Source organism: Panthera tigris, chromosome C1 (assembly GCF_018350195.1).
Source record: "Panthera tigris isolate Pti1 chromosome C1, P.tigris_Pti1_mat1.1, whole genome shotgun sequence".
NCBI lineage: Eukaryota > Metazoa > Chordata > Mammalia > Carnivora > Felidae > Panthera > Panthera tigris.
Window position 1 is genome coordinate 1,323,491 of NC_056667.1, and position 135,734 is coordinate 1,459,224.

Sequence of the window (135,734 nt, forward strand, 5' to 3'; positions counted from 1 at the left end):
GGATTTGAAAGTCCCTTCTCTTTGCCCCACAAAGTGACATCGTGACTCAGATGCCCCTCATCCTGTGATAGCTGAAGGGGCCAAGAACCCCAGTTTGGCCACCACTATCCTAGCTGGGACCCTCTGCTTCCCAGGCATCGTGGAGACCCAACGGGTGACAGATCGGGGTTCGAGCTCCACGCCTCCCGTGTTGGCTCCTAGCTGATCCCTGGACCCCCCAGCTCCTCTCCAACGTCCTACGGGAGCCCTGTCCTGACTCTAAACAACTGCACCAACGGTCCTTTTGGGTACCCACATACCACAGACTCCACCCCTTATAACTGGTAGTTTGGGGGCGCCTAGGGGGCTCGGTCGGTTGAGCCTCCGACTCTTGATTTCGGCTCAGCTCATGATCTCGTGGTTCGTGGGTTCAAGCCCCGCACCGGGCTCTGCACTGACAGCACAGAGCCTGCTGGGGATTCTCTCTCTTTCTCTCTGCCCCTCCCACAAGTTCTCTCTCTCTCTCTCTTAAAATAAATAAACTTAAAAAAAAAAAAAAGAATTACAATAAATAACCAGTAGTCTGGGCCAGCTGTCAGGGGCTCAGGGCTCCAGCCTGGCATGGGGACCCCTCGGTGACGCTCAGACCTACCAGGACACAGCACCCCAGTTCACAGATGGAGCCCAGAGAGCTCAAGCCAGTCCCGGGATCCTGGTTGGCCTCAAACTTAAGGGTGGAAGCAAGAAGCTCGCCCACCCCCAGCCAGGCAACAATTACCCACTTTCAGCGGCTGCCAGATGCCAGGCAGGGCGCCCGGAGCCCGGGCGTGGGGCAGGGTGTGGGGGAGATGGGCGGGGGCTTCGGAGTCTGGCCCTTCCTCCTCTGGCTGTCCCCGGGTCTGGCGGTGACCTCATGTGCGGTCCCCTGCCCCACCCCCCCAGACTGGGATGGCTCCTGGCCTCAGCCGGGAGGCTCTGGTGAGGGACCACCTGTCCACTGGGCTCTGGGCCGCATGGAGCCGTCCCCGGCCGCCCTGGAGCTCACTCTCGGGAAAGAGAGGACGGCCCCCGCCCGCCCCCTCGGGCCTGCTGCTCTGTGTGTGAAATGGGGTGTGAGGGGGTCTCGGTGGCCTCACGGGCCCCACGGACCCCTGCCAGTCTGATGCCACGCAAGGAGGCCCGGGGGTGCATCAGGCACGCGGCCCGCCGCCAGCCCAGTTAGCCCAGCCCAGTAGGGCTGTGGGCCCAGGGCTCTAATCCGGACCGCCACTGCTCGCTGGGCTCTCTGGACCTCAGTTTGTCCATCTGTAAAATGGGGTTAATAACAGTCCACCTGAGTCACGTGCTGAGGAGGAAGCGAGCGAATAAAGGCGGAGCCTTCAGGTGGCCTCCCGGCACAGCCGCTGGCATGGCCGTCACCGTCATCTGGGGCCCCGGCCCTAGGCTCTGCCCTGACTTTGGCTCACTCCACCCACTTGGTGCACGACCCCGGCCCAAGTCCTGGGCCGCCCGGGAGCGGCCGATGGAGCAGGGGAAGGCTGGGCTTCAGGGGCCAAAGTGCACCGGGGACTGCGTGACCTCGGGTGGGGAGCTGGGGTCAGTGCCCTGCCCAGTGTGGCAGGTGTAGTCCTGCCTCCCCCTCGGGATCCTGAGCAGGTCCCGGAAGACACGTGTCTTGCTCAGCCTGTATGCAGTCGGTGCTAAATAAGTGTGCGGTTCCTTGCCACACCCTCCCCGTCCATGCCCCTGAGCACCCCCGCGTCTGACCTCGGCCCCGGGCCCGCCTCGTGGCCCGCTGTGGGCGTAGCAGGCAGTGCAAAGGGTAGGGTCTGTCAGCCCCAAGGAAACGCCCCGGCTGACCACCGCCCAAGAAGGCCAGAGGCCCAGACGGTCAGGAGGGAGGGCCCCGGGGGGGGGGGGGGGGGGACAGGGCAGGAGGGGGCTCCTTGAAAGTCCCTCCTGGTGTGGGGGCAGTTCTGAGTCTGGGCAGCTGGACGGGTGGGGGCAGGGACAGTCTGAGGGGCTCTCCACGCAGGGGCCCTTCCTTGCTGGGGGACTTCTGGGGCCAGTGCTCGGCAGACAGGACCTCTGTGGGGACCCCTACCCCCACCCCCGCTGGGGGGGGCCATCCTTGAGAGGGTGTCCTGCTGGCCCCGAGATAATCCGGGCTTTGGAGAGGGTGTGAGAGGCTGCCCGCCGACTTTCCCACAGCCCCACATAAAGGGCCGGCCGCCAGCTGCTCTCCCACAAAAGGCTCCCAGCCATTCAGGGCCTGCAGGCAGGCGGGGCGGCCGAGGGGCGGCAGAGGCCTACCTGGCCACCCCCAAGCCGGCCGCATCCGCAGGGGCAGCGCCCGCCTGCTGACCATCAAAGGGCTGGGAGGTCCCCAGGGCCGGGGCTTGGGGGCAGCCTGTGCGGCCACCCGGGCCAGCCACGCGCCTGCTCCCCCACCCCACCCCCACCCCCCGCGTTGCCCGAGGCTGGCTCGGTGCCCAGGTCTGTCACTCACCCCCGTCACCTGGGGCACAGGGCTTCTCAGGGGGACCCGTCACTCTCCTGCTGCGATGCCGGGCATGGTCACCCCTTCTCCGCGTCACACACCCTGGCCACTCCTCATCCCCTCCCGGCACCCCTGCTCCCGGCCCTGGCCTGTGCCCGGCTCGCATCCCCACCCCTGCTCCGCCACACGCAGAGCGGGTGACAGGGCAGTGACGTGGTAAGGGCACAGGGCTGGGCAAGGCCTCCTCCCCGGGCTGGTGGACGAGCCTCCTAAGACCGGCGGTTTAAAAAGACCAGGTCCTGGGGAAGCCAGGGTGAGGCCAGCTTGCGTCTCCTGCCCCCAGGAACGAGCTGTCCGGAGCGCCTCCGGAGATGACCTTATAATATGAGGACCAGCCTGGGGGAGGGAGGAGGTGACGGCTGGAAAGTGAGATGCAGGCTAGGGTTTTCCAGGGGCAGGGCCGCCGTGCCCCTCCGCCTGCGAGCACCCCGTCTCTGATGCCGCATCTCCACTGCCCCTGCGGAGCCTCGCCTCACCCCCCGGGAGCTTGGTCGGGCCCAGCAGGTGCCTGGTGGGGCGCACTGCACCGGTGCGAGAGGCCCGGAGTAGAGCGAGCACGGCTCCTGCGGGCAGGCGGCGGTCAGAGGGGGGCCAGAGAGGACCTTTGAACGGTGCCTGGATGGATGGGAAGGTGGGGTGTGCGCAGGGCCGCTCCGGACAGCGAGCCACAGGGACGGCCGCTCCCACCGGCCTCTGCGCCCCTGGGCAGGCAGCTGGACCGCGGGCGGCTGCGCCGTGAGGATCTGACAGCAGGGCCTGGTCGCGGGGCACGTCCTGGCCACTGCCCCACGTGTCCCCTGCCACCGCCCACACCCCCACCTGCTGGGGGTGGGGGCATCATCCCGGTCCGGCGCCCCCCGCCCCGCCCCCCGCCCTTTGTCGCCCAGCTAGGCTGCTGATTGGTGGCGGAGGGCGGGAAGGCACGCGAGCCAGAGGCCCCAGCACCCAGCCGCCTCCGCTGCCTGTGACCACCCACCTGCCCCGTGCCTGGCCGCACCCCAAAGTGAAGATGGGCCGGGGTGTGGGGCGCCAGGGTTGGGGGAGCGGGGCTGGCAGGTGCCGCCCCCGCCTCTCCGGCCTCCCTTTTGTTCGAGAGGTTTGCCGCTGGGGAAGGGGCATGGTGGGCACCGCGACCCGCTGGGCTGGGGGTGGCGGAGGGGTGCCCCCTGGGGCAGCGCCCCCACCCGTGGCCGGCTCCCCCAGCCCGCTCCCCACTGGGCTCACTTCCCGCGGCCCCTGAGCCCCGACACTTCAGGGGCCGTGATCCTCCCCGCGCACCTGCTGCACCGTGAGCGGGTACAGCCCCCGTTCACAAGGTGGCCTGTGGGGGTGACCCTGCCAGGCTCCTTGGACCCAGCGGAGGGGGCGGGGCTGGCTGGGCACAGCGCTGCTCTCACAGCAGGGAATTCTGTGTCCCGCCCAGCACCAGGGCCCAGGCTGAGCAGCCCGGCCCCCGGACAGGGGGGACTGGTGGGACCCTCTCCTGCAGGCCGTGCCTCCCGTCGTCAGCTTGAAGCAGGGGTCCCGGGGGGCAAGGGCTTTGTGCCTCACGAAGGCTGTAAACGGCCACGGCTGCCAGGGGCAGAGGGAGCTGGGGGCGGTGCTGACGGTGGGGAGGGGTGTGTAGGTGTGTGAGCCCTGCAGGGGGACTTGTTTCTTCCATGAGGACAAAGGACCGGATGCTTTATGTTCAAGGAGAGAGGGAGTGCGGAATGCCGTGTGCAGGACAGCAGGGGGGCGTGGGCCCCTGGCGGCATCCTGGGGGCGCAGGTGTATCTGTTGGCCCATGGCGATGTGTGTGGGGGCACACACAGAGCGTGCCTCCCAGTGGGACCACCACGGAGCTTGGGTAAAGGTGGGTCTCTGCCCCTTCCCCCGAGGTTGGCTGATGCAGGGCCGCTGCCGGGGTGTGGGGACGGATCTGGGGCCTCCCGGGACGGGGCCCTGTGTCAAGGGCATCCTGGGCTGGTGGCCTCTCCTCTGGAACCGTGGTTGAGGCCCGGCCTGCTCCCCTGGCTCCTAATGACAAGGTAGACCCTCGGGTCTGGACCGCGGGTGGCTCCTGGGGTTCCCCCCCGTTTACCTTGGGGTCTGCCGTGGGACGGGCAGTGTGCCAGCCGCCCAAGTCACGGGTTCCCGGGTCACCTTCCCAGCGGCCTGGAGGCGGGAGCCTCACTGCCCCCCATTTCACACATGAGCACACTGACAGCCTGCAGAGTTGGGGCACACAGGACACACGGGGAGGCCGTGGCCGGCCCTGCCGTGGCCGCCCCGGCCCCACATGGACTCGGCAGAGCAGGGAGTGCGTCTCACGCAGCGATCTTCCGGCTGGTCCAAGTGTCACCCCCCACTTATTCCCAGGATAAGCGCTGCCTTCTCCGTGGCGGCACCACGGCTGAGAAATTGCTTTGTCCTGGGCCCGACCCAGCGTCCTTCCCGGAACCCACGCTGGACGTCCTTGCCTGCGCCGTCTTAGGGGGTTGAGGCCAGAGAACCACACTCGGGGTCCCTGACCAGGTGGCGTGAGGGCGGCAGATGCCTCCTGCAGACGCCAGCACAGGGTCTGGGGTTTGCTGCCCCCTGGTGTCCTGTGACCTGACCGTGGGCGCGGCCTGGCTCCTTGGCCTCGAGGTGTCCCCCTAGCGGAGGAGAGCATCCCTGGGGATGCACGGCCGCCCCAAACCCAGCCCCAGTGACGGCGCGGGAATGCCCAGGTCTGGGCGGGTCTTCTGGTAGGTTCCAGGAAAGGGGGTGGGGAGACGCCGGCCCAGCCGGGAAGCTGTCACCTGGGGAAGCACCGGCTCTGACCTAAGCTGACCTCGTACAGACAGGGACGTACAGAGAGACGACAGGTCACTGGGGGGACGGTGACCACGGGGGCCGCCAGCCCGCCTCGCCAATGCCGCCGCGGCTTCCACACCAGGTGCAGCTCCGGCTTGTGGGGCCCCAAGCTGCCCGCCCCCATTCGTGGTGACCCCTTGGTGCTCCCCAACCTCACACTCAGGGTTCGAGCTACCCCATCGGTGAGCAGATCTTTCCTGTGTGGGCGGGACAGCCTGGACGGCCGTCCCTGTGTCCCACTACCCAGCATGCAGCAGGCGCTTAATTACTGTGGGCTAAACAGACCGTGGCCTCCTGGAGGCAGGGGCAGCTCTGGAGTCAGGACGAGGCCCCAAGGGCTCCGGACCCTCCCAGCTTCCCTATCAGGGCTGGGCGGAGCCCCGCAGCCGTGGGCGACCGCCCCTCTTCACCGGGCCCAGCCTTGTCTCAGGGCCTAACCCAGGGCGGTCCTGGGCTGCAGGCTTGACTTCCTGCTTTCTGGATCGTGATTCCAGGGAGCCCGTCTGTCTTGTGCCACATATGGCAGCATTGGAATCGGGGTCTCCGGATTCCCTACCTTATCTGGGGGCCGATCGAGCCCACTTGTGTCCGAGGGTCTTCGGTCCCTCAGAAGGGGACACGGAGACACAGGCCTGGGGACGCTTACTGGGGGACGAGCAGTCTGTGCCCCGGCAGGTCCCGGTCTGGCTCCCCGCGGGTGGGTGGGTGTCAGAATGTCCAGGCGCGGGGGCGCGGGGGCCCCCCGGGCGGCTCGGTCGGCCGAACGTCCAACTCTCGGCCTCTGCTCAGCTCACGATCTCACGGTTTGCGTGATGGAGCCTCGCGGCGGGCTTTGCGCTGAGCCTGGCGTCTGCTGGGGATTCTGTCTTTCCCTCTCAGAATAAATAAATAAACTTAAAAGAAAATGACATCCAGTGACCTTGTTTAAACAAAAGAGAAAGGAAACTAGAGGCACACTGTTCGTCTCATGACGACAGCTCAGGGGAAAACAGGTTACGGAATGTCCTGAAAACAGAACCACTGCTCCCAAACGCAGGCGCGTCCTCTCCGCTGGCAAGGGGCGGGGGGAGGGGGGGGTCGGTGCACCTGCTGCCTGCAGCGGGGGCTTCCCGTGTGCGGCTGGGGCCGGGCTCCGGACGGTGCAGGACTCCCGGAGGCCGTGGCCTTGGGGCTTCGCATGCTACCCCACGTGCAACACGTCAGCTCAGGGCGCATCTCTGTTTATTTTGATGTAATTCACAGGAACTGTAAGAAATCATACAGACTCCGTGCGCCCTTTGCCTGACGTCCCCCGTGGGTAACGTCTTACAAAACTATGTTCGGGGTTTACGGCCGACATGGTCACGATACAGCACGTTCAGTCAACACAAGGATCCCTCCGTCTTTCTTTTTACAATTTTCTTGATTTGCTTTTAAAAAATTGTGGCGAAATATACGTAAGATTTGCCGTCCTAACCATTGGTAAGTGCACAGCTCGGGGGGGTTAAGCACATCCACACTGAGGCCAGGCCCACCGTCCATCTCCAGAGCTTTCCGTCTTCCCAAACTGAGGCTCCCCCCACCCCCAGACCCTGGGGCCCACTCTCTCCAGGCACTCGGTGACGCCAGGCCCCTCGTGCCAGTGGATTCGGGGGACTCTGTCCTCGTGACCGGCTTAGTTCACCGAGCACGGGATCCTTTAGGTCAGCCGTGCTGCAGCGCACGTCCCAGCTCCAGTGACAGTCCCCTGATGGGTCCGTTCATGTGTGACAGACACCCGGGGCCGTGTGAATAATGCTGCTGTGAACACGGGCGTGCAGGCCCTGGAGGCGGCCCCCGCTGGCAGGACCTGCACCTGATTCGTCTCCGAACCCCTCGGTGCAGGGCTGAGGGCTGGACGGCAGGGAGTGCGGGGGCTGGAGAGGAGGTGGGGTGTGGAGTGTGCGGCAGACCGGAACCGTCCTGACTGTCCGGAAGACGTCTCTTCTGGGGAAAGCGTGGGCTCCCTTGAGGCTGGCCTGGTGGCCCGGCCTTCCCCCGCCGTGAATGCCGCTACATCTCTCACTCAGCTTTTTTCTTGCAGAAGTGAAACCCACACGGTGCAGAAGAGAACAAAGCAGAAAGCGGAAGTTGGCCCTTCGGGGGAGCTGTCCCCACGCCCCCAGCGGAAAGATGCCTGACGTTTCTCGGGGCGCGGGAACGAGTTGTTTTCATGCACGCCCTAGGTGCTGGCGGCCGTCTGCGTGTGGCTGTCGGGACCGGCCTGCCGGAGTTCCCTCCAGGTGACCGGTGCCAGCCTGAGAAACCGCGCTTCTTGCCTCTTGTGGCCCCTCGACCAGAAGAACGAGAACACCGGTCGTCATCCTGCAGCCGGACTGCCAGGCACATGCCCGAGCCGTGAGGTCGGGGGATTGCCTGTGACAGCCAGGGACCGTCCCGCGGGCGCTGGTCGGCGGCACCGGGTCTGGGCTGTGCTGCGCCTGAGTGCGGCCAGGAGCAGGGACCTCCGGGACCGGGGGTCTTAACGCCCCTCGCCGCCGTCAAGGCAGGGGCGGTGCGTGAGACCAGCCGCCAGGATTAGCCGGCCTTGTCGTGGCCTGACAGTGATTCTGTTTTGTCTGAGCGCACACCCGGTCCGTGTCCTTGTGGATGCCGACGCACCACGACGTCACATGACGCAGCAGGAGAGCGCAAGCCCGGCTCCCGGTGCGGGCCAGCTCTCTTCGGGCGGCGGCTCTCCTCCACCTCACGTGTGCCCGGGGCATTTGTGCCAGGCGCTGGGGACACAGCTCCCTGTCCCCAGGAACTCAAATGTGCTTGGAAACTGCCCTGAACTGTGTGCCCCCCAAGTTCTTGAGTTGAAGCCCTGACTCGAACTTGACTGCATTTGGACACAAGGCTTTCAGGGGGTCGTTAGGGTCATATGAGGTCATAAGGGCAGAGCCTGACCCCACAGGTCCGGTGTCCTTCGGAGGAGGAGACATCCGAGGTCTCTCTCGCCGCGTGTGCACAGAGGAGGGCGGTGTGGGGGCCCAGGGACACGGCAGTGTCCACCGTCCGGGGAGAGAGGCCTCAGAACCACCTCGCTGGCGACTCGATCTCAGACTTCCCTCCGCCAGAACCGGGAGACATGGAAGTGTGTTGTTTGAGCCGCCCACCCGGGGCATGCGGTCTGGACAGCCCCAGTGACTGCCCAATGTGAGCCCACCCCTGGGCCCCCTGACCCACTTCCTCCAGGTTAGAGCCGCCTGTTCCAGAACGGCCATCCCACCGTGGCTCTGGCGGCACTGGCCTCTCCCTCAGCACGACCGTGAGCCTCAGGACGCTTCAGGTCCCCAAGATGTCAGGTGCAGCTGCCTGAAGCTCCCCCCCCCGCGCCCGAGTGCCAGTCGTGCTCCGCTCGGGGCCCGGATTGTCCGATTCTGAACGGAACAGAAACAGGGGAGCCCTCCGCCTTCCAGAACTCTCTCCCTGAGCCGAAGGCCGAGAGGCGGTGCCGAGTGGTGGCCAGGCTGGGAACGCTTCCTCTGCCCGCGCTCGCTGGCTCCTCCAGAGCTGTGGGGCCTCCTTGCCTGGCCTGCTGTCTGCCTCGGTTTCCTTGTCTGTAAAGCGATGGTCCCCAGGGTGCTGACACTGTTCAGCACAGGGCTGCGGTGAGCATGAGGCCTGCACCAGGGACACGGTGCAGGTGAACTGCTGTCCTTCCTGCGGGGCCCAGGAGGAGCCGTGGGGGGTGAGTGAGCATGAGGCTCCAGGACACCAGGACTTGGAATATGCGGGACCTGAGGGTCAGTGCGGCTGGAGGATGGGGAGGGGGCAGGGGGCGCGGGTGAGGAGTTGGAGAGGCAGCCAGGGCCTGACTGCGCAGGGCACTGAGGGGCTCTGGTCAGAGGCACCAGAGGTTGTGGGGAGGGGCAAACCCAGCCCGAGTCAGAGCTGGAAACGGTGCCCCAGCCTGGGCAGCAGAGACAGGGCTGCGGGTGGTGCTGTGTGCCTGGGGAGGGAGGGGTGAGGATGTTCCGAGCAGTGTCTCCAAGCCCAGAAGGGGCGGGGCGTAGGGTGTGGGGCTGTGAAGAGTGGAGCACAGCCACTCCCAGGGGTCTGGTTTTGGGGGGGAGGAGAAGGCCCTTCCCAGTGCCGGGGAGGAGTGGGGCGGGGGTGCTGGGCACACCAGGCTTGGGACGCAGGCAGATGGGGGTCAGCAGCTGGCTCTGGAGCTGGGGGGGGGGGGACAGGCGTCTGGGCAGAGGACAGCCTCCCAGTTCTGCCCCTCGACCTCTGGGAAGTCCCAGGCCACCCGAGCACCCTCTGGCCCTCGGCTGAGCCCTCACCCCCTTGTCCTTCCCTCTGCCGCAGGCGTGAGGCCCCGCAGTGCGTTCCATTCACCCTCCTCCACACCATGACCGTGACCCCTGGAGGCTCCCTGCCTCTGGGCATCACCCACGTCCCTCTCGCGGCACCCTCCAGCTCTGCAGCCTGCCCACCCCCCCCCCCCCCCCAGTTCCCACCTGGACAACCACTGGAGCCTCCTCGTCAAGCTCCTGTCCCCTCGGTCCTCCCTGCACACCAGCCGGAACACTGCACAGCCTTCACAGCACAGGACGTACCAGAATCTCCCGTCTCTGCGTAGGACCGGGACTCGGCCAGCACCCGTGGCCAGCCCCCCTGCCTCACCGACAGCGGACGCCAGGTGCTTCCCAGCTGCATGGCCCAACCTATCTTAGGTTCTTTCTCAGAGACGCGCTTCCCTACCTCGCCCCCCACCAGGGCTCGTATTCATCCTTCAGAGCCCCGCCTGGCCCCTGCCCAACCCCTGCCCAAGTGGGTGCTCACCACATGATTCTATTTCTGGCTTTTATTTTTATTTATTAAAATTTTTTTCAATGTTTATTTTTGAGAGAGAGAGAGAGAGAGAGAGAGAGCAGGGGAGGGGCAGAGAGAGAGAGGGAGACACAGAATCCGAAGCAGCTCCAGGCTCTGAGCTGTCACCACAGAGTCCCACGCGGGGCTCGAACTCACAAACCGCGAGATCGTGACCTGAGCCAAAGTCGGCCGCTTCACCGACTGAGCCACCCAGGTGCCCCTCTTTTTCTGGCTTTTAGATGTGGCTCCCTCCTGAGCCCCTGAGCCCCAGGAGGTCGAGGACCAGGCTGCTTTGCCTGTGAGCACATTGTCCAGCCTGGGGCTCGCACAGAGCAGGGGACGCTGAGGGTGGCCAGAATGCAGGGGAGAGGTGGGGGAGCTTCCGTAGTGGAGCGTCAGGATGCCCCCGCCTCCCCCTCTCTGGAGTCCGGCTCAAGCACCGTGGTTCACACCACCTCTCTCCTACCCTCCAGAGACCCTGGAGATCTCTGTCTCAAGAAGAAAGGGGAAATGTGATTGGGGGATTCCCAGAGTCCCTGTGCAGTGTCCTGACCGGGAGGTCACGGTGATGCAGAGGGAACAGGCATCCTGGCCCGGGCAGGGCCCTCGGGGTGAGGCACCCGGCGTGAGCCCTGTGGGTCTCTGGGCACAGGCTCCGGCTGAGACGGGGGAGGGGCGGGGGTCCCAGGACCCAGGTCTCAGGGGGTTATGGGAGGAGACGCCTGGGGGGTGGGCTCCACCTCATCTCCCAGGAAAGATGGGGTGTGGGAGCCACAGACATGCTGATTCCTGGGTGCCTAGCACTGAGGAAGGGGAGGGCCACACCCGGCAGGTGACAGCCTCCTCCTTCTGTCTCACCTCCTCAATGATGAATCAGGTGCCCCTGCCTGGTCCTTCCCTGCTGCCCAGGATCTCCTCCCCAGGGTCCCTTAGAAATGGAATTAGGTAGTGACCATGAGGGCATTGGCGGCTGCCAGTGGGACCCTTAGCCACCCCTATCCTGAGGAGCATGGCAGGAGTTGGAAGGTCAGTGGGGGTGTGATAGGAGGCACAGTGGTTGCCAGCACCCCCAGACCCTACCTTGAGCGTGCTCTGAGGCCCCTGTGTGCTGCTGGGGTTCCTAGAACATTCTAGAACATTCCCGATGCAAATGAGGGCTGAGTGGAGGGTCCCCTTCCCTTTCGTTGGAAACCCCCAGATGGCCTACAGGCAGGAGGGTGTACACGCCCACATGAATAGCAGCATGGAGGTACCCTCTAGCAGGCTTCCGGTGTGGGGACATGGCCTGTACTGGTGGCTGTCTCCCGGGGCCTCCCAAGCCCCCACCTGGCCTCAGGGGCAGGGCCGGTTGTCCTGGGGGACCGTGATCACCACTGCAGAAAGAGAGCATTCATCTGGGGGCGCTGCAGGCAGGGAGAGCAGAAAGGGGACAGGGGAGACCTGCAGCCCCAGACGCCAGGGCTGGTTCTGCGAGGACGGGGTCCCGTGAGGGGGGCAGACATTCCAGAGGCACCCTCACAAGAAGGAACGTGAGGTCAGGGGCTCCTCTCCTGTGTCCTCTGCATCGCCCCCCAGGGCTCCTGGTGCTGCGGCCACAGAGCAGGGGGGCGGCTGGCCAGCTGAGGGAGAAGGAGAAAACAGCGGGCCGCCTGGCGCCCGGGCTTAATTGACAACGGTGACTGAGGCCTGGGGCTTTTCCCGAGCGATGAGCAGGAGAGCGGCCCCCACCGCCACCCCTGGAGTCCCAGCCTCTCCACATGCTTGGGCGTCAGCGTGCCCCCTGCAGAGCCCGGCCGTCACGCACAGGCGGGGTCCGAGGTCGGAGGCACACAGGACCACGTCCTCCTGCCTTGCTCCGGGACTCTGCCCACATGGGCTCTTCCCTCCCACGGGCGTCGGGTCGGCCTGGGCACGCTGGGGGAGAGCCAGCAAGCCCCGCGAGCATCAGCCACGTCCCCTAGCCTCTGAACAAGGACGGGCAGGTCCAGACTGTCTCTGGGGCCCTGGACAGGCCGCCTAACCTCTCCGCTTCCACACCTTTGGAACCACGAGCCTCGGCTGGCATGTGGCACCCAGTTAACCCTGTTGCGACCGGTCCCGTGAGGACCGTGCTCAGCCCTCCCCTCCCTGCCCGGCCCGGGTCCCAGAGGCTGGGGAGTGTCCGTTAAAACGTCACACGCCAACGTGTGACCCGACCTGTTCGGTGGTTTCTTTGTAAGATGATTTCCAGTTGAAATCATCATGGAGTTGAAACCAAGAAGAAATATAGCAGTCCTGGTGCACTCCCGATGACAGTTAGGGGACCTGTGGTGACTGTCCGGGTGGGGGCTCCCTCCAACAGCCCCTCAGGGCTGCGAGCCGAGCCTGTGCTCACGGGGGGCCTCGCGGGGGCTCCCCAGCCCCTGGGTCCCACCTGACACCCCCCGGCCCCGGCCTTGGAGGACGCCGTCCTGGGGGATGGTGATCAGAGGCGGACCCCGCTTCTGAGCGCTGGGAGGCTTTTGACAACAGGACAGCGGCAGCCCCCACCCCATCCCTGTGACTTCACCCCTGCCCGCTTCCTTTCCCGGCACCCAGGCTGTCCTCCTCAGTGTCCCCTGAGAAATGGAAGAGATAGTGACCCCAGGGACATTGGTGCCAAGGTCAGTCTGGGCTGGAAGACCAGCGATCAGCTCAGTGGAGGGCGTGGTTCCTGGGTCTGGCGATGGGGACCTACCCGGGGCCTGTGGAGCTGGACATCTGGGCCGGGATGGGTCTCATTGATTTGCAGCCTCAGAGACGAGGGAAGTCAGTTGTCATGCCTGTCACATGACCACGGGCTGAAGCAATGTGAGAGCCATGGGGCTCCGGGGGAGACTCCCCAAGATACTTCCCATTCGAGGCGCCAGCGGGGGTGGGGTGGGGGCTAACCACCGGGTACCTCGCACCAGCCCCCCGCCGGCCTCTTAGGGCACCGGGCATGCGGTGGTCCCCCACCCCTAAGCTGTCCACACGTCCACCGGCTTCAGGGGCAGCCATGATGCTGGGAAGCCAGGGTGGGGAGGGCCCCTTCTGGACGGGAAGTTGGGGTTTGGGTCCCAGCACGGTGTGCACCCAAGAGACCCTGGGCCCGGGGCGCCTGGGTGGCTCTGTTGGTTGAGCGCCCGACTTGGGCTTAGGTCATGATCTCACAGTTCATGGGTTCGAGCCCCGCATGGGCTCGCTGCTGTAAGCACAGAGCCCGCTTTCGATCCTCTGTCTCCCCTCTCTCTGCCCCTCCTCTGCTCGTGCTGTCTCCCTCAAAAATAAATTAAAAAAGAAAAGAAAGAGGGGCACCTGGGTGACTGAGGTGGTTGAGCGTCCAACTTCAGCTCAGGTCACGATCTCGCGGTCTGTGAGTTCGAGCCCCGTGTCGGGCTCTGTGCTGACGGCTCGGAGCCTGGAGCCTGCTTCGGATTCTGTGTCTCCCTCTCTCCCTGCCCCTCCTCTGCTCACACTGTCTCTCTCTCTCTCAATAATAAATAAACATTAAAACAATTTTTTTTAATATTAAAAAAAAAAGAAAGAAAACCAAGAGACCCTGGGCCAGACCTGTTGCTTTCCGAGCCCATCTATCTGTGAAATGGGAACAAGAATGAATCAGCCCAGCCCCTTCCCAGGGACAGGTGAGGTGTGGACACAGTGGGTGGGCTCAGGGAAAGCAAAGCGTGGCCTCCCTCTCTCATCCCCACGGGAGACTCAGGGGGCTCCCCCCTACACCCAGGCTCCAGCGGTCTGGGGAGACACCCCTCTGCAGAGCTGTGCTCAGAAATACGCACATGGAAAGCAGGAACCCCAGTCCCCGGTGGAGGAGGGGATGTGCCCTGCAGGGCCCTGTGTGGGAGACGGGTTCCTTCGGAGGGGACGGAGGGGACCGAGTGGACGGTCACCCTGCTTCAGCAGAAGCTGAGACAGTGGACAGGAAACCAGGAAGACTCCTTTTGTGGCCTCGGTGCTGGTGTTGCAGGGAAGGGGCGAGCTGGCTCCCTGGGTGGCAGAGCAGTGAGGAAGAAGGGCAGGTAGACACAGGGGGGAGGGCACCCACCTTTGTAGGAAACTCAAGGGGGGCTGCTAACGGACCGGGGAGGGGCAGGGGGAACTTGCCCAGCCGGAACTTAGGGCGCGCTCAGCGCGCAGGCAGGAGGAAGGCACCCAGGCTCTGCCCCTGTGGCCCTGCCTCCGGCCTTTGCACACCCCTCCCCTCCTCCCCTCTACTTCTGCTCTTGATGAGGGGGCTGACAGGCCGCACCCCCTGCCCCCAGGTGGCATGTGTGTGATACTCCTTTACACTCCCGGCTGCCCAATGCCACAGGAAAGGGTTAGCCGACAGAGGTCACAGTCCTGCAGGACCTGAGTCTCCGTCGCCCTCCATGGTGATGTGGGGACAACGGCAGATAGAACTGAATTTCCTTCTAACCTGCAGCCCATGGAGAGATACTTAGGCCGGCGGAACAAAATCCCCACTGGGAAAACAACCTTAGCCTGACAGCAGCCAGGCCTCCAGGACCCGGGGAGTCTTTAGCATGTGAAAGTCTCACTGGAAACTTCCCCTGGACTTCACCTCCCCTGACTCCAGACTCCGGGCTGGCTGTGAGCCCAGTGTCTCCTCCTGAATCCGGGGCAGCTCTTCCTGCCCAGGGGTCAGGTCCCCGTCTTTACTAAAATCACCTTTTATGCACCAAAGACGGCTTCAAGAATTCTTTCTTGGCCGCGAACCCCACTGTCACCCCAAAAACCTCATCACTCGAGCCTGGTCACCTCCCGTCTCCTGCACCCCACTCCAGCCTCCACTGTGGGCTCCAGTCCCTGCTCCCCGGGGCAGTTAGGAAAGTTCTAAGAAACGACACGCCTCCTCATTGGCCCACAACAGCTTTTCTTTTACTTTCGAAAGGGCTGGTTCCGGGCTGGGCTGGGCGCAAGTCGAATCTGCTGACAGGGGTCCTGGGGCCGCGGCTGGGGAATGAAGGGTCCTGAGGGGGAGCACAGAGCCTCTCTGAGGCTGGGGGCCGCCCCCCTGGAGCCGGGCACCCGAGGCTGATGACATGAGCCTGGTGAGTCCTCTGAGCCCGTGCGTGTGTGTGTGTGTGTGTGTGTGTGTGTGTGTGTGTGTCCCAGCCCTCTCCGGGGACCTGCCCTGGGCCACAGCCACTTCCTGTCTCCTGTAGGCTTTTGTTCCCCAGCTGCCCTAGCTCTTGGGCTGACTCAGGCCCCGGCACTCGGCCCCTGCTACCAGCGGTTGGTGAAGAGACTGGCAGGAAGCCATCCCCCCGAGCAGCAGTGTTCCCCTCTGACCACCTTCCCCCGCCACACTTTCCTGGGCCTCAGGGCCAGCACCCCCCCGCCCCCACTAGAGGGCGCTGCTCCTGGAAAGCAGGATTCCAGCAACGGACTCCTCCCACCCACCGGCCACAGCCCGGTGCCCGGTGATAAAGTCCTTGTTTGTGCAGAGAGGGCGGGATCCGGGACTTGGCCCGGCTGGCGGCTAGCCCCCCGGGGAGTTACTCCTCAGGAGGGCCCCCCGTGGCTGTGGGCTGAGTCAGCCCGGGAACCGGAGCCCCCCAGATAGCCCTCCTCCCCACCCCCTGCCCAGAGCCGCCTGCCCCCCCCTGCGCGGCCTGTGACTCCTCAGGGCGTCCCTGCTCTGTCCGTGCGGTTCCCCAAGGGCTGCTGCCCCCACATTTCACAGGGGGTGAGCCCGGGGCCCCGGGGACAGCCCTGGCAGCTCCCCCCTTGCCTCCCCAGCTGTGCCCTGTCTCCACAGACTCTGTACCTGCTCCTCCTGGGGCCCCTGCGCTGCTCCTTGGCCGCGGCCCCGTGCAAAGAGGAGGAGTATCCGGTAGGGGCCGAGTGCTGCCCGAAGTGCGGCCCAGGTACGTGCAGGCCTGGGGGCAGGGAGACAGGCAGGGGCGGGTGAAGCCCCCTCAGCCCCTCTTCCACTCTTCTTCCCGAGACCCTGGGGTCCCTTCCTGCACAGGGATGGGGCCCGGGGGCCCCAGCCAGCCCATTCATGGCCAGGAGCTGGGCCATGCCCACACCTCCTTCCAGAGCATTCCTCCCCGCCCCCGAGCAGGCTCGCTGGTGAGAGGCAGCAGGGCACCGTGTGGCGTGGGGAGCAGCTCGGGTGCCCTTCGGTCCTGGGGGTGTGGTCACACCTGCTGGGGGCCTCCGGGTGGCAGGACGCGTGAGCCCCCGCAGGGCCCTCCCCAGGCCCCAGTGACACGGAGCCTCTGGGGTGCAGGTTACCGGGTGCAGGAGGCCTGCGGGGAGCTGACCGGCACGCTGTGTGTCCCCTGCGACCCGGGGACCTACACGGCCCACCTCAATGGCCTGAGCGAGTGTCTTCAGTGCCGTGTGTGTGACCCAGGTAAGAACACTGGCCCCAACCGCTACCCGCCTCTGTCCCGTCCCATATCCCGCTGTGGGGGGCGTGCCCACGTCACCGGACCAGGTGCTGGGCCAGGCCGGTCTGCCTCCGGGGCAGAGGTCTGCAGGCACATCCTTCAGGGAGCCTTGGGCCTCTGTCCACCCCTGTCTCTCCCCGGAGTGGGGTCAGTGCCTTTGTAACCCCGTTAGCCAGGCCCTCCAGAGCTCAGGGACCGCGTCGGTCACATGGACACCTGAGCCTGAGGCCAGCCCTGATGGAGCCCCAGGGTCCCGTACTGCTTGCCCTGCGCACGGGTCCTGAGGGTCTGGACCTCGCCCACCCGCAGCCCCCCCAGCCTCCACACCACGCCGCGGCGGGCCCCACTCGCGGCTCAGCGCTCTGACCCTCACCTTCTTCCTGCCAGGTGGTCTGGGGTGGAGGGACCCCAGGAGGAAAGACAGGGGCACACGTGGAGGCTGGAATGCATTTGGGTCCAGCCAGGTGGGGTCAGGGGCTGGGAGCCTCGGGCTCACCCACAGATCCTGCGATGCCGCTGAACAAAACACCTGTCTTATGGGGCTGAGGTTGGGGTGCAGAGGCACAGAGGCCGCCCCTCAGCAGGGGTGCAGGGGTGAGCCCAGGCCCAGCGCTATCCCCGCCCCCCTCCCCCCCACTGCCAGCTGGGGGAGGGGGCTCTCACTGGTCTGTCGCTGCCATCTGACTAGCCTGATAGACTGCCTGAGGGGCGGGGTCTTCAGGTGTGGGTGTTGCGGGCCGGGCCGGGTCCTGCTTCCTGGGACTGCCCCGGGGCCGGGCCGGTGGCTGACTGTGGTTCCTACTTCCTGTGTGCGCCTGCTGCCGCCAATCTCCGTTTCCCCACCAGGCCGGCTCCCCGGCAAGTGCTGGGTTCGGGCTGAGCGGGGAGTGCGCCTGGCGGGACCTCTGGCGGGAGCGGAGCTGGCCCCAGACACAGGCACCAGGCTGCGCCGCTGGGCTGGGGGCCTGTCGCCAACCTGTCCCCAGGCGGGAGCCGTCAGGCCCGCGGTGCTGTCCGGGCCTCTGCTTGGCCTCCTCCTGGGACGGGGCGCTCAGCACTGCCCGCGGCAGCTGCTCTTAGCTCCTTCTCTTGGGTCCCAGCCATGGGCCTGGTGACCAGGCGACAGTGCTCCAGAACAGAGAACACCGTGTGCGTCTGTGACCAGGGCCACTTCTGCGTTAGTGAGTCGGGGGACGACTGTGCCGAGTGCCGTCCCCACACCGCCTGCAGACCTGGCCAGAGGGTACAGCAGAGAGGTGAGCGGCAGACTGCGGGCGGCCGGCCTCCTGGTCCCCAGCACCCTCTAAGAGGTGGACCCCAGACCCAAGCCCAGGGTGGGGGGAGCCCAGCTGCCCCGCTGGCCTGATCCCCTGCATCCTCTCTGCCTGGCCCTGCCATTTCTCAGGCACCGAGTGGCAGGACAGGGTGTGTGAGGACTGCCCTCCAGAGACCTTCTCGCCCAGTGGGACCCTGGAGGAGTGCCAGCCCTGGACCAGGTAGATGATCCCGGGGTGGTCTCAGCCCGGCGTCCCTGGGAGGGGCTCCTCCAGCTCCCCTGGCAGATGAGGCCCCACCCTGCTGTTCCCTATCGTGCGCCAGCCTCCGGGAGAGCCCCTGCCTGGACTCTAGGGCTCACACACCCCATCACATTAGCCGAGAACTGAAAGTCAGTAGATGCGAGCTTCCTGGAGGCCAAGGACGGACCTTCTTCCCTGGGGGCAGGTCTGGAGGGATGCTGCCGCCAGACTCCCAGTCCCCTGTGGTTCTGGAGAGTCCCCAGATATCAGGGCCATGGGGCTCCCAGCGAATCTGGAGTCAGGGAGGTTCTCAAAGTGAGGGCTCCATTCTTCCTGCGACCATCCCTGGAGCCCGGAGCTAACCTGGGCCCTCACAGTGTCCCTGGGTGGAGGGGGGCGGGGGGCCTGGGGTGACCAGATGTGGCTGCTGGCGGGCGACATCCTGCCTCCCTCGGGTCTGTCCGTCTGTCTGCCATGCCGGCTCTAAGGGTCGTGCCCCCCTGACCAGGGCTCTCTCTGCCCTGTCTCCTCCAACCCCGTGCCTCTCTGTCTTGCTGCCTCTCCCCGGCCCTCTCCCCCGACCCGTTTTCCCGTAGCAGCGAGGCCTGGAAAGGCAGAGGGACCCGAGTTCACACCCAGAGCCGCCGAGCGCCTTGCCACGGGGCGGTTGCCTCCACCTCGCGGAGCCTGGCGGCGCCTCGGGGACACCCCCCACCCCCAGGTCGAGTGAGCATCAGGCCCCCACACTGCTGTCTCCTAGGTGCAACGGCCCTTTTCAGAGCCTTTTAAATGCTGGGACCAGCAGCTCCGATGCCAAGTGCTCCTCCTGGAGCCTTTCTCTTTTTGTGGGCTTGACCTTTTCCGTACTTCTGCTTGGTGGCATAATACCCATAGTCGTCTGGCTACTGAGGAAAAGGATGAAAACCAGACGGTCACCTGGTAAGCAAGGGGGTGTGGTCCCATCAGGGCTCAGGGCCCCAGCAGGTGCGTTGGGGGGAGGTCAGCAGGAGCCGTGGGCAGGGCTGGGTCCCCCCGAGAGGCCTCACATCATTCGCACACTCGCTCGGTCCCTGCCCGCGTATCTGCCCTGCTGTATCTGGGCCAGGCCCCGGCCCCGCAGACCCGGCTCTGGCCTCCAGCAGGGAGCGGGCGCTCGGCAAGGAGTCCAAGCGGGGAAGGTCAGCCACCTTCTCAGGCTACTGTCAGCTAGTCCGTGCTGGGCCCTCACCCCAGGGTCCCCAGGCCGCAGGCAGGCCTCGGGGTCCCGGGCTCTGAGCGGGCCGCCCAGTGACCGGTGTTCTTTCTCACCCGACTCGGGGGCGCCTGTTCCCCGGGGGATCCTCCCCTGTGAAGTGTCCACTCCCTTTCCCTGGATGACCATCACATCGGGGCGCGTTAGGGACAGGGTGTGGCAGCTGGAGGCTCAGGCAGGAAGTGCCCCCACGTTGTCACGGGTCCTGGGTTCCCTGGCGGACAAGTCCGCACGGGTCCGGCCTGTCTCCCGGAGGGTCCTTCTCTCAGGGCAGGCCACACAGAGAGAAGTCAGGAGCTTGGGTCCCCCCAACCCCCAATGCTGAGTGGACTCTATGTGACACAGGGTCTCTGTTTTGCAGGGGGACCCGCCAAGGGGAGACTCTTACAGGTATTATGGACCATTCCCCGGCCCCCACCCACTGGAGGTGATGCCGTCGGGGTGGGTGGGGCTCCCGGTTCTCTGAGGGGCCTGGGTCCTTCGGGCCAAGCCACCTCCTCGCCTTAGAAAGCCAGGAAGACCCCGAACACAAGGCCCACGGGCGGGGCCCAGTACAGGCGGGTCTTCGTGTGGAAATTCCCCATCGCGACACAGAAGGGTGTGCCGTGTCCACCCAGGTCCCGCAGGCCCCGCCGGACGTCACCACAGTGGCTTTGGAGGAGACGGCATCCGTGTTTCCCGGGAGGGACCAGCCCACCGATCGACGGCTCTAGGAGGCGGACGTCTGAGACATCTCGGGCTGTGCCCGCTCGAAGCCGCCAGGCCCCCGAGGGCAGACTGTGGGCCCTCAGACTCGACACAGCAGAGGGATACCGGCCGCCGCTCAGGGGGCTCGGGGACCTCACACGCCTCCCATCAACTTCGCGGGGGCCCGCCTCCCTGCCACCTCTGTGCTATCCACGTGTAGACCCAGCCCTGTGAGGACACCGCCACTCTCGGCTCCAAGCCTCGCTCACTCCCAGCCCCTCTGGGCCTCGGCTAGCTCGTCTGCAGGATGGGCCTGCCCGCACCTACCTCACAGCTGCGGCGACACTGGAGGGACCACGAATGCAGCACGACACGTGACTGTCACGTTTGCAAGTGATTTCTAAATTGGAGGTGTTTGTTTAACAAATACAAAATTGCTTTTTAATTTCTCGTTAAAAAGTATATTTTGGAAGGATGCTTTGAGAGTATGTAAACCTCCTGTTTCTCCCAAAACTTTCATCCACTGATGATTTAAAAGATTTTTTTTATTAAAAATTTTTTTAATGGTTATTTATTTTTGAGAGAGAGAGAGAGTCAGCGAGTGTGGGGGAGGGACATAGAGAGAGGGAGAGAGAGAATCCCAAGAAGGCTCTGAGCTGTCAGCACAGAGCCCAACATGGGGCTCGAACCCACGAACCGCGAGATCGCGACCTGGGCCGAAGTCAGACGCTTATCCGACTGAGCCCCCCAGCGCCCTGACGATTTTTGCCTGAAAAGTGATTGGGAGGGTTTCCAGTCGGGGATGTGACTCCCCCTCGTGCACTAGCGAGTTAGCGTCCGTGGACGAAGCGCTTCCCCTGCGGGCCCTACGGTGGCCCGCACTTCCTACTTCGACAGCGGATTCTGATACATGACTGTCATTATTTTGAGGCACACGTTGTCCCAGATTTGTCTTACAAGACGCTGTTTGACTCGTTTCTGATGCACAGCCCCTGCTCTGTCTCCCGAGAATCCAAGGAGCTCAGCAACCCACACACCGGCTTCCAGAGCATTCTCCATCAAAACCACCAGGCTGCTCCTAGAACGGCTGGCCCAAGCCAGGGCCTCGGGAGTCACAGGCTCACCGTGAAACCTCCCTTCATACAACGTTCGATGCGGCCACTCAGTGTGCATCAGCCCAAAGCGCCCCCAGAAGGTCCCCCTGGGGGTTACGTCCGAGTCCTCTCAGGTCACTTTCCTGCCTGCCCGTGGCCACCGGGGCCACCAGGCCACAGGGCCTAATCCCAGCACCTAAACGGCACCAGATGGGGCAGTAAGGATCAGCAGAAGCCCCCAGTGCCTCTGGACCAGCACCCCAGGCCCGGGGTGCCCTCGGGCTCACCTGTGCAGGCTGACGGCCAAGCTCACCAAGGAGACTATAAATCCCACCCAGAGCGTTAGCGAGGCGCTAGCTCTCCAGTGAGACGTTTGCACATCACGGGTGTGTCAGAACCTTCGAAAGCACCACAGAATTCAAGAGGTAATATCTCCCAGAACACATGGTTACAGACAGCACGTGCAATGGACCGGCTCCGACCCCTCACTGGGCCATTTTAGCCTTTTTTTTGTCTTTCGGGATGTTTTTTGCCCTGATTCTATTTTCTATTAGGCACCTTTTTTTTTTATGTTTATTTATTTCTGAGACAGAGACAGAGCATGAGCGGGGGAGGGGCAGAGAGAGAGGGAGACACAGAATCCGAAGCAGGCTCCAGGCTCTGAACTGTCAGCACAGAGCCCGACTTAAGGCTCGAACTCACAAACCGTGAGATCATGACCTGAGCTGAAGTCGGTCGCTCAACTGACTGAGCCACCCAGGCGCCCCCACCCCCCGTTTTTTTTAGAAACACTGCCATGGAGAAGATGCCCATAGGATCCCAGAGACCAACCCAGAGCCTCAGACAGGAGCTCAGAAATACAGGAGGATACAGGCATTCACGGGCTCTTTAACTGATGTGTTTATTTTGTGCTGAGAGCAGCCCCCCCCTTTGCCAGTCTGGGGGTTGAACGAGTTAGAGGTTTCCAGAGGGAAGCCATGGGACAGGTTAGGACAGGCTGGTCCCTGCTCAGAGGGACTCAACACACAGCATCACCAGGTCCTGGCTGCTGGGCCCACCTCCCAGCCCTCGCAAGGCCCCCCACCCCCGTCCCTCCCTTCTCCTGCAGCACACGGCCCTGAGCCCTCAGTGGCTGCCCACCGAAGGCCTGAGCCTGCTCCCCCTCTGCAAACCCCACCCCCGTGACCACTTCACCCCTGCGTCTGTCTCTGCCTCCACCTCTATCCCCTCGGCTCCTGCCTCCGCCCAGTGTCTCGAGGGAGCGGAGCAGGGCCACTCAGGCCAGCAACCCCGCGTCCATCGGGAGGAGCTGTTTTCTGCTACCAGCTCCCTTCCCTCTGGCCAGCAGGAGGCTGGGGCCTTGCTGGCCTGGTGGGTCCTTTCTCTGCAGGTGAACTGGGGGTGGGGGGTGGGGACAGGCAGGCATCTCCTTGAAGGAGCCCTGATGTTGGAGCTGCACCTCAACCTTGGGGAACCAGGGTCCATGCCCCCCTGCTCTCTCAGTCCCTGGCGGGGTCCCGAGCCCTTCCCTTCCCCTGACGGCTCTCTTCCATGGACCTCAGGGCCCCTAGGTCAGCAGCCTCCCCTACGGCTCACCCCACCCTTGGCTCACTTCCTGGGTAGCTCTTCACCGGCCCCATGCTTCCCTCCAGGGCACAAGGAGCCCCATGTGGGCTGGTTTCCAGTGCTGGGGGTGGGGGAGGGACACTGAACCCCATGTCCTCGGTCAGTGTGCTCTCATGAGGCAGCTCTGGGTTCTGAGGGCAGGGGTCCTGGTGCCCAGGGGAGGGGGCTTCTTGCCGAACCCGGCACTGTGACCCATGGGGCTCCCCCTGCCCAGGGGCCAGGAGGCAGGAGAGCAGTCCGGGTCTCGGTGGGCGTCCCGGACCCTGATCAGGAGGTCTTACCAGGCACGCAGGCAGTCTTCACGCATCTTTCAGAACTCCAGGTCCAGGTGTGGCGGACAGTGGACAAGTGCCCTGGTGGTCACATCCTAGAACTCTCCTTGACCCGGGCAGCACCCCGCAGGAGAAGGCCGGCCTTGCAGGAGGATGCTACTATTCACTGCCTCAGTGGGAGGAAGGAAAGCTTCCTACCACCCAGCAACAGTCCAGCCGATGAGAGACTGTCACAGCTCAGCCAGTGAGAAACAGTCACAGCCCAGCCAATGAGAAACAGTCATAGGCTGGCAGCCCAGCCAATGAGAAACAGTCACAAGCAAACCAATGAGAGCCTCTCACAGCTCAGCCAATGAGAGACTGTCACAGGCCAGCCAATGAGAAGCCACTACACTTCAAGCTCTGTCTTATTCCAGTGAAGTTAACAGCCTAGCCCAGCTCCCTCCGTGCTCTACGAAGGAACCTCCTCCGGGCTTTCCTCGGTGTTGTTGTCTGCAATTGCATCCTGGATTGCAGTTCTCTGCTGTTCCCAAATAAAACCATTTTTTTGCTGGTAAAGTAACTGGCAGTGTAATTTTTTAAGGCTAACAAAGGATCTAATCAACAAGGGTCCGATGCAAACCTGTAAAACAGAATTGAAACTCGAATAATGAAAAACAATTATGTTTTAAATGAATAAGACAACTACCAAGAAAAACTAACCCTATGCTGATGAGGGAAACAAAGGCAAGAGAAATGTGGCTTAAATTAAAATCTCCTTACAGCTTGCTGCCCACTGACAGACACCTGAAACATGCCAAAGGTGACCTTCCTCGAGGAATTCATGGCTGCATCGGTGCCTTAATGTTTATGTCTTATTACAGGCTAAAAGTAACCTTATCTTAACAGCAGCTAGCCCCTCAAGGTCCTGAAAGCCTTGCTTCCAAATTCCTTAGAGACTGCACTGTCCATAACCCTCAGTAATTAAAAAGTATGTAGTCATTCACTCCTTCTTATTGGGTCACTTTCGTGTCAATTGCTCAGGCTGCAATCCTCTAGCCAATGGCTGCTCTACAGGGAGGAGGAAGCTGGAAGTTAGTCCCCTGGCCGGAATGGTAATAAGACCCAGAAACTCGATGCCCTCTCTTTATTACTATTTTTTATTTTTATTTTTAATGTTTATCTTGTGAGAGAGAAAGAGAAAGAGAGCAAGAGAGAGACAGGAGAGGTAGGGAGAGAGAAATCGGGGTTCAAACTCACAAACTGTGAGATCATGACCTTGGCCAAAACCAAGGGTCAGATGCTTAACCAACTGACCCACCCAGGTGCCCCTCTTTATTCCTATTCTTAGATAGAGTTGTCTTTTGGGAGTTAGGACAGCCACCTAGGTCCCCAGGATGGCTGCTAATCTTAAAAAGACTCTCACGTGAAGTTTCCTCCTCATTGGTCTAATGTGATCCCCTCCACATCCCTGGTCTAGCCGCTTCTGGCTGCAAGACTTTGGCTCAGGGTGGGCCGAAACTAGCACTCGATTGAATCAAAGCCCCACTGGGGATGGCTTCCTAGAGAAGTTAGCTGTAAAAGTCTACATATGCTGGAATGTTGCTCACACAGTGATGGATTTCTCTCTTTACTACTTTTTCATCAGTGTCCCCTACTGACTACTGAAATGACAAAATTGGATAATTTCCCCTTATAAAGCTCTTCTGGTGTCTGCCATGGGTGGAAAATGGCACGGCCTTCATGGCAAGGCGCAGCTCAGTGCTCTGGTCCATGTGCAGACACCCATTTTGCAGTCTAGAATGCGTCGGGGAAACGGGGGCCTTTTCAGCTGCCCAGTGATCATAGTGATTTTGTTTGAGGGACCCCTCCGGTCGCTTTGACACCGGGAACCTGTAACATATTCCGCACGAGACGCCACCCGGGAGTCGGGCCAGGGGGGATTCTTGGTAATGAACCTCTAGGCTTCTTCCTCGGTCCCCAAGGTCTCTCCCTTGGGATGCCTTTTAATCCACTGGAATCAATTCAGATTGCAAGACTCAAAAAAGGTCTTCTGTCAAACTGCACGGCCTCAGTCCTCCTGAGGAGACAAGAAAAAATAGCCCATTAATGGGACTTTTAAAGCTTCGGTATGACTTATCAGTTAGATCTCTTCTGCAGGAAACAGGGCACATGGTCTGAGGTACCCTGTGTCCAGCCCTGCATGGCCCTAAATCACGACCCTGATTGAAGGGCCTCTTGCAGAACGTGTTTGGCCACTAACCAGGCTGATGAACTCCCTCCTGATATACTGGATGGTTGTCTAAACAGGCCTCGTCTGAAAAAACCCACGTTGCTGGAGGAAGCACAGGCCATCCCTAACGAAAGGGACTCTGACACTCTCACTGTTCCTCCTGACAGACTCGGGGTATTCTAGCTGTGTGTGGGGGCCTCTCCCTCCTTCATTCCCGGGGTTATTGAGGGTGATAACTGGAACCAATTGGCTCTGGTTAGTCTATCCAGGGACAGGGACTTTATGGAAAATTCCCAAGCAGCTGCCGAAACTCCTTTTGTTTCAGGGAAGCTCCCCGTCTTCTCTGGTCCGGCACGACTGCCCATTTCCACTTGCTTGTGGACGAAAAAATAATCTGCATCCGCTCCTATGTCCGAGCTGACAGGCTTGGGGACCGGGAGGCCTCTTTCTCTGTCCTCTGGGCTTTTTTCAGCTTCCAGCATTCCCGCACCCCACCTCTTCCCCCTTCCCCTCCCCCTCCTCCTGTCTGTGCACCGCCTTGGGTGCGGCCTGCACAGCTGGCTCCTGTACCATGCTGGGTGCCTCGGGGGCCACCGGCCCCTCCTCCTCAGTGTCCAGGAGCGAAGGGCACCCCCTTTACGGGAGCCCCAGGGAAAAATCGGCAGCGGGTGACACACAGGTGGAACGCATTTGGCATTTACACTAATTTGTTGGCTCAATTATGACAGACATGTCTTTAGAGTCATCAACATAAATATGAACATTTTTCTACCTAGGTTTACCGAAGGTCATATAAGCTCGTGTTCTCTCTGTTGCAAATTGTTGGCAAAGGGATTCCTTGAAATGACGGTTAATTTTGCCCCTAAATATATTTTATTTTTATTTATTTATTTATTTTTAACGTTTATTTATTTTTCAGACAGAGACACAGTATGAACGGGGGAGGGGCAGAGAGAGAGGGAGACACAGAATCGAATCGGAAGCAGGATCCAGGCTCTGAGCCATCAGCCCAGAGCCCGACGCGGGGCTCGAACCCGCGGACCGCGAGATCGTGACCTGAGCCGAAGTCAGACGCTTAACCGACTGAGCCACCCAGGCGCCCCTTCCCTAAATATATTTGAAAAGGATACTGGTAGGGGGGCGCCTGGGTGGCTCACTCGGTTAAGCGCCCAACTCTTGATTTCTGCTCAGGTCATGATCTCACAGCTCAGGGATTGAGCCCCACGTGGTTGGGCTCTGTGCTGACAGCCTGTGGAGCCTGCTTGGGACTCTCTCTCTCCCTCTCTCTCTGCCCCTCCCGCATTTGAACTCTCTCCCTCTCTCTCTCAAAATAAATAAATATTAAAAAAAATAAAAGTACACCAGTATAAGATTAAAATTCTGCTTTTCTCTCGGTTTAAAGACAAAGTTTTCTTGGATTGTTGGTCTGCTCTTGATTTAAAAAATGTAATAAAAGGATTTTTTTCTCTCTTATTTATTTTTATTTATTAAGATGTTTTAATTTTTATTTTTGAGAGAGAGAGAGACAGAGTGTGAGCGGGGGAGGGGCAGAGAGAGAGGGAGACACAGAATCCGAAGCAGGCTCCAGGCTCCGAGCTGTCAGCACAGAGCCCGACGTGGGGTTTGAACTCACGAACCGTGAGATCATGACCTGAGCTGAAGTCGGACGCTTAACCGACTGAGACACCCAGGCGCCCAAGGGTTTTTTTCTCTTTTGTCTCCCTGGAAAATCAAGGTTTTTATGCTCTGTCTTTATTGAGTCTTTGGTTACTTAAGAACTAAAACTCATCAATATTAAAGGAGCTGAGTTTTGCTAACCACTATCCAACCCTACATATTTGCCTTTGGAATCTCTTATTGCCACCTTGGTTAAATAAATAAATAAAGTTTTAAGTTTTATAATGATCTGTAATCCTATCTAGGCACGTGCTTTATAATTTTCTGAAGTTTTTAACAAACTTCCCCAAGATTTAAATTGTAAATGAAGTCCTTTTGACCAATTAGGCTTGTTTATTTGGTATGTTAAGTTACTTGGAAAGCCCTGTCAAACAAATAATGATAAATCTTAGGTTGTGTTGCCTGGGTAAGTGCTAGAACTTCAAATATACTATATAAAATTCCTGCCGTTTTAATTTGTGTTGATAATACGGTCATCCCTTAACATTCTAATTGGTGAAATGTTACGTTGCAGAAATAACTGAATTCCCTTGTCAACTGCATTTGTCTTTTGCAATTTACCAAATGAGTTTCATCTTCAAAGAGACTTATATCTTTATGATAAAAGTCCTCTTGGACTTTTTAAACAAATGCAACTGGAAAGTCCTATTTCAGAGAGAGACGCATAGACTCAGATACGACCAAACAGCTTAAAGGAATTGAGGGTGACTTCACGAAACACGGAAATGTTGGCCTGACACTTTGCTTGGAGTTCCCAGCAGCCTCACCGGGTGAGTAAAGGTCACTTCCTGGCAGGTGCCGGAACCTCAGGAGATCTTGGGGACCTCGTGAAGACGAATCTACCCAAATCTACAGGTATTGCAGGCCTGTCTGATAGTAAGTATTTGGCTTGGCTTCGGCCTTGAGAGGTTACCGGAAGTTCAGCTGAGATTTCCTATAAAAAGTTCCAGCACAGCAAATTTTAAAAGATTTATATTATCAATCTGCTCTTCTTGCTGAGCTTATGTCAATAATTAGGCCAAGTTTGCTAAAACTGGACTCGGTCTACAAACAAATTAGTCTTGATTTGGCGATCTCTGGAAATAAGGGTGATTTGGGAGAGAAAAATTATGTTTCAGTAACACATCTTTGCAGACGTTAAACTCTACTTCTGGCTGCCTTTAAGTGTCTGTTGTTTGCCAAAGCTGGACACCTTGAGGGAAACTTCACAGAAACTGCCATGAGGCTCACACACAATCTTTGCGCCCGTTGCTCGGCGGGCCATTCACAAGGACCTCCAGAGGCATTTGGGTTACAAACCAGACAAATCCATCTGATTCCTGCCTGTTCCCACTCCAAGCTTGACATCTGCAAATCTCACTGGCAGCACGCAAGACTCAGACACCGGGTTTATAATTTGCTCTAACCATTACTCTATTTTCTGTTGCCGTAAAAGTGCCTCTTACCGATTACCTGATTGCTTACTAAACAAAACAGTCTACAGGATGATGAACACCACCTACCACACGTTTAACGCCTTAAATGACTCTCCCAAACCTGGGAGACTCCGAGGTCTCCAGCCTGGTCCAGGGGCTCTCCGTGGGACCTGGGGAGTGAGGCTGAGGGCTGGGGCCCAGACAGATCTGCGTGTCCCATTATCCGGGTTAAGTCTTGGCTTCATTTCTCACGCCAATGTCTCGGGCCTTTAGCGGTAAAACCGGGCGATCACAGGTGCCACAAGACTGTGGTGAGCAATAAACAAAGTCGCAAAGCACGTAGTAAACTGCTCTTACTTCTTTCAGGTCTATTTTACCCAAAGTCTGGGGGCTAAAAGAAGATTTTGCTTTAAGAAATTACCAGCATTATGATTAAAGCCAACGCAGATATCTAATTGAGAAAGCGAAGCATTCGCGTGGATTTTAAAGCTGAAATAAGATAAGGGTAAATGCTAAGCCCTTGGGCTCCTCTGCCTATAGGACGAGGGCCGGGCCCCAGAGCCGGGACTCGAGTGCTCACCGCACTCACCTTAACCCTGCCCTGCAAACCGGGCACTAGGTAGCCGCTGTCCCGCTCGCGCTCCCGCCTTCCCGCCCGCCCCAGACCCCAAACTCGGGACCTAGGATCAGCGACTCCGGTCGCTCTCCGGCTCTGCACCTGGCGGGGCAAAACGGAGCCCGCCCCCACGTGGGGCAGCGCTGTGCGCAGGCGCACCACGTGGCCGCTGCCCAACCGCCCAGCTTCTCCGGCAGCCAGCGCAGCGACGCCATTGGCCGACAGGCTTATGCATATGCAAAACAAGTGACAGAGCGCCGCCCGGGCCGCTGCTGTGGGCGGCAGCGGAGAGGCGGCCTGGGGGCGGGGCCGGCAGAGGAGCGGGCGCCTGGGGGCGGGGCCGGCAGAGGAGCTGGCGTCTGGGGGCGGGGCCAGCAGAGGAGAGGCGGCCTGGGGGCGGGGCCGGCAGAGGAGCGGGCGTCTGGGGGAGGGGCCGGCAGCGGAGAGGTGACCTGGGGGCGCGGCCTGGACGAGAAGCCGCAGTGGGGCGGGACACGGGCGGGGCGTGGCCAAGCCGGCCGGGAGCCCGGCGCGCAGCCGAAGAGCACGGTGGCAAGTGGACATGAGCGCGGTGGACCTTGCCCGCGTGGGCGCGTGTGTCCTGAAGCATGCGGTGACCGGGGAGGTGAGGCCGGACGAGCGCAGGGCGGTGGGTGGGCCCCTGGCACCAGCCCAGGCGCCCTGGCAGTGGCATGCGCGGCGGGCTTCGGGTCGTGGGGCTGGGGGCGCAGTCCGGGCTTGCGCGGTGCGGGGCTGGGGGCACGGACGCGCGTGGGAGGTGGTCCATCGGCACCCCTCGCCCGCCCCGCGCAGGCAGTGGAGCTGCGGAGTCTGTGGCTGGAGCAGGCGTGCGTGGTGGCTGGCCTGCGGCGCTTCGGCTGCTCGGTGTGTCGCTGGATCGCCCGGGACCTCAGCAGCCTCAGGGGGCTACTGGACCAGCACGGCGTGCGTCTGGTGGGCGTGGGGCCCGAGGCCCTGGGCCTGCAGGAGTTCCTGGAAGGCGGCTACTTCGCGGGAGGTGCTTGTGCTCCCCTCCCCTCCTCCCACTGTAGCCCCACCAGCTACCTTGAGACCCTTCCCAAGCTCAGGGCAGTGGCCATCCCCTCCTTGCCCAGGCCTGACCCTTCTGTATCCTGGAGCTCCAGTCATGTCTCCGGGGCTCTCCACCTGTTGCCCCTACCTGTGTCCCCCAGGCACGATGTCCCTCCCACCTTGGAAAGAGGCAGGGCCCAGCGGTGATGCTGGCCTCGAATCCCCGAGGGTCTCTACTGGGTGGCAGCAAGACCCCACCTTCCCAGGAGCCTGAAGGAGTACGGCTGGGACAGGAGCCCACCCTGCTAGACCCCTCTCCCTGGCACTCGGGATATGCTCTCCCAGAGCCCTGGGCCCGGTGGCAGAGTCCAGGCGAGCCCCGTGCCTCCCTTTTCTGCCACCTCTGGGCCTCTGCCCCTCCGCTAACAGTGGGGACACTCAGTCCTCTGCTCCTACGTCCTGGGTGGGCAAGCCAGGGGAGCGGGGGGCTGGATGCAGCCAGGTGAGCCGGGGGGGGGGGGGTGAGTGCACACCTGTGGCGTCTGCTTTCCAGAGCTCTACCTGGATGAGAGCAAGCGCTTCTACAAGGAGCTGGGCTTCAAGCGGTGAGCGGGCGGGGCAGCCGCCTCTTCTCATTCCTCTTCCCCTTGCTGCCCTCTTCCTGGGCATGAGGCTCTGGGGGCATCCACTGCTCGGTCGGTCCTTCTAAGGACTCTCTCTTGGGTGCTGGGTGTCCGTTACGGCTGTTGGTTAGGCCTCTCACCCAAGATCTACCCCCTTTCCGGCCACCTCGGGTGCCTGTGTCGTAGGCTGGCTGCCTGGCGTGACTAGTGGTGCCCAGCTGACTCAGATCTCTGGGCTCACCCAGCCGGGGGGGCCAGCCCACACTCCCCAAATCTTCTGCGGGGCCCCAGGCCTACTGGCCCCCAGGCTGGCTGCCCCATGCCGCCCCCCCCCCCCCCCGAGTCCCTGGTGAGATGCTTGTGAGAATCTGGTGGGTGTGTCTTGTAGAGACTGGGGATAGAATTGCTGGGCAAGTCTTCGCCGAAGAGCCGGGGGCCGGACTAGCCAGCTGTGTCTTCACAGGTACAACAGCCTGAGCATCCTGCCGGCCGCCCTGGGGAAGCCCGTGCGCGATGTGGCCCTCAAGGTTTGTGATGGCCAAGGAAGGGTGGGACTTGAGGTGGTGGGGCTTCCCTGTAGGGCTGACCCGGACCTGCCTTCCTCCTTCCAGGCCAAAGCTGCTGGCATCCAGGGGAACCTGTCCGGGGACTTGCTGCAGAGCGGAGGGCTCCTGGTGGTCACCAAAGGTAGGCTGGGAAAGGGGTGTCAGAGGCCGATGCCTGGTTGCATGGGGGGCCGAGGTCACATCCTGGGCTGGGAAGGTCTGGCTGAACTTGGTGGCATGTCCCGACCCTCTCTGCCTCCCTTCCTCTGGCTTCCTGACCTTGTCAAGTCTTCTCTGTGCTGGGTGGGCTGCGGCCAGGACAGCTCCCTTGTCAGGGTAACCAGGTGGAGTCTCGGACAGCGAGGGGTGTCTCCCTCCTCCCAGCACGCAGGGGCATCCTGACCGCCTCCCCACCGCTGTAGGTGGTGACAGAGTGTTGCTGCACTTCGTCCAGAAGTCTCCGGGAGACCATGTCCCCCGGGAGAGCATCTTGCAGGCCCTGGGCATCCCCGCAGAGGGCTGTGCCAGCGAGGCGCCCCAGGTGAGCTTGGGCCTGGGGAGCACGCCGCCCGCTAAGGTCAGCAGCTCCCCTGGGTTGAGTGCTGGGTACGACCAGGTGCCAGGCTGCACCTGCAGGGTTGACGTACTTCTGCGCTCATGGCAGCCCGGGATGTCACTGTCACCCCACTGTGCAGGGGGAAGCAGGCTGAGGACAATGGGGAACCAGGGGCAAGGGTGGCCAGACGGCCTGGCACAGCAGGGCTCTCCCCAGAGGGCAGGGGCTGCCCGTCCTCTCAGCCTGGGGAGGGTCGCAGTTTGCCCACAGCCAGTGTTAGTGTGGTCCTGGTGGCTGACCTCCTGTGTCCCGAATAGAGGGGATTTTCTAGCACTTGGGCCCCAGACTGCTGGTGGGTGGGACCAGCTGCTTTGGACTCTGGGGAGTGCGGCTGGCCTGACGGGGACCCTGCTGTGTCCACAGTGTGCTGAGGGGGCGTGCACAAGGTGAAGACCAAGGCCTCCGAGGGCCTGGGAGGCGTCTGCTGCCTTGAACACTGGGAGCTGGATGTGAAGAATCTTTCTGGAATCTCTGGACTGGGGCACCAAACTCTGCCTGGGCCTCTGTGACAATGAGCATTAAACTCGTTTCTGGGCGGCGTTTATCTTCATTGGCTCTGATCCCGTCGTCCTCGCAGGGGACGTGGGCCTGCAGGCTTCCTTGGGAGGGGCCGGCAGAGGGGAGGAAATGGCCCTGCAGCCTCCCCGAGGGCCTCAGGCCTTTGGCACAGGAGGGCCAGGGGTCGGAGGACCGCGCAGGGTGTGGGAGATGAGGATATGGTCAGGTCAGAGCTCATACTGGGTGGGTGTCCAGGGAGATGTTGCCCCGCAGCTGCTGGGCACGGTGGACAGTGAGGCTCAGGGAGGGGGCTAGTCGGCTGGAAGGACCTTCTCCGATGAGATCTATCATTTGCACCCGACTGGGGTGGCTGGCCTGGCCCAGCTGGTTCATCCAGCTCTGCCACGCCCCCAACCCCCCCCCACCATTCCTTGGGGGGATGTGACAGGCACCTGGAACCTAGTGTCCAGAGCGGAACCCTGCCCCTGCCCACTGTGCCTGGGGCTCTTTGGTCTGGGTGCGTTCAGATGACCTCAGCACCACCCCTCTACCCGCCCCCCTCGCCTTGGCCAGGATGACCACAGTGGCCTCCTAGCTGGCCTCCCAACTTCCTCCCACCTTCCCCCCTGCCCCGTTTGGTACTACTCTTGGGGGTCTTTAAAACATCAGAGCAGGTGACAGTGTCCCTTTGTGGTTTAACCCCGCCACCGGCCTCTAGTTACATAAAACCCGAAGCGTAGATTCTGATCTATGGCTCCCCAGTTCCCTCCACCCACCTCCTGACCTCAGCCAGCTCCTGAGTCAGTGGCCCCTCCTCCCATCTGAACCGGTGGTCCCTGAGGGCCAGTATTTGGGGGCGTCCTGGCACAGAGACCCCGGGGGGCTCACCAGGTGTGGCCCTCCCTCTGCAGGGTGCCCTGCTGTTTCCCTGTCTGGCTGCTGTTTTGCCCAAGGCCACCAGCAGTCAGCGCCCAGCCAGATGCTGTCCCCGAACAGTCAGCGGCAGGTACAGACAGGGGCTCGGCCACCCCCTACCCCCCCCTCCCCCCCCCCGCCAACAGACAAGGCAGATGGCTTCTTCTTTGAAGCGTTTACTTAGCTCAAGTCTGAAGCTCATGGACAGCTGACTGGGATGTTTGGGGAGGGTGCAGACAGGTAAACGCGTCTACAGGGCTGGGGCACCCTGCCCCTCACCGCAGGCACGGAGGGCGCCGGGCAGTCACCGCTTGCCCTGGGTGCTGGGGCCGCGGCTGCGCTCCGGGCCCCGCGCGGGGCCAGCCGCGTGTGCACGTTGGCCTTGCCCGTGGCTCCAGCTGCACGTGCGAGGGCCGCCTGGCCTCCCGCGGCGGGTGGGCGTGGCCACAGTGCGGGTGGCGAGGGCTACCAGACGCGGCATCGCTCCCGCGGGTGCATGGGGGTGCCCCGGGCACAGTGGAAGGCGTCCGCGAAAGCCGCCAGGTTCTGCAGCGAGCCCAGCACCCTGCGGGCGGCCAGGGGCCTGAGCCAGCTGGCCTGGGCCCCGGGGGTGGGCGCTGGGGGGCGGGATGGGGGTTGCGCGCACGGATGCAGGGGGCTACTCGCCTGTACTTCAGGGGGCTGTGGACGTCGGTCTTGAGAGACTGCACGGCGAACTCAGGCCGGTAAGACCCGCACCACACCTGTGGGGGCGTGAGGGGCGTGGCTGTGGAAGGGGGGAGGGGCGGGCCTGGGGGGATGGGACGCAGGAATCAGGGGGGCCCTGAGGGCATCCAGGCGGGGGTGGGGCGGGCCTAGCGGGGCAGGGACACGCGTGTGCTCTCACTTCTTTCTAGGCACCAGGGAGTCCCGCCTGTCCCATCCCAGGCTGTCCCTTCTTGGGTGGGGGAGGGAAGCCAGCCTCCCCTCCCCAACTGGCCCAGCTACACCTGAAGCCCCCCAGCTCCAACCCTCTGCTTCCTTTTCCTCCAGGAAGCCTTCCAGGCTGGCAAGTCTGCTTCTGCCCGGCCTGCCCTCTCAGCGTGGCCCTGGAAGTGCCCCTCAGTGGAGGCTTCCAAAAACGTGGTGGGCGACCGGTGCCCAGCTGCTGAGGCAGCAGGCCGGGTGGGGACGGTGGCTCCTACCTGGGCATAGTTGATGAAGAAAAGCTGGTCGTAGGTCAGTTCCAGTCCTGGCAGCTGCTTGTCCTTGCCACCGTCTGCCATCCACTTTAGGTAAGCCTGCAGACGCCAAACAGGTGCTGGGCCCGGGCCCGTCCTTGCTCCTGGGGTCAGCACCGGCCTGGGGTCCGGGCAGAATGGAGGTCTGGCTCCACGGCCTTGCTCCCGGCGGAGGTCCTGCCTCAGCACCTGACGGCCCTTCGAGCACCCCGGGGACGGCGCTCCTGCCCTGACGGCCTGGTGCTCATCTCCGTGCCACAGCGGCTGGGCCCTGGCCCTGGGGCCGGGGTGGGGGGGGGCTGGAGGGCGGGGGGGGGGTGGTGGGGGGGAGGATTCCTGCCCAGGCTGCCACGCAGCGCCCACCTAGAAGGAGCTCCGAGGCCCGGTGCCTCAGGCTGCAGGTGCAGGGACGATGCCACGGCTGGCGGGGACGTGGTGAGCGCCACTATCTTACCGGGGGAGAGTCAGTGGCTCCCCTGGGGTTCGAAGGCTCAGGTAAGGTCAGGGTAAAATGTGGGCAGCACAGCCAGGTGCCCATTCACCCGCAGCCAGGCTGGCTCCCCCAGGGCACAGCTGCTTTCCGGGACAGACGGAGAAGGGTTCCCGGGGTGCCTCGGCCTGCGCAGGGCACGGTCTCTGCCTCACCGAGGCACCTGTTCCCCTGCGCCCTTGAGGGGCCCCTTCTTGGACCCACCTTATATGCCTGCCGCACTCCTCCGTTGTCAGCGATGTTTTCCCCGAGGGTGCTGAACCCGTTCACCTGCACACAGGACGCGGGACGGTAGGGCGGCCGGGCTCCCCTGCAACCCCCCCGGGGGCCAGGGCTGGGGAGCGGGTCCCTGGCGGTGGCGGCGCTGCTGAGGGCCTGCTCACGTTTTGGTGGTCGGCCAGGTCCCAGGAGTATTTTCCGTACTGGTGGACCATGCACTCCGACTGCTCCTGGAAGTGCTGTGCTGAGAAGTTGGTCCACCAATCGAGCATGTTGCCGTTCTTGTCGAAGTTCCGGCCTGGCGGGCAGAGGCGGCTGCCCTCATGGCCCTGCCTGCCCAGTGCCAGCCTCACCGGCACGTCCTCCCAGAAGCCCCAGTATCTAGAGCTCATGGGGGCAGGGGACGGGCCCCTGAAGGGTTGGCACAAGGTCATCGGGCTGCTGAGGCCCGGGAGGGGGCTCTGGTGGCCTACCACCCCACCCCCGAGGTCAGAGCCTGGGGTTTCGGGTCTCGGGGGCACCGTGGTTTAATGCCCCTCGCCGCGATTGTCCAAACTCTGTGAGCCCCAGGTAAGGGGAGCACGTGGTCCTGGGGGCCACGAGGCTGCCCTCAGAAGGTCCCGATGGTCAAGCCCTGTGGGAAAGCCAGCTGGGGCCCCCGTGCGTGGTCACAGGCCACTAGAGCAGGCAGGGGCCGCACCCCGGGGTGGGAGGTGGGGACGTCGGGTCAGCACATCTCTGGGCTGGAGGAGGCTGGCTGCCCCGGGGTGACGCCAGGCCAGGACCTGGAGCTTCAGAAGTGCCCGGGGTAGTGTCACTATCGCCGGTTCACGGGCTCAGGGAAGAGCGGCCCGTGAGGTGGAGTCAGGATCTGGCCCGCGAGCCCTCACACCCTCTTCTCCATGTCTCTGCCCAGAGCAAGGGTGCCGGACGGGGGCCGAGCCTGCCATTCAAGACCTCTCTGCCACCATAGCTCCCCTGGGAACCCAGCAAGTCCTCTCTGCCTGGGTGTCAGTGTCCCCACCTAAATCGTGAAGGGGTTGGATGGACAGCTCCAAGGCCGCCTGTCCCCTGGTCCCCTCCCGGGACTGCTGCTCAGTGGAGAGGGGAGGAGGCCGTGTAGCTCTGACCACCCCCCACGCAGCTTCCCTACCGTTGTCGTCAAAGCCGTGAGTGATCTCATGCCCGATCACCATCCCAATGCCCCCGAAGTTCAAGGCCTGTGGCTGCTCCTTGCTGAAGAAGGGGGGCTGCAGGATCCCAGCGGGGAATACTGCCCGGAGACGGGGGTGGAGACATGTCCGTGAACAACCCTCCCATGGGCCAGGCCCCGGGCGGGCACCCCTGGGGCTCCTGCATCAAACCACACGGCCCGGGGGGGGCAGGGTTGTGACCCCCCCCCCCCGCCCCCCACGTTACAGACCAGAGAATACAGGGCCCGGAGGTGAGAGGCCGGGGCCAGCATGCGGCAGACCCAAGTTCTCCCGCCCCCCCTCATTCTCTGCTGCCCTCGGGACTGGGGTCTGCTCCCCAGTCTCTAAACCCGGCCCTACCACTCAGACAAAGGTGAGGAACTTCCCAGCAGGTGGGGAGAGGGGTGAAGTCCCTACAGGTGGGGAGAGGTTCTCTCCTCCCGAGAAGAGGCTGGAGGTGCCCCCCAGGAGGGAGGGGAGGGTTCTTCTCTGGCACTGGAGGGGCTGGGCTCAGTCACGGAGGGGTCACACGTACCTATCTGGTTTCGGTTTGGGGAGTAGAATGCATTAACCACGGCCGCCCCGATGATCCAGCTGTGATAGACGGGCCGGTCACTTGGAGCCCGCCTCCTGGACCCTTCCCTCCAGGTCCCCTCCCGGCTGAGCAGAGCCCCCACCCTTAGGGCCCCCATCACAGTGGCCGTGCCACGAGACCAGCATTGCCCGCAGCCAGGGCCGGGTCTGGGCAATCCACAGATCTGAATCCTCCCTGAACCCGAGGCTCCGGGTCAGACCCCGGCCGCCCTTCCCGGCCCGCCGGTTCCCGCGTGCCGCCACTCACAGGTTCTGGTCCACTTTCTCCCGAAGCTTCTTGAGGCTCCGCTGGGCACCAGCCTTGAGGTTCTGAAGACCATTTTCAAAGTACTGGTCCTCCGAGAAGTTCAGCTACGGGACAGGGGTGGTCACTGCCGGGTGCGCAGGCAGGGGGGTCGGCAGTGGCTGGGGACCGGCCTTGGGACTGGCTGGGCAGTCCTGCGCGAGGCCGACGGGCGGTGGGTGCGGGTGGTGGGGTTGGGGGGGCCGGTGCTGGCTCTGGGCCTTCGTGCCACTGAGCACATTCCTTCTCCCTCCCGACCTCAGTTTCCCCATCTGTAACAGGGGGAACTCTGGAGAGCTGCCCACCCAGCGAGGTGGCCGAGACGGCACCACCTGCCAGGAAATTGAAGGCTTGTGGTTCACAGGGCTGGTTCAGGGGCGGATCGGGTCGGGGGTGAGGGGGCAGGTGAAGTTCTCGGGGCCCTCTTGGCCGGGGGTGGGGCGCACGTTGGAATACTCCTCATCCAGGTGCTTGTTCCTCTCCTCCAGGATGTAGTCTGGGTACCCGATCTGCTCCCGGATGCTCATGGCCTAGGGACGACATTGGGGCCCGTCGGTGACTGCCCCACCGTGGGAACCCCAGCTCTGCCCCTCGCTCATTGCCGCGTGGCTCAGGGGCTGAGGGACTCGACCCCCCCCCCTTGCAAGCCATGGGGAGGTTTAATGGGGACAGGTGAGGACCGGCTCAGCCCGACAGCCAGCCGGGGGTCAGATGGGGCGAGGGCCGGTGCAGTGGGACGGTTTCCGCTTGACATCCTGGCCCAGAGGGGGCTTGCTCCGAGGCCACCCCTACTCGTTCGCAAGGGTGCCGGGAGGGTCTCCCACACTTGGCTTCTAGTTCCGCCTCTGAGCAAGCCACACCCAGACCCGGTGTCTTCATCTCTGAAGCAGGTGCAGTGACGGTCGCCCCGTGTCCCCGTGCTGGGGCTGCCCTCTCCAGGCAGGATGCCCTGACCGTGGGGCCCCAGCCACCTGCGCACCTTCTCCTGGGCCTTCTTCTTGGATGCCTCGTCCATCCAGCCCAGCTCATCCAGGGTCTCCACGAACACCGCCCGCACCTTGTCAATGAGCTCTCTGACCTGGGAGGACACGTGGCTCTTGTCCTGCGTGTCCGGCATTGGGGTCTCTGCAGGGGTCCGTTCCAAAGCCTCGTCCCTGCCGTGATGTTGGGGCTGGGGGTGTGGAATGCCCCCCCCCCCCTTCCGGGACAGGGGTCCTGACTGCTGGGCGTTCTCCTGGGTGAGCCTAGGGCCTGCCCGCCCCTGGACTCACAGCCTGTATGGCCTGTAGGCCTTTCCCAGACAGGCCTGTAGGGTTGGGGGTGGGGCCTCTGGCCTCCCCATGTGACGGGGCGCCAGGCAAACGTGTGCTCCCCGGTACCCCCTGGGCACACACGGGCTGCTGGGGGGCCAGCAGGGTCCCGGCACTGGGAGCCCGGAGTCACCCTGTGGGGGGGGGGGGTGTGGGGCTGTGACCCGTGCCCCCACCCACCATGGGCAGCGTCCCTGTGGGGAGGGGCGGCAGACAGACTGAGCACAGGGCACCCACCGCATCCTTGCCGTCTCTGGGAAAGGCCTCCCTGACGTAGAGGGAGCCCACGGCGCCCTCCATGTTGCTGTTGACGTAGCCGACACATTCTCGCCAGCGCACCTCCTCCACGGTCGTGCCATAGAGCGCCTGCCGCGTAGAGCACCCATTCACGCACTGCCGCCCCCCTGTCCTCAGCCCCAGCGCCCAGCGGCCAGAGCGGGGCACCGATGAACTCTGACCTCCCCTGGGAGCGCCGGCCGTGGGCGCGGGCAGGACGGCGTGTGCGCTTTTCAGGGGAGGGCTCCCCACCCGGGCTGGAAGTCTGGCCTCTGCCCCGGGGCGGGGGTAGGACCCTGCTCAGCCCCAAGTGCCACCTTGCCCCCCGTTCCCGCCGCCCTGGCCTGGCTGGCCAGCCCGACTCTGACCTCTTGGACTCCAGCCCCCCACCGAAGCACAGGCTGGTGTTGACTCTGGGGGCCCTGGGGGCCGCATCCAGCTCAGCCGTAAGCCACCGGCTCTCCGGCCCCCAGTGGGTTTTCCCATCGCCGGAGTGGAGACGCTTGGCCAGTAGTGTTTCCACCCCACCCGCCAAGGCAGACGCCCCGACTTGCCCCAACTTTCCCGATGCGCTGGAGGGCTTCTGTCCGTCCCATTTCTCTAGCGAAGGACCTGGGGGTCCGCCTGACTCCCCTGCCCTTCAGCCCCCTGCTCGTACCTCAACTGTCTGTCGTCCACACTTGCGTCTGCTCCTGAGGCCCTGGTCCAACCCGTCACCCCGCCCGGACAACGTGTGTCTGCACTCTGACCCCACGCCCCCTCTGATCGAGGCCTTGGAACAGCCACCATGACCACAGGCCTTCCCAGTGGGTCCCCTGCCTCTGCCCTGCCCTCACCCCCACCCCCAGCAGCCAGAATGACCACACAAGCAGGACACTAGGCTGTGGCTCCCGCTCTGAACACCCTGGCAGCTTTCAAGGCACGTGGAATCCACGTTCGGCTCAGTCCCACGTTTGCGGGCCCCCACCTGTCTCCCTGACCCCGTCTCCTTCCTTCCCACCACGTGGCCTGGGGGTGTCCTGCCTTGGGAATCTGCCCCCAGCCTCTTCGTGTCTGGGTCATTCTTGCCTGGAGGTCTCCAGTGTCACCCTCCCAGAAAGGCCATCTCTGTCCCATACCTTCCTGTCACGTCCTACTTGTTGCTTTTGAAAGAGCGGCTCTCCGGTTTGGTGACTGTCCCAAGAGGGCAGGCGTTGTCAGCCTCTTGCATGGCTCTGCCCCCGGTGTGGACCTTGGCGTTTGGCCCAGAGCAGGTGCCCTGAACAAATGACAGGCCAGGGGTAGGAGCCACCTGCGTGGGGCCCCACTCACCTTACGGTAGTTAGCTCGTGCATCCTTGAATCGCTGGCTCAGGCTACTAATGCGGTCCAGCACCAGGCGCCAGGCCAGGTAGTTCTGCATGGTCCTGTGGGCAGGAGGCAGAGGGCGGGGCATATGACAGGCGCGTGGAGTTTGTCCAGAGTGGGGATTGGGCTTGTGGGCCCTTAGTCAACGGCTTCTGTGACGAACAGGCGCTCGCCCCAAGCAGAGTGGTGGAGAAAGCCTCTGGGACAACCTCCAGATACAGCCTGTCTGTTCCTAGATGCCCGAAAAGTCCCAGGGAGGGTTCGCATCTCTCACTAAGGTTCTATCGGCCACTAATATTTATCTGCCCAGAGAAGATGCTCCCTGGGGTACTCTCCCATGAGGAGACGTGGAGGGGGTGGGGGCGGGGCCAGAGGCCGAGATGCCGAGGCCTCTGGGGACCTTCCCGGGGCCTCACCTGGCTGAGTAGACATCGATGATGTCTTCAAGGTTCCGGAGGTAGGGGATGCCATACACCACTACTTCCTCATCTGGCAGCAGTTTGATTTTGACAGAGGACAGCACAGATTGTATGAAGAGGGTCCAGTTAAACCCCTGGGAAGGCGGGCGTGCGGAGAAAGAGGGAGAGAACAGAGAGGTAGGTAGACACGGCTCGTGGGGATCCAAGAAACCCAGCCCCCACCAGAGAATATTTGGGGAATCAGAGGGAAGGCACAGATGATCAGAGTCAGGGTGAGGGTGGGTGACATCACCACAGAGCCTACAGACTGTGGAAAGAGATCATGCCAACATATTTGAAAACTTGAGTGTGATGGAAAAATTCCTGAAAAGAGTTTAGCAGTACGATCTATAGAATATATATCTAGTAAATATAAGAATAGTAGAAATATAGTCTTATAGGTAATAAATTGATCTTTCATTTGAAATATTCCCACATGGAAATTTCTAGAACCATCTGCCTTTTCCAGTGGATGCTATCTGACATTTGTGGAAGACATACTGCCAGTCCTACTCAACTTTCCAGAGGAGAGAGGAAGAGAAAAGTGTTCTCAATCTGATTTATGAGGCCAAGAAAAACTTGAATCCCCAAATAAGGATATTACAAGGAAAGAAGGTAACAGGCTAGTGTCGTTTATGATCATAGACAAAAAAAATCCTATGGAAAATATTAGCAATTAGGATTTATCCACACCTACATAATATGGATAATACATCACAGCCAAATTTGATTTATTCAAGAATTCAAGTTTGGTGTGTAAAATTTGAAAATCGAATCAAGTAATTCACGGTGATAACTAGATAAAGCAGGATAATCACATCCTCATTTTTTTTATTAAGAAATTTTTTTTAATGTTTATTTTTGAGAGAGAGAGAGACAGAGCGTGAGTGGGGGAGGAACAGAGAGAGAAGGAGACACAGAATCCGACGCAGGCTCCAGGCTCCGAGCTGTCAGCCCAGAGCCGGACATGGGGCTTGAACCCATGAACTGTGAGATCAAGACCTGAGCCGAAGTCAGGGGAGGGGCAGAGAGAGAGGGAGACACAGAATCCGAAGCAGGATCCAGGCTCCGAGCTGTCAGCACAGAGCCCGACGCGGGGCCCGAACCCACGAACCGTGAGATCGCGACCTGAGCTGAAGTCGGACGCTTGACCGACTAAGCCACCCAGGCGCCCCGATCACCTCGTAATTTCAATGGATGCAGGAAGAAAGGCGTTTAATGAACTTTGCCGTCTGTTCATGACAAGAAGTCCTAGCGGACTAGAGCTAGAAGGTAAATTCAACAGTCTGGTGAGGGGAACCTACATCCAGCAGCAGCAACCCAGAAAACAAAACCGCCCACAGCAAACGTCAAAACTGAGGGAGGAAACAGGACGTCTACTAGCGTGACTGAGTGTCCCTGCCAGCTCAACCAGACAAGTAGATGACAGAAAATCAGTAAGGGTTTGAAAGGGAAGAAATAAAACTTATCGTTCACAAAGGACATGATTTCACGTGCATAAAACCTGAAAGGAACTGCAGATACGTAGGGTATTGGAACGAGCGTGTGCGCAGAGTAAAACGGCCCTGTCCGAGGTCGGAGCCTCTGCACAGGAGCAACAAAGAATCCGAAGATACATCACACAGGAAGACCTTTCGTGCCAGTGTCAGAAACCGAAGGGCTTGGGGCGCCCGGGTGGCTCAGTCGGTCGAGCGTCCGACTTCAGCTCAGGTCGTGATCTCACAGCTCGTGGGTTCGAAACCCGCATCGGGCCCTGTGCTGACGGCTCGGAGCCCGGAGCCTGCTTCGGATTCTGTGTCTCCGTCTCTCTCTGCCCCTCCCCCACTTGTGCTCTGTCTCGCTCTATCAAAAATAAATAAAATGTAAAAAAAATAAATAAAAATAAAAAAAAAGAGTGCAGCGGGGGCGCAAACTGCTGTGTTCTCAAACTTGACCGTGCGGCCGTCAGCACGGCTGGCCCGGGGAGATGGGGTGTGGCGACGGTGAGATGTTGTCTCACCCACAAAACGTAGGACAAGACAACCCAGTGCAGGTGAGTGAACTGCCCGGGTCCGACGGCCCGTCTTGTGGAGGGAGAAGTCGGGGTGGGGGCCTTGGGGACGGGCCGTGTGGACGTGCACACTCGGAGCCAAGTCTAAGCGTTATAAACGCGTTCTACAGCGGACAGCCCAACGCCTGGCTTCTGGGACGTTCCCCCAAGCTTCTTCGCCATCTCCGCGGCACGGCGCCTGCAGGCCGTGGGCGTTCTCTTCTCTCTCTCCTCTTCCCACTGTTAGTACGTTTGCAGATCCTCTGGCTCTGTCTTCCAACCGGATCAGAAACCACCCCTCTCGCCACGTCGGCTAGCGTCTCCACCTGCCAGCGTTCACCGCCTGGTCTTCAGTGTGAGTCAGGTCTGTGCCCCAGGCCCTCTCACGTGCCCCGGAGGCCTGGCATCGTCCACCCCTTCACCGCCGGTGCCTCCTCTGACCTCCGGTCACCCTGCAGCCCCTGCCTCAGGACCTGGCCCTTGGCTGCCCCTTTGGGCCACACGCCCCAGACGGTCCCTCTTCCCGAGACTTCTCTCCTGCATCAGCTTCGTGGCGCAGCCCTTCCTGGCCGCGTTGTCCCACCGCCTCCCTGCTCTCTGCACGCAGGCCTCCCCGCCTGGGCTGCAGTGTAGACACGAGGCGGGGGTTGCCCGCTTGGCTCACTGCTGGAGCCCGAGCCAGAGGGGGGCCTCGTCCCCCACAGTGCCCGCTGTGGCGGGGGTTGGGGGGGCAGCTGTTGGGTTGTGTTGAGGGGCGGGTCGAAGCAGATCACCACTGGGAGCAGGTGCCAAGGAAGAGGGCAGGCTCCAGGGGCCATAGAGCCTTCCGGAACACCAAGTGCCATGAACCCTGGGCAGGTGTCTCTGGAGTTCTCTTGCTTTGTTCTCTGGCTCCAGACCCTCGCATTTTCTGGTCAGGAGTTAGGAGCTGGAGTGTCTGTCCCACCCCTGCCCTCTGCCCCGACTCGGGCTTCGGTGGTAGGGCTGGCGTGGCTATCACTGCGTTTCTGTCCCTCCTGAGGGGAGGCTCCGGACAAGTCTGCGGCTCAGGGTACCCGGCCACCTGAGTTCGGGGTTGGGTGGGGTGCAAAACCCGGCTCCCCTCTGTCTGGCCTGGGCTGCTCCTCCCCAGCCCCCTGCGGCCAGGCCTGGCCAGCAGGGAGGGCGGGCCTGAGGGTCTGGCGGGGCGGGGCCGGGTCATGCAGGGGCTCAGAACAGGCCCCAGGGACACAGTGCCCGGGGCGAGGGTCGCTCTGGTGAGTCGGGACCCCTCCCGGCTTGTCTCCTGCTCAGGAAAGCGGGGTCCTCGCGGTATCCACCTCACAGATGGGGTGGCCCTGCGTGCCTGGACGGCCCGCCTGCACCTGCCGTCCCAGTGCGAGAGTGTCCCTGTCTGGGTAACCTCTGCGCGCGTGGGCGTGTTTCTGCGGCTTGGCCCGCGGAGGCGGGGCCGGGCGGGGGGCGGGGCCGGGGCCCGTCGGTGGGGGGGGGGGGCGGGGACTTGCCTTCAGGCCAAACTTGTTCTGGAGCTCCTCCAGGCCCATCCTGTGGTACAGAGTGGTGACGTCATGCCTCTCCTCCTGCGGGGCCGTGGCCTGCACCGGGGGCCGGGGGTGTCACACCGGGGGGCGGGGCGGCCGGGACCCCGGCCCCCCGGCCCCGCCCCGCGGCCTCACGTTTGCCAGCTGCGTCTCGAGCTCCAGCACCTGCGCCATGTCCTCCCGCACCAGGTAGCCGTTCTCGGGGAGGTTCATGTCCGCCCGCAGCATCGCGGCCACCGACACCATGAACTGCAGGTACGCTTCCCGCACCTGGGCCGAGGGAGGCAGGACTCGGTCCGGCGGCCTCGGCCCCCGCGGCCCCCACGGAGCTCTCTGTGGGGGCGGGGGTGGGCGTAGGACACGAAGCGGGCCCCCGGGATGCTCCCGGGGCCAACCTCGCCGGCGGGCGGCGGGACGGGGCGCTCCAGACCGTCCGCGCCCTCCCGGGCCGGGCCGCAGCCGCCACTCGCACTCGCGGACAGGCCGGTGCAGCGGCCGCGGGCTCCGCGTGAGTGGCCTGCTGCCCCGGACCTGCGTGGGGAGCCACACGCTGAGGTCACGCCCCGACGGCTCGGGGCTACGCTTCCGCCCCATCCCCCACGTCCCTGGGCTTGCACGGGACGGAGAGACCTGTTCTGTCTCCGTGGTTGCCTACAAAGTGCTGGGCGCCTAGCGGGTGCCCGGTAAAGGCCCCGGGGTCGGCCAGGGCTGTCAGATGCCAGGGTCCAGGGCGGGCTGCCCTTAGCCAGGCTGGACTCAGCCAGGGGGTCAGGCACTGGGTCCGGAGGGTCGATGCCCTTCCTGGACCTGCCTTCTTTGCGCCTCATCCTGGGAGGGGCTTTCCTCCCAGGCAGGGTCCTCAGAGGCCACACCTCCGGCGTCAGGCCCGTCGTCGCCCTTGGCCTGGCTGTCTCCGCTCCGCTAGCCCACCCGTGGCTCCTTCTGTCAGCCACACTCGTCTCTGCCCCTGGCTGGACCGTCCTTCGTGGCCCGGCTCACAGCCCGCCTCCGCCAGGAGGCCCACCATCCTGCTTTCTGGCCGAGGGCTATTTCACAATTGCACCTCCCGCAGCCGGCTCCCAGCTCTTCCCTCTGGCCCAGCTCGCCACTGTCTGCCCCTTGCCTCGCTCCTCCCTGGACCAGGAACCCAGTGGTTACGAGAGCCCCGCGCTCAGGTGGCCTGAGTTCAGATCTCGACGGGCCCTACGCGGTAGACCGGCAGTGTGGGCCGCAGTCCTCACCGGTGAGACGGGGGTGAAGGGCGTGGGCCTCGGGGCCACCGGCTCAGCTGAGCCTGTCCCCATACGTGGCACGTGGTGTTTAGGGACGGTCCCTTCGACCCGCAGCTCTCAGCGCCCCGCAGGCATTCACAAAGGCTAGCCATGGGGGGCGGGGTCAAGGGGACCACGGGCAGGCCGGCCGCAGGGGGGCCCTAAGGCTGCCGGGGAGGGGGGGCAGCTAAGTGCCTGAGGGGCCGGGGCCGGCCGGACTCACCTTGTGGTTGTTGCCTTCGTCGAAATAGTATTCTCGGGACGGCATGCCCAAGGTGGGCTGGTCTATCTGGAGACACAGAGGGTGTGACCCTGGGCCACGAGCCGGGGTCCCCACAGCCTGGCCGGGGAGGACAGCAGCTCTCTCGACTCCCCCCGAACTGCGCCCAGCGGGAACGTGGGCTCCACCCGGAAGGGGGACGCGCCCCGGCGCTGCTCTCTGCGAGTGACGGCCGGAGGGCCCCGGGGGACGCGCTGCAGGGTGCGCTGACCAGGTGACCCAGGCGACGTGCGGGCCACGTGCAGGGCCTCGCGGCGCCCTCGCCCTCCCTGCGTGGCGCGGGCTCGCTGTGGCCGGCGGTGGCTTTCTGAGGTCCGTTTTCCTGCCCTGGAGCCCGAGGCCCGGACAGACGGCACGCGGGCGGCTCCTCTGAGCGGGACCCGGTCCCCCGGCAGCCGGCACCCCGGGCGGGACGTGGACAAGGGCAGGGCCCTGGGAACGCCCCCGGGGCTCACCCGCCCCCCCGGCCACGGCCCTGCGGGCGCCCCCAGCCAGGCGCCAGGGACCCGGCCTACCCCGGCCCCCCGGCGCGGCTCGTACGTAGATGATGTGCCGGCTGGAGTTCTGGTCGTCGTTCCAGACGAACAGGTCGATGAGGACGCGCCTGTTGAACTGCGCGTTCATCAGGGCCAGCTGCTGCTCCAGCTCCCACTTGGGGCCTGGGGGGTCAGCGCCTCACGCTGCAGACCGCTGCGCTCCCGGGGGTCCCAGGCCAGGCCCTCGTCGGACAGTGGGCCCCGGCCCCCTAAGCCCCAGAGCTCGGGGGACATGGTGGCGGCAAGCACACCTGCGGGCCCCGGCGCCGGGGACCCGCTGCGGGACAACGGGGCCAGGGGTGGCCGGGCACCTGGTGCGCCCGCGCCCCGCCCCCACGCCCCGGGTCCGGGAGGCGAGTGTCCCCGGGGGCCTGGAAGGGTCGCCCTCTGCAGGGCTGGGGAGCCCACTGGCAGCGGGCGCGAACTCGCCAGCCTGAGCCCGCGGGGGCTCGGCTCCGGGGAGCCCCGGGCGGTGACACCTGTGTGCTGAGCGAGGCTGCCGCAGGCCCCGGCCTTACCTACGCTCTCGTTCCACTTGTCCATGGCCACCGGCCAGCCGCCCATGAGATCCAAGATGTTCAGCAGGGGCCGCGAGTCTCGTTTTTCTATCACGCCTGCGAGGGAAGGAGGGTCACTCGCCTCCCCGACACCCACCTTCACACAGGCCCGTGGGGACGCTGCACGCCCGGCACAAAGCCAGGCCCCGTCACACGGGGACGGGGACGGGCCCGGGAGGAGCAGAGACGGACGCAGGTGTGAGGGGCCCCGGGGGGTGACCGAAGCAGACGCGCCGGCAGGACACGGGGCGTGGGAGGGGGACAGGCGACCGGGTGGTGGCGGAGCCAGGCCGAGGGAGGCCCTGCGGCCCGGGGGTGCTGCACGGGTGGGGGGCGCCAGCACCGTGGCCGGCCGAACACTCTGGACTGGACGTGGACAACTTGCGCAGGGCAGCGGAGGTCCGGCAGGGAGCTGGGGAACTGGGGTCACACGTAAGGTGACGGTGAGGGTCCGGTGGCAGGGCGCCAGGTCACTCGGTTTGGCGGAGACTCACAGGGAGGCAGGGGCATGGGGGAGCCCCATGGTGGAAAGAGGGAAGGGTCCGGGCGAGCCCAGATGGGGGCCGGGGTTTCGGGAGGCACGAGCCAGAAGCTGGCGGCTTCCTCTGGCTGCTCCGGAGTCGGATGCGGGGACAAAACAATGAGCCCTCGGTACTAAGCGGGGGGGGGGGGGGGTGCTCCCCACAGAGCAGCCGACACCCCAAGCTGGGCTTGCAGACCCCCAGGCAGGGACACGAGGGGAGACAGGCCAGAGGGGCGCGGGGTGTGGGGGAGCCATTCCTAGGAGCCCGAGCACAGGGCAGTCCCGTAACAGTACCCGGGTACACGTGTGGACACTCGCGGACACACATGGACGGACACACACACGGACACACGCGGACACAGACACACACGCGTGTGCGCCTTCCCTGGGGCTTCCAGGTGCGCCCCTCAGCATTGTCCTTCTGCCCGGACGGTGTGGCCCGGGCTGGGGTCAGGGTGTAAACAGGATCACGGGCAGCTGGCAGTAAGTCCCTGCCCCCGGGGGAGCCTGGGCCCGGCGGCCAGGTGGGGGCACAGCCCCCGTGGCCGCGAGTCCTGAGTGGCGTCCAGCTGCCAGGCACTGCTGCGGGGACTGTGGGGTCCCGGACCCCCCACTCACTCTCGTTCATGCAGGAGCGGTACAGCATCTTGGCTTTCTGCACAGCCGGCCTGTCCTTGGCGGTGGAATTCTCCAGCACTCCTGTGGGCAGAGGAGGGGGCTGGACAGAGGCCTGAGGCGGCCGCCGGGAGAGCCAGGTCAAAGGTCCTGGTGTCACCCGTCCCTCTTTAGTGAGAGGAGGCCCCTCTGCCCCTGCGGGGCCTTTATTCCAGGGGGTTTCTTCTCTGCGGGCCCCACGGCCACCCTTGAGTGGGGCAGACGTACAGCCTTACCCAGCTCCACCCCCAAGGTCACGGCGGCTCTCACCTTTGAGGATGATCTCCAGCTCGTCTCGAAGGACGTCAAAGACGCTGTACCGGGAGTTGGTCTCGGGGATCACGTGATGCTGCAGCCAGCCTCCGCACGCGTACTGGTAGAAGTCGTCACACGGTTCCCCGGACGGGTCCATGTTCCGGAGGATCCTGGCAGCTGCTCGGCCGCAGGGGTGGGGAGGGAGAGGGGGGACCCAGTCGCGGGTGGCCGCGGACCGTTCGACATTCCATCGTGGCTGTGTGCCCCCGGCAGTGTGAGTCACCCTCTCTGAGCCTCGGCGAGGTCAGAAGCAGGAATTCAAGTTCTAGGGCTACGACTTATTAGCCACATGACCCGGGATCCCGTGACCTCTGCCAGGACACCCACGGTCCGGCGCTGGGGCAACGGCCAGGACTGCCCGGCTCCCAGGAGGCGGTCTGCTGCCCCTGGAGCCCCCTCACTCGTCAGAGTGTCTGCAGCGGGGGTGGGGGTGAGGGTGCTCTGGGCCGCCACAGGGAGTCTGTGTGCCGTTAGAGGAGACGGTGTCACCCCAGCACCAGAATGTGCCGCGTCACTGGTCGGGGGTCCCCGGCCGAAGGCTCTCGGCTGGATTCCCCACTCGGAACCCCCAGCCTGGGACCCTCCCTCGCCCTCTGTCCCACTTGGCCAGGGCCTCGAGGGAAGCTCGTCCACGACCCCAGCATGGGCAGGAAAATCTCGGGTCTGAGATTTTTCCTGATGTTTCTTCAGACCGTTCTCACTGTTTTCGATCTGCGAATGGCAGCATATGGTCCCCAATTTTTAGACAAATTCGTGGGAGGAAGCTTGTATGTTCATGTGACCTTTCTCTCTGTAACTGCAGGAAAGAGCCCCTGTCCCCGAACTACCTTCCTCCCCGTCACGGGGGCCTTGTGGGTGCAGGGACCTCTTCCTGGGGGCACAGGGCTGGGAAGAGGGAGCAGACCCGCTTTCCTCACCCACTGCAGACACCCCGCCTGCAGGCGGGGCCAGGGACTGCCCGCCGGCCCCCGTGCCGTGCTGTGTCTGGAGGTGGCTCCCCTCGCCCCGGGCCAGGGCTCTGGGAGGTGTGGGGAAGGGGCTTACCTGCTATCACGCAGCCAGGGGTGGTGCAGATTTCACCCATCACCTGGGGCCGTTGGATGGCTGTGGGCAAGACGCGGCGTGAGCGAGTGGGGAGGCAGAGTGGGACGGGGCACAGGTGAGGTGCGTCTGCTGGGGCGGGCAGGGCCAGGCCTCAAACCGCCCCCAGCCCCCCGGGGGCCGTCCGACCTGGGGTCCTCCCCAGGTGGCCCAGGGCTGGGGCTTCCGTGAGGGCGAGCCCCACGCCGGCTTGAACGCTTCCGTAACCCGGGAGCCTCTTCCACGGACGCACCCTCTGCCTCCACTGACCCCCCAGGGCCCCCGGGTCCCCAGGACTGAAGCTGGTGGTTCTGCCTTCCTGCCTCTCTGCCAGCCGGCTGTCGCCCCTGTCAGGGTCACCCCCTCCAGGCAGGGTGCCCGTGCTGCTGGTCTCTGCACACTGCTGCCCCCCTGACCCCCCTGCCGGGCCCCAGCTGGTCGTATAGGTGTGCACCTGCCTGGTCTGAGGGACGGCGCCCCAAGCGGGGGAGCAGGGAACACCCTGCGTGTAGCAGGTGCTGTGTCCCTGCCGCTGCCCTGGCTTTCCGCGGGACTCTGGGGGCCCTGGGCGGGGCCCCGCGCCCCTGCTGCACCCCACCCACCGGGGGCCCCGTCTCCGGCCCACCTGCTTGGGCCATGTTTTGGAAGGGAAGGCAAAGCTACCTCGGGGTTTTCGTTTTACAAGGGTCCTCTCGTCCTCTGAGAAGCACAGCCGGCTAGGAAAGGATGGCGGCTGCTTCCCTGGGGAGAAACACAGCACTCAGCCCCCTGCCTCCCCCTGCCGGGGCCCCTCGGGGCTTGCTGGGGGCAGCCTTGCCATTTCCCTGCAGCGCTGGGGTCCAGGGCTCTCCGGGGGGCTGCCTGCCTCCCCACAGCCAGGCCGGGTCACCAGGGAGCCCAGCGGAACTTACCTCGGAGGGGAGGGGGAGGGCGAGGGTGCTCCCCTGGCTTGCCCACCCCCACTCTCCAGACCCACCCCCATCTGCCGGGGTCCAGAGGGCTCCTGAGTCGGAAGTCCGCATTCCTTCCCCTCAGGGAAGTCCCCTTTGACCTTCCTCTTCGATCTCAAGGTCATGGGTCGCACCCACGCAAGGTGGGCAGCTCCTGGGGTCCAACCGAGGCAGGAACAATAGGCTTGTGTAGGGGGACGGGAGGCCACTTTCACTCTCTGACTCACTGGCCACCTTCCCTGCATCCATCCGCTACACAGGGCAGGGGCATCACCTGGTCAGCATGGGGAGCTTCCGGGAGGGTGGGGACCCTGCCCGGAAGGGGGTGGGGGAGGGGCGAGGTGCAGGGAGAAGGCCTGCTGGGCCTGGCCCCCTACAGAGCTGGCTTGTGGCCGAGTGTCCCCACTATGGAGGCGCACGGAGACCTGGTGGGAAAGAGGGACCTCACGCAGGTCAGAGGCCGCAGAGGGTGCAGAAAGCTCCCGGAGTGTTGGGTGCTCCCTGAGGCCCTGGCCATGGGAAGACCCGCTTATGAAGTGTGGGGTTGGGGGCGTTTCTCCCCCCACCTGTGGCTGCCGCTCTTTGTGCCCACCGTTTGTGCACCCACGAGTCCAACCTTTGCCGACTGTGACAAGCCTGCCCCGGTGCCGGGCCCTGAGCGTTCAGAGACGAGTCCGGCACGGGCCCTGCCTCAGGGAGCTCCGGCCCGTGGGGACAGGACAGCGATGCTAATCAGAAGCAAAAATGCAGTGGCGAGAGGGCACGAAGGTATGGCCGCCCCAGGGGGTTTGTCAGGGTCGTTAACCCAGACCCTTGGGACAAGAGCCGGACCTCGGACCCCAAAGGGCCACGCCCTCAGTGACACTCATTGACAGTGGACAAGGCCGTCTGAGCTCCGGCCAGAGACATGACGAGGAGGAGAAGGGATTTTTGCTTCTGATGAGGACGCGGAAAGTTGAAAGCGACTGTGGTTCCCTCCCCGGCCGGGAGAAGGAGTGGCGGGAGTCTGTAAACACCCATCCGAGAGCTGCGGACAGGAAACCCGCAGAACCAAATTCCAGAAAGGCACGCGCCCTCCCTAGACAACAGGGACCTATGACCGCCTTGGGAGCCACGGCGCGAGGAAGGTGGTCTTGCACAAAGGGGGCTTCGGGCTGGAGGAGCCAGTAAGGCCACCAGCATTGGGGCTGGTGCGAGGGACGGGGTCCCACGCCGCTCCCCCACGGGCCAGGTCCTCGTTCCGGGGCCTCCCCGAGGGCACGGGCAGGGCAGGAAAGCGGAGAGAAATCCCCGTGCGTGAAGATACAGGCAAACGTGGCCCATCATCGAGAAAAACCCAGCAGCGTCCAAAGAAGTGGCCCCGGGGACCAGCTGTCAGAGTTAGCGGACAGAGTCTTCAGCGATTAGGATCATGAGATTAAAGGATCTGGTACAAAAGATGGGAACCGTGTAGACAGATACGTGGTGCGCATCCCCAGGTACACGGACACGGTCGGAAAGAACCGAAGCGGAGAATCTGTTTTGCGGGCTTCATGACAAGCTGAGTCTGCACTGGAAGGAATCTGTGTCAAGGGAAGTTATCCGGGCCAACGCACAGGGGAGAGACCCAAAACACACAGAACAGAGCAGAGGAGAGCCCGCAGAACCCCCGGGGTGGCAGCCACCTCGAAAGCCGGCTTGGCAACTTCTTACAGAGCCAAACGCAGCCTTACAAGGCGACCCCGCAATTCCACTCCTACGTGTCTCCCCAGGTGGTTGGAAAGCCCACGTCCACACGGAAGCCGGCCTGCGAATTTTATAGCAGGTGCGGAGGGTGTTTTTGTTTGTGGTTCTGCAACCATGGTGTCCTGCCACAGAGTCACGAAGAAATAAACCGTATTACAGCCACATAGTGGAATTATTATGAAGCAATGAAAAGAAAGAAGCGAGGGGCGCCTGGGTGGCTCAGTCGGTGAAGCGTCCCACTTCGGCTCAGGTCACCATCTCGCGGTTCGTGGGGGTGGAGCCCCGTGTCGGGCTCTGTGCCGACAGCTCGGAGCCTGGAGCCTGCTTCGGATTCTGCGTCTCCCTCTCTCTCTGCCCCTCCCTAGCTTGTGCTTTGTCTCTCTCTCTCTCTCTCTCTCTCTCTCTCAAAAATAAACCAAAAAAGGCAAAAGGAGCTGACCGTCAGCGCGGCGGTGTAGTCGGTGAAATTGATCCCCACGGGAATGCAGGTTGGCAGTTCTGAGACCACGATTGGGATTAAGTAAGCAGGGGAGGGCAGGAGTCCAGACTCCTCACCGCTGCAGGGGGAGGGCAGGTCGGCAAGGGCAGGGGGCTGGAAGGAAGCTCGTATTTAGCCCGACATAGACACAGACGGTGCACACACAGGGCTGAGCACGCCCTCGGCTGACAGCGGCCGGAAGCAATGACCCGACAGCCATGCTCACATCTAGGAACCCGAGCCTGGCTTCTAACGCCGTCTCCCCGTGAAGGGAGCCAGGGGTCCTTGGAGAAACGCTGGGTTCTCTAACGGGGGCAGAAAACATACAAGACGGGCCTGGAACATCTCACAAGGCTAGAAAGGAAGGAAGTGCTCCCCTCCCCCTCCAGAGTCCCAAAGCCACAGTGACGGGGGATTGTCAGAGGAGCACCAAAGCCACGGCAGAGCCCCCAGGGTCAAAGCTGGGGCGATTTGAACACAATAAACTAGTGCTGGACCCTAGTCCAAAGTATAAAATCCACATCCATGAGTCCCTGCCGACATAAATACATCACCGAGTAAATGCATAAATGGGGGGAATAGAAAAACCGCCCATACAGAAGAACTCCAAATCGTTTATGGAGGTGCTCTGCCCGGAGAGATGTGGATTCCAACTCCCCCCGCCCCTTGGGCGTGAGCTGTCCACGGTGGCTTCCTTTCCAAGGGGACAGTATGGAAAGCGACGGGAAAGGTAACTTTATGGTGGAGAAAGCCGACGAACGTTATATGCTGGAGCCACGTGGTCACGGTCAACGACAGTGACGAGTCATTATAAGTATGCACCCTTCGTTTACGGGCCTTCCTCCCCAAAACACATCCAACCGTGAGGAAAACATGTGACGAGTCCCGCCTGAGAGACGTTCTACAAAATATGGGGCCAGGACACCTCAAAACTGTCCAGGTCATAAAAACAAGGGAAGTCTGACAAACCATCACAGCTGAGAGTCGCCTACGGAGATTTGATGAATGACGCTCCGTGGCATCCCGTAGGATCCTGGGACAGGACAGGACACGAGGGAGGAACAGAGGAAACCTGGAGACGGTGTAGACCTACTTAACAGTCATTGGCAAACGGGGCGCCTGGGTGGCTCGGTCGGTTAAGCGTCCGACCTCGGCTCACGTCACGATCTCGCGGCTCGTGAGTTCGAGCCCTGCATCTGTGCTGAGAGCGCAGAGCCTGTTCCAGATCCTCCGTCCTCCTCCTGCCTCTCTCTCTGCCCCTCCCCCACTCTCTTGCCCTCACAAAATAAACATTAAAAAAAATAATACAGGTTGGCCTCGATTTGGATGGTTTATATTCCCTCTCTCTGTCACCACGTCCTGTGTCTCTCTCTCTCTGGAAGAAAAGGCCACAGGAATCTCAGAGGGTGGAAAACAGCCTTCCTCCCTGGAGAACGAGCACGGGCTGGTCGTCAGGCAGGTGCGCGTATGAGCTTGACCATGTGGCCAAGGAAACCTCAAGCTGAGACGTGCGTTTTAAGCAGGTGGCCTCCCCAGGTGCCTGATGGAAACAAACAACAAGCCTTCTCTGGAGGGAAGCTTCTCGGCCCAAGAGACACAGGGTCCCCACAGGTAAAGCCAGTGCGAACACGGATTCACTCCAACGCGGCGAGAAGCTTCCACGGGTGTGACCAGCACATGGCAGAACCGTGAACCCCAAGGATTTTGTATTCTGGGATTCTCCGATCCCAAATGTCTGGGGCATCACGGGCCCCACTCTCGACTCCTCCCTGCCCCCATGCTGTTGCCGGAGGACGTTTTCTCCCGCTCGTCTGTGGGCTGGCCCCGTGGCTTGCTTGGGCCGACAGAATGTGGTGGAAAGGATGCCTACTCCGGTCCTGAGCCCAGGCCTTAGGGGGCCTGGGGGCTTCAAGCCGTCCTCCTCCACTCTGCCCAGGCCCTCCTGCTGGTCCTCGTAGGGGGTGCGAGGACCCCCTGGAGGGGGGGCTGAACAGAGTCCAGCCTGGGTGGGCCGACTTGGCCATGGCTCTGCGCCTGTGTGCGTGTCCCAACAGACGAACGTTATTTTAACCCCCGAGCACCAGGGCAGTTTGTGAGGAAGCAATAGCCCGGCTGATGCAGAAACGCATGCGAGTATGTTTGGAGAAGTAAAAGAAAACACTAAAAACAAGGGCAAGAAACATTTAAAAAGAATCAGTCCGTGAAAGAATAAATCGTAAATTCTAGAAACACGAAAGGGCGTGGTTGCCAAGATCACATTTCTGGATTTTTTCCTCCGGGCTGCACTGTTTATTTTGCTAATTGAAACCTAAGTGACAACATGTCACAAATTCCGGGGTTCCACGGAATCTTTACTGCACTGCAGGTACAGGCATATTCAGATATATTTTTGGAGAATCAACATTCTGCAAAATGCAGCCAACATTTTAATTCACACCCGAGGGAAGGCAGCGTCCTAAAGGGTATGTATTCCGAGTTATTGCAGGCTATTTGGGGGAGAATTTCTGCAGATCTAACACAGGTGAAGAGAGGGTTAGTGAGTTGGAATGTAGTCCAAAAGAATTTACCCAGGAGGCAGGACAAAGTCAGAGACGGAACCTTCCCAGAGACACTCGGAGGATAGAGCGAGGAGGACTGAGGACACGCGTAATCAGAGTCTTAGAGCGGGAGAAGAGAGGTCATGAGGGAGACACAGCGTTCAGGAAGATAATGCACGACTTCCCACAACGAATACAGGGTATTGATGCGGAGATCCGGGAATCACGACCTACCCAAAGCAGAATAAACAAAACAAGTGTTCGCAGCCAGATGCCTCATGGTAAAAGTGAGAAGATACCAGAGACAAAGGAAACACAGCTCGGAGGGAAAGAACGTTCACCCGACAAAGAACCACAGTTACACGGGCCCAGATTTCTGCACAGCGACTACAGAAGCCAGGAGACCACGAGACTAAATCTTTAAGCCATCGAGGGAGAACGGGGTCCAGATTTGTCTCATCAAACTACCACTGAAGGATGGGCAAAGGTGGGGGGAGGGAGAGAGAGACTGAGAGAGAGAGAGAGAGAGAGAGAGAGAGTCACAAGCAGGCTCCAAGCTCAACATGGAGCCCATCGCAGGGCTCGATCCTATAACCCTGGGATCGTGACCTGAGCCAAAACCGGAGTCAGATGTTTAACCGACTGAGCCACCCAGGCGTCCCTACCGCGGAAAAATTGTTACCGCGGCGCTCCCCACACTTGCCCGGTCACAAGAAGGGCCTCAAGTGTGCATCACAGCACAGAGGTTGAGGCCTATTGTGGACCGAACGTGGCTTCACCCCAGTTCACAGGCCGAGGTCCTGGCTCCCGGTGGGCCTGCCCGAGGAGGTGATAAAGGTTGAATGAAGTCATCAGGGTGGGGCCCAGCTCCTGAGAAGAGGCGGGTGAGGCTGCCACCCCCTGGTCCACAACCCACACCTTGAATAGGAGGCTCCGGAAGCACGTGCTTTGGAGAGAAGAAAGATGATTTCGAAAGGACATCCCGAGCCGGGAGACGGGAGGACGAAGAAAGCTCGCGGGGTGTGCGATGAGCCCAATGAACCCGGCTGTATTCACTAACGCTGCCTCCGTGAGAGACCAGAGTGAGAGAGAACCGAGTCTTGCCCGCGACCACACGGAGCCGGCACGGGAGAGACTCGAACGGCTCTAAATCCTTGCGTGTCGGGAAGCAGAACGGAGGTGTCCGTCAGCTGACCGCCTCACTAGCTAACCAGGCACACGCACGTCTGAGGTAGAAGGGGTCTGCTTCCTGCTTGGAACGTCAGCAGCCACGACAGTACCCTGCCCGTCCTAACGACAAGAGAAGTCTAGATCGTCCGCAGACGTCACAGCTTCTCGAGAGCCCCGTCTAGGGCCTGGGGTCAGAGAGCAACTCGGGAAACAGTTTCAGAGCGCGAGGAGCCCCTCCAAGGAGGGACGACAGCGTCCGCCCTCTGACGGGACCCAGGAGTGAGACTGGTCACCACGCAAGTGGGTAAGAGGGACGGAGGGAGGCGCGATCTTCGCGCGTTCTTAGAGGCCACCCGCGCGTTGGCTCGCTGGTTTGGAACAGCCGGGAGGGAACGCTGCCTCACTCGCGTGTTCTAGCCGGGGGTCTTCGGCAGGTGCTGACGAGAGACACCGGGGGCAGCCATCAGAAGGCCAGAGAGGGCCCCCTCAGGGGCCCAGGCCAGACGTCAGCCGCTTCCGCTGAGGCACACGCACCAGGTTCCCCTGCTTGCCCGCGCCTTCCTCTCGTTGGGAGCCAGGGCCTGAGCCGCTGGGGAAAAGGCAGTAAAGCTCTCACCTCCAGGGGTCAGGCAAAAGCCCACCGGTCTGGAGGAGGGTCAGAACCAAAAATCCTCTGCCCGTGGAACAGGGACAGGAGCCCCCTGTGGCCCCAGGATCTTAGCATGACATCAAGCTGACGTCTGCTGCCTCTAGAGCAAGGGCGGGAAACTCAGGGGTGGAACAAAATTTGGTGGACGAGGGGACCAGCACAGGGATGCTCCGGTCCAGGGCTCGGGGCGGCTGAAGACCAGACGTGGCCGGTGCATCAGGGCCCGCGTGCCCCCCGGCGTGAGCCGAGCACTGACCACCTACCCTTTGTGGAGGGACTGAGGCGCGGAGAGAGGCCCCTCTGTGTCACAGGCATCCGGGGGCCGCTGCCAGTGAGGCTGAGGCAGGGCCGAGGGGAAAACGGGAGGTAACGGCAGCCGGTTGCTGGAGGAATTCGAATCCGAGGCGCCCCCGAGGGTGACTCCTGACTAGATGAGTCGAGCCCACACACCAACAGACTGGCAGGACACATGTCCCTGTTTCCAGCCACAAACACGATGTGCCTCAGTCTCTACTCTTCCCCACGTGGTATTCAGGATTCGGCGAAGGTGCGTGAGACACACACAGGCAAAAGCCAGAAAGGCAGTCGAGCGGTCCGCTGCTACCAAATAATCGGCTGAACTCGATTCACAGAGGGGCGCCTGCGGGGCTCGGCTGGTTGAGCCCCCGACTCTTGATTTCGGCTCAGGTCATGATCTCACGGTTCGTGGGGTCGAGCCCCGCGTCGGGCTCTGTGCTGACAGCTCGGAGCCTGGAGCTGCTTCGGATTCTGTGTCTCCCTCTGCCCCTCCCCTGCTCATGCTCTGACTCTCTTTCAATAGTAAATAAACACTTAAAAAAAAACTTAAAAAAAAAAAGAAAGAACTAGATTCAGAGAGTGCCCAAATGCTGGCACCATCAGAGCTGAACTTTAACGCAACTATGGGTGATACGTTAAAGGATTTAATGAAAAAGGAGGACGGCATGCTTGAACAGATATGACATTTCAGCAGAGATAGAAACTATAAAAAAGGAGTCATGTGGAAATATCAGAAATAAAAAGCATATTATTACAGGTTGAGGATTTTCCTGACTGGCTGCCCAGCACGCTGGATCCGGCCGAGGAAAGAGGCAGCGAACGTGGAGACTAATTCGGGTCAGACTCTTTAAACCGCTGCACAGAGACTAAAAGGGTGAGGAACACTGAACAGGCCATCCAAGTATTGCGGGACAGCATCAAACCGTCAAGAGAAGAAAGAGAGAGAGAGAGAGAGAGAGAGAGAAAGGGGTCAGAAGAAATATTTGAAAAGATAATGGCTGAGAGTTTCCCAAAATGAGTCGAACAAATTCCAAAGAACTCCCAGATTCCAAAGAACACACGCAGCACGAATCCTAAAATACTGAAACGCGCACGCGCTTCCCCCGGCCACACCGCAGCCGAGGTCAGAGAGAAAAAATCTCGAGGGCAACAGAAAAAGGAGAAACATTACAGATGGAAACAACAGAGACGGGAGTCATGGCGGCCTTTCCCGCAGCAGCCGTCTGAGCCAGAAGGCAACGGAGTGACTGAGGGAAAAACCCAACGGTCAACCGAGGATTCTCTACTCAGAGATAAAAATCTTTCAACACGCAGAGGAAAGAAAGGCTTTTTCAGAGAAGCAGAAGCTGAGGAAGTCCATTTCCAGCACACCTGCCTAGGATAAATCCTGACGGAGGGTCTCCAGGAAGGAGGAAAATGGGTCCAGCCGGAAAGAAAAAAGAACGGAGAACTCCGGAATGGCTTTTCTTTTTACAACAAAAACAAGTAAGCGAGCCTGGCAAGGCTCCCCCAGACCCGGGATCCATGGGATTCTGGAAAGATAACTGTATACCTTATATTTGTGTAGGCTCAAACCGTATTACCACACCTCATAACCACCTAATAATTGATACGGGGAACGCAGAATGACGGATTCTTTGGCTTTCCTCGACATGAACAGGACCCCAGCGATCTGGCCTCTTGTTGAAGGAGCGGAACCTGAGGCCAGGCGGAGTGAGCCAGCTGCGTCTCAGTTTACAAACCGTCCGAAGGACCTTTTCGTGCAGGAGACCGCAGGTGTAGCTCCTTGAGCTGCATTGAAAAACTCTTTGGAGGAAAGATCAGAGAGGTTGGGAACAGAACTTGCAGATTTAGAAATGTCATTTTCAAAAAAATGTTTATTTAATTTTGAGAGAGACAGAGCACGAGCGGGGGAGGGGCCGAGAGAGAGGGAGACACAGAATCAGAAACAGGCTCCAGGCTCCGAGCTGTCAGCACAGAGCCCGACGCGGGGCTCGAACCCACGAACCGCGAGATCACGACCTGAGCCAAAGTCGGACGCTCAACCGACTGAGCCCCCCGGGCGCCCCTAGAAATGTCATTTTGAAGGGACTCGCACCAAAGTGATTCACTGTTGGGGAACCATCAGTACTGGGTACTCAAGCCCCATCCCGCAATCCACGAAAATCTATCTTAGGACCCAAAAGGGTGACATCTGAGAGGCAGACGGGCTGGTAATGAAATAATGTGACCGAAAAAAAGGAAGCCTCTGGAACGAGGTAGCTATTAATGACAAGGTAACCAGATAATGGCAAAGAGAGGAGACGCGACCCAACTTTTCTTCATAGCTCAGCTGTGTATGACCCTCAGTCTTTACCACAAAGCACGGACACGTCTGTATTGCGAGGGCAGGCTCTGGGTTGTGTAGGGAGCTGAATCTGCCTTCCCTTCGGCACGTCGATAACCATACTGGTAGTGGGTAAATGACAAATCGGCTATTTTGCCATTAAATCTGCTCACGAACACCATGACAGACGTAGGCATTTTTCTAAGTGTTACTGATGCATTAAATCATGGGCACTCAAGTAAGCCTCTTGTGTGTGTACTATGTTATGTTCCATTTCACAGACGGAGAAACTGAGGCACAGAGGCACGGAAGAAACCTCCCAAGGTCACGCAATAGGATCTGGGGGCGGGGCCGGCACGCCTCGCCATGCCTGGGCATTAAAATGCCCATAAAATGCCACGCCTGGGCATTAACCACAACCTTATAACGCCTCCTCATGACCCAACACTGACAGTAAAAGAGGTTCAAAGTCAAGGTTTAGATACGGAAAGCCACCTCAGTCCAAGGGTTACCAATATTTTCCTGTCAGGGGCCGGGCAATAAATATTTTAGGCTTTGTGGGCCACACACAGACTCTGACCAATTCAACTTAGCTCTTGTAGCAGGAAAACATCCACAGACAATACATAAATGAGTGGGCACAGCTGTGTTCCAATAAAACTTTATTTACAAAACCCGGGCCAGCGTTTGCTGGCTTCCGTGCTGGAAAGTCAATGTGGCTGCTTCGTAGGAGCAGGATTCCAGGAGGGGCAGGACCGCGGACATGGGGCTTCATCTCCTACTGTAATTTCTATAAAAACGCGTGTGATTTCCCAAAAAGCACTTGTCCGTAACTTTTAAAACAACTGTCCAAACAAAAAATCAACGAGAACCCCTAAATGGACAGTGATGATTGAAAACCTGCACGCTAGCGGAGGGAAAATAGAGGAGGAAAAAATAACAGAGCCACCCAAAAGAAGGCGGACGGCAACCATAACGAAGGCCAGTAAGACTCAATTCTCCGGGTAAGAGACAAAGACCCCAATCCAATCCAGATTCATACGGTTGCAAGAGACACATCGAAGGCGAAAGACACAAAAGGTCTGACAGAGAAAGAATGGAAGAAAATGGGCCGAGTGGTTATATGCACGTCGCACAGCACAGAACGTTAGGCAAAAGACATTCAGATAGAAGGTGTCACTGTGCAATGATAGGCTGTGTGAAGACGCACATAATAACGTAGCCTTAAAATAGACAAATTAATACTTGGCATAAATACGAGGAAAACTGGCGGTTCTCTAGTGCAAGATTTCACACAAGAAAATTAAAAAAAACCCCAAATATATAGAAGATTCGATTGGTGTGGATATATCTCTATCTCCAATTTCATCTAACAGTTAGTGATTGGGTGTCTTCCACAAACACGCGTGGATTATTTGCAAAACTGACCACGTGGCAGTCCCAAAGCGGGCTTCAGCAAACACCCAAGAATCAGCACCGCGTAAACCCTGGTTTCTGACCACAATGCAGTTAAGTGAGAAGCCAATGAGAAAAGGTAACTGGCCAAATCTCCGTGCGTCTGGAAATTAAAAAGCAAAAAAAAAATTCGAAATAACTCAGGAATCCAAGAAAAAAAATCATCGTGGAAATGAGAAAGCACTGGGAAATACGCAGTAACACTGCATGTAAATTCTTCCGCCGCCTCAGAGGGCCTGAGGCCGAGATCAGCTGGGGGGTGGGGGCCGGGGGGACAGTCCCGTCCTCTGGGAGCCTCTGAACCAGGTGTTTCCAGCCCAGCGAGCCCCGAACTAGGTTCCTCGAGGTCTGGGCTCCCCAGGGCTCTCTGTGCAGCCAGAGGCTCCTGCCCCTGGAGCTGGCAGTGCCCCCACCCTGGCGGGGCTCCCAGAGGGGCCAGAGACCAGAGCAGCTGGCAGGGGCCTTCCGGGTGCCTGGACAGGCTGGGAGCAGCGCTGGGCTGGGACGCCCATCACATCCACAGGCTGCGCCCACTTCTGGTCCCCGGAAATAGCCTCGTCTAGCAAAGGATGGCTGGTTCCCTGCGGTGCACGGGGCCAGGGCCAGGCCAGTGTCATTCTAGTGACAAAGGCCGTGATGCCCTACTGTGAGCCCCTCTCCGGAGTCCCGCGCCCGCTGCCCTGGGGGTGGGGGTGGGGGGTCAGCACCCACATCCGGGCGGGGGTGGCGCCTGTGAGCAGCAGGGTGCAGCCCAGGTGCAGACACGTGAGCCCCACCCCCGCCAGGCCCCCCACCCAAGCCGGGGACAGCCCCTCCCTATCCACGCGGAGGGGGAACCAGGAGAGGAGTGTCCTTGCGCAGCAGCCCCGGCTGCACCCCCGGGAGCCCGGTCTGACCCCTCCCACCGTCTTGCACCCAGGGGAGCCTGTCTGGGGGTCACGGCTTCTGCAGGGCGGGGGAGGAGGAGGATGGCAGCCGCCTCCGTGAGACACAGGTGAGCGCAGGGGAAGAGCGCGGCTCCCGCCACCTGCCGGCTGGGACCGCAGTGCGGGAAGGGAGGGGGCTGCGCGGAGCCCGCGGAACCGGCCGGGGCGGCCGGCCCTGGGCAGAGCCTTCTGGAAGGGGCCGCCGGCGCCCTGCAGGTTAGTGCCAGGTGCGGACCCTGGGCCCCCGCCTGCCCCGTCGACAAGACTGGCGCATCGGGGTGGGTGGGCGGGGGGCGCCTTCACTCACCTCCGCCGCGGGCGGCGTAGAGGAGGCCCAGGGCCACCAGGGCGACACTCAGCAGCAGCAGCAGCAGCAGCAGCCCCCCCTCCAGGAGGCCCGGGCGCTTCTGTCCCGACCAGCCGGCAATCTCCACCATCCCTACGGGGCTCTCGGGCTTCCCCATCGCCAAGTCTCTAGACGGGGGAAAGTGCACAGCTGAGAAAGGCCGAGGCCAAGGGCAAGGGCTGTGTGTCCGGCCAGGGTGGGGAGCCGCGCGTAGAGCCCCTGGGGCCCTGCCTGAGGCTGGGAGGCCGGTGCCGGTCCCTTCAGGACACCGGGCTCCTGTCCCCACCGCCCGGTCCACAGCCGGCTCTCGGCCTGTGTCTCGCTAGCCGGTCTCCCCAGGCCAGAGTCTCTGAGGGCCCGAGGCGCCGGTGGGGGGCGGGGACGGTGCGGCCCGCGGGCCATGGTGGCAACCTCTCCCCAAGGTCGGCTTCTCCAAGCCTGCTCTCCAGCAGGGGTCGTCCAGGGACCACTCTGCTCACAGCTGGGGGTGGGCACTAGGGACCCGGCAGGCCCGGCTCCCCATGCTTGCCAAGGGGCTAGGGCAGCGGAGCCGGCCTGGGGCCCTAGTGCCCGGGGCTGGGGAGGGGGTCCTGGAGCTACGGGCCCCGAAAACCCTCTGGGAGGTGGCGTGGGCCACTGGGCTTCCTGCCCACCTTTCCCGCCCGGGAGCCCAGGAGTGGACCCTGGGGAGACCAGAAGGACGGCTGCCCACGCAGGCAGTGACCATGAAGGCCAGCCCCAGCAGCCACCTGGCCGGCGTGCATCCCTGTGTCCCCCTTCCCCACCCTCCCCTGCCCCCGCCACTCCAGGGGTGGGCAGCGGCGGAGGACCGTCAGGGCTGTGGCAGACAGGAGAGGGCGTGCTGCCTGGGGACAGGCGGGGACAGCAGACCCCGAGGGCTGTGAGGTCTGCGTTCCCTTTGGCAAGTGGGTGTGCACACGCCCCTCTTTGCTGGCGCGCACAGCCCTGCCCCCGGGACGGCTGTGCAGCTGGGAACAGCTGGCCGCTGGCCTGTGCGTCAGACTCCCGGTCCTCAAACACCGTGACACAGCCGAGCCCCGCACCAGCGCCCACGCTGCACCGGGCAGGGCCGCGAGTTCGGGAAAAGCCTGAGGAAGACAATGCCAGTCGGGCCCGTGGGCGGGCAAGCGCGGCTGCTGAGACACGCTGGGGCTGGCGCAGGTGTCCCTACCTGCCAATGCCCAGGGGTCTGCCTGAGTTCTGTCTCCCGCTCTGGGCGGGGGCGGGGGGGGGTGGGTAGTCCTAGGCGGGTCTTACTCTCCCCGGGCCTCACCCGCTCCATGACCCAAACAGAGAGAAGCCAGGTCTGCACTGATCTCAGCACCCTCCGCAGCCCCCGTCATCTCTCTGCGCACCCGATATGGTCCCCCGCCCTCAGCGCCCGGCAGACCCCTCCTCGGAGGCTTTGCCCTTCCCCCAGACCCTCCCCCCGCCCCCTCACTCCCCAAAAGCCCCTGCTCAAGGCCATCTTCCCAGTGGAGCCTTCCCTGGGTCCGTCTTCAACAGCCTGACCCCCGGACCCGATTTCTGTTTTGCCACCAGATGTGCGTTTCAGGCTCGATGCCCCTGACTTCTGTTTCCGTGGTCCCCCTCCCCATGGGAAATGTCGGCACCATGGGGGCGCGGGGCTCCGTCTGCCTGGGTCCCCGGCACCCACTCTGGTACCCACGACCCCAGAGGCATCAACCAACGTCCGCTGAACGATGAACGAAGGAACGGGTTCGGCTGGACGGGTCCGAGCCTTGGCTGGGTCTGTGGCTCCGGCCTCTCCAATGGCTTTTGTCTTAGATCAGAACTAGTGAATGCGTTCTCTCCTTCTGTGTCGCTCGCTTCCAGGAACTCGGTTTGGCAGAAAAGTGCGCACACACTTTCATATTGAGGGCTAAGGGCAAAGCCAAGTGCTGGGGAATCAGAGCAGGCCTCTCCGGGCTATGGTGGCCAGCCAAGGAAATGGGGCTCGTCGGAGGGGAACGGTGTGGGCGTGCTCACAGAATGCTCTGCCCGGCCCCTGGGAGACGGGCTGGGTGCTGCTAGGGTGCTCCCTCCGTGCTGCCCAGGAAAGCCGGCCCTGGCAGGCAGGCCCCCTCCCTCGGCTCACCTTCAGGTCACTCGGGGACGGCCTCGTCCCACGGGCAGGTCTCAGAAGGCTGGGTCGGGCTGGCCTAGAGCTCCCGTGAGCTGGGGCCAGGTGGGAGGGCTCCCAGGGCCGGAGAGCAGTGGCTTCAGGTGGGGTTCCACTGAGGCTTCCGGGCCTCCTTTGTGACGCAGGCGAGGGTTCCCTGGAGGCGGGACCATCTCCCACTCACCGGCAGGGGGTTCCATCTGGGTCTGGTGTGGGGGAGGGGCCGAGAGCAGCTCCTGGCCGAGCGAGGGTCCCTTTGCGGGCCTCTGGCCCTGCGTCCTGCCTCCTCCTCCCTCCTCCACCCCACCGTCCTGAGGGGGTTGCGGGGGCCGCCGGGAAGGAAGGCCAGGCCCTCCCCCCGCCCTGCCTGAGAGGCGGGGACCAGAGACCCTCACTGGCAGTGGGGTTTGCCAAGGCCCCGCCGTGGGGCTCTGCCCCTTAGTCTCCAGTGAGATTGGTGGGTTCTGGGGGCCTCGCCAGGTATAAAGGGAGGTGGTGTTCCCTACCCGAGACACCCACGTTCTGCCAGCTTGGGCTCAGCGGCCTCCCTCTGCCCCTGGGGACTCCTGAGGGGCAGTCGGCCCTGGCTAGGGGAACAGGAGAGGCTTCTGGACTTGACAGGGGCACGCCAGTGCTTCCGAGCGTGAACCAGTCACCCGGCTGATGGAGGCCGGGGGCTCCGGGCGGAGCAGGTCCAGCCACAACCCAGGCTTCCGTTCCTCGGGCCCCACTTGGGTGCCAGCACGGTTCTGCTTCTGTTTCAGAACCCCACGGAACAAGTGGTCCCCCAGGCCCCTGGGACTCTGGAAGGGTGTCTGGGCAGGGCCGCCCATGCTGGGCCCTGCTGGGAGATGTCACACCCTTTTGGGGGAGCTCTCTGCTTGCCCCCGCCCCCTGCCCCGGAGGAGGGCAGCGCTGGGGGAGGGGGGCTCATAGCCGACCCCACCCTCACTGCCCAGGCGAGGCTCTCCTCACCCCCCTGTCTGGTCTGTCTCCCAGCACCCACCCCATCTGAAGGCCAGAAACCCAGGCAGAGCGAGAAGCCGGCAGCCTGGGGCACCTGGGCTGCTGGCCTGGAAGGGCACGAGGTCAAGGTCAGGGGAGTGAGCCGCCGGGGGACTGCCCATCCCGGGGGCCTTGAAGCGGGCTGGGGGCCAGCTCGGCCAGCTCGAAGCTCCTTCCCAGAGCATGACGGCCCTGGGGACCCCACAGGTGACACGCTCCAGCCAGAGTACCACCTCTTACCCCGCCACCAAGGCCGCCGGGATGCAGACGCTGGCTGCTGGCCAGAGCCCAGCCCCGCCGTTCCCACCCAAGCTGCCGGTTCATGGGTTCTGTCTGCAGCCGTCCGGAAGCTGTGAGCCAGGGGCCAGCGGGGCGTGGTGCTGAGGCCGACACCATCTGGTGGGGCCGGCAAGGCGGTGCTCGGGTACCTGGCAGCCAAGGGAAGCCACGGCTCCACAGGGCAGGGAGCTACAGACCCCCAGCCTGGCCAGGTCCCTGGGTGCAGAGTCCCAGCCCCCATCCCATCGTGCCCAGGACAGTCTGGAGGGTGGATTTAAGCCTTTTTCCTAGGTGAGCTCGGGGGTCAGTGGGGGCTCCCTGCTCACCCCTGCCTGTATCTTGGGCAAAAGATGTGAGATGGGGGGTTGGAGACCCAGGCTCCCATGGGGGGAGGGGTGGGCACCACCTCCCTCATCGGCCCTGGGACGAGGGCAGGTCTAAGACCCGCCCTTGACTGTCGCCACCCCTGGTCTCGGGCAGGATCGTCTGGGCAGCTCCTGTCCTCTGCACGAAGCCCGGCCCCACCTGGCAGGTGTCTCTGGGCCTCTGCAGGGCAGCGATCAGATCTCCCCGCGGGTCTGCCCACCCGTGCTGTGGACAGCCGCGAGGCGCCCTGCTCAGAGGAGACAATCGGGCTGGAGGAAGTTGAGGACATTCCCAGAGCACTCACAAAGCTCCCGGCCTGTGGGAGCACCCCCACACCCTCCCTGACAGCTGCTTCCTGACATCAGGCCTTGGGTCCCCTGCACAGGAGAGAAGGGGCCGGGGTCTGACTGCCCCTGGTCTCTGTCACTGAGCCACCAAGCCAGTCCCCTCACCTAGAAGAGCCGTCACAGAGTCTGAGAGAACGGATGGTCCGTGCCAGGCACAGAGGTGTGGTCGGCAAATAGCACACGGGGCACGGGGCACGCGCAGGGGAGCTCGGTCACCCAGCGGGGGGTTGTGGGTGACGGACGGCAGCTTGTTCGGAGAGGCTGCTCGTCCGTCTTGAGCTCTGTGGTTGCTGCTTCCATGGTCCCTAGGGTTCTACCCGTTACATAACTGCCACCTTCTTAGCTAATTAGCGATTCTTTATATTAAACCCTTGCCATTGCAATCATGGGTGTGGTTTCCGTCTCGAGTGGACCCTGACTGATACGTAAATTGGTACCAAGAGTGGTCCCTGCCACCAGACCTACAAAGACAGATCTGGGGCCTGGCTCGGTTGTGTCCTTGGGCCTGTCTGCACGGCCAGGCTCGTCGGGAAGGGAGACTTGTGGTGTGCAGGGGCTTCGCGACTGATGGTGATGGAGCGGTCACCGTGGTGGTTGTGACGCACCCACTGAATCAGGGGGCGTGGGAGCCCAGGCCCTGTGGCGTGTGGCCGTTCCTGCAGTGATGGTGGCCGCAGGGACTGTGGCAGGGGGTGGGCTCTCCTGAGTGTCCTGGAGCACACACAGGAAGAAAATGACCAGCTCAGGTCATAGCCCGGGAGTCAGGGGGCTCCATGGCGGCCCTGAGAGGACCCGGTTACGAGCACGGGCCAGTGCTGCTGAATGTCAAACGCGACAGGTAATCCCGTGAGCCGTGTAATTACAAAGTTGGTCGCATTTACAGACACGTCAACTTTCTTGTGAGAAGTCAGGGCGCTGACTGCAAAGGGATGCGACCCTGGAAGTAGGAAGGGGGCTCAGATGAAGCTGAGAACTTGGAACCCCAAGTCCCCGAGCCCCTTTCCAGGGGTGCAGCCCGTCCTCGTGTGGGAGGAGACGAACCTTGTTTTCATCATCAACCCTGAGAGCCTCGTGGGGGTCAGGTGCCCAGAAAGAAGGATGCTCATTCTCTTCAACCTCCATGACCCCCTCCCTCACCCAGGGACTCTAGACCCATAAAAGGGGTGTAATCTCAGCATCCTGGGGGAGGGGGCAGGTACAACGTCTAATCCTGGAGGAAACAGCATATGCACCCCAACAATTTCAAGATTGTGCTAATTCACACAGGGGACCCTGGGAATTCTGTGTGGGAACGGAGTCTGAGGGTGTTAGGCCACGGCGGAGGGAACACAGCTCTGGGCTGGGTCGGCGCTAAGGCCGTGGGCACGCCCCCCACAGACGCTGGAGACGGTGTGCCCGGTGGTTTTGCCGGTCCCCGTGGCCGAGTGCAACCCTCACTCGTGGTCTCTAGTGAAGGAAGACGAGATGCCAGAACTTCCCGAGTACAACGGAAGGAATCCAAAGGCGTAGGATCTGTCCAGTGTGACCATACACCCTGCCCCCTGCAGCCCCCAAGAAGGGCCACAGGACTTGTCTCCCCGTAGCCCGATTACTACGATAGACCGTAGCGTCCCCCACCCTGAACCGTCCTTGTATTGCCGTGTACGTTGCTCGAGGTGTGGTGTGAACGCGCCGCTGGACTTGGGCTCGTTGATATTTAGGACTTTTGCAAGACAGGTGTGTGCAGGGGCCACGCTAATGTGTCTCGTTCCAATTTCGGTTCGTGTGCTGCCGAGCCAAGCATGATATTTAGGATTCTGGAACTGGTAATTCAATTGGTTTGCAGCGTTCTTTGGGTTGAGATTATGCTTTCTTCAACGATGAACTTGAAAGCTTTTCTTCCTTTTTCTCGGCATGAACGAGTTTAAAGACCTTTGGAGTTGACAGCAGCAGGACGGCCCAGCGGAGGGACCCTGGGCTTTCTCCACTAAGTTAGCTGTTGGTTCATCCGCTTTATTTTTGAGAAACCGTGTTTTAGGTTTATTCATTCTTCTATCCTTCTGTTCCTAATTTATTAACTTCTGCTTTTGTCCTTAATTCCTAGCTCCTGGTTTCCCTTGCTTTACTGTCTTTTTCTGACTTCTTGAACGGAACACGTACTTCGTTTTCTTTTCATTGCTTGGTAATCTCCTTGGGGCCTGCCCATTCCCTGGGCACTGCTCTGACTACCTCCGGCAGCTGCTTCTTCGCACACGTTTTGTTAGGATTAGTTTTTCAACATTCTTTGATTTCAGGTATGATCTCCTCTCGGATCCAAGAGCTGTGTCGCCCGCAGGGAACTTTACAAAATTAACTTCCAGCTGTGTCGTCTTGCGATGACGTAATACTATCCATACGCTATCGCGAACGTCTTCTCGCTAACCTGAAACATGCTGATCCTGTAGACTCTCGCTTCCCAGCTGAGTCTGATCTACGTGGGTGAGGCCCACAGTATCCTGCTGCTCAGGAGCCCCAGGCGGGGGGCGACAGGGCGACCCGTGCCCCGGGCCCGGAGAGCACGGGGTCAGTGGAGCCGGCAGCCCAAGGAGGCCTCCCTCCGGACCCTCGCCTTTAGCCTCTTCAGGCCACTGTGCTCGGGGTCTACCAGGAGGCCATTCTCCGCGGCTGTCCAGGCCTCTGCATAGCGCTGCTCCTCCAGCAAGGTCTGGCCCCGATGCAGGAACACTTGGGCAGTGGGGTCCCGGCCTGGCCGCTCCCACAGGCTGCTCTGGGCCAGCGCGGGCGCCAGCTCGAGGGCCCGGGTGAAGGCGCCCGTGGCCCTGGCCTCATCTCCCAGGCTCAGCAGCAGGCGTCCCCGGGAGCACAAATCCTCCACCTGCGTCGGGAGGCCACCGTCCCTCCCATCCTCCCGGAGCACACGGTCCAGGTCCCCAAGTGCCCGCTCGAACTCCTGCAGCTCAGCCAGACAGGTGGCCCTCAGGCGCAGGTGACGGGCATCGCTGCTACCTGCGAGGACGGCCAGCGAGCAGTAGCCCAGCGCTCGCCCCGGCTGCCCTGAGTTCAGGAGGGCGTGGGCTTCCCGGGCTGCAGCCTGCACAGAGGGGACAGAGGGACACAGGGCGGGTCGGTCCAGGAAGCTGCGGGCCCCTCACCAGCCCTACACACCTGGCCTCTGCTCCTGACCTGCCAGAGCGGCTGGCAGCTTCAGGAGGGGAAGTACACGGGAGGGGACATGGGCTGCAAGCCCTCCACCTTGTAACCCCGCCCAGAGGGGTCCCCCATGGACTGCCTTCTCCTCACTGGTCCTCCCCTTCCTCACAGCCCCACTGCTTCTGCCATCCGGTGAACTCCTCCCTCATTCCTCCCCGCCTCAGCCCCTCTCTGCAGTCACCTCCCCACGGATCCCACACTGCCCACCTTCCCGCGGCTGCGCTGGCCCCGAGGACCCTCGCGAGCACCGCCTCTGCCCAGCTCCGTCCCCGAGCCCCCTCCTCTGCCCGAGGTCAGGAAGGCGGCCGCTGAGCATTGGTGGGTTTCTCCCTCTGGTCCACGAGCCGCTCCTGCAGAGCCAGACTCAACGCCGAGAAACTACTGCACTTGCTCCCGCATGGGCCACCGTGACCTCCGGGGACTGGGATTCACTGTGCTTGCCCACCCCCCACCCCCCCCCGGGGACTGGTAGTGGTGTCGTGAGGAGAGCGGGGCCAGAGGTCAGCGGGCACCGTCCAACCTAGCCCTGCCCCCTCCCCCCCCGCCGGGTACAGCGGAGGGGCTGGGGGGGCCCCGGCTGGGGATTGCGGCCCATAGGCCGCCCCTCTGCCCGCCCCCCCCCCCCCCCCCGGCTCACTTTCTGAGCCGACGTGGGTGCCGATGAAGCCTACTCTCAAAGCCTGCCTCCACGCGCTCCGGCTCCCCCAGCGCCCCCTGGGATGAACCCCTCTCCCAGGAACCCACAGCGGCTCCCGCTGGAGAACACGGCGCCCCCGGGGCCGGCCTTTCCCGCCGCCCCTCTCCCTCCGCCCCGCGGCGGGGTGCAGCCGAGCCGGCCCCCCGAAGAGGCGCCGAGCATCGCGGGGCCCGCACGGACGCCGTCGGCCTGGGAGGGGGCGGCCCGGCCCGGGGTCCGGGGTCCGAGCGACGCTGCCCGGGCGCCGCCTGCCAGGCAGCCCGGGGGCGCGAGCCCGCGGGAGGCGGCACCTGCCGGGAACCTCGAGGCTCCGGTCCCGGCGGCCGACAGGGGCCGCTGCGGAGCATGCGCCGGGCCGCCGGGGGTCGGGGCGCGCGCCGGAAGCGGGCTCCACCTCTCGGGGTCACTTCCGCGTCGGCCCGGCGTCGCGCAGACGCTCCCCCGGGCGATCTGCGCCCCGGAGCCTCAAGCAGCCTGCCGGCCGCCCCTCTGCGCCCCCTGTTCCTGCTCGGAGCCCCCCGCCCGGGCCCCTTTCCCGCTCGGAGACCCCCCCTCCCCACTCCTTCCCGCTCGGAGCCCCCCCATCCCCTTCCTGTTCGGAGGGCCCCTCCCCCTCATCCTTTTCCCGCTCGCAGCCCCTATCCCGGACCCCCTTCCCGCTCGGAGAGCCCCCCTGACCCCCTTCCCGCTCGGAGATCCCATCCCGTTCCCGCCTGGCACCATCCCCGCCAGGGAGTCGGACACCCCTTCCCCTCCCCCCTCCTCCCATCTCAGAGACACCCTCCCCCCAGACCCCTCAGGGGCGCCCAGAGACCACCCAGCTCCCTCCTACGAACCGGCCCAGACCAGTCTCCTCCGTGCCGAGACCCCAGCCAGACCCGTCTCAGAGATTCCCTGGGGGCTCCAGGTTTTGAAGACGGGACCCCCCCCCCGCCAAGGTGGCAGCTCGTCCTCCTGCGTCTCTTCGCTGTTTCCACCCCTAATGCCTGTGCAGCCACTTCCTCTCTTAAGCCCCCTGGCTGAAGCCCCCGGTAGGGTTTCCGTTCTGCTGCCGGACCGCGAGAACTAGAACCCACTAGAGTCCTGGGCACAGCAGGCGTGAGGACGTGGGGTACCTGCCTCAGGTCGCAGGGCGCTTTAATTCGTAGTCCCTGGGACTCCGGTCCGCTTGTGCTCTTGGCCTCCCCTTCCGGTGGTCCCTTCACTTCCCTCCCCCTCCCCACAGGTGCAATTCAGCCACTTCCGGGGGTCTGTTCCCCAGCCCAGCGTCTCCCCCCGCCGCCAGGGTTCCTGCCCCCAGCCTGCGGATGGGGCAGCCCCTTCCCTCTGCCCCTGCCCCGCTGGCTCTTGCGTCAGACTGGCCCCCACTAGCCCTCGGCCCTGAAGCCTCTCACCCTCCCCCAACCCCCTCCTCCTCCATCCACACGAGCTGCACTGACCACCCGTTTTGTGGTTTTTGGGAACTTTCTGAACGCTTTCCTACCTCCACGCCTTTGCCTTGGCCTGTCTGTCCCCTCATGGTTTCGCCTCCAGTGCCACCTTGTTAACCCCACGGCCCTGTCTCAGGGTCTTTTCAATCCCGGTACTCTCGAGAGTGAACCCTCCCGCTGCCTCCCCCGAGAGACGAGGCCCACGGCGCTGCTGGAAGGCGCTCGGTGTCTTCTCGTCGACTAGACAGCGATCGGAAAATCAGCCAGCCGGAGGCGGTGACCCCAGCCCACCGCCCCGCCGTGGTGCCCTGTCAGCTCACGGCCTGCAGGAGCCCGCCTTCCTGCCACGCTCTCACTGGGAGGGACGTGCCGCTCTTTCCCCGACCTGGGGTTGGAGCGGGCTTCCTGCGAGGGCCGCTGCTCCTGGCTGGCTTGGCCGGCTCCGACCAGGGGTCCCCTCTCTCTCCCCGGCCCTGTCACTTGTGGCTCATATGTCTCATGCATACGAGGGAGGTTGCTGGGGTCGCTGGCCAGACTGGCTTGTGTCCCCATCCCACCCCCACCCCCCCACCGCAACTGAAGTCAGGCAGACGGGGAGGGCAGGGGAGGGCAGAGCCGCCCGGGTCGAGGGGCCGGGGCGCCGGGCGGGGGCTCCGTGGGGCGCACCTGGGTGAGGCTGTGCCGCTCCGAGGCCTCTAGGAGTTGCAGCAGGAAGCTGAGTTCCTGGGCGTCCGCCTCTGCCAGGCACTGAAGATCCCGCGCGGCGGCCGGCACGTCTCCCTTCTTGAGCTGGAGCAGGCCCCACCGGGCCCGGGCCGCCGCCGACAGGGGGGTGGCCTGCGGGGCTTTCTGCAGGCAGGCGCCAGCCTCCTCGTAGCTGCCTGTCGGCGATCGGGGAGGGACGGTCACGGGGGGGGGGCTGGGACGGGGGACGGGAGAGAGAGGTGGGAAGCTGGCCACAGCCTCTCTTGCTCAGTGCCGGCCCAGGGAGAGGCCAGATGATGGAGGGGCTCGGCTCCGGGAACAGGAGACGCCGACACCGTGCCAGTCGCAGCTTCCCTGTTGGCCCGATCCTCCCCACTTGGGGTGGGGGTGGGGGTCACGAAAGCCCCTGGCATGGCTCTGAGCCTCACAGTGGTCACCTGGAGGGTCTCTCCTGAGCACTCACAGGAATTTATACTCTACTGCAGGGCAGTCTAGGCCTTGAGGAGGGCACCTCACAGGCTTGGGTGGGACAGTGACAGGCCAGGGAAAGGCAGGCTGCAGAGAGCTCTCCCCTTTCACGTTAGTGCTAGAACAACTTCAGGATTTTGCCCCGCGTGGGCATGAGGCCAGCCCGCCTAGGGCAGGGCCTGGTGTCGCCGGACCCTGGTGCACGCGAGCTGCATAAACGCACGAGCCGCCGAGGAGGCCGCGGTGTTGCGGTCCTTTTGTGAAAACCCAAACCGCTCCTTTGTTTCTCCTCCCTGCAGGGGGCCCTGGTGGTGACTGCGAGCTCTGGACCCTTACACCCCAGGCCCCACGCGGGGACCAGGTCACAGGGCCGAGGTTTGGGGTGGAAAGGACCCCAGGAGGCACCGAATCCTTTCATTTTACAGAACAGCACCAGGAGTGACGGGAGCCGGACACCCGCGTGCCCCGAACCCGGGCTGAGCGTACCCGCTGCCGTGAGCACGTCTGCCAGCAGGATGTACCAGCCCGGCTGCCCGCCATCGATTGCGACCAGCGCCTCCCCGGCCGCAATGAGGCCCTGGGCGTCCTCGTCGCTGAGGGGGGCCCTGGCGTCCGACGCCTGGCTCAGGAGGGCCCGGCAGCGGGAGGAGAGGCCCTGGGTGATGAGGGCCTGGGCCTCTGGCTTCAGAGAGCGGATCTCAGGGACCGCTGTCCTCGCATCAAGCTTCAGAGCCAAGAGGATGTCGTCCACGGCCTCCTGTGGGGAGAGCGGGGGCAGAAGGCGTCCCCGCGGGCGTTTGTCAAGTGTTCTCCCAGGGCCTGGGCGCTGGCCGTGCCAGAAGGGGCACGTAGCCGGGCCGCTGGCTTTGCACGATAGGACGGCCCGGCCGGCGAGCCGCACAGAGCAGAGCATGGGGAGCTGCGGCCAGGATGCTGGGGTTCCGGAAAGGGAGGGATGGCTGGCACCAGGGAGGGCACACTGAGGAAGAGCCCGCCACAGGCTGGAACGGAAGCCAGGCTGCCAGTGCCCTTGGGGGAGACTCAGGACTCCCGAGGGGCAGACGCCAGCACTGTCTCTAGAGGCTCTCAACTCAGCGTCTGGGACCATCTCTCCTAGCCCCCGAGCACACGGCCCTTACACGGTTAGGAACCCCGGCAGGCAGGCCACCTCTGGGCTGCAGCGCCTCAGGGCGGCCACCTAGCTTCAACCACCGGGCTGTGACGTTGCTCTTGGCTGAGAGGTGCCGTTGTCCAGGGCCGTTCAGCTGTGGCTGCCTGTGTGCAGGTTTTCTCTGGGAAAAGCCCCTGTCCTGGGTCTGCCAGTGCGTCCCCTCCCACCTCTGTCCCTGCATGCTGACCACCCGAATCCTTGGGCTCTGTGCAGACGGCTCGGGGTGGTTGCCAAGAAGGCAGCTGCGGTCTTGTTATGTTAAGCTGAAGGGGGGGGGGGTCTAGTAGCCCCGAGGGCTTGCACAGCCTGAGCTCACTGAGGCTGGGAGGCACGGGGGCTCTTCAGATGAAAGGGACAGACTTCCTGAAACCTGGGATGACAGGACGTGATGATGAGTGTCCCGGGAGCCCCCGTGCAGGAGGAGTTTTAAGGGGCGTCTCACGCTCAGGACGGTCTGGCCCTGCTCCCTCTCCCCTTGGGCCCCAGAAGGAAAGCGGTGTCCTGGTTCCTCCCGGGTGGCCCTCCCCCAAAGCACTGTTCCCCTAACCCCGCTTGCCCAGTCCCAGGCGGGGAGGGGAGGGCCTGGTACCTTCTGCCGGTCCAGGGCCAGGGACAGAAGTGCCCGACCGCACAGAGCCTGCACGTTCTTCGGCTCAGCCCGCAGCACTGAATTGAAGTCAAACATGGCAGTCTTCTTCTGGCCCAGGAGCCCATAACAGTGGGCCCGGGTGAGCAGGGACTCAACTGCTTGACTCCCTGGAGGAAGGGGGTTGTGGCATCAGGACGTGGCCGCTGTTGGGCCGGGGGGGGGGGGGAGGGTACAGCATCTGCCCCCATCCAGCATCTGCTGGTGCCCAGCGGTGGGGCAGGGCAGGGGCGCCCCAGCTTCGGGGCCACCTTGGGGAGCTCACGGACCCCTGGGCACCAAGACACGATCTTGTGTCTGGGTTGACCTGGGGGCACTGGCTGCGGGGCACAGGGAGCCCAGCCATAAGGGTGGCATCCGGGAGGGCTGGTGGACAGTCCGACAGGGGTCCCAAGAGGAGGGGGCACTGGGGCTGCATCTGAGGTGAGGCCAGCCGAGGGTCCCGGAGGCAGACGGGTCCTCGGGGCTGGAACAGCTGGACGTGGGAAGGTGCCAGGTGGGCAGGGAGGAGCCCTCTGAGTTCTCGGGCCCCTCCCCAAGGAGACGGCCACCGCGCTCCCTCTGGTCGTCTGTCCAGTGATGGGCACAGAGAACAGCACACCGGGCCCTGCAGGATGCTCTGGCTCACGTCCCCTTCCCCACTAGTGCGTGCAGGCCGTGAGCCCTGCCGTCCAGTCCTCACCACCCCGGCCTCTCAGCCCGGCGTCTCCATCACCCACTTTGAGAAGATGAAAACGAGGAGATGCTTAGTAAGTGCAGAGCCAGGAATCCACCCGACGACCCGATCCAAAGTCCGCACTTTGAATCTCCGCGCGCCCCAGGAATTTGAGGCGCGTCCTTGGGGACGCCTCTCCCCTCCAGCATGCGCGCCCTATGCCACCACATCGAGAAGGCCCCACTTCAAGAGGCCCCGTCGCCCAGGATGGCGCTGGCTGGGCAGAAGGTGACAGCAGGCTCGCTCCTACAGACACACCCCCACTGTTTCCAGGAAGGGCTGAAGGGGGCCAGGACTCTTCCCGGTTGGAGGGAGGGGGCCAAGCTGGGGGAATGGCCTCGTTCCCTCCTGCCCACAGGGCCCAGGGTGTGTGTGTTGGGGGTCCCGGCTCAGGTCCCAGCCGGTCTGGCCGGTCTCCCAGCATGCTCGCCTGGACGGCTAGGGGCTAGGGCAAGGCGTGAACCAAGAGCGTGCTGGGATCCCTCAGGTCTCTGACCCCCTACCCCCGCGTGGCTCATCTTGCCCCCGCGTACCCGGCACAGGATGGGAACCCCGGGGCGGGCGGGCAGCTCCTACCTGCAGCGAAGATGGCCAGAGAGAGGTAGGCGATGGCCTCCCTGGTGTGGGCCGCGCCCTCGGCCCCGCTTGGCCGCGCCCGCAGGATGGCCAGGGCCCGAGCGTGGCAGTGACCCCGCAGCAGCTGCCGGTCCTCGTGGCTGAAGACGTCCAGGGTGGGCTGGAGGCAGGCCGTGTCCCCGGACTGGACCACCTTCTTCACCAGCTGCGGGGCAGGGCAGTCACCGGGTTGCCCCCTCCCCCCTGCGCCGGATGCCCGGACCCCTCCACCCCCAGGTCCCCTCGCAGGGGGGCAGGGGCGTGGCCCACGAGGTGGAGCTTCCAGGGGCGGGGCTAGGGGGCGGGGCTAAGGGGACGGGCTCCCGCCTCGGTCGGCGCGTTCGGCCAGAGAGCGCCGGGAAGGGGGGGACGCGCTGGGCTGCTCGCCGTGGGGGCGGGGGTCCCAGTGTCCCCGAGCCGCACCTCCTCCTCCGAGCCACGGAGGCCCACACGCTGCAGGTCCAAACGGGAAGCGCGGGGAAAGGGGGCTCTCAAGTCCTAAGGGGACAGAGGGCACCGGAGTCCTTCGGAAGGCGAGGAGCAAATGCCCTGGGACCGGAGCCCGTTCCGGGCGGAGCGAGACCCGGGTGGGCGTGGCCGCGGCTCTCGGAGCCGCTGGGTCCCACAGAGAGACCCGCTGCTGCCCCTGCCGGCCGCTCGCTGAAGACCCAGGTCCCAGAGCGGAAGGTCCCGGGCATCCTCCCCGCCCACCCGCGTGGCCTAGCGCACGGAGACAGGGAACCCGAATGTCTGACCCAAAGCCTGACACCTTCCCCTGGAACATGACCTCGGACCCCGGTTCCAACGGGAAGCCCTCATGCCACCTGAGGGAGGTGAAGTCCTGCTCTTCCTGGGAGCAGAGCGGTGTCGGAGCGGGGCGAGGCCAGCGGCACCTCTGCCATCCCCCTCCCTGAGCAGGGTCACCTCCAAGCCTAGTTCACTTGGAAGACTTGGGATGAAGCTCCGTCTACACCTGACTCTTGGCCCTTTTCCTTCATAACACAACGAAAGCAACTAGGAGGCACCTACTACGTGCCGGAGACCTGCTGGGCCCTGGGGCACCTGCTCTAGCTGTTTCAGCAAAAACCCGTAAGTCCAGGGCACAGATGAAGAGACTGAGGGTCACAGAGGCGAGGGGCCTTGCCCGCGGCGGCAGAGCCCGGGGCTGGGACAAGTTCTGCCCGCTCCGGAGTCCAGGCTGAGGGTTGCAGAGTGAGGCCAGAGGGCCTGGTGCCCTCCAGGGGGCTGTGGCCCAGGGGGGCCTCCTCACCTGGTGGGCGTCATGGAAAAATCCCCTCCTCAGCTGCAGCAAGGCCAGTCTCGCCAGCACGGGGGCCGCCCCGGGCCTCTGGGAGAGGGCCACCAGCAGGGCCTTGTGGGCGTCGTCCAGGCGGCCCAGGCGGTACAGGGCATCGGCCCCCAGGAGGCCCGAAGCCTCGTCTCCCCTGTCCAGCTCCGTGAGGAGCGTGGCCAGCTGGTACACGCCGTGGGCATCGCTGTGGAGAGAGTAGCGGGGGAGAGCTGCGCCCCTTCCACCTGCCCAGTGAGGCGGGCCACGGGCAAGTTCTACCCCCGGCACCTGGTCCGCGCACCTCCCTTCCCACCCGACTACAGAGGCCTGGTTCCTGCCAGAAGGCCCCTCACACACGTGGTGTCCAGAGCTCCAGCCGCCCTCTGACGTGCACCCTGGGCGCTCACTCTCTGCCCTGTCCTGCCACGGAGCCTGGCATCTGTCAATTCCCAGAGACAAGAAGTCCCAAAGGGCCCCCAATCTCATTCGGGGAAAGTTCCTCCTCAGCAGCACATTAAAGCGATTTGAACTGAGCATCCTGGAGGCAGAGGAAGATGTGTGTGTGTGTGTGTGTGTGTGTGTGTGTGTGTGTGTGTGCGCGCGCGCGCGCGCATGTGCAGGGTGGGTGGTGGCAGTAGAGCCGACCTCAAACACTCCCCCCACCCCTCCCGGCCCAGGAGGCTCCCAGCTCCGTGCTGTTAGCTTTGCGGAAACACGTTCCTGCCCCCTCTCAGCAAACAGAATTGCAAGTCAAAACAGCTGCAGATTCACCCACTGACTGAACAAACCGGCAAAACATCTGCAACACAAACATCAGGGCGGGGGTGTGGGGCTGAATGGGCAGGCAGGCGGCTCCTGGGCTCAAGGGCCTCCCAGGGGGCCGTGCGCCGGACTCAGAAACCCCACCTCCGCGCGCATTCTCGGGGCGGAAGGAAACATCGTGGAGATGTTGCGTTATAACAAAGGGCAAAAGCTCTAGGAACGCGCGGGGAATGTTCCCGGGGTGCGCTATCCAGCTGCCCCAGAAGGAATCTAGGGGCCAAGGAAACGTTCAGGAGCTGCTGAATAAAAAGCAGTGGGCTAAAAATTGCACACAGAGCACACACTCTGGTGAATTCTATTTTGTGTGTGCACCGGAGAAACAACTAGAAGGGAACGTTATCGGTGCGGTGGTGGGCAAGTCGTACATTCCCATTCCCATTTTTGAGTTCTTAAATTTCTAGGGCCATAAGGCCCACAAAGCATCACATCGTTTGAGACTGAGAGTCCTAAGACCTGGCTGGGCTCCGCGCTGAAGCTGCCATCCATGATTTAGGGATCCCCCCTCCCCACCCCGCCCGCGGCTGCTTCCCGGCTCAGTTTACTCATCCGTAAAATGGGAAGACGCACAAACCCTAGCTACCTCGCAGGAGACCAGAAAGAAGCAGCAGCCCCGGGGGTGCACCTGGCTAGTTTTTACCCTTCCTGCGCGGCGGGGCTGTGCATCTCGGCGGCCTTCCTCCGGCGGCCCGGTGCGCCCCTGTGTCCCAGGTCTGGCCTCCGCTGCAGCATCTTGCGGCCCTCCTCCCGCAGCACGGTCAGCAGCAGGCCCCGCTGGTTCCAGGGTACGTAGGCCTTGGCGACGAGCAAGGCCTCCTCGGGTTGCAGCCGGCTGGCGGTGACATAGTCCAGCGCGCCCAGGAACGTGCTACCCGTCAGCACGCGCAGCAGCCCTCGGCCGCACAGCGCGCGCACGCAGCTGCCCAGGTGCGGCGGGCCGTGCTCCACCACCTCCTGGAAGTCCTCCCGGGCGCGCCGCGCGTCGCCGGCGTGCAGCGCGCAGAAGCCCCGCAGCGCCAACAGGGGCGCTCTGTCCCCGGCGCGCGCAGGCTGCAGCCAGCGCTCGCACAGCGTCCGGGAGCCCGCCGTGTCCCCGGCCAGCAGGAGGCACTCAGCCAAGCGAGCGCCCAGGGCCGGGCGCTCCCCGGGCGGCGCAATGCGCAGCAGGACACGGAGCGCGCGGGCCACCGGGGCCAGCAGCTCGCGGCCCGAGTTTTCGCGGAGCTCAGCGCGGCCCCGCACGGCCTCCCGGAAGTGGACGAAGCCCACATCCGCCGCCTCCTGCGCCCGGGCCCGCACGCGCTCTCGGTCCCCAGCGGAGAGCACCGCCTCGAACTGCCTCCGCGCCCCCGAGGGGCTCTGGCGGAAGGCCTCGTGCAGGTCCCGAAGCAGGTCCCGGGCCCCACCGTCCAGGAATAAGGCCGCGGCCGCGCGGGTGACCAGCAGGGCGGCCAGACGCTCACCTGGGGAGAGAAACAGAGGCACTGGTCCTGCCTGTTGGGCCACATCCTCCGGGGTGTCACCTATAGCCCCCGACCGTGCGGCGCTTTGGACCCTCTGGAGCACCTCGTGGCATCTCCCGAAAGTGTCCCAGTAGCCCAGGACATCGCATCCCGAAGATGGACCGTTAGTGACAGGGCAGAATCGGGCGGGACAGCCGGGGCGCCTGTCCGGCAGTGTTCTCTGCCAGCGGGTTCAAAGCCAGTCTCACCGCTCAGCCCACAGGGAAATTTAGTTAGAAAACTTCTTTACTTTTTAACGATGGATTTGGGGATTGAGTTCCCTCTCTGTGATCAGGCCACCCCCCGGGGTCAATGCGGAGGTTCTTGACCCTGTGACCTTGGTAGGGGATGGCTGGAACTTCAGCATTCTGCTGCTGGCCATCTTTGGGCTGGGTTGGGACCCAGCGCCTCCCTCTGGAGCCGAGCCCCAGGTCACGGCCAGCGAGTAGAGGATAGATACATCCAGTGCTGCTTACACAGTGGGGGCCTTGGGCCACTTAGGGAATCTCGCTGTGCCTCAGTTTCCTTTTCTGCTTTATAATGGGGTTAAAAATGGTCTACACTCGAGGCGCCTGGGTGGCTCAGTCAGTTGAGCCTCTGACTTTGGCTCAGCCCCACATCGGGCTCTGTGTTGACAGCTCGGAGCCTGGAGCCTGCTTCGGATTCTGTGTCTCCCTCTCTCTCTGCCCCTCCCCCACGGATGCTCTGTCTCTCTCTATCAAAAATAAATAAATGTAAAAAAAAAAATTAAAAAAAAAAAGAAAAATCTCGCACCCTGAGATCAACCAACCAACAAGGTCACCGTGTCTAGTCTTGGTGGCAAAGTAGGATGCTTTGGGCCTTTCCTGTCCTTTACTCGTTTCTGAACAAAATTCTATGCCTGAGTTTTACAATACTTCACGTCCTAGGGAGTTGCGGTAGGCGGAGAGCCCTTGGGGCCCGTGGGGATCTGCTACCTATTTACCCACATGGAAGTGTGTTCTCTGTTCTTCTGAGGCTCCAGTTACCCAATCAGACTTCCAGACACTGTCCCACACGTCACCAAGATTCTGCTCATTTTTCTCGTGTTCTTCATACCGGATAATTTCTATCTTCACCTTGACTGGCTCTTCTGCTTTCTCCAGTACGTTCTGCATTTTTCAAATCTAGAATCTCCGTTTCATTCTTTTTAAAACCAGTGTCCATTGACCGCCTCAGATTCCACATCTGTTCATTCATTGTAACCGTATTTTCCTTTGGTTCTTGAATCCATCTGGAATAGTTCCTTTCAAGTCCTTAGTCTGCTAAGTTCAGCACCTGGATCATCTTGGGCTCAGTTTCTGTTGACTTCTTTGTCTCCTGACTGTGGCTTCCATTTTATTTCCCAGTTTCTTTGCATGTCCGGTTGGTGTTTTGTAGAGACTCTGGATTCAGTTATGTTCCTCCGAAGGGGATTTTGTGTCAGCAGGCAGTTACAGTGGACAGGATCAACCCCCCAGATTCCGTCTTCTCTTTGCTGGGCCCAGCTAAAATCTCTGGTGAGTCCTTGAAGCTCCCAGAAGCTGTTCTTTCAGACCACCCAGTCTCTCCCACGGATGTGCACTTTGGTGGCCCATCAGGGATTCAAGTGGATTTAATACACAGATTTGGGGTCTAACCCCCTCTGTGGCTCCCCCCTCTTCAGGACTTTCCTTCTAAACTTTCCAGCCACTTTTCGCAGCCGGAACTCTGTCCTGCAACCTCTCAACCCCGTACAACGGCAGCTTCCTGTTCTACTTGGCTAACACATGGACTGAGGGGGCTTCCTCTGGCAAAAAGCTGCAAGCCTGTGCCTCTCGCGTGGCGTACGTCTGGTCACCGTTCGGTGCCTTCAAATGATTGCATTTTATATTTTGGCCAGATTTTATCACTGTTACCTGTGGGACACAGTCCAGTCAAGCTCGTCCACCATTATGGAAGCCAGACGCTTCTATTGTGAGACTTAAACATTTCGACAATACGGGGGGATATAAATGCTATTCCACTGTTGCTTTAATTTTAATTTTCCTGATTACTAGCGAGGCCAATTTTTAAAATTTTAATTATTTTTTCCAATGTGGTGGGTGGAGAGTGGTATCTCATTGTTTTAATTTGCATTCATATCATTACCATGATGGTGAACATTTTTCATATTTCTTTGCCATCTGTGTTTTCTCTTATGGGAAACGCTTTTGCCAATTCTCATATTGAATGTTTTTTCTTATTGATATGTAGGAATTCTCCAAATACTCTAAGTAGTCATCTTTTGCCCATTGTATATTGTGCAAATATTTTCTCTCTGATGTCGATTTTCCTTTAATTTCCTATAGTTGTGGGCAAAATGGAAGCTTAAAATCTTAAATTTAATCAAACACAACAAATTTCCCTTTGTTTCCACTTTCTGTGTCTTAAGAAGTCCAGCCATCCACAAGAAATCAGAGTGGCGTTCTCTTACATTTTCTTTTAGAGACTCTACAACGTAGCTATCACATAATCCACCTGGAATTTACTTATTTTTATTTTTTTGCAGAATCAGCAGCATCCGCTAAATAATGGTCGTCTTCTTTCCCTATAGACCTGTGATGCTCACTCTCACATATCAACTTCTGGATGCCCACAGGTCTGTTTCTGGCCTTTCGAATTTGTTTTATCGCTCTTTCCATCTGTCCCTGAAGTCAGTAACCTTTGGTATTGGTTAGTTTAGCTTTGTATTGACTGGTAGGGGAAATCTTTATACCACTGTCTTCCACTCCATTTTCTCCTTCTCTCTCCCCTCCCCCTCTCCCCCCCCACCTCCTGCTCGTCTCCTTCCCCTTCTTCTTCTTCTTTGTCTTGTCTGCTATTGTTTTTTTGCCCTTCTATTGTAATACCAACTCTTTCTAACAATGGACGTTGGATATCTACTTACATGGGTATTCTTTATTGTTTTTAAATAAAGTTTTATAATTTTCTCCACAAAGTTTTATAGCTCTTTGAAACCAATTATTTTCCGTCGCTACAGTGAGCGGTATATTTTCAAATGATAAAGTTTATGTTTGTTGCTCGTGTCTGTAAATGTCAGTGCGTTCTGTACCTCCATTTAAATTCTGTCCCTATACCTAATACCTTTTTGCTGTATCCGTTGGCTTTCTGCGTAGCTAATCACATTGTCTGGAATAACTTTGTTTCTTCCTTTCTAGTCCGTCATTTATTTATTTTTATCTTGTTGCATTGGCTAGGATCTCTAGTACAATCGTGGACACAGGGGAGGTGGGGAGCCACCACATTCTTGGCTTTAAACGGAAGACTTCTCCCAACCGTTAAGTTGACATTTGGGTCAGGTGTTGATAGCATCTTTCTCAGTGAAGGACGTTCCCTTCTATTCTTTGCGTACATTTGTCAAAATTGTGTCAAAAATATTCCAAACTGCTTTTCCTGAGTTCCTTGTGACGATCATACGTTCTCCTTCCATTAATGAAGGTAGTGAATAATACGATCGTGGACACGGGAAATTGTAACTCCCCTGTTATTTCACTGAGTTTTGGCTGAAACACGCATCAAAGCCTGTTGCCGTGGGTCAGCAGTTGTATTGGCTACTACTGCTGTGTGACAAACTGCCCCGAAACTTAGTGGCTGAAAACAATGACCGTTTCGACAACCAGAAGAGCCCATGATTCATTCTCAGTTTGGGCTACTTGGGTGGAGGTGAGCAGTTCTGGTGATCTCACCTGGGCTCCCTCATGCCTACAGTCATCTGGTGGCTTGCCTGGGCGGGAAGGTGTAAGGTGGCCTCACTCCCAGGCCCGGGGCCTTGGTGGTGGCCTGGTGGAGCCTCCCTCTCCGTGTGCCCCCGTGGCTCACTGGTCTAACTTCACGGCCCCGGGGGTGTGGCTGGATCACCCCCAACGCTTGCTGTGTGCGTTCAGCGAGGATGCACGTCAAACCTTAAAACGTCTGCCCACCTAGCGTTCAGGGGAAGGCGGCTGGCACTGCCTTTCCCCATCTCTAGGTGCCCGGCTGCCCCCGTCTCCCTGTCTAGACCCTTAACTCTGAACCCCTTCTTTGTGTGTTGGATTCTGAAACCTCTTCCTAAAACCAAGCTCCCTCTCATCTCAAGGCTCATGTGCTCAGCCGCCTAATGACATGTCCACATGACTGGCACAAGGGACATGTTTTTGAGTGCTTAATGGGTGACACCATTTTAAGGGTTGGACACATATTTTCACTGAACTGCAACAGTGAGCTTCAGAGGCCAGTGCAGCCACCAGCCCCACGTGCACATGGGGAAGGGTGGGAGAGGCTGCGCGGCCGGGAAGGATCTTAGAGGGTTTGTGGCAGGGTGGCGTGGGGCTCCTGGGACTTCACCCACTGACCCACGCTCTGTCCCAGCCCCCCACCGGAGGAGGACCCAGTAAACGGACCAGAGAGGAGCGGTATCTCAAACTGGGGGTGCCTAAGTCCCCCATGGCCCCTTTTCCCATCTGCTCCCGGTCCTCCTCCCGGCCTGGTCCTCCTCTCGATCTGGTCCTCCTTCTAACCTGGTCCTCCTCCAGCCCGGTCCTCCTCCCGACCCGGTCCTCCTTCTAACCTGGTCCTCCTCCTGCCCTAGTCCTCCCCCCAGCCTGGTCCTCCTCCCAGCCTCCCAGCCTCTTAGCATCTTCTGTGATCACTCTGGCTCCCTCGGCACATTCTGCACACGGCAGACAGAAGGAACTAGAAATGCAGCCGAGAGCACATCTCTCCGTAGTTTAAAACTCTTCTATGGTTCCTTGCTGCTCTGGGGGTAAAGTCCAAAGTCCTTTCAGGGCCGGCAGGGCTGAGCCACAGCTATCTCTTCAGGGCCTCCCTTCTCCCTCTGCTCCTGCCCCCTGACGGCTACTACGGCTCCATTCAGTGGCACGGACACCCCAAGTTCTGTCTCTCTTAGGGACCTGCCATGTTCTGTTTCTGCTGCCTGGCACCCTTCAGTATTAACTCAAATGATACCTCCTCCAAGAAGCCCCCCGCTGACCACCCAGCTAGAGTGGCACCTTGCACGGTCCATTTTTCTAAGCACATTTTTTATTTGTTCCTTTTCTTGGGTGCTTTGTAAGGGCAGGGGCTTGTCCATCTGGTCACTGTGCTGTCCTCACTCCGGGAACACCCTCCCCCCACCCCCACCACTGCACCGTAACCAGCCCTGAAGCACACTGTGAAGGCTTGGCTGGGCGACTTCCACCCGGCACGTAGGGGACAAGAGCCACACTCTTACCTTGGGGGCCGCTGCCCACCAGGTCAGACTCCAGGGCCCGGCTGCACGCTGCCCTGCAGTCCTCATACCTGCCGCTGCGCAGCAGGGCTTCCGGTGACAGGGCGTGGCTCCAGGTGCCCCCGGGGTCCAGGGCTGCCAGGAGTCCCCGGCAGGCGGTCTCCTGCGGGCCGGTGCTGTCCTCTGCCTCCCGGCGCCCTGAGATGTAGTCCTGGAGGGTGCCGATCAGCACGGGGAGGTAGGGCTTCTGGTGGGTTCGAACGAAGGCCACGGTCCGGTCTGCGTTCGAGGCAAAGGCCTGCAGATAGTCGACCGCGCCCGCGTCGGCCTGCAGCCCGGACAGGACGCGGGCCAGGGCGCGGGTCAGCTGTAGCTCCAGGGCTTGCTGGCCGTGGGCATCCAGCAGGCTGTCGCAGCGCCGCACCACTTCCTCGTGGTGCCCGTGTGCCAGCAGGCCGGCCAGGGAGTGCAGGACCGTGGCCGGGTGGTCCGGGCAGAGGGCGGCCAGGAACGCGGAGGCCAGGGTCCCTGTGAGGGACACAACCGCCATACCGTCCCAGTGGATGGGCGGGATCTGGCTGTCGCCCCGGCACCAGGCCTCGAGCGTGGCCACCACCGGCGCCCCCTGTGCCTCCGCCAGGGCAGCGCGGACGCTCCGCAGGGCCGAGGGGGCGTGGCAGCTGAAGGCAGCCAGGTAGAAGGCGGTGGCCAAGGGGGGCTCTCCCAGGGCCAGGTGCCGGTCTCCCTCCCGGCAGAGGCAGGCCACGAGCTCTTGGGCCGACATCACGCAGTGCCCGCGAAGGGCCCGTGTCCAGTCCTCACGGGCACCTAGGGTGGGGAGGGGGTTGTGTGGTTAGTCCGCAACCCTCCCCACTGAGACCCCAGTGTCAGGGCCTGCGGGGTCAGGGACTCTAGGCCCTTGCCTCCCCCCCCTCCGGCCCCCACCCAGGCGGAGGACCCCTCAGGAAGGTGGAACACACGACCCCCTCCCTGTCCTGGTCACAGGGGCCACCTTCTCAACTGTCTGAATCTGCAGAGACCCGCCCAAACTCAGGGCCGCACCTCTGCCCACCTCCCCAGTCCACCATTCCACGTGGGTGCCCTGGGCAGCTGGGGAGGTGAGGGGCACTTGCCTGGCTCCTGGGTGGGGGTGGGGAGCGTCGGTGGCCCAGGCCAGGGGGTCAGTTCTGAGGTCGGTTCCCGGGGACTAGCCCCTGCCAGTCCCCTCCCTCCCTTGCCAAACCCGACCTGAAGTCCTAACGACAGTACTCGGGGACATTCTCTCTCGGGTCCCAGAGCGCCTGCACACAAGCCCCACCTAATACACGCTGTCCAACACACGGACACCCGCACAAGCACCCTGCGACACAGAACACACGCGTGCACTCACCCAGGCACACACGCATGCACACACGCTCACTCGCACCCGCCTGTGCGCTCAGACACGCACACTCGCCTGTGCTCCGAGGCTGAGCGGGGCGCGCGCAGCCGCATGGAGGGTTGCGGGGGGTGGGCTGCGTCGCCGGGTCCGTTTCCCGGGAGAAAGTCAACACCCGGCGTCCCGGCTGCTCAGCGGCGCCCCCAGCGGCCGGGCGCGCCCCGCCCCGCCCCGCCCCCAGGCCCTGGCCCCGCCCTGGGCCCCCGCTCCACCCCAGACTCTGCCCGCCCCCAGGCCCTGGCCCCGCCCTCTGCCTCGCCCCGGGCCCCCGCCACGCCCCCAGGCCCTGGCCCGGGGAAGGGTCCGGGAGGAGGAGGGCTGAGCGGCCCTGCAGGGCCAGGGTCTGGGCAGCCTCTGAGCAGAGAACCCCGAGTTTGCGGGAGGTGGGGCTCGGGCCACCGGGGACCGGGACCGGCACTCACCGCATCCTCACCGTCCTCACCGAGGAGGAGGGAGCTCTGCGGAGAAGAGCCTGAGGCCTGGCCGCCCAGAACTCTGCCTTGGCTGCCTCGGGGCCCCTTCCCCACCGGCCCCTCTTCCCGCGGGTTGCTTCCGTGGAAGCCGGCTCTCGGGCCACCCCCTCCACGTGGGCTCCTGTGGGTGTTCCCGCGGGCTGTTCCCAACACCCTGCAGGTGGACCCTTATCTGCGCATGCAGCCCCTTTCTGCTGACTTCCTGGGTCCGGCCCAGACAACCGGTGCTGAGCAGAGGGCCTGCCCTTGCTTGGGGAGAGGTCCCTCGGCTGCAAGGAGCAGCGACCTCAGCCTGCTGGCCCAGGGTCAACTTGACTGCAGCCGAGGAAGGTGCTATTTTAGGAACCCCCTCTGCCTCCTGCCGTCCCCACCCCAGCAGGAGGTAGCAGCAAGGCTCTGAGATGTTGAGCCCTGCACAGGTGGCTGGTGGAGGGAGGGTGGGGGGGAGAGTCAGTGATTAGCTTGTCCCTGGAGAGATCCTCTTGCTTTGGGCGAGGCCCCTCCCAGTTCAGGTTGCTCAGATGCCAGGTAAACCCAGGTTCCTCTGCGGGGCTCAGGGAAACAGGCTGGGGTGCCTCTGGCGGAGTGGGGGGGGGGCGACACAGGTGCCATGAGGCAGGGTGGTGGGGGCCCTGGGAGTGGGGGCCGTCGCATCTCTGACGTCCTTCCCGGGGATCCCGCTCCTGGGATGTGGCCTCTCGGCCCATTAGGGAGGGCACCACGGGCAGAGGCAGAGTCTGGGATCCAGATGTGCAGGGGGCGGGGGGGCGTGGCTGGCAGGGCCCCGTCCCCCCGACTTTCACAAGGGCAGAGCCCCCGAGCCGCGAACGAACGCGGTGGTGACAGTTTATGAAGAGCTCTCCCGTCGCTTTGATCACTTTCACTTAAATTACCCTAATTAGGCAAAAGCCATAATAGAGCGGGGCCGCCACATGGGGCCGTGTGGGGCCCGGGGCGCACAGGCGGCAGGCCTCTCACCAGCACGTCAGCTCTGATGGGCCTCCTGCCTCTCCGCCCTGCACATGGAGCCCGCACGCCTGCAGGCGCAGGCCAGACGATCCCGGTGATCTCAGTGGCCCACGAGCCGTGGCCACAGCCCCCCGGCCTCAGAGCCATACACTTGGCGGATAAGCCCAGGGCCCCTGCCTCCTGGCACCGGGCGGGGGGCTCAGGAGGCGGGACCATGAGCAGGTGTCACGTGTGCGTGGGCTGACCTGAATTCGACAGGAAGCCGACTCCCTGACCAGCGTCAGGCGGAGCCCTTGTGCCGCTGTGTCCTCTAGAACAGGACAGGACAGGACAGGTGGCGTCTTTGAGGGGAGGCCACGGCTCATCCCCAGCTTTAGGGGAAGCGGGGTTTTGCGGTGAGGAGCCCACAAGCGCTGTGTGGATCACGAGCCTGGTGGGAACAGGGGCCGCAGGGGCTGTCCCTCCGGGTCGCCAGAGGCGCCCCGGGCTTATCAGACCCGGCCCGGAGAGGGAGGGAGGGGGTCTCCTGCAGGACTCCTTGCTGTCCCTGAACCAGCCACGGAGTGGCAGCTCCGAGGGACACGGGCACCCATGTCGTGACCCCCCGCGGGGGCGCGTGGTCCCCGCTCTGGATGCCGACCCGGTCACGGCCGACTCGGGGATAAAGACCCACCAGCTGGAAAGGGAGCTCTGAGCCCCGTCACCAGAATTGTCTTAGGCGTGAGCAGAAGCATGGCAGGGAAGTTGGAAGCAGAAGTAATTTAGGGATGCGGGCTGCTGGCTGTGGCCTTGGGATTGACCTCACAGTTCTGTGGCTTCCGCCCCGTGTCAGGCGGGTGGGCAGGGTGCTCCTGGGCCCCTAACAGGTGACTCTGGGCTCGCTCAGGGCTGCTTCCTGGCCGGGCGGCCATTTGAGGCTCCGGCTCTTTCTCTGGGCTCAGAATCCATCCAGCGTCCCGTGAGCCCCGGGGTGCTGTCCGAGGGCGTGTGAGCCCCCCGGGGGCCCCCCGGCTGCCAGGCTCAGGACGCCCTCGGGACTCCGAGCAGCCCCTACTTCACCCTGAGGGGCTTACCTGTGGCCACAGTGGCTGGACACCGGCAGGGATCCGGGGACAGCAGTGGGTGGGGACCTGGTCGTCACCAGATGAAATTTCAGCTTCTCGTCCCTGCGGCCGAACAGGCAGGATGCAGGGGGTGTCGGCGTCCTCTGGAGCCTGGAGCCTGCGGGGAGGCCCTCTCATCCTGGGGCTTCCTCCTCGCGGGGCACCACCCCCAGGCCTGGCCCGGTCCCTCGGCCTGGCAGGCGGAGGCCACACCTGTCACGGGGCGGCTCCTCCCGATCAATAATGCAACGGGGGAGGGGCGCCCCCACCTTCCCCTCACCCACCCGCCCACCTGTCGCTCTGCGTGTTTCAGTCTCAATTACAGGGCTGGCGGTTGGCCGAGGGCCGTCTCTGCGTCAGGGGCGCTGTTGTGGGTGAAGCCTCGGTTTAGGCGCCAGTGGAGACGGCTCTTCATCAGGCGTTTTTATCAAGGAGGCTTCTGGGGCTCCCCTGAACTAACAGCTCCTGCCCATGGGACTGCCCCCGCCCCCGCCGGTCACTCAGCCCAGCCGTCCTGGCTCCCTTGAGGTCCCCAACCCCACCGGTTCCTCCAGGAGCCCGTCCTGCCCCAGGGCCTTTGCACTGCCTGCTCCTCTTCCCTGACACTTCCTCTCTCGCTTCTTTCAGGTCTGGGCTCAATCGTCCCTCCTTAGAGAGACCTTCCCTGACCATCCCTCCCCCCGACCCCTGCATCTAAAGCAGCTCCCTCTTCCCCCCTGCCGCCTCATTTGCTTTGCCACCTGGCACAGTGTGCTTGCCTGATGTTGGCTTTTTTCCTTGGGATGTTGGCTCCCGAAGAGCAAGGTTCGGCTACAGTTGTCCAGCAGGTACCTGACAGGTGGGGGATGAAGGAGGGAGGGAAGGAAGGAAGGAAGGAAGGAAGGAAGGAAGGAAGAAGGGAGGGAGGGGGGAAGGGAGGAAGGGGGGAGGAAAGGAGGGAAGGATGGAAGGAAGGAAGGAAGGAAGGAAGGAGGGAAGGAAGGAGGGAGGGAGGGAGGGAGGAAGAAGGGAGGGAGGGGGAAGTGAGGAAGGAGAGAGGGAAGGAGGGAGGAAGGAAGGAAGGAAGGAAGGAAGGAAGGAAGAAGGGAGGGAGGGGGGAAGGAAGAAGGGAGGGAGGGGGAAGGAAGAAGGGAGGGAGGGGGGAAGGAGGGAAGGAGGGAAGGAAGGAGGGAGGGAAGGAAGGAAGGAAGGAAGAAGGGAGGGAGGGGGGAAGGAAGGAAGGAAGGAAGGAAGGAAGGAGGGGGGGAGGGAGGAAGGAAGAAGGGAGGGAGGAAGGAAGGAAGAAGAGAGGGGGGGGAAGGAAGAAGGGAGGGGGGGAAGGAGGGAAGGAGGGAAGGAAGGAAGAAGGGAGGGAGGAAGGAAGGAAGGAAGGAGGGAAGGATGGAGGGAGGGAGGGAGGGAGGAAGGAAGAAGGGAGGGAGGGGGGAAGTGAGAAGGGGGAGGAAAGGAGGGAAGGATGGAAGGAAGAAGGAAGGAAGGATGGAAGGAAAGAAGGAAAGAAGGAAGGAAGGAGGGAAGGAAGGAGGGAGGGAGGGAGAGGGGAAGTGAGGAAGGGGGGAGGAAAGGAGGGAAGGATGGAAGGAAGGAAGGAAGGAAGGAAGGATGGAAGGAAGGGAGGAAGGAGGGAAGGAAGGAGGGAGGGAGGGAGGAAGGAAGGAAGAAAGGAGGGAGGGGGGAAGTGAGGAAGGAAAGAAGGAAGGAAGGAAAGAGGGAAGGAAGGAGGGAGGGAGGAAGGAAGAAGGGAGGGAGAGGGAAGTGAGGAAGGAGGGAGGGAAGGAGGGAGGAAGGAAGGAAGGACAAAAGAAGGAAGGAAGGAGTGAGGGAGGAAGGAAGGAAAGGAGGGAGAGGGGAAGGGAGGAAGGAGGAAGGAAGGACGAAAGGAAGGAAGGAAGGAAGGAAGGAAGGAAGGAAGGAAGGAAGGAAGGAAGGGGAAAGTTTGGAAAGTTCCTCCCCCAAAGCCACTCAACTCTCTCCTCTGCCTTCCCCTTCCTCCGGAACTTGGGAGCCGGCAGGGGAGGGGCGCGGGGGTTAATGGGCCTGCTGGCTGGTCCTGGTTTGAATAAACGAAGTCTATCAAGCAGGCACGGAATCATTAATCACGCAGAGAAATAACACAACGAAATGACTTTTCGAGATGTCGTTGGTGTAATTATCATCCTGCCCATTACGTTAACCGCCGCCATTTATATCTGTGCTGTCTAAGTATGCAAACAGTAATTAACGGGGTAATGAACTGGGGCCCCAGAGCCTCCCCTCCCCGAGCTAATTTGCATGTTAATTATCATTAGTGACCAGGGAACAAGTTATAAACAGCCTAATTAGCAGCCAGATCATTTTTACAAGAAATCGCGTGCACTTTGACACTCGAGCCGGCGTCAGATTAATGAAGTCGGGCGGACCGGCCCCTCCTGGGGCAGGGGTGCCCTCCGCGCAGCGGCCTCGTGGCCCCGGTGACGTGCACCAGCAGGGCGCGATTAGGGGTTGACACGGGGCTGGCTGCAGTGCTGCACGAAGGGCGGGGTGCCCCGCGAGCCGTCCCCCCGAGACTCAGGCCGCCGACACCGGCCCTGGATGGACCCTCCCCGCCCCCCTCCTTGGGCGGTGGGCTCGGGGTGGACGGGAGGAGCCGGGAATCCGGCCCGGCTGGGCGACACCGGGGGAGGAGGGGACAGAGGCCCAGCCGAGCCTGGAGGCCGCCCCGACAGGAGCAGCTACCAGCGGGGACGGGGCCGGGGGCACTCGGTGCGGGGGGGGGGGGGTGGGGGGTGGGGAGACAACACGAGTAGCCATCGGGGGAGGGGGCTTCTGGCCAAAACGACTCCGCGGCACCTTGCAGGCTGAGGGCGGGGCCGGTGCAGGGGTTGGGGGGGGGGCTCCGAGCGCCCCCCCGAAGTTCGTCGCCACGTGCAAAGTATCTGTGTTTGCACCTGCTCGTCTCATGGACCCGCCTCTGCTCGGCCGAACATCGGGTCTCACTCCTCGAAAGAGGGGACTTTCATTCGGCTCCTGCCGTGTGCCGGGCTCTGCTTCCCCTGCCTCACACCCCTCCCCCACACCCCTGCAGAACAGCCCCGTGAGGGGGTGACTGTGGTGTCTGCTGAGCCCTGGGTCGCCTCTGTGGCCGCACCCCGGGTGCTTCCTGTCCCGCGGCCTTGGCCTCTCCTCTCCCACCTTCCCTCCAGGCGCTGGCGACGCTCGGGCCTCCGTTCTGTCTCCTCTGCAGAGGCGCGCTCCGGCCACCCCATCCGAGATGCCCCCCGTCGTGCCCTTGACCGTCCGCGTCCCCGGCTGGGATGTCGGCGGACCGGGGCAGGGACCCAGCACCTTGGGCACCGCCTTCCAGTGCGCTCGGCCAGACTCGGCGAGCCCCGGGGGTGGGGTTAAGGGTGGCCGCGCGCCGCCCCAGAACAGGGCTGGCCCCGGGAGGAATGGTCACTTCCGGCCAGGCTGGCCCTGTCCCACGTACTCACCACCCACGGCGGGAGCCCGTGCCCACAAGACTTCACTAATGGCTGCTAACAGTTACGTCCCGCTATTTCCAGGTGTCACAAAAGACAAGCCTTTTGATATTTTCCGGCCACCACGAAGTGAAGACACCTGTGTCAGCTCCTGGGCTGTGCAGCCAGCTCAGGGCCGGCGTTGGCCACCCCTTCAGGTTTTCTTTTCCACACGGATTTCAGAATCTGATTGGTTCCAGGGGTGCCTGGGTGGCTCGGTCGGCTGAGCGTCCGACTTCGGCTCAGGTCGTGGTCTCGAGGTTTCGGGGGATCGAGCCCCGTGCCGGGCTCTGTGCGGACAGCTCGGAGCCCGGAGCTGCTTCGGATTCTGGGTCCCCCTCTCTCTCTGCCCCTCCCCTGCTTGTGCTCTGTCTCTCTCTCTCTCTCAAAAATAAATAAACACTAAAACAAATTTTAGAATCTGACTGGTTCCCATAAAAAGCTGTGCGACATATTTTAGGAGAACTTTTCCTACATTTATTGATTAATTTAGGAAGGTTTGCCATTTGCAGACCCTCCACATTTCTGAGTCACTCCTACCTACTTCGCCTTTTTCCCTGTTACTACGTTACACGGGCATCTTACCACACGGGACGTGTCGTTTGCGCCCGTGACGGCTCTGGGTTTCTCCACGTTCATTCGGTCCCCAGTCACGGACTGATGTTTCCCGGGGCTTGGAACGGCCTTACAGCTGATGCCAGTGGATTTTCACGGCCCGGGGTCGTGCCGGCTGGAAGCAACGTGGCTTTTCTTCCTCCTCGCTGGTTCCCACGCGAACCGTTTGGCCGGAGGGTCGGCCGAGCCGCTGGCACGGTGCTGATGGATGGTGACGGGGTCTCCTCGTCACCCTGGCTGCACTGTCGGCGGTGACGCTACTTGAGGTGTGACCCTGGACGAGCCTCCGACCGGGCAGCCGGCAGCCTCCGTGATGGTTGGGGCCGGATCCCCACCCCTTTCCGGGGCAGACCCCGCTGAAAATGAGGCCCGGCGTCTAACGGGGGGGTGGGGGGCAGGGCCGGAGCGCTAGGTCACAGAGGGTCCTCAGAGCAGAGAGCGGGCCCCAGGGAGCATGGGGACCGCAGAGGGGGCTTCCGTTGTCTGTGCTGAGCAGGCAGCGGGACGCCCTCGTATTCTCTCTCCAGCACGTCGTGCGGGCTTTGCCGCCCCGTCCCTGCAAAGCCCCCTGGGAGCCAGTGATGAGCCACAGGCGTAGGGGGAGCATGAGCGCCACCTGCTTGTGGCCCCGTGCCCAGCGGGGAGGGCTGTGGGGGGCAAGGGTGGGGGCAGCGGGCCGTGGGGAGCCCCGCATGGTTCCAGAAGGTGCCAATGCCGCGGGAGGCCCAGGAGGACGCAGCCTGGCCTCCGCACCAGCCCCGATTCCTTGCGGATGTGGCTGCCACTTGGCTTCTCCTCGTGGGGCCACGTTGTCAGGGGTCAGCAGAGGTCGAGTCAGAGGAGAGAGCAGCTGCTGCCGGCTGTGGTGACCGAGGTAGGGCCGCACGCCGGGGACGCAGACGCCTCTGGTCTGCCCCCGGAGCCTCCAGAGGGAACCGGCCCTGCCAGCACCTTGGTTTTAGCCCCGTGACACCCAGATCGGCCTTCTGGCCTCCAGGACAGGGAGAGAACACATTTCTGTTGTTTTCAGCCACTAGGTTTGTGACGACTTTGGCAGCAGCCTCGGGAGACTGATGGAGGGGGAAGCGACCCGAGGGACAGACCAATCCTGCACGAGTGCGTCACCTGCATCCGCTGGGGCCGTGGGCGGCTCTGCTCCCCCCGCCCCCCCCCACCGCGTCCCGGCGTCCGGGCCAGGGGGCTCTCCCGCAGGGAAGCAGGGCACGGGTGGGAGGGAGCGAGCGACGGTGGGAACACCGCCTGTCCCAACGTTTGGTCACAAACGCTTGCTTCTCTGACACACGCAAGACGCTCCAGCCCCTGAAAGGCATCGAGCTCGAAATCCAGGCTCTTGTGACGCACGTTCTGTCTGGACGTGGCTTCCGGACCCGAGACCCGCGTGCGGGCCACGGAGCTGAGCGATGCCCGTGCACTCCGGGCTCCTGGTCCCACTCCCGGGGAGATGCCCCTGTTTCCGGCATCTTCCTGGACACATCTGCGGGGGCCTTGAGAAGATCACCTCTCCGGTGGCTGAGGAGCCTCCTTCGCCTGCCCCCCGACTGTGGACAGGTTGGGGCCAACGGTTGTTTTCTATCCTTCGCAGTCGATCCGGGCTGGTGGCTCTCCCGCCAGTCCTACTGTCTTAAATCTTAAAAAATATATATATTTGAGTTGACACAGTTCCTTGTTCCCAAAGCCACACCCATCGCTCTTTCCTAGGTGTGTTCCCTCTTCAGATTTAAGATAACTTTTTAAATTTATTTGGGGGTGGGGAGAATAGAGAGAGAGGGAGAGAGAGAGTCCCAAGCAGGCTCTACGGTCAAGGAAGAGCCGGACTCGGGACTCGATCCCGTGGCCCTGAGATCGAGACCTGAGCTGAAATCAAGAGTCGGATGGTCAACCTACTGAACCACAGGTGCCCCTGTGCTGCCTCTTTAGACTTGGCCGCAGACCACCCTTCGGGTGGTCTCCCCCGAAGGCATGAGGCCCATCCCCCGATTCGGGCTTTGTCCCCAGGCTGGGTCTTAACCCCAGCCTGGGGCCACAAATCTCATACTTTTACCCATGAGGAAGAATTTCATCTTCTGACCGTGCGGTCCAGGGATTTCTGGATGCCCCTTCCCCCGCCGTGCCCGCTTGGGACAGGCCATCAGCTCTCCAAGCACCGTGTTTCCCAGGCAACCGGCCGAAGCCCGCTGTCCACCGCGGACCCGTGGACCCGCCTCAGAGCGTCCTCCCGGAGCCACACGCTGCCTCCCCGCAGACCTGCCGTCCCGGTTGCCTCGGGCATCGTTTAGGAAATATTTTGCTGTGTCGTGACACGACATGCTTCCGGCCCCCCCAGAACTTTCTCTCCACCAAAGCCGATGTCGCCGTGCCATCATCGCTGGGGGGGGGGGGGGACCCGCTTCTGGTTCCAGTTTCTGTGTCAGTCAGCTTTGGTTGCAGGAGCGGAGAGCCCGGCGTGGCTCCCAGCAGGTCCCTTCCTGGTCACGGTGCGCAGGGGACTGCTGGTGCTGGGGGGCAGGGGCGGCCCTTGCCAGAGCACGACAAAGCTATCTCGCCAGCCACAGCCCCAAGTCGGGAGGGTGGCGAAGCTCTGACTCCTGGGGGGCTCGGCAAGGAGGGGAGCAAACGGGTGGTCGTGACCCAAACCATACAGTCCTCAGCAGGGTCACGCGGACACAACGTGACCTGCTTGGGAGACACGCTCCGTGTGGGACTTCTCCAAGCGTCGCTGGGCTGATGTGCTGCGACTCCCGAGCAGAGCCGGTCCAAACGCCTCCGATGGGAAGCCGACCCCTGCCCCTAGGACCCGGTGCCTCGCCACGTCACGTGCGCGAGCTCGGGATCGATTGTATAGCGACTCACGTGCTTGCACCCACGTATTGTGTGTGGCCAAGTTCCGCCCGGCTTCGGGCCAAGGGCAGAGGCGGAACTCGATGCCCGCTGCTGCCTGTGGCTGTGGTCCCACCCCCAGGAGGGCAGAGGGGAAGGCCCCACATTCGAGGGCCACGCGGGGCCGACCTGCGGCGTGGACGGCGTTCGGGCGTCTGCCGCGCCCGCTGGGAAGACGTTTCCAACAACGAGAGGCGAGCGGAAGCAGACAAGCCCAGGCTCCCGGTGGCTCGCGACAGCCACCTCTTGGCCATGTTGCCTGAGGACTGGGGGCTGGCCGCGGCCTCCCTGGGCTCTGCGGCTCCGGCCTGAGTGTGGGTGGCGGACCTCCCGAGGGGCCCCGAATGCCGACCGGATCTAAACCCACAGGCGCGGACTGTGAGAGCGGCCCTTTTTAGGTCTGGAGGCCATTGCACGGTGGTTATAAAAAGCTCGGCCGGGTAGATCGTGAGAAAGGGCACTTGCGGGGAGGTGGGGTGTCACAACCCCTCATTTCCCTGGTGAGTAACCATCTCTGTCCCTCGAGCATGGGGACCAAGCAAAGCGATGACACTGGAAAGCAGGACTCTCCTATGCATATCGTGTTGCTAAATTTAGAAACCAGCGCCGTGGGCTTGGTATGTTCGGTATTCGCTATATATTTAAAAGAGTTTGGCGTATTAGATCATCCAATGGACTAGCCTTATGCTTCTAGTTTAAAACTTTAATGACTGATCTGGATTTGTAATTTTTTTCAGTTAGCTTATTTATTTTTGAGAGAGAGAGCGCGCATGCACATGAATGAGGGAGGGGCAGAGAGAGAGGGAGAGAGAGAGTCTCAGGCAGGCTCCGCACTGTCAGCACAAAGCCCAGCGCAGGGCTCGAACCCATGAACTGTGAGATCGTGACCGGAGATGAAATTAGGAGTCAGAAGCTTAGCTGGCTGAGCCACCCGGTCGTCCCCAGATTTATAATTTTAAGTTGAATAGGACTTCAGTGAGTTTGTGAACAGCCCTGGAATTTGAAGAGATTTTAAAGATTTGTCGATATTTAACAGTTTAATTCGTTGGACTCATGAGAGTTCAACAAGTCTTCAGGGAGGTTTGTCTTATCAGAAAACGGAAGCACTTAAATACGAAAAATTTGTTTCCTTGTAAATGTCTAAAATGTTGACGTGAATGTAATTGCTCTTCCTCCTTTGGAAAACGATGGTTGCGATTTTAACTTTTTTTAGTGTATTTATTTTGAGAGAGACAGAGAGAGAGCAGGGGAGGGGCAGAGCGAGAGGGAGAGAGAGAATCCCGAGCAGGCTCCGGGCTGTCGGGGCAGAGCGCGACGCGGGGCTCGGACTCACAAAACCGTGAGATCGTGACCTGAGCCGAGACGAAGGGTTGGACGGTTCACTGACTGAGCCACCCGGGCGCCCCCGTGGTTGCGATTTTAAGATCAGAAAAAGAATAGAACGATTTCTCTGTGATCAAGAGCTTAAGGAAGAATGGGGTTTGAAAGTTTATCGGGGGCAAGATCCCTGGGAAGCAAGAGGGACTTGGGGGCCAGCGGGCAGGAGACAGGTTTCCTGAGTCGGGGAAGCTGGCGGCAGGTGCCTGCGCCCGGAACCAGGTTGCTTCTGGCTCCCTGGACTGCAGGCCGTGGCTGACCCTTCCCTTGCCAGCCTGTCCTGGGCTTCCGTCCGCCCAGAGGTCAAATGAATGGGTCCAGTGACGCAGCTCAGACCCCAGCAATGCCGGTGCAGCCGAGCCTCCCTGCCAGGCGAGGGACAGGGGTCTGGGATCGGACGGAGCCCCAGCCGGGGATTTGTTCCCCATTGGGAGGACTGTCCTGCCCGTGACAGCCGTGGCCGCAGAGCCACAGCAGAAGGGCAGTTCTGCGGTCTCGGTATTGATTTCCTGCATTGCCAAAATGGCCTAGTGTTTCAGTGGCGTCCACGTTTCCTTTAGCAAAATCAAAGAAGTGCAATATTTTCCGCGTTCGAGGGATACAAACGACGCATGTTGCAAAAGCGAGCAGAAAATGTAAGTTTGCAGAACCATACCCATCCCACATACGCCGTTATCGTAAAATTCCGTATTAGCAGATGCCTTGGTTCCCCCCCAAAAGTATTGCAGACAACAGTGAAACGTCATGTGATAAAAGGAAAGCTCTTTCTGAGACTCGACATTTTAGCAAATAGTGAGGATGTTCTGATGAAATATTTGTCTCTGACCCCGATGTCATCCGCATCGGTTAGCTACAGCCGCGGAACAAGCCACCCCAGGGTCTTAAACCACTCAGTGCTGGTAATTGTTCACATGTCCTTGGTCAGCAGCGGGTCAGGGACGGTCTTCCCGTGTCGGGGGGCTGGCCGTGGGCTGGGGCGGCTGGGGTCTCACCTGTGACGGGCCGGCTTGAGTTCGTTCGGAGAGAAAACACGAAACGCCGGACCCTTGGAGCCGCGCGCTGCCGTGTTCCGTGGGTCGGCCCGGATTCAGAGATCTCCCCCGTCCCTTCCTGCAGGGCGCGTGCAACACTGCCGTGCAAACGACGCGAAGGAGGCGAGGGGCGAAGGATCGTTCCCTGCTGTGCTGTCACTCTGGAATTGAGATGCTCTTTCTAACTAATTTTTTAAGGGACTGACTGCCCTTTTTGTCCCCGTAGCAGGCTGTTCCCGTCCTAACACGGTGATAAACTTCTCATCCCCCTACCAGCAAGCACACCCTTCATCTTTCTGGAAACCCTTTGGACGGGGGCTGGAAAGGCTCCTGCACGGAAGCTTTAGAAGCGGCAGGTGGGACGGGCCGCCTTGGCCTCCGGGCAGCTCCGTGCGGGTTTTGTCTGACGATGATGATGTCAAAGTCTGAGCCGACGATCTCAAAGATGAGCTCTGGATTTTTGAAACATACTGGCACCGTGGCCGCACACGAGCACATCTTCCAGGGTCTTGTCCTTAAAAATAGTGTGGTGTTATGGGATGCCAGGATTGTGGGATGTCCTGGAAAGTAGGGTTGGCTTGCTTGGGCTGAGCCCGTGGGTCCACGAAGCCCCCGCCCTGCGGGATGTTGCCCCCCGGAGAAGCCCCGTCCAGTGCCTTCCCACGGCCCCCGGGACAAGGCCCATACTCCCCACGGAGGCCCCGCGGCCTGCTGTGGCGGCTCTGACCTTGATCCCACGACACCGGGTTGTGCCGGAATCATCTGAATGCCTTTTATTCTTGGGCTCAAACGGAACGACCTCCTCCCTCTCATCTGGGCTGGTGGGGGCCTCAGGGCCCGGGGCCTCTGGGACTTCCCTCCCTTGGAGGTGGTGCGGGGGCCCCCTGCTGCCTCCAGGCCCTTCGTGAGCGGGGCGAGGGCCGTGGGCCTGGGCTGGGGCCACACTCGCTGCTGCCCCCGTGCTCCGACCGGCCCTGGGGTGCTGGTGGGGCTCTGACCGCCACAGAGACCCAGGCCCACCCACAGCCTCTCTCTGCGGCCCTCCCTCCTGGGGGTGCTCTGGGAATGCAGGCACCTGGGTGCAGGGCGCCCCCGACTCGGGCCTGCCCCCACCAGGCTCCGCAGCTCCCACCCCGCCCCGTGAGCCCCCTTCCTGCCTCCTCCCCAGGACGCCCCCAGCTTCTCAGAGTATCACAGATACGAAAGCTCTTTGCGCACGTAGGTGCATATACACGTGGTCGCACACGTGCAAAACAGCGCGCGTGTGGGCGTGTGCCCCAGGCACTCAGTAACGCCAGCGCCTGCCCAGCCCTGACTACGTGCCGGCACGCTTGCCCGACCCTGCCGTGTGCCTCCGAGGGGCTGTGCCCGCCCCGCTGGGACAGACGGGGAGAGCTAGCTTCAGGGTGTCCCCGAGGCCCTGTGCCTAACTTGATACTCTCTCTGCAGAGCGGACCCCACGCTGAGAAGCTTCAGGCCCCGCGAGCCCTGCGCCTCCCCTGCCCCCATCTCCCGGCGGAGGAGCTGAGGCCCAGAGGAGCCCGGGAATGGGGAGCGGTGTGGGTCACAAGTGGAGGCTGCACCGTGCTATCCTCTGACATCGACATCTCCCTGGAGGGCAGGCCCTCTGGCTGGAACCGGGGGCTGGGGGATGGCGGGCGGTCAGGGGGCCGGGACCCCTGCAGGGTGGTGACCCCCTGCTCCCAGTGAGCCGGGCCTCTGGGAGGGGCCAAGGCGAGCTCAGTCTTGGATTCTGGGTCTGGCCCAGCTCCAGCCGGCTTCCTGCCCCAGCCCCCCCAGGCCCCCAGGCCCCCAGGAGCGACGGGCCGGTGGACAGAAATGTCCCAGCTTTCGCCGTCAGGGCAGATAAACAGTCAGCCCGCTGTTTATTCCTGCTGAGCCCGCCAGGCCCCTCTCTCTGGAGCCAGGGGAGCCGCTTACGACGGTGATGAGAGAAGCCCTTCATCTGCCTGGGCCGCGAGTGCCGCTGCGCCCGGGGGGCCGGGGGGTGGTGGCGGGGAGGGCCCGGGAAGCTGTAACCTGTGAGCCAGGCCCAGGGGGGCCGGGATGGTGCCGAGGCCTCCGGTGGCCTCTCGGGGCAGGGGCCGGGCGTCGGGGCGTGGGCGCTGGGCTCCGGTGGGGTCAGGCCTTGAGCTGATGGAGGGTGGGCAGGGCGGGGAGCCAGGCTTCAGGGAGGGGCTCAGCCCCGTGCAGGGAGGGGCCCTGGGGTCTGGCCCAACCCCAGATGCCTGGCAGCTGGCGCCTCTCACTCACCGCCCCTCCTGGCCTCCTGCCCCCAGTCGTTCTGGGAGGAAGTCTTGTGGGGTGGGAGGGCAGCGGCCGGGCCCCAGCCCCTCCTGTCCTGGGCCCCACCCTCTAGGGCAGCCCAGTCAAGGTCAAGGCGGCCCCAGCCCCAGGCAGCCTGCAGAGGGAACACTCCAGGACGGGCTGGAGGGCGTCCCGTGCCTCCGTGTCTCCGTCTGGGCAGTGGGGGAGGGTGGCCTGACCGTCTTTAGGCTGGCTGTCCCCCCAGGGTGGGCAGTGACCTCTGGAGAGACAGGGCTCTTACCCCAGCACGGCCTCACCTACGGATCACTGTCCGTGCCTGGGCCTCAGTTTCCTTCCTGAAGAAACAGTTTCATGGTATCTGCTCTGAGCCCACAGGGGATCAGGGAGCCTGCCGTCTGGGGCGGCCCGGCACCTGCCGACTCACAGCGCGTGCTCAGCGGATGCTGGCTCCGCCCTGGGGCCAGGCCTGCAGCCCCGACTGAGTGGAGGGCGTCTGCCTTCTCGGCCCCCACGGCCCCCCACCATCCAAGGCCTGTGGCCCCAGGATCCCGAGCCATCCTGGAGGCTGCCTCCTGGGATTACCTCCTGAGGTCATTGCACGTAGGCGCCAGCAGAGGGAGGCCGCGCTCCACGCAGAGCCGGGCCTTTTGCAGGAGAGGCTCCCTCCCAGGTGCCTTCAGGAAGCAGGGAGGCTGGGCCCTCAGGCTCACAAAGGCCGGGGGGGGGGGGGGGGGGGGGGGGGGGGGGAGGGGGGGGGAGGGGGGGGTGCGTGCAGGGAGGTCCAGGGATGGAGAGGCGGTCCTGACTATTAACACCCACAGAGACGGGTTTTCTGCCCTGTCTCGTTCCGATCACACGGGTGTCTTTGCAGGAACCAGAGTTCCACAGTTGGGGCCCGCATCGCTCCTGGCTGGGAGCTCAGAGCAGGCAGAGCCCGGGAGGTGGCCCCGCAGAGCGGGCACTGGGCCGGGCACATCAGTCTTGAGAAGCTGGAGCCCTGTGAGGCACAAGAGTCTATGCGAAGGGCAGGGGCCCCGAGGCCTCAGGGACACCGGTGCAGGGCCTCGAGGGAGGGACAGCCCCCTGCCCACGTACGGCCGAGGCTGAAGCAAGCCTCCCTTAGAAGCCGGCAGGGACGCCTTGCGGAGAGCGAGCCTGAGCGCCCCTGTCCACCGCTGATGGGGTCGGGCCGGGACGGCGCTCGAGGAGAGCACTATGGCAGCGGCCTTAGAAACGTCTGGAACCAGTAGGTCTGTGTGGGATCCACGCAGAGGACGTGACGTGAAGCGTCGTGAGTGCGGGGGACCCAGATGTTCGTCACAGTGGCGTTTATGACGCCAGATACGTTTGACACGGGACAGTTGCTGTGGGGCCCGAACACGAACCCTCTGCAGCTAACAAAGAAGAAACAAAACAGGGCATCTGTATTAGCTCCCGGCGGCTGCTGTAACAAATTACCTCCAACTTAGTGGCTAAAAACAACGCTAATTTGTTGTGTTAGCCTTCTGGGGGCCAGAGTCCTAACATCAAGGGACAGGCAGGGCTATGTTCCTTCTGGAGGCTCCGGGCGAGAGCCGTCTGTTTCAACGTGTCTGTTTCCAGCCTTTTCTGTCTCAACATTGAGATTAAGTGCAAATCACACATCCTAGCAGAGAGGGAAGCCAGAGCCTGGGAGGGCCCGGTGGGCTAGCCTCGGGCCTGGGGCCGCCCTGAGAGCTCCCACCACGGTGAGCCCCGAACTGAGGCTCCCCAGGCCTGTGGCCGGGTCTCTGAAGTCGGCGTGGTCTGCTCTGCCCGGGAGCATCTTGGGTCACAGGGAGGGCAAGGGAGGGCCAGCTGGGCGCCTGGGACAGGGAGCTGGAGCCTGTCCCTCTGAGCCCGTGGCTCCGTGCAGCTCAGCCCTCCCCGGGAAGCTCAGGCCAGGGGCCAGCCGAGCACACGCCTGGTGGGGCCTCCTGGGTCCAGGGTCTTGACAGCGGGGGACACGCTGATGGTCACCTGCTTCTATTCCGTTGAGCCTCTGTGCTGGGGCAGCCCTCGGAGGCTGAGTGTGGGGGGGACCAAGGGCTTGTGCGCCAGTGACCCTGGGACCTGGGGTCAGAGGCTGCACGCGGGAGTGAGGGTCGGAGGTCAGGCTGCTGGACTTGGCCTGACGGAGACCCCAGCCAAGGGGTGGGACCTCTCCAGCCTCGGTGACTATTGGCAAAATAAAGCCTGTGGTTCCTGAGCAGAACTCAAGACAGACGTGGGACCGGGCTGCCCCACTCGGGACCTGGGGGTCACCATGGAGACCCTCCCTCGCTGCTCCCTGGTTTCCCTGCAACAAAGCTGAGCTCCTTTTCTTGGAAAAAGGAACGGAAGCAAAAGCAAAGACAAAACTTGCCTCTGAATCCTCAGCGCTGTTGGAGGAACAAATCAGGGTTTGACGAGGCCGGGGACGCACGTCCACGTCGCGGGATGAGTGGGGACCACACGGCCACAGGGAGGAGGCGGGATAGTGGCTTCTCTCTGATTCCCTCGGGGGCCCTGTGCTCACACACGCGGGGTTCCAGGTCCCCACGGCAAAGCAGGTGCCACACAGTCCCTCTAAATCATGTTCCCTGCTTACCCGCCCCTATTCTACCGGAATTACTGACGATTTCCACGGGGATCTGGAAGGAGAAAGAAGGAAGAAAACGAGGGCAGGGGAGGGACACATCCCCCAGGGTGTGCTCGGCTGGGCAGCCGAGAGCACTGAGGTGCGGGTGGGGGTCACCGATGTCACCCTGTGGGGTGGGTCATCGGGGCCGGAATCCCAGAAACAGGAGCTTCTTGTTGATGGCAGGCTGGTCCCTGTCCCCACTCCCCTGGCCACCCTGGACCCCGCTCGGGAACCTGGTGGCCGGATGAGGCCGTCACAGGGGCCCTGGTCTAACCAGCAGCACGTGCGCGGCCCGGGCTCCGGCTTCCTGCACATCACACGTGCGCCCCGAGGACGGGCATTTGGCAATGAACAACTTGGCCGCTTTCCCCACGTGCCTGCCGTGGGGGCCCCACCCCACAGCGAGGGTCTTGGCATTGGAGTTTGCCAGACACAGCCAGGCGGGCGTGGTGGCCGCCCGTTGGCGGTATGCGCCCAAATTCGGGTGGAAATCCGGGGCTGGGAGCAACCGTGTGGACAGAGAGGTGCCCGCGTGCGGGAGCCATTAACCGCCAGGTAACAGATTTGATTAATTTTGTGCCTGGAGGGTTTTTTTTTTTTTTTCTTTTCCCAAAGAATCAGAGAAAACAAAATATTTTTCTAATTAAATAAATCTACGGTGCACGCTAATGGGGCCCGTCTGTGGGCTTGTGACAGGGCAGGGGGAGACGTGGAATAATGATTTTATTTTTTCATTAAATAGAATTATAGGCAGTTACTCAAAGCAACGCTGAGCCTAATTGAAAGAAACCCATTTCTTCTTAATTTACTTTCACGGTTTTGGATGATAAAAGAGCGTGCTCGTTGGAAAATTAAATAAAAAACACAACACAAGGAAAGGGGTTTCCGTAGGCGCGTTATTTTCTCCTTCGAGATTTGAGGAGCGGTCACTAGGCTCAGGCGGGAAAGAGGACGCCAGGCCGTGGGGGTTGTGTCCGGGGCTCCGGGGGGCCGGGCAAGGACAGCAGCAGCCAGCCGGGGTCTCCCGTCCGTGCAACACGCGGCGTGCACAGCCCCACAGGGTGCAGACAGCGCCGAGTCTGTCCCAGACCCTCCCCTCTCACTTCCGTGGGGTCTAGACGGCCCTGCAGAAAGGGTCTCTGCTCACCGGAATCATCGGGAAGGCTGCCGGCCCGGAAGCTCGGGGCCGTCAAGACGGTTCATCAGAGTCTGTGCCCCTGGGGTCAGAGCCCTGCGTGCCAGTCCTCCAGGAGGGGTCCCGCCCCCTCCCAGGTTTGTGCTGTGGTCTCTGACCAGGGGCCTCCAGCGTCCTCTCTGGGCATCCATCAAGTCCGCCATCCTCCCGATGCCCGAAGCTCTGTTTCTTCCAGGAAGCCCTCCCTGACCAGCCCCCTCCTTCGCACATCCCACTCCCTGCGTCCAGCTCTGGGCGTGAGTGAGGGCCCAGTATTTACTGAGCTCCTACGGTGCGCCGGGGAGGCCTAGGAGATCCCGGCGGGGGGGCGGGGGGGACCACAGCGCAGCCTGCCTCGGTGGCCACGACGCCAGGAATGGGTGGCCGCGTGTAGATGTTGAGCCTCTGAGACGGAGCTAGTGTGACTCGGGAGCTGAATTTTCAGTTTTATTTATTTTCATTAATCTAAGTTGAAATTGTCGCTCTGGCTGGTGGCTGCCATATTGCACAGGAGTCTTTGAAATTCTGGTGACGTCCTCGCGTGTAAGAGTCTTCAACACAGAGAGAGGAGGCCTCTGTGCCTCCATAATACACACGCTGTCCTCAGTTTTGGGGGAAAATAGCATTTCTTGGGTGAGAGATAAATTCAACCAGACAAGCATGGGGACATTTATTTTTATTCTATTAAAAAAAATTTGTTTTAACCATTTATTCATTTTTGAGAGACAGAGCGTGAGCGGGGGAGGGGCCGAGAGAGAGGGAGACACAGAATCGGAAGCCGGCTCCAGGCTCCGAGCCGTCAGCACAGAGCCGGACGCGGGGCTCGAACTCACGAACCTCGAGATCATGACCTGAGCCGAAGTCGGATGTTTGACCAACTGAATCACCCGGGCGCCCTCGATTTTTATTTTTAATCGAAAAATTTTAACATAATATAAAGCTCAGAGTGCACAACGGCGTCTGGGACGAATCAAGGTCCCCCCGCCCGGCTGCCAGCCGCCCCCACTCCTGGGGGTTCCTCTTTATCCCTGAGAGTCGCAGTGAAGGGGTGGGGGTCCCCACGGGGGTCAGGCACCTGCTGCAGCTGCTGAGTTTCCTGTGACCAAAGAGCAGTCACGTCGTCAGCTAACACCCCCGTCCACGTGTGCCCGTGACCCCCGTGGGCGGACTCCCAGGAGGGGGACACAGACCAAGGCCTCAGGGGGTTTCTCTGTGCATTCCTGGGCGTGTGCCCCCGTTCTCTCTGCCTCTGAGCTGCTGGGCTGTGGGGTCCCCACCAGGGCTGATGGAGGCCACGGGCTGTCCCGCAGTGGAGAGCTGCTGGGGGGATCCCCGGGCTCCCTGCCCCACCCTCCTGGGAACGTGACACCGAGGGTGCCCTCCTCTGCCCCCCAGCTTTCCCGACCCCTCTTGGCTCCACCTTGACGGCCTCGGCTCTCAGGACCCTCCCGGCTGGGAGCGGGCCGGCCGCCCCCCCCACCCCCGGTGGGGTCTCCACCTGTCTGTGCGCTGTGGCCGAGTGGTCACCTCCGGGTGAGGTCACTCCCCGTGGGGCCACTTTGCCGGGAGGATGTTTCCATTCACCGTTTCTGCTACTTTTTTTACACTAACTGCTTCCCAGGGAGGGCCCGGTGGCCGCACATAATGGTTCCCGTCTGCAAGGCTTCCAGGCGGCTTGTCATTGGCTGGGCCCCGAATCCTCTCCAGAGGAGCCAGGATGAGCCACTCCTGTCCCCCGGGGAGGCTTAGCTCCCAGGGGCACCGGGCGGGGGGGATTCCTCATTGTAGCCACTTCTCCTTGCTTTCTCGGGACCTGGGCCCAAAGGGGTCTGCCTGGTTCGGAGTGGTCTTCCGGGCTCACTTATTAAACACCTGCTGTATGCCAGGCCTGTGCCGGCCCCCGAGGCCTGGGGTTGGGCGCATGAGCTCCGCCGAGCGCCGGGCTGTGTGTGACACCTGCGTTCTTTCCCAGGGGACCGAGGACCCCAGGCTGCCCCACCTGCGCTGCGTCTGGGGTGTCAGCCGCCTGGCCAGGTTTCCTTCAAGTGTCACTGATCACCCCTGGCTGCCTGGGTCGGGGGCGGCTGGTCGGCGGCGTCTTCGTGGGCCGGAGAGTGAGCCCCAGCGGCCGGCATCCACCCTCTGAGTCGCCGCTTCTCACCCTGCGGGGCCCTTGCGTGTTCGAGCACGGGTGCCGTTGGGACCCCCGCCCCGGGGCCTGCCCCTGGGTCACCAGGCCTTTCCATTACCTGCGGCTTCTTCCCAAAATGTGCGTTAATGCTCCCCGCCCCACGGCATGCACCCGTCAGCGTCCGCAGAAGGAAACGGGGCTGTGTCGGGTGGGGTGGGCTGGGGGTCCCGGGTCAAGGAGGGGGACGCATGGGCGGGGCTGGGCGGGAGCAGGTGCCCCCAATGGGTGTGGGGAGCCCGGAGGCAGGAGGGAGCCTTTGGGTTTGTGGACGGACGCGTGGAGTTGTCTGGACGGCACTGGGCTGACGAGCCTCTGTGCCTCATTGGTCTGCGCCCCAATGGCTCTGCCCTGGGTGCAGGGAGGGAGGGAACCGGGTGCTTGGCAGTGCCTTCCCCTCCCAGACCCCTCTTCCGCGGCCCCGCTGCCCACCCTGCCCTCTGGCCGTGAAGCCCATGGAAGGGGCAGCGGAGAAGTGTCCGAGGGGCCCGAGAGGGCTGGCCAGGCCTCCTTCATCCACAGAGAGCTGAGGAGGGGTGTCTGGCCTCCCCTCAGCCCGGGGAAGGTGGCCAGGGTCGGGCAGAGAGGTGCAGGGGGCTGAGCGGGAAGCACCCTCTTTGGGGGTCTCGGGGCCTCCGCATCACCCTCCGGTCCTCCCTGGTGGCCTCCGAGCCCCTGGGTGGAAGCTGGCACCACAGGGCGGTCACGGCGAGGCCCGCCAGCCAGCCACGGAGGCGCGCCCGGGGCGTGATGGATGGAGGCGACCGTCCTGCGAGGCCGTGACAAATGTCCCTCTCACTCACAGGCTCTCCTCGGGATCCTCTAATACTCCTCGAAGGTGAAGTCCCATTTTTCCGCTGTAATCACACTATTAAACTTTAATATCCAATATTAATAAAACATTCTCTCCCTAATAGAGCCAGCCGAGGCTGGGGGCGAGCCAGCGGGAAGATGGCCCCTGGGTGACCGTCCTCTGCTCTCTGCCCGCCGGGCCGGGTGTGGGGGCAGCACTGGGGGCGTCCCCTGGCCCCTCTCTCCCCTCACAGCACCAGGCTCCTGCTGGCTTCCGCCAGGCTCTGCATGGGTGAGCAGGGCGGCGGCCTCCGGTGGGGAGTGAGGGGGGGGGTGTCACTGTCATGAGTTCACTTCCGGGGAGGCCCCCTGCACCTCCCCCTCCCAACCCCCGTGCTGTAGCCATGCTGCCCGCTGAGCCGCTGCCCATCGCGGGGCTGCTGAGAATCGTTTGTCCACACTGGGGCTGTCGGGAGAGCGCGGGGACCCCTCGCGTTGGCTGGGACGGACGGTGCAGCCGGGGGCCATCCAGGGACGCGGCATCGATCCCTCTCAGGCCTGTGCGGGGGGAGCCGCCCTCCCGCCATGCCTGCCTGTCTTCCTGACTGCTCACTGCCACCCCCGAACCCCAGTCAGTGTCACCTGTGCCCCCGGGGCCTCCCCAAGATGTGGTGTGTCTGGGGTGACCGGCGGGGGCCTGGGCCACTCAGGAGTCCCCGTGCCTCCAGCAAAAGACAAAGGCCACAGGGGGACCGGGCCTGGACTGCCGTGCCGTGACCTTTGTCCAGCAGAGTCATCACCCCTCCCCCTGCGCCAGGCCAGGAGCCCCGTGGAGCAGCCTCAGTGGGCCCTCAGGAGGCTTCCGAGGAGGCGACTTTACTCCTTTTTCGGGTGGGGACAGAGGGGTCAAGTCTGGGGCTGTGGGGAACCCTCTCCAGGCCCGATCGGTCTCTGCTTCCCCCAAATGCCAGGCCGTCCTGGGCACAGAGAGTGGGGAGGAGGTGGAGGGTCCCCCGGGTCTGCAGGCTGGGGCAGGACCCCAGACCTCAGAGGCTGGAGGTGTTTATAGATGGAGGCTGGCCAGGAAGCAGGGGACAAAGAGGCTTTGCTGGGGGAGGGGCCAGAGCAGGGACAGAAAACCTTCCCTGGAAATCTGGCTGGCTCTCTGGTTGGGGGGGGGAAGGGAGGGAGAGGAGAATGGGGGCTTTGTGCACAGCCCTCTCCCCAAGCCCGGCGCCGCCCCACCCTGGCAGCACGTGGCTCCCACCCTGCATCCCACCACCTGGAGCCTTCCAGAAGCTCGGCGGCTGCCTCCTGGCCCGGCTGTGTGGCTCGGGCGTGAGGCCCGGGGGACCCAGGGATTCTGAGCCAGGGTTTGGAGTCCAGGTTTTAAGGCCAAGCCCCAGGGGGGCCTGAGTGGTGCCTGGGGGAGGGGGACAGAGCAGGAGCTAGTCTGGCTCCTGTGCCCGGGGTGGTGGGCCAGGAGTGTCCCCAAAGAGCCTGTGAGGTCATCTGGAAAAAATCAGCGGGCACATCCAGAACGGATGCAGCGCCCTCAGCCCCTTTCCATGTCCCCCCGGGGTCATGAAAACCAGGGGGAGGTGGTTTCCAGGTCGTTGCTCAGACGCTGTGGTCCCACACCTGGCCCCGCTGTCCCCTCCCAGCCGGCTCGGCCACCTCGGGCCCTGCATACAAAACCCAGTCTCACCACCCCCCGCCCCCGCCCCCAGCGCCCTCCCCCTGTCCCCCGCCAGCCTCTGCCCTGTCTCCTGGGCTTCCTGGAGCCCAGGCCACGGGCCACCGGCAGCTCGGCCACCTTAAGGGGTCTTCAGGCAGTGTGGTGCATCGGACCAAACGGTGGGGAAGCATAAAGTCCACACGCATTCGCTAATATGAGATTGAAGATTAATCATGACTTCCACAGAAATCCCATTATGCAAATAATAATCATTTTCTTCTGCAGGAGCCTCGAGGCCTGCAGGGTCCAGAGATCCAACTCCCCGACCCCCAGGGCATTATCTGTTATGAGACTTTGTCAGATACAGGCACGGAGCCCTAATGCGTTTGCACCTTTTCCAAAGAAAGCTCGGGGACCTCTGGATAAAACCAACCGCGTGCGCGCGCGTGTGCATGCATGTGTGTGTGTGTGTGTGTGTGTGTGTGTGTGTTTCTTTCCCCAGAACAACTGCAAAGCGTTTTCAGATTTAAGTGTAAGATTTTGTTGCTAAAGGCTGAGAAGAAATCAAAGCTGCATACAGTTAAGTCCGCTGCCCTGGCCCCAAGGAGGTCACGGGACAAACCACAAAGCGAACGTAGGCGCCGGCCAAGGAAGGGGCAGAGGGGTGCGCGGGGCGTCCCCGTGTCGGCCTCACTCTGAGCTGGGGCCCGGCTGGCCTCGCTGTCCAGGAGCGCTTCCTGACCTTTGTCGTCGCTGGAGACTCGTGACTCAAGACCCCTTCTGGTCTTACTGCGGAGTTGACGACGACGTGTCTGAAAAGGCCAACGGGGACCACGCTGTGCTAATGAGGTGCTGAGCTCTTTGGCCTGACGCTCAAAGACACACAAAGTCACACGGCATTCAGCTCACCCACACGGGGAGGAACCTGTGGGGAGTGAGGGACGGGACAAAAGTGTATCCACGACCCCAATCACGTAAGTAAACCTGATTCCCGTGATCCTCGGGTGTGGCTTGGTGGACTGAGCACGAGGGGGACAATAGGACAACTTTCTTCCCACCTTCGTTAGTGCACGTTGGGGCACACGTGTGTGCAGCAGGCCGAACGGTGGCCCCGAATGCACTCGAGGAGCTAGCACCCAGACCAGAGTCTCCCCCACCCGGGCCCGTGTCCACTCCCGGTCACACGTCCGCACGCCTCCCCGGAGACTTCCCACGGCACGCACGGGGTTTGCCTCTTTCTGAACTCGACACGCCTGGAGTCACACGCGTGGCCTCTTCTGTGTCTGGCTCCGTCCTGTCAGCGTTGCTGATGACATGAACCCACGACACGCGGGGCTGTGATTTTCTGCCACAGTCTCCCGTCCTGCCTAGAGCACCGTTTGCCATCCCACCGGATGGACGCCAGATTGCGTCCACCCCGGGGCTCCCGCCGACTGCGTTGCGTGAATGCCGTTGTGCGTGCCGACTGGGGCACGTGGGCAGGGTGGTCTTCTCCCCAGTGCTGGGGAAGCCAGACTTCAACTTCAGTCATTTTGGTAGGCAGGTCTCACTGGGAGGTTAATCTGCATTTCCCTGCTGAGCAATGACACTGAGCACCTCCCACCCCCAATTGTTTATAGGATAACTTATGAAATGCCTGTTCAAGTCTGCTCCTTACTCTTTGATTGTTGGACTGTCTTTGGTTCTTGCCGATTTGCAGATGGTCAGTATATATTCTGGGTACGAGTCTGTTACCAGATATATTTGCTTTCGGTCCACGGTTTGCGTTTTAACTTTCTTGTCTTCCGGTCGGTGTTTGCGTATTCTACTTAAGAAGTCTGCCTCCCTCCAAGGTGTGTGGATTTTCTCCTGCGTCACCTTCCGGGAGTTTTGCTGTTTTACGTCTCGTATTTAGATTCGCGTTGTCCTAGGAGCTGATGTGTGTGGGTGCGATGGAGAGATCCGGATTTCTTTTCCATACGGTATCAGGCACCATTTCCCAGAAAGGTTGGACTCCCCCTGCCACACTGCAGTGTGGCCTTTGTCCTACACCAAGGGACCATCTATGTGTAGGTCTGTTTCATGGGCCTCTTTGTCTGTCCTGGTGCCAAGGCCAAGACTGCAGTCCCCTGGCTGTAGCTTCGTAAGAAAGGGTCCTTCCGCTTTGGTCTCCTGTGACATTGTCCTGTCTCTTCCTGATCCTTGCCATTTTCACGGGCACCTCAAGACTGGCTTCTTGCCTCCCACCAGTGAAAGCCTCCTGGAATTTTAAGATGAGCATTGAACCCGTGTATTGATTTGGAGACACTTGGCATCTTTCAATGCTGTATTTTCGGTACACGAACATGGTGTGGTCCCCCATTTATTTAGGCTCTGCATCACTGTGTTTTTGAGAGGAACTGCACATTTTAAATTTATTGTTAAGTATTTGATTTTTTAAATGTTACTGATATCATCTCACTTTGGGTGTTTTTTTTTAATTTTAATTTTTTAAAACATTTTATCTTATTTTTTGAGAGACAGAGAGAGATTTTATCTTATTTTTTTTGAGAGAGAGAGAGAGACAGAGCACAAGCAGGGGAGGGGCAGACACACACACACACACACACACACACACACACACACACATACACAGAATCTGAAGCAGGCTCCAGGCTCCGAGCTGTCAGCACAGAGCCTGATGCGGGACTCGAACTCACAAACCGCAAGATCATGACCTGAGTCGAAGTCAGACGCTGAACCGACTCAGCCTCCAAGGCGCCCCTCAATTTTTCGTTGTCCATCTGATTCCTGGCCAGCATGTGGGAACCCTCACCCCGTCCACTCCCAAACCACTGTAAAAACCCAGACCCGTCTCCTTTCCAAGCCTCTTCAAGTCATTTTCGGACAAGATGAGCCAGCACTGCCCTCTCCCCAGAGCCTCACTGTGGGAGCCATAAACCTTCTCATTTTCTTGGGGGGGGGTATATGTGGTTATCGGTATCAGCATCCGAACCAAATTTTATATGGGATGGGGTGATCGATCTTGTTCCTTGTGTGCGGTGGCTATAACACTGGCATATACGGACATCATTGACTTTCATATATTGACCTCATATCCAGTCACCTACTGAATTTATTTTTTTTAAATTGTTTAATGTTTTTATTTATTTTTGAGACAGAGAGAGACAGAGCATGAGCAGGGGAGGGGCAGAGAGAGAGGGAGACACAGAATCCGAAGCAGGCTCCAGGCTCCGAGCTGGCAGCACAGAGCCCGACATGGGGCTCAAACCCACGAACCGTGAGATGGTGACCTGACCCGAAGTCGGACGCTTAACCGACTGAGCCACCCAGGCGCCCTGCATTTATTTGATCATATAGTAATTTATCTGTGGATAAAACGAACCATTTTAAACATTAGTTTCTCAGGTAATTCCAACCGTGAGATCATGAATGACCTGAGCTGAAATCAAGAGTCAGACACTCAACAGCTACGCCACCCAAGCACTACTCTGCATTCTAGTATCTTTAGTAAACTGGTTTCTAGCTTAATTCCACTGTGATCTATACTTCCAAGAAACTGGAAGCCAATGTCCCCTCATATCTTGTGTCTTGGAAGCCTCATCTTGAGTCACCCTCATCCTGGCCCTCCCTTGACATTTCTGGGGTGTTTTCTGTCTCTGAATATGATAAACTTTGGTTAATATTCCTTGTGTACCTGCGGTTGTTGGATACAGTGGTGCGTATCTGTAAACCAGGTCCTTTCTAATTACATTTCCAAACCATGTTCTTACTGAAATTCTACTTACTGATTCTTTCCGTTTCAGGCTGAGATAGGTGAAAATTTTGCCATTATGGTTATAATTTTGTTCTCTTCTCCCTTTATATCTGTCAACTTTTGCCCTATATGTTTTGAGGTTATATTATTAGGTGCATATAAGTTTAAAATTATTGTGTTTTCCTGAAAAGGTGACCACTCTGCCTTCACTGAGCATCTCCGTGATCTCTAGCACAGCTTCTTGCATTGTTTGACGTTAGTGTATCAAAACTTGAATGTCCTTTTGGCTGGTTTTATAGGGCACAGATTTTTTCCATACTTTTTGTTTCAATTTTTGTATGTCTTTACAGCTAAAGTGTATCACAAGCAGCATATAGTTGTTTTTTTATTTTTATTTTTTTTTAACGTTTATTTATTTTTGAGACAGAGAGAGACAGAGCATGAACAGGGGAGGGGCCGAGAGAGAGGGAGACACAGAATCTGAAACAGGCTCCAGGCTCTGAGCTGTCAGCACAGAGCCCGACGTGGGGCTCGAACTCTCGGACCGCGAGATCGTGACCTGAGCCGAAGTCGGACGCTTAACCGACTGAGCCACCCAGGCGCCCCAGTTGTTGTTTTTTTAAATACACGATGACAGTTTTTATCTTTTAATTGGAACACTTAGTACTTTTACATATAATTAGTGATATTTTGGGGTTTAAATCTATCATGTGACTATGTTGCTTTTCTATTGAAGACATCTTTTTTTCTCTTTCTGTCTTATTTCCTGTTTTCTTCTTTTCTCTCTGTTAACTTGTGAGACACATAGATATTTTCTTCTTCTTTTACTCTTTACCCTAAAAATTAAAACATGCAACTCTGCCATAGTTGATGACTTCTCACTTCTAAGACCGTGGAAGCAGCTTAGAGTATTTTAACTCCATTTATCCCCCCTTGCATTTTGTGCTATTGCTATGATACGTGTTAATCCTAGATATATATAAAACTCCGTAAGACATTATTATTGTTTTAGATAGTCAAGATTCATTTATATTTATTCACCTAGTTATCTTTTCTGTGCATTTAATGGCCTCATGCATTTCATTTCTCCAGTTTGGAACAGTTTTCTTTCTGTCTGAGAACTCTTTTTGATATTTGTGTGTGTGTGTGTGTGTGTGTGTAATGGTGTGTGTGATGTCATGTGTGTGATACTGTGTTTGTGTGTGTGTGTGTGTGTGTGTTGCTGCTACGTCAGTTTTCTTAGTTTTTATTTGTCTGCAAGTGTTGTTTTTGGCTTTCCTTAAAAACAACTTTATTAAGCTTTATTTACACACCACTAAATTCGCAGTGTGAATGAGTTTTAGTGTATTTGCAGGATTATACAACCATTGCCACCACCCCTCGTTCCCCACCCCCACCTCAGGCGACAGCTGGTGTACTGTGTGTGTGTACACATTTGACTTCTTGGGCATCTTGTATCACGACACGGGCCCTTCCGTGTTTGGTGTTTTCAGTAAGGTTTCCGAGGCGTATCCACGTTGGAGCCTGAACTGGTACTTCTATGGCTTAATATCCCACTGTCTGGATCTTCTACATTTTGGTTATCATTCAACGGTTGATGGGCATTTGAACAGTCTCTTCTTTTTGGCTTTTGGGTGTAAGGCCACTATAAATGTTTGCCTGGGCAGTGTTTGTGTGGACATATGTTTTCGTTTCTGCCGGGTGTTCACCTGGCAGTGGAACTGTGGGGTCATACACATGGTCCGTGTTTCACTTTTTAAGGAAGTGTTGGCCTTTACTTGTGAGGTTTGCCCTTGGGTCAGAATTCCAAGTTGGGAGTTATTTTATTTCAGGACCTTAAAGAGAACCCCACGTCGCCTTTGGCTTCTGTTGTTTCTGTCTTACTGCTATTTTGAGGACATTTTTCAGTTCCGAAGTTTCCATTTATTACTTTCCACAGATTCCAAATTTCTGGTGAAACTCTCCATTTTCTGAAAGATGCCTTATTAAGCCTTTTCTGAGGCCTCTAATACACACGTCACCTGTGGGTCTGTTTCTATTGTCTGTGCTCGTTTCTCGCCTTCTGGTTGGCCGTGTGTCTCAGTGTCCTGTGGCTGCTGTTAACAGATTACCTCAAACGGGGGCTTATGAGGACAGGATCTCCTTCTTTTGGAGGCCAGAAGTCCAAAATCAAGGTGCTGGCAGGGTGGCCCTAAGGGGGAGTTCATTGCTTGTCCCCTTCAGCTTCTGGTGGCTCCAGACTTCCCGCCGATCTCTGTTTCCACAGTCATGTGGCCTCCTCATCTTGTTATCGTGCGTCCGGGACCCATACGTTCCAGCGTTTTCTGTTATACGGCAGGAGGATTGGCCTGCCATAAGCCGCAGTGGAAGGGGAGGGGTATCATAACGTATAGTGATTGTCTAATAAAATAAAAATTACTTGAATGCTGAGTATGGAATAGTCATTTCTTTACAGAGTTGAACCACGGTACAAATGATTCAAGTGCCGAAGGTCGATCTTTTTCCTTGTCGTCAATTGTTTGAGAAATGAGCTCCCGACAAGTTATTGAGCATATTCTGGAAGTACAGATGCATTCTGCAGCACAGCACGGAGGGTCACTCGGAAAGCCTCTGGGACTGAAGGGGGTTGGCAGCGACCTCACCCTCCTCCCTCGTCAGACGCACGGTGTGGCCATGAGAGGGGGCTCCGGGGCCTGGAAGCCACGGCCTTTGCTGTGCGACTGACCTACACTTCAGCTTCCTCAGTGATGATGGCCCCGACCTCATGGGGCTCTTGCGGGGAGGAAGCGTGTGTGCGAGGCGTCTGTAGAACAGGGGGCTCGACACCTGGTAAGCACTCCGTAGACGTCTGCCAACAGCTTCGGCAAAATTGAATATCCAGAACTTTCCTTTGGAACCCCAAGTGCAGGCTGAGGACGAATTTCTGATTTGGTGGAAATAAAGACAAAAACCAGGTAAGGCCCTGACTGGTGCCTCCAGCCAGGGCTGTCCTGGGAAAGCACCAGCAATATCCCCCCCACCGGGCCCGGCTCTTGGTGACCATGGCCACGCCCTCCGGCCTCCCCCTTCCACACCCGCTCCACTAATGACTTCACCTCTCACTTATCATTCTACTTTAGCAAGAGTTTTGAGCACTTGAGAGCTTTAAGGTCTAGACATAGGAATTTGTGTCGTGGAGAACAGAGCTGACACCGAGTCCCCAGAGACAGTCCCACGTGGGGCTTGGTTTTCAGCTCACACGGGCCGGTTTCTTTCCAGCCTGAGCTGAGGAGACCCAGATTCTCCGCCATGATGCTTCCAGAAACGTCCAGCGCAGGGAAGCAGCATCTAGGGTCTAATCTCAGAGTTGATTGAGAAGAATCCTTCAACGTTTCTCTTCCTCCTTTTTTTGTTAAATGTGAAGCTGAAGTTTGTGTAATCCTTCTGGACCGGCTGCCTACCCAAGATTAAGGAAAAAAAGCCCGAAACTCTCATGGTTTACCACAGCTCCCGTTCGGTTCTTGTTCATGTCACAGTCCTATGAGATTTGGGGGCTGTCCTGGGTGGGTGTTCCCCGTTGGTGTGTCGGGGACCCGGGCTGATTCCTTCTGCCACATGCGGCCCTTTGCTTCCAGCGCATGGCCCTGAGGAGGGGACAGAGGTACCAACCCCTCTTAATGACCTCATACCACTTGGGTTTCTGTTGGCGGGACCCGGTCATGTGACCACGCTGTCCGTGTGCTGGGAGATGGCGGTCACGGGATGGGATGCTTGGGGATGAGCGATGGTTTCTGCCGCCGTTTGGTTTGAGCTTTTTAACACGGAAAGAGCTGCTGTGCTGGCTTTGGTGATGTACACGTGCGGCAGTGAGGAGGGGAGAGGGCAAGTCTCCAGGTTCCGGAAGAAGGAGAAAAACCATGATCGTTGAGGTATGGGCTGACCTGGGGGTGTCTGGGGGGCTCAGTTGATCGCGCGTCCGACTTCGGCTCAGGTCGTGATCTCACGGTTCGTAGGTTCGAGCCCCGCATCGGGCTCTGTGCTGACAGCTCAGAGCCTGGAGCCTGCTTCGGATTCTGTGTCTCCCTCCCTCTCTGTCCCTCCCCTACTCGTGCTCTGTCTGTCTCTCTCTCTCAAAAATAAACATTTAAAACAATTAAAAAAGGGCGCCTGGGTGGCTCAGTCGGTTGAGTGTCCGACTTTGGCTCAGTTCATAATCTTGCAGTCTGTGAGTTCGAGCCCCACGTTGGGCTCTGTGCTGATGGCTCAGAGCCTGGAGCCTGCTTCGGATTCTGTGTCTCCCTCTCTCTCTGCCCCTCCCCTGCTCGTGCTCTGTCTGTCTCTCTCTCAAAAATAAATAAACACACACACAAAAAAAGATATGGGCTGAACTGTGACCACCACCCCATATTCAGGATTTGGAGTCCTAATCCCCAGCACCTCTGGATGTGACTGTGTTTGGAGGCCGGGTCTTTACAGGGGTCATGAAGTTAGAATGAGGTCACGAGGGTGGGTCCTAATCCAAGAGGACAGGTGTCCTTATATGGAGGGGGGATGGGGACACAGACACGAATGGAGGGATGACCACGTGAGGACACGGGGACAGGACGGCCGTCCACCCGCCAGAGAGAGAGGCTTGGGAGGACACGGCCCTGCCGACCCCTGGGCCTCGGACCTCCAGCCTCCAGACTGTGAGGGAATCAATGTCCGAGAACTTTGCCGTGGAGCTAGCGGGCTGGTAACACACGTCAGAGACGTGGTCGAGCTGTCAGAACGCACGTCCTCAGTGGCAAAAATCATGCAATACGTGTCAGGCTTCGGTCTGCTCTACAACTGGAAAAGCACCTAGACGTGGCTCTTTAGGGGAGACCTTAAGCAGAAGATCCACAAGATCCCACCGCTGTGGCTCCTGAAGCCCACCATCTCCTGCAGAGGCTCCTGCAGCCTGTGCCCCTGACATCTGGGGCGTCGCAGCTCTGCGACGGTTGTGACGAAGCAGGTGGGCGGTCGCGGGCGTTTTCACATTTGCCCGGGGCAGAGACATCGCCCCAGCTGCCGCGTGGTCCTCCCTCCCCAGCCGCCCGGTTCCCCTCCTGGGGCGCCCGCGGAGCAAGTCTGGGCTTCCCCGGGACAAGGCTCACCATGTCTGCCAAATGCTGCCATTGTGTTTGCACACGGAGGCCGTGGGCGTCGTCGTTCATTTACGGGCAGACGCGTTCGGTGACCCCATGGTGCTCTGTTTCAGACGCCGTGGGGTCCGAGGTGCTGCCCTTTGCCCCGTGTGTCAGGCGTGGAGAAGGCGTCTCTCCATCTGTGGGGCCCTCTCCTGTCCGCGGGGCCGAGCCGTGCCCACGGGTGGCTCGCAAGCTGGGGGGGGGGCGGTGGTCCGACGTGGACAGGGTGGACTGTCATGCCGATCTCATCCCTGGAAGCTGCCACGTCCCACGAAGCAGCCTCGTGGGAGCCCTGGCCGGGGGCCCAGAGAACGGTCTCAACAGGCCGTTGCGGAGAGGAGGAAGGCCCATGGGCCACCCAGCTTCTCTGGGGACGACGCCCATGGTGTGTGCCTAGATCGTCACATTTTCTTTATCCAGAGGCCCAGGGGCTTTTTTTTTTTTTTTTTTTTTTTAGTGTTTATTTACTTTTTGGAGGGGGGGGAGGGGGGCAGAAAAGAAAGGGAGACACAGAATCCCAATGGGCTCCAGGCTCTGAGCTGTCAGCACAGATCCCAACGCGGGGCTCGAATCCACGAACTGTGAGATCATGACCTGAGCCGAAGTCAGACACTGAACCGACCGAGCCCCCCCCCCCCCCCAGGCGCCCTGAGGCCCAGGGGCTTAACATCTGAGTTGCCCATTCAGAGATCCAAGGGCCCCGGGGAGTTTAGTCCCCTTGCCGTGGTGCACGTGGGCAGAAGACAGGCGTTTCTTTCCATCTTTTTTATTTTTAAAATTTTAGATCACTTCGTGGAAGCATAGCTTGCGTGTGATAAGAGGCACCCGCCGGACCGCATGTTATTAGGATCGCTGGTGCAAAACGAAAGAAAGCAAGCACGGGGGGGGACGTGGGGAACTGGACGTCGCACGCCTGTGCCGCGGGAACGTGGCCTGGCGCAGCCGCCGCGCTGAACAGCGTGGCGGCTCCTCGAAAACTTAAACACGCAATTACCGCGTGAGCCAGCCCTTCTGCCTCTGGGTGCCTCCTCAGAGGCTTCAAAGCTGGGACTCGAACAGGTGTCTGCACACGCCCATGTTCGCACAGTCTTGTGTACAAGAGCTACGACGCGGGAGCCGCGGAAGTGGCCGCCGACGAGTGGATGGACGCACCAGCGTGGGCCGTCCGGACGACCGTGCGTGACTTGTCCCCGAACGGGAAGGAAATTGTGACGCGGGCCGCGACGCGGACGGACCTTGAGGACGTCGCACGGAGTGAAGTCAGCCCGTCACAGAAAGACAAATCCTGCCCGATCCTACTCTTATGAGGCCCCCGGAGGCAGCGAATTCACGGAAACAGAAAGAAGAGAGGGCGCCAGGGCTGGGGGAGGGGGTGCAGGTTAGCGCTGAATGGGGACGGAACTGTAGCTTGGGAAGACGGAAAGTTCTGGAGGCGAATCGTGGTGACGGTTGCACAACCAGGCGTGTGTGTTTAATGACACCGAGCTGTATACCGAGTGGTTAAAAGAGTGTGTTTTACGTCGCGTATGTTTGACCGCCATTAGAAAACGTACCCAGTTAAAGTGTCCGGTTGGGTGAGTTTCGGCAAATGTGTAATCCATCGTGTAACCACCTCCCAGAGCAAGTCAGGATGCCCTGCCACCCCCTGGAAAGCTCTCCCCTCTCCTTTGCAGGCAACCCCCCCCTCAGCCTCCACCCCCGGCAAGCCTGGGTCTGATTCCTAGCACTACGGATACGATCGGAGTGTAGAATACGGCTACGTCCTCCTCTGGCCTGGCTCCTTTCTCTCAGCATATTTGTTTTGGGAACATCCATGCGGTCCCTTCTCTACTGCTGGGCAGTATTCTGAGTAGGACCCCTCCATGGTATTCATCCCATGTATCCGTCGTATGTATCGATAGTATATCCATCGATGCCCCGTGATATATCGATATTATATCTGTCGATGCCCCCGTTACATATTAATACCTTATTGTAACCCCACGTATCAACCGTATATATTAACACATTGTAACCATCACATGTACCCATTACATATTGACACATTTGTACCAATCACATCCGTCCATCAGTGCATTATAATTATCGTCCAAACCTTTGTGATACATCGTCCGTGCATCGTACCTGGAGCACACACGCATATGCTGTATCTTCCAGCTCACCTACTGTGTGTATCGATACATTATATCCATCACAGTTGGCCCTTGAACCAGGCAGGCGTTAGGGGCGCCAACCGTCCCACAGAGGTGAAAATCTGTGTGACTTTGGACTCCCTCCAAACTTAACTAACAGCCTACTGTTGACAGGCAGCCTTACCGGTAACACAGTCGGTTAACATCTATCTTGCGTGTGATGCGTATCGTATAATCTCACAGGAAAGTCAGCTAGAGGAAGGAAGACGTTACTGAGGAAATCACAAGGAAGGGAAAATACATTTCTGGCATTGCACTGTATTTATAGGAAAAAATCAGCATTTAAGGGGACCCGCACGGTTCAAGCCCGCGTCGGTCGGGGTCGGCCGTGCAGGGCGGAACTCTGGGGGTCCCCCGTGCCCCCCGCGATGGACTCTTGGGTGGCTCGCACCGTGGGGTTCCCACGAATACAGTTGCTTGGGGGCATTCACTGACACATCCCTGGGTGGACAGGCGTTTCCGTTTCTGGGGTAAATGCCTAGAGGCAGGATAGCTGGGTCTATGGTGAGTTTAGGTTTTTCCAGAAAGGCTGTGCCATGCTGCGCTCAGTCCCAGTGGCCCCCTACCCTCCTCAGTACTGGGCATCCCCAGGCTCTTTGAGTTGAGCCGGCCTGACGTCATTGTATTTCCCCGTATTTTTTTCCTCGTGCTTTGGAGCAGGATCTCTGCGGCCTCCTGCTTTTCTTTATCTGCCCCCCCGCCCCCCACCACTGCCACCGCCCCTCCAGGCCTGGAAGGTTCTGGCTTGGGTGGAGGTATCTGCTCGATGCCAGAGGTCCGGGGGCTGTGAGGCCGGGATCTGGTCCTGCTGTCCGGGGCTCACGCCCTGCTGGGAGCTGGGACTTCGCACTGGTTCTCAAGGGGCTGCCCGGAGGAGGCGGGGATGATGCTGAGCCCGGAGGCCTCAGAGGCCTCTGACAGACATAGCGGGAGGGGGGCGACTTCCTTGGATGGTGCACCTCCCACTCGGGCCCGGGGCTGACATTCTCTGACCCAGCCTTTGACTTTCCCGGCTGGGAGGGACAGCTTCACGTCACAGGTTGGGGGTGGGGGGCCAGGCCGGGAGCGGCCAGCACGCGGGCTTCTGGGAGGGGCCGTGTGCGTGTGGGGAGCACGTGCAGTCAGCTCACGGGGTCTGGGGTCCAGGGCCCGCGGGGGCAGCACCATGAGCACCTGAGAGCCAGCGAGGAGGGTCTCCGTGACGGCGTGTCGCCTGGCCGGGACTCACCCCCGTGGCTGCCCCACAGCTCCGTCCGGGAGCCAGAACTTCGAGGCGCTGACCCACAGCCGCCTCCTGTGACCCAGGCCTCTGCGTCCTGCCTCAGGGGGACAGAGGTGTGTCGAGTCTCTGGGGGGCGTGCGTGGCGGGAGGGCTCCACTCAGCGGCGTCTAGGTTGGGACTCTCCAGTGGAGAGTCCCCCCCTCCCCCCCACGTGGGCTGTTCTGGAAATGCTGTGTCGCTGGCTAGTGTGCATGGTGGGCGGAGATGAGTGGTTCACGCGTCTCTCGCTTTAAGCCCCAAACTCTGCAAGCAGGCCATGAGTCCAGGCCGGGAGAGGCAGGCCCTTGCCAGAGGCCCTGCAAAGTGGCAGGAGGCGCTTGGCGACCAGACCCGCGTCTTGGGGTCCGGCTGAGCCTGGGCCCCAGCTGGTGGGGGACAGGTGGGGCCCGTCTCTCCTGGCCTCCTCCCTGCCTGGTCACCGGCAGTGTGGCCTTGGCCTGGTTTTTCTGCCCTAGTCCCCGAGTTCGGGGGCTTAAAACACACCCCCCTTTCTTCAAGGAGTGATCGTTTCAGTTTCTGTCTAAAAGAATTGATCGGAGACATCGCCACTGCCAGATGGGGGTCTGACTGGCCACAACAGCCAGCGTGCCCCCGGCGGTGATGGGGTTCCTGCCCCAAGCGCGGAAACCTGACGTTCTCCGCAGCCTGGAAATGTCGGATTTCCGTTTGGCCTGTGGCGGCACCGAGGCCAGCTCCGGCCCCCCCCCCCCAAATCTCTCGCGCTGAGCCGCCCTCGTCGGGGGCCCCCCGGGGCCGCACGGCGTCGGCAGCGGGGACTCCTGCCCCGTGGGGCGGCCCGGCTCCCCTTCTTCTCCCCTCCGCCCTCCAGAAGCTTCCAGACCCCCCCCGGACCCTGGCCCGTGGGCTGCCAGCAGGAGACCCCGGGCCCCTGGCCAGCACCCTCCGCCCCCCCCCTCCGCCCGCCGAGCTCACCGGTTCTGAGCTATCATGCCCTCTATCGCCTTTGTGAGAAATGTAATCCATAAAATGCTTTCGTGGTAACCTTATCCACGGCAGCCAGCGATAGCATCTCGCGGCCCCGTGACAGGCAGGAACTCGCAAGCATGGAGTTAATAATGCAGACTTTCAAAAAAGGAGGCTGGCAGAGGGAGACGCGGCCGGGAATAAAAGGGGCCGGTGTGGCCGTAATTGGGACCATGTGAACTTCCTCCGAGGGGGATTAGGGGGAAGAGACAGGCCTTGCCCGCGAAGATTAGTTTCAATTAGACGGGCTGGAGGCGAAAGGCCGGCCTCGGTGCAAGATTAAAACAAGAAGGAGAAAGTCTCGGCGGCGGTGGCTCTGGGCCCGCAGCGGCCGCGAGAGCCACTAATTGAAGCGAAGCGAGCGCGGGCCGCTCGGAAGGACGCGCGTTAATTGATTCGTCGCTCGCTCTGCTTCGGGCCTTCCCCGGCCGTCCTGCCCCCCAACCCCGCCACCCCAAGGCCTTTCCAGATCTTGGGGGGGGCTGGGGGGGCAGTGGCTCGCCCTCGCCGGCCACCTCACCCGGGGCTCTTGTCCTCGGCCGGTGCCACCGTGTGACCCAGGCCCAGGTGTCGGGGTCACTTCTGGCCGCAGTCGGTGCTGGTCCTCCCCCCGCCTGGCCCCAGAGAGCTTTCACTCGGGACCCTTAAAAGGGCTTTGTGGGCACTGCTGAGCCTGGATGGAGCGCCCCGTGTCCTCCCAGGGCTCAGACCCCGCGTGCCCGCACCATTGGTGCTGTGCCAGGACCCCGAGCACAAGGGATGTGCCGGCCTGCCTGCCTTCCCTCCTTCCGGCCTCCTTCCTCCCTCCCTTCCTTCCTTCCTTCCTTCCTTCCTTCCTTCCTTCCTTCCCTCCTTCCCCCCTCCTTCCTTCCTCCTTCCCTTCCTTCCTTCCTTCCTTCCTTTCTTCCTTCCTTCCTTCCTTCCTTCCTTCCTTCTTTCCTTCCCCCCTCCTTCCTCCCTCCCTCCCTCCCTCCCTTCCTTCCTTCCCTCCTTCATTCCTCCTTCCTTCCTTCCTTCCTTCCTTCCTTCCTTCCTTCCCCCTCCTTCCTCCCTCCCTTCCTTTCTTCCTTCCTTCCCTCATTCCTTCCTTCCTTCCCCCCTCCTTCCCCCCTCCTTCCCTCCCTCCTTCCTGCCACCTTCCTTCCCCCTTCCTTCCTTCCTTCCTTCCTTCCTTCCTTCCTTCCTTCCCAGAGAAGGTGGGCATCCCGATCCCAGCCAGGGGTCACTGTTCTGTCCTTCAGCTGTGCTCCAAGATGGACCCTGGGCCTGTGTCCGGGCTGCGTGCAGGTCTGGGAGCCAGAGGCAGGTAGGTGCCCAGGTGTGGCCAAGGTGCCCAAGCCTGCACGCGGGGGGCAGGGCCAGCTGCTTCCTGGCACCTCCTCGGGCCGTTCCCCTCCAGGCCCCTCAAGCACGTAGTGTGCTCGTGTGTTTTATAAATCCTTCCCATTGTAATGACAGCTAAATTACGGAAAATGCATTTTCACAGCTGGTGAGAAAAGCCATTAGCATTAATCAAGGACCCAGCCTCGTCGGGGATTCGCAGGCTGAGTTTTGTTGGGGAACTTATGGGCGTGCGAAACAGTCATTAGTGGGATTCGTTTGAAATGGGGCCGATCGTTCATCTTTACGCCACACTTGGGGAGCCTCCTTGCTGGGGGCAGAGGGCTGCACTCACTGAAGGCCACCTCGAGGTCACTTTGCTCGGGTGTGTGTGGGGCTTTGGTTTTCAGGGAACCCCCCCCCCCACCACCACCCCACAGCGGAGGGGCACGTCTGTCTCAGGAGCCAAGGGACGTAGTCCGGGTGACATCTGGTCACCCATCAGGGGACAGCAGGGAGGGCCCTCCCTGTCCCGGTGTCTGTGGTCATGCTCAGCAGGCACGGGGCCAGGAGTCTCGGTGTCCTTTGAGTCCAGGGCCATCGTGGGTCCTGGCCTCACGGCGATTACAGTCTCTGACCTCGGTCTCCCCGGGGAGCAAGGTGCCTGGCACTTGCTAGGTTCTCAGAGAGTAGAGGGAATGAATCAGTGACGGGCCACCGGCCGGCCAACTTCTTTTTTTTTTAATTTTTTTTTTTTTAACGTTTATTTATTTTTGAGACAGAGAGAGACACAGCATGAACAGGGGAGGGGCAGAGAGAGAGGGAAACACAGAATCAGAAGCAGGCTCCAGGCTCTGAGCCGTCAGCCCAGAGCCCGACGCGGGGCTCGAACCCGCGGATCGCGAGATCGTGACCTGAGCCGAAGTCGGACGCTTAACGGACTGAGCCACCCAGGCGCCCCAACCGGCCAACTTCTAGACTTGAGCATTGGCTACCTGAAGGCAGTGTGCTGGGGTGACTTTTTAACATAAACGTTTTATTTTGGGATAATTTCAGGAGAGAGAAAAGCTGCAGAAAGAGAACGGAGCGTTCCTATACCGTCTCCTTCTCCGGACTCTTTCCCAAGCCCTGTAACTGCAGGGTCATCTTGAGACAAACATCAGACAAACCCAGACTGGGGATCTTCTCCGGGACCCCCAGCCCGTTCTCCTGCGGGCCGTCCTCACACCCCCTGCTAGCACCTTGGTTGTTAGCATCACCTCGGACGCGTGCTGCCAGAAGACACGGGAGGGTGTGCCCCGGGACCCACGCTCCTCTGTCTCCAGGCGCACCTGTTAATGTCCTTCGGCCCCAGGATCCCGTCCCGGGACCACACGGCATGACGGCCCTGCTCTCTTCTGGGCTGCGGTAGCTTCCATCTTTCCTCGGGTTTTCCGACCCTGGCGGTCTTGAGGGCGACTGGCCAGGGGTCCTGGAGAACGTCCCCATTCGAGGTTTGTCTGATGTGTTTCTTATGGGTAGACTTGGGCTGTGGGTGGAGGAAAGAGCGACTCTGGGGTGAGGGTCCCCTCCGTCGCGTCATTTGAGGGCACCTGAGGTCTGCATGACATCACACGGGCTGCTGAGCCGGGTCACCCGGTGGAGGGGGTGTCCATCGGGCGTCACCTCTGTAGGGCTCCTCGGCGGCCGGGAAGATCCAGCCAGGCCTTCTGTAGGAAGATGTGTCCCTCCCCCCCCCCCCCCCCCCCGCCGTCTGTCCTCCCTTCCATCCTTCATCGGTACCCGCATGAGCTCATGGGTATTCATCTCACGTTTGAGTTATAGTCCCTGTTACGTTCTTTGCGTTCTGTCCCCGCTCACGCTGACCCGTGTGTCCCTTCTTCCCTCCCCACTGCCGGCATCTCGCATTTCCCCGCTGCGGCCTCAAGCATTCCTGCTTCCTTCATTGGCGACTGGAATTAGAAACCGCGAACTGGGCACCCGGTGTGCTTGCTGCGGCCGTGCCTCTCGGGGGCCGGAACCGGGGAAGACGATCGTGCGCGCCAATCCGTGTACACGCGTGTGTGTGGCCACAAAGTCGTACGTGTGTTGACGAGCCGCGTATACGCGTTCACGTACTAACTGGTGTATACGTGTGTTTGGACCCGTGTATACAGACGTGTGCATACTAACCTGTGAATACGCACGGATCTATGGCTGCCGGGGTGGGGGGGGCTTCAAGGGTCCACGAGGGAGGTTTGCACCTGCACAGAGAGACAGCTGGGGGCAAGTGGCGTAACGGGGTGCCGGGCGGGGAGGCCCTGTGGGGTCAGGGAGCCAGGGGCGACTTTGCAGGCGGTGGGTTTACGCTGGGGTGGGAGGGGCGAGTGTGGAGGGGATTCGGGGCACAGGGAGGGCCAGGACCAGGAAGACCTCCGGGGGGGGCGGTCAGGGAGCGGACCCTTCTGGGAGATGAACTGGATGTTGATGGAGCCCGAGTGTGGGGGGTGGAACACACGGGCCAGAGAGCCGTCCTGTACTGTCCTCAGCATGTCCCACACCAGGCACGGCCCCTGGTCCTGGGGGACAGCTGGTGGCCGGGGCAGGGGCTGAGACAGGAGACGACAGGCTCCTCACCGGCCCCACAGGGCGGAAGAAGGAAAGGAGCTTCCTGTAGAGACAGAGCGTCAGACTCAGGCTGCCCGGAGGCCGGAGGCCGGTCCTCAGCGCCCGGAGCCCCCGGGGCCCCGCGAGTGGCAGCGGGGCAAGAGGCGGCGGCCTCAGCTTGTGGTGGCCTCCTCGGGCGGCCAGGGAGCTCGGGCCCCTGGCCACCTGCCTCACCGGCCTCGCCCTGCCCCACCCCCTGCCCAGCAAGGACGGCCGCAGTCTGCAAACTTGAAAGCTGTTCACAGTGTGGCCCCGGGCACCCAGGCGGGCACTGCCCTGCGGGCCGTTTCCTCTGACAGGTGCCGCCACTGCCACCAGGCCACGGACACAGAGCCGCCTGGCTGGGGTCACGCAGCGGGCGGTCTGGCCGTCCCTCCGCCCCCGTCCTGCCGCTGACCACAGGGCTCCGGCTGTTTCCTCCGACAGAAGCACCAACCTCGGTGTCTGCCCCTCGTGGGTTTCCTGTGTGAGGGGCAGCACCCCGCAGGGCTGGCCTGGCCTGTGACGAGTGTCCCCAGGACCCAGGGCCCGCCGGAATGCAGGGCGGGGCGTAGTGTCCTGGGTCAGGGACCTCACCCGGGGCCCCGGCTCGGCCGCTTGCGCCCTGGGTGGCCCCGCATGAGCTGCGGGATGTCTTTGCCCCCATTTGTGCATCCACGAGATGGGATGATAGTGCTCGTCCCTCTGACGGCCAGGCAGCTGGGGGGGGGGGGCGCAGCAGGGGGCAGAACAACGGGTCACTGACAGTGTTCTTTGTGTCACATAATGACGGTCAGCAGCTGTTTTGCAAAGAGAGTGAAGGTGTTTCCCGTCTTTGTCTGAGGAGGGACCGGGCTGCACAGCGACGGGGTCCTGGGAAGGCCGGTTCTCCCCGTCCACACCATCCAGCCTGGGGTCCTGGGAAGGCTGGTTCCCACCGTCCACTCCGTCCAGCCCTAGGAAGGGTCCTGGGGGTGACAGCCACACGGCTGGGGACGGGGACACTGGAGCCTCGGCCCCAGCACGCCCCCCGCTCACTGTCTGCCTCTCTCCCAGGACGAGTGGGGACAGCGGGGACGCTCACTGTTGGATGCACACGTTTATCTGCAGGTTTATTCCTGTGTCTGGGAAAATCATCAGAACCACATCTTCCACCCCAAACCAGGGGGACACAGCTCCCTCAGAGCTCTTCCGGCGGTGGGGCCTGGGCGCAGGGACGGTGGGACGAGGAGGCCGGAGGGGCTCGCCCACTGACCCGGGGTCTGCCTCTCGAGCCGGGAGCAAGAGAGCCAGGCCCGACCGGCCGCTCAGGGAGCACTGCCCCCTCCCGGCTGACCGGAGAAGCGCGGTCTCAGAGCTTTACTTCCTCCTCGGAGACCTTAAAAATAAACCAAACCAGTCTGGTGCTCTCTGAGTTTGGGACACAGATGGTCCCCCAGTCGTCACCATCTCTCCATGACAAACAGTGTGGCTTCTCTTTCTTCTCTCACCCGGTGGGCACAGGCAGCACGTTTTGTCCCCGGAGGAGGTGGGTGTTGTTTCCCACCCGGAGGAGGTTGGGGGAGGGGGAAGCTGACACCGAGGCCTGGAGCCCTGGAGTGGCTGGGGGGGTGGGGAACCGGGGGGACAGGTGCTCAGGAACTTCCCACTCTGGCAGGGCGGAGGGGAATCTCCGGGGTGACCGCCAGGGGCCTGGGAGAGGTCACCTGGAGGGAGGCGTGGGTTTCCAGAGACGGACTCTGTGAGGTCCAGACCCCTAGGTGTTCAGTGACGGTGGCCCTTTCTTCTGGGGGTCACGTCCAGGCCCAGGAAGCCCCCCCGCCGACTGCACTGGGTGGAGGTTGGTGCTCTCTCAGGGGCTCTGGCTCCCAGGAGCGCCTCCTCACGCTGAAGACCTTCTACTCCTTCTGAAAGTCAAAGCCTCCAGAGAGGAGCAGCGTCAGCAAATCCCCCGCCCCCCCCGACCCCCCCCCCCCAGGGTGGAAGGAAGTGAAGAAAGTGTGGGCGGGGCCTGTCCTCTGACCCACCCGGCCGGCCAGCCGTCACTCACCCCCGTCCCAGGACCATCGAGGTGCATCTTGTCGGAGCTGGGGACCAGCCGGATAGCGGGTGACCCTAGACGTAGACCCCCGCCCCCCACCTGCTGCTCCCTACGTGGGGCCCAGGTGGAGGCAGCTGGGCGTGGGCCGCAGGGAGCAGGGGGCCTGCCCGTGTCTGCGCACGGCTCAGAGGACACGGGCACAGGGCCTTCGGGACAGATGTTTTCTGGGGCGACAAACCCACGTTCGTCTCTCCGTAAACGTCCCCCCAGAGGCTGGGGCTGCCTCCTCTGTGGGCTCCGTCCGGCGTCGCATCCACATGGAGGGACGTCGATTTCTTTATCGGGCGGAAACGAGATCCGAGTGCCTCCCGCGGGGGCGATCTGTGCTGGGCTCCGCGCCCCGAGTGACACCCACGGACGTCCGAGGGCGGGGTGGCCCGGACGCGCCTGTGGGTCTTGTCGGCCCGTGGGTCTTGTCGCTGGCACGGAGGTCCTGGCCGTCCGCGGGCGCACCGGGCTGCGGCAGGGTTCGTTTGTTAAATTTGCTGTCAACTTCCAGGTGCGATCGATCAGCGATTTTAAAGGTTCTGTCCGTTCGGGGCTGGAACAACAGTGCGTCAGATTTTGAGCTGCAAATTCTTTCCGGTAAATGCAGTAATGTTCACTGGGTTAGCGGCAGCCTGAAGGGCAGGCCCCATCCCTCGTCTGGCGGGGCAGCTCCCGTGCTGCAGCGTCTCACCACCAGGCGGCTGGGTGGTCAGCTGGTGGTCACCCCAGCTTCCTGGGGGAGGGGACGCCCCAGGCTGTTGGCGGTGGGGGGGGTGTGTGTGTGGGGGTGGTTAGGGAGGTGGCTTCCTGTCGGGCTGGGGCTCAGACCCTTTGCAGAAGCTAGTTCTTACCAGCGGGAGGCAGCGCTTTGGGCCCCTCCCTAACTTTCTTTCTGGTGGCGGTCCCCCACCTGTGAGACAAGCGGGTGGGCAGCTCCCGGGGAGGACCAGCCCGGGCTTGGGTTCCAGGAGCGTCGGGGCCCTGCATCAGGGAGCCACACAGCGTCCCCACTCATCTGTGTCCCGTGCGGTGTTCCCCAAGGTTCCAGTGCGTTTGTGACTTGTACAGAGGACATGTTCGGTTCGGGCACCAGGCAGTGGGGGACGGCCCGAGCCCAGACTACCTTCTCTGCACCCCTTTCTCTCCCTCCTGCGGCCAAGGTGAAGTGGCCACAAACCCAAACCAGAAGTGGGGCCGGGACCACAGAACGCCTGTCCTCGGGGACCCCGTCCCCGGGGACACCCCTCCCTCGAGCTGAGGCCTGACCCAGGCCAGGTCCGTGGTCTTTGGCCAGGCCACCTGATTGCGACCGGCTTTCTTCAGTTGAGCAGCCAGCAGGGCGGGGGGTGTGGGGCAGCCGAGACCCAGCAGACAGAGGCTCCCTCGGGTCTGGGTGGGACCGGACAAAAGCAGGATCCAAGTGCTGGAGGCACGGGGGGCAGGGGCTCTGAACCGGTTTGAGAGCCAAATGCCAACGTAAAAGGGCAGCTGTGTAGGAGGGCTCGGGGCGCCCAGGGGAGCTGGGCCTTAGCCGGGCATGGGCGGGGCCGGGCGGGGGGCCAGGGTGGGGCCCCACTGAAGCTTAATTGGGCCCGCCGAGGTGGGCAAGGCCCTGGGGTCTCGTACAGGGGCCTTCCTGCTCCTCACCCGGAGCCCCACCACCTCGGCTTTGAACCACTTGGGGGGCGGGGGCCCGGCTGCTGGCTCCAGCCTGTTTCCCTGAATTCAGACGGACTGTGCTTTCTCCAGGACGGGAAATGGATATCAACAAACTTCCACCCGAAGATCAAACTGCTTCCTCCCGCCGGCCCCAAGGATGTCTCGAATCCTCTGACCGGCCCCTGCCCCCAGCCCCCAGCCCGCGTCCCCCTAGCCTCTCAGCCCTGCTCGAGGGTGGTGGGTGAGGGGGGCCGGGCCAGCCTGCCAGTCTCTGGGGTCCAGGTGAGGAGCCCACGGGGACCAGGGCCGCCTCCATCAGGGGCCTCTGGAAACGCCCGGCAAAGCGCGGCTGCGGTTCTGAGCCCCACCCTCCGCACCCCGCGCTGTGGGGTTTGGCGTGGTCCCCGGGCACAGCCTTCTGTGCCCCCAGCGCGTGGCTCCCGAGGGTCCGGCCGGCTCAGCTGAGACCCGCTGGGTTCTGAAGCCGGGAGACTCGGATTTTCTCCCTAAAGTCAGCTTCCGGGACACGCTTGTCTCCCATGGGGCTGCGGGGCACAGCTCTTAACATCTCCCATCAGGGCCCCGCTCAGAAAGCCAGCGAGTGTGGAGTGCAGAGGACATCAAACCGTGAGCCTCCCGAGGACGCTGCTGCTGTCAGGGGTCCCTGTGGCGCGAGGGGCCGAGTCGAGCTTGGCAAAGCCAGGCCCCGTCCCTGTGGTGGAGCTCTGGGGACAGGGGGCGCGTCGTACGTAAGGCTGCCGGGCTCCCTCCGGGGCCTTGGGTCATGAGAAGGACGAAGGACGGAGAGGTGCCCCTGGACCCGTGTTGCCAGTGTGGGCAGGGGGCTTGTGGTTCCCACCTGGGGGGCCGTGTGGACAGGCCGCGGTGAGGAAAGGGCTGAACGGTCACCAACGGAGGCCCCGGGAGGATGGGGGACACGGGCTCCTCCCCGACTGGCCCTGGGAGGGGCTGTGTGCACGGGAGACCAGCTCACGGGTTACCCACGAGAAAGAGGGGGGTGGTGCCAGGCTGGCCTTCAACCCGGGTGTGCCCGCTGCCGATGGGCACAGGAAGTGGGGGCATGCCTGTGACCTGGGGGTGACAGAGACGGGGGCAGGGAGAGACAGAGAGAGACAGAGGGCAGGGGAGGACACTGCCCCAAAGGGTGTTTCAAAGACCCTCGATCAGGTCCCCGGCCCCTGGGCTTCTCCCGCCCCGGCTGGGGCTGCGGCTGGGGCTCCGGACAGGCTCCTCCGGGGTGACGGCCGTCGTGGAGAGGCAGGCCCCGCGTCTCAGTGCTGGGAGGTGGTGGCGAGGCGGGAAGGTGCCTGGAGGCCTCGGCCGGCCCTGCCCTGCTCGAGTCCAGCTGGCCCCCCGGGGGCAGTCTCGCGGGTTCTCTCGAGCGCTGGCGGCCGTGGTGACCATCGTGATGGCGACCGTGGCCGGGCTGCCTCAGAGGGAAGGCCGCACCCGACCCGACCCCCTGCGCAGCCCCCGCCCACCGGCAGAGGGGAAGGTGGCGGCTCAGGGAGGCGCCCTGACGCTCCCGGGGGCCCCCTTCTGCACCCCCCGGGGCGGGCTCCCCCTGCGTGGGCGCCTCCGTGGCGGGGGGCTGCTGGGCCCACAGCCCTCTGGGCCGAGGCCACTCGCCCGCCCGCTTGCAGGTTGACGGATTAGCCGGGCTGCGTGGCCTGGCTCGGCGTCCTCGCCCCTTCCTATGCCGGGAAGAGACGGCAAGCCCTGTTTATTTAGACTTTTCCTAAAGCTGACAGCTTGAATCAGGCTAATTTACCTGAAGTATACCAACCGTCCTTGTATTTATTTTACGATGTTTCACCGGCGTAACCCAATCCCCGCCCTCTCCTGCCTTGTTTACGGCGGCTTGGAGCACATCTGTCTCCCGTAGCACCGCGGCCGCTGCCCTTCGGTTCAAGGACGGCGGAGAGGTTTCCAAAGGGGGGCGCCCGGGGGTCGAGCTCGGCTGGGGCTGCACACGCGGCCCCCTTCTGGATCTGGGGTGCGGGCCAGGCCTCAGGGCGCCCCACGAACAGCAGGACTTGTCATGTGCACCCCCTTCCCGGCCTCACCCGTCAGGGGGGAAGGAACTGTTGGTGGGGGCCCGGCAAGGGGGTTGACAGAGGCCCCCACGCATCTCACGACTGAGCTCGCCGGGCGCCCCGGGCTCTGGGCTGGGCCTCTGTGCATGGGGAGGTCTGGGCAGGAGTTCCAGGCAGAGGTACGAAAGCCTTGCGTGGGACCCCTCTTGCTGTTGGAGGAACAGAGCCTTTGTTTCCCCCAGGGTATTAACGACACGCCGAGCCCAGAGCCACCGTTCCCAGTGCCTGATGGGTGGGCGCTCCCCCTGGGCTGGTCATCACTGGGTGACGGAGTTCAGCCTGCCTGTGGGGTCCCCGAGGACCCCCTCCCGCTCCTGGCCGCCCTGGGTCCCCCGGCGTCTGGCCGGGGAGAAGACTGGCCTCCACTACCCCCCATGTGCTATGAATACCCTGGTGGGGCCCAGAGGCAAAGCTCTCCCCCAGCACGACGACGTGGGTACGGCCGCCCCAGGCCCTGGGGGCTGGCGGAGAAGGGGTGGCCCTCGGGTCACAAGTAGGGGTTGGAGGCCCCGAGGCCCCAGGGACCCCCGGGCCTGAGATTCAGCCGGGCCTGCAGGGGATGCTGACTGAGTCCCTCCCCCGAGTGGGGCGGAGGTCGGCGAGCGAACGGGGGTCCTGCCAGCGCCGGGGTGGGCGGGAGGGCCAGGTCCCGGTGGTCGCCGTCCGGCCTGCCTGTGCAGGGGCTCCCCCGCCCCGGAGCACGCTCCCCCCGGGAAGGGGCTGAGGCTGCACGGTGCCATACATCTCTGTCAAAATCTCTATGAATAAATTAACCTTTTTAAAGATTAGTGCACTCTAATACCTCAGGGTTTTTAAGCAGCACAAATGCTAAAAATATTTTGACAGAGCTTGCTGAGTTTCCAGAGCGGCTCATCGACAAAGCCCGGGACCCCGGCCCCGCCGGCCGGCACCGGCGGGCAGGGGGAGCGGCCCCGGGGAGAAGGCGGCCCGCGCAGCGGGGTGGGGGCGGGGGCGGGAGGCGCTGCGGCTGTGCCCCTGGGTGGGGCATCGCTGCCCCTGTGTCTCAGCCTGGACCTGCCTCGGTGGTCCTTGGCCAGCTCCTCCCTTGTGGGCCAGGGGTGGAGGCCTCCTGCCCGACGGGGCCTGCTTCTCCCCCCGGGGCTGAGGAAGGCGGCGTGTCTAGGCAGGGGCTCAGTGTGGACGGAGGCCTGGAGTCAAGAAGTGGGGTTGGGGGGTGCTCCGGGGAGCATGGCGTGGGGAGGCTGGATCTGGGTGAGTGGGAGGGCCGGCGGGAGACAGGGGGGTCGCAGGGCAGTGGGGGGTGGGCGTCTGGGTGCAGGGGGAGGAGGAGGCGGGCTCTTGGCCCGAGCCCAAGGGAGCCACTGAAGACCGGAAGAAGGGGTGCCGGGCGGAGCCGGGAGAAGGTGCAGAGGCCAGCAGGGTCCCTCCGACCCCACGACGTCCCCTTGTCCCAGGGCCATCTTCCCTGCTTCTCTGTGACTTCTCAGCACCCAGAACAGCCTGGTGCAGAGCAAGAGCTCAGTGGCTGAGAACTAGGGGTGAGGGTCCCCGGGAGCCCCTGTCTCCAAACCCACCCACTTTTCCTGGGAGCTGGGTGAGCTTCCGGGGTCTTGGCTGGCCCAGCGGGGGCGGTGCTGTCCCCTTGGCCCCCATGGGCAGGAGGAGCCCCTTCCTCCCACGGCTCTCTGCCCTCTCGGCCGAGACCTTCCCAGTAGCTGTCACCTCGGCCCTCGCTACGACACCCCCCCCCCCAGGAAAATGGCAGTGGGAGGGGCATTCCCTGGGGCAGGGGGCTCTGGGGAGCTCGGGGCCCATCAACAGGGGGTCCCAGCCTCCTCTCCTCGCTGGGCCGGGAGGGGCAGCTCAGGGCTCCGTCCTCAGAACCCAGGGAGGGCTTGGCCCCCATTCGTGCCTGTGCCACACGGAGAGCCCAGCCCGCCGCCCAGAGGAGCAGGCGGGCACCTGCGGGGCGGGGGGGGGGGGGGGAAGAAGGAGGGCATGGGGTACCAAGGGCCTTGGGAACAGGACCCTGCGAATGGGGACCGGGAGCCCCTTCTCCGTGTGTGAAGCTCCTGGCTCTCACCCTGGAGGGTCTCTGTTGCCCCAACTTCCACAAACGCTCTTCAGGCACCCGCTGCCTGCTGGGCTCAGCTCTGCCCCACCCTGGGCTAGTGCCCCTTTCCAGAGGAGGCGAGGCCCTGGCCCTCACCTGCGAGGAGGCGGTAGGGCCCAGCTTGGACCCCCCCCCGCCTGTCCCCCACCTTCAGCTGCCTCCGGCTCTGGCCCTCTCGGGGTTTTGGGGTCTTCCGGATGCTATGTCCTATCTGCCCTCCCACCTGCCCTGCTCCTGTGTCCCAGCCGGCTGTTCTCCCGCTTCCAATTAAATAAACGCCTCTTCCTCCAAGAAGCCTTCCCTGATCTCACGAGGGCGAGTTAGTCCCGTGACATCTCCAAGACATTATAGGGTCTTCCCCTCTTACAAGACACCTGTCCTGCCTAAGCTTTTCTGGGTGGGGGGGGGGATCCTCAGCCTGGTCACGGCCTGGGGTTTCTCGCGAGGATGGGCAGGGGCAGAGAGGGCTGGCCGAGGCCTCGCAAGGTCCCTTTCCTGTCTACACGTCACAGGCCCTGGCTGGAGGGAAGGAAGGGTCAAGGCCAAGCCCAGCCGTCCCCGTGTTTGCTTGGGGAGTGCTCCCGTCCCCCCCCAGGCACCAGGGAGTCACCTGGAGCCGGCCTCACCCCGCCCACCTCCGAGCACAAACTTGATGTCCCTGCCACACTCCCCTGGCTGCGGGGGGCTTATCGTGCTATAGAATGTGGCATCCCAAACCGCAGCTCCGTTTACGAGGTGGCATGGCATGTGGGACCTCAGCTTCCAGGCTGTGACTCCGTCCTGGGAAGAGCTCGGGGACCCCCCCCTCCCATCCCCCCATCCCCATGCCTTGGCCGGACCTTGGCAGTTCCTCTGGCGGCCCGGCCCCACCCTGGCCCAATGCTTGCTGTCTGTCTGTCCATCTGTCTGCCGGTCCCTCTGTCCGGGTCAGAGCCTGGGGTTGGAGGTTCTCCCTGTCCTGGAGGTGTCTGGAGGAGGTTCTCAGGCATCCTCCCCCGGGAGGATTGTCCCTGCGGGGACACCTCCTCCAGGAAGCCCTCTCAGAATCCCCAAGACTGGACCAGATCTCCTTTCCGGGTCCCTGAAGGGCTGCAGCGTTCTCTCGTGTGTGAGGGTTGCCCTGCTCCTTGCCCCCTCTAGGCCGCCCTGGTCAGGAGGACAGGGGCCACCACACACGTCCAGTCCCCCAGCCTCTGTACCCCACAGGCCAGGTACGAGGGTGGAGGGGCGACCGGGGGATGTGAGCCTGGGTGGGTCACGGGGCCAGTGACTCACCCATACCCGTGGTGGGGCTCAGTCGTGTGCCCTTGAGCGTGCGCTGCATGTGGGGCGTGTTAGGACCCCACCGCCCCGTTTAATCCCGAAGGCAGGTGCTGTCACCCCCTTGTCACCGACGGGGACTCGGAAGCCTTGCTCTGCACCGCCGGCCCCCGGGGAG

At 61.8% G+C, this 135,734-nt stretch overlaps 4 protein-coding genes, 1 long non-coding RNA gene and 1 other non-coding gene across 12 annotated transcripts; 2 read left to right on the plus strand and 4 right to left on the minus strand.

The window, feature by feature from the left end:
* Positions 1 to 15,198: 15,198 nt before the first annotated feature.
* Positions 15,199 to 20,698, plus strand: TNFRSF14 (TNF receptor superfamily member 14). 4 transcript variants are annotated; one of them, XM_007078312.3, is made up of 8 exons: positions 15,199 to 15,291; positions 16,002 to 16,110; positions 16,479 to 16,604; positions 17,742 to 17,897; positions 18,047 to 18,137; positions 18,919 to 19,097; positions 19,772 to 19,800; positions 20,028 to 20,208. In XM_007078312.3, exons 1-8 carry the CDS (start codon positions 15,283 to 15,285, stop codon positions 20,121 to 20,123), a joined length of 795 nt encoding a protein of 264 aa, XP_007078374.2. In that variant the 5' UTR covers positions 15,199 to 15,282; the 3' UTR covers positions 20,124 to 20,208. The 4 variants fall into 4 exon arrangements, with proteins under 4 accessions (XP_007078374.2, XP_042852575.1, XP_042852576.1 ...); XM_042996641.1 differs by lacking the exon at positions 18,919 to 19,097 and having other exon boundaries at positions 20,028 to 20,698; XM_042996642.1 differs by lacking the exons at positions 19,772 to 19,800; positions 20,028 to 20,208 and having other exon boundaries at positions 18,755 to 19,032.
* A 3,654-nt stretch (positions 20,699 to 24,352) lies between these two features.
* On the minus strand, positions 24,353 to 29,137 carry LOC122241204. Its single transcript, XR_006221233.1, has 3 exons — positions 29,074 to 29,137; positions 28,481 to 28,699; positions 24,353 to 25,148 (listed from the first exon to the last, which is right to left on the minus strand). It is a non-coding gene; the product is annotated as an uncharacterized LOC122241204 (long non-coding RNA).
* On the minus strand, positions 26,315 to 26,399 carry TRNAR-UCG. Its single transcript has one exon. It is a non-coding gene; the product is annotated as a tRNA-Arg (tRNA).
* Positions 29,138 to 29,503: 366 nt separating the features above from the next.
* On the plus strand, positions 29,504 to 32,360 carry PRXL2B (peroxiredoxin like 2B). Of its 2 annotated transcripts, XM_042996430.1 has the most exons (7): positions 29,504 to 29,634; positions 29,823 to 30,027; positions 30,595 to 30,646; positions 31,128 to 31,191; positions 31,276 to 31,351; positions 31,632 to 31,750; positions 32,189 to 32,360. In XM_042996430.1, exons 1-7 carry the CDS (start codon positions 29,572 to 29,574, stop codon positions 32,213 to 32,215), a joined length of 606 nt encoding a protein of 201 aa, XP_042852364.1. In that variant the 5' UTR covers positions 29,504 to 29,571; the 3' UTR covers positions 32,216 to 32,360. The 2 variants fall into 2 exon arrangements, with proteins under 2 accessions (XP_042852364.1, XP_042852365.1); XM_042996431.1 differs by lacking the exon at positions 32,189 to 32,360 and having other exon boundaries at positions 31,594 to 31,664.
* A 1,038-nt stretch (positions 32,361 to 33,398) lies between these two features.
* On the minus strand, positions 33,399 to 65,148 carry MMEL1 (membrane metalloendopeptidase like 1). Of its 3 annotated transcripts, XM_042996121.1 has the most exons (25): positions 64,922 to 65,148; positions 64,392 to 64,572; positions 62,234 to 62,400; positions 50,077 to 50,154; positions 49,378 to 49,437; positions 48,289 to 48,450; positions 47,983 to 48,063; positions 46,803 to 46,898; positions 46,289 to 46,407; positions 45,692 to 45,757; positions 44,333 to 44,467; positions 44,162 to 44,251; positions 40,586 to 40,722; positions 40,135 to 40,228; positions 38,785 to 38,913; positions 38,217 to 38,315; positions 37,684 to 37,767; positions 37,202 to 37,305; positions 36,896 to 36,954; positions 36,321 to 36,440; positions 35,332 to 35,465; positions 35,153 to 35,218; positions 34,423 to 34,518; positions 33,905 to 33,981; positions 33,399 to 33,803 (listed from the first exon to the last, which is right to left on the minus strand). In XM_042996121.1, exons 3-25 carry the CDS (start codon positions 62,388 to 62,390, stop codon positions 33,704 to 33,706), a joined length of 2,343 nt encoding a protein of 780 aa, XP_042852055.1. In that variant the 5' UTR covers positions 62,391 to 62,400; positions 64,392 to 64,572; positions 64,922 to 65,148; the 3' UTR covers positions 33,399 to 33,703. The 3 variants fall into 3 exon arrangements, with proteins under 3 accessions (XP_042852055.1, XP_042852056.1, XP_042852054.1); XM_042996122.1 differs by lacking the exon at positions 64,922 to 65,148 and having other exon boundaries at positions 45,692 to 45,753; positions 46,289 to 46,360; positions 64,392 to 64,677; XM_042996120.1 differs by lacking the exon at positions 64,922 to 65,148 and having other exon boundaries at positions 64,392 to 64,676.
* A 279-nt stretch (positions 65,149 to 65,427) lies between these two features.
* On the minus strand, positions 65,428 to 89,282 carry TTC34 (tetratricopeptide repeat domain 34). The gene is made up of 11 exons (XM_042997097.1): positions 89,191 to 89,282; positions 88,838 to 88,930; positions 88,010 to 88,074; positions 84,888 to 85,712; positions 78,799 to 79,621; positions 77,319 to 77,544; positions 76,010 to 76,214; positions 74,662 to 74,828; positions 73,388 to 73,658; positions 72,395 to 72,609; positions 65,428 to 69,482 (listed from the first exon to the last, which is right to left on the minus strand). The coding sequence occupies exons 1-11, from the start codon at positions 89,280 to 89,282 to the stop codon at positions 68,955 to 68,957; spliced, it is 3,510 nt and encodes a 1,169-aa protein (XP_042853031.1). The 3' UTR covers positions 65,428 to 68,954.
* Positions 89,283 to 135,734: the final 46,452 nt, after the last annotated feature.

What these genes read in the sequence shown, in the direction of transcription:
- TNFRSF14 (XM_042996641.1), top strand. An exon ending in GTGCCGTGTGTGTGACCCAG is followed by an intron (nt 16,605 to 17,741) that starts GTAAGAACACTG and finishes CTTGGGTCCCAG; the next exon opens with CCATGGGCCTGGTGACCAGG. An exon ending in CCAGAGGGTACAGCAGAGAG is followed by an intron (nt 17,898 to 18,046) that starts GTGAGCGGCAGA and finishes GCCATTTCTCAG; the next exon opens with GCACCGAGTGGCAGGACAGG.
- PRXL2B (XM_042996430.1), top strand. Translation starts at nt 29,572, where the DNA reads ATGAGCGCGGTGGACCTTGCCCGCGTGGGCGCGTGTGTCCTGAAGCAT. An exon ending in AAGGAGCTGGGCTTCAAGCG is followed by an intron (nt 30,647 to 31,127) that starts GTGAGCGGGCGG and finishes GTGTCTTCACAG; the next exon opens with GTACAACAGCCTGAGCATCC. An exon ending in TGCGCGATGTGGCCCTCAAG is followed by an intron (nt 31,192 to 31,275) that starts GTTTGTGATGGC and finishes TCCTCCTTCCAG; the next exon opens with GCCAAAGCTGCTGGCATCCA.
- MMEL1 (XM_042996121.1), bottom strand. Translation starts at nt 62,390, where the DNA reads ATGGGGAAGCCCGAGAGCCCCGTAGGGATGGTGGAGATTGCCGGCTGG. An exon ending in CCCTGGCTGCGTGATAGCAG is followed by an intron (nt 48,451 to 49,377) that starts GTAAGCCCCTTC and finishes GCGGCCGAGCAG; the next exon opens with CTGCCAGGATCCTCCGGAAC. An exon ending in CACGAGCTAACTACCGTAAG is followed by an intron (nt 38,914 to 40,134) that starts GTGAGTGGGGCC and finishes TCTACGCGGCAG; the next exon opens with GCGCTCTATGGCACGACCGT.
- TTC34 (XM_042997097.1), bottom strand. Translation starts at nt 89,282, where the DNA reads ATGAAGAGCCGTCTCCACTGGCGCCTAAACCGAGGCTTCACCCACAAC. An exon ending in CGGCTTCCTGTCGAATTCAG is followed by an intron (nt 85,713 to 88,009) that starts GTCAGCCCACGC and finishes TCCCCACCCTAG; the next exon opens with GTGCCCGTGAGGACTGGACA. An exon ending in TTTTCCATGACGCCCACCAG is followed by an intron (nt 76,215 to 77,318) that starts GTGAGGAGGCCC and finishes CCTGCCCCGCAG; the next exon opens with CTGGTGAAGAAGGTGGTCCA.